General features: G+C 38.4%; 2 protein-coding genes and 6 pseudogenes across 2 annotated transcripts; 2 read left to right on the forward strand and 6 right to left on the reverse strand.

The window, feature by feature from the left end:
* Positions 1 to 14,269: 14,269 nt before the first annotated feature.
* LOC116144442 lies at positions 14,270 to 49,526 on the reverse strand (annotated as a pseudogene).
* Positions 49,527 to 54,684: 5,158 nt separating this feature from the next.
* Positions 54,685 to 56,180, reverse strand: LOC116144443 (annotated as a pseudogene).
* A 7,105-nt stretch (positions 56,181 to 63,285) lies between these two features.
* LOC116144444 (zinc finger BED domain-containing protein RICESLEEPER 2-like) lies at positions 63,286 to 65,009 on the forward strand. Its single transcript, XM_031429890.1, has 5 exons — positions 63,286 to 63,744; positions 63,859 to 64,209; positions 64,349 to 64,531; positions 64,653 to 64,865; positions 64,968 to 65,009. The coding sequence occupies exons 1-5, from the start codon at positions 63,286 to 63,288 to the stop codon at positions 65,007 to 65,009; spliced, it is 1,248 nt and encodes a 415-aa protein (XP_031285750.1).
* Positions 65,010 to 72,428: 7,419 nt separating this feature from the next.
* On the reverse strand, positions 72,429 to 74,689 carry LOC116144395 (annotated as a pseudogene).
* A 4,583-nt stretch (positions 74,690 to 79,272) lies between these two features.
* LOC116144445 lies at positions 79,273 to 89,612 on the reverse strand (annotated as a pseudogene).
* A 25,326-nt stretch (positions 89,613 to 114,938) lies between these two features.
* LOC116144396 lies at positions 114,939 to 117,405 on the reverse strand (annotated as a pseudogene).
* A 6,381-nt stretch (positions 117,406 to 123,786) lies between these two features.
* Positions 123,787 to 126,813, forward strand: LOC116144446 (annotated as a pseudogene).
* Positions 126,814 to 128,687: 1,874 nt separating this feature from the next.
* On the reverse strand, positions 128,688 to 130,951 carry LOC116144389 (phenylalanine ammonia-lyase). The gene has a single exon (XM_031429835.1). It carries the CDS (start codon positions 130,835 to 130,837, stop codon positions 128,699 to 128,701), a length of 2,139 nt encoding a protein of 712 aa, XP_031285695.1. The 5' UTR covers positions 130,838 to 130,951; the 3' UTR covers positions 128,688 to 128,698.
* Positions 130,952 to 144,179: the final 13,228 nt, after the last annotated feature.

Below are 144,179 nucleotides of genomic sequence, written 5' to 3' on the forward strand. Positions count from 1 at the left end.
GTATTATTTGTTGAAATCTACTGCTAAGTTTGATATCAAATCCGTAATTGTTTGATCCCTCCAACTTGTGAAGCAATTAGGGTTAGTAATTTGCTGCGTCAGGAATTAGTAACCTTACGAAGAACATTCAACTAAATTAAATACAACCGCATGTGTTTGTGTTGTTTAGCTTCATCGATCTCTCTAATTCTTAAGGCTGCCACTAGATTAAATTTTGAGCACTTGTCTAGGGTTGTTTAGGGGTAAGATTAATTAGGATCGCTTGTTTCCTGATTAATTACAATTAAGGAAAGATAGGAAATTAGTTCCAACGGTGAATATTCAATGTGTGAATTGATTATCTTTGCATCAATGATCAGTTGTAAGATTCCGATGGTGGATGTTGACAGAGACCAAGTTCGTCATTTTGATTGAATTCGAATTAAATTGTTTTTGTTTTTGCTGACATTGTTTTCTGTTTTTACACAAACCCCCCAGCCTTTTTCACATCAAAGAAAATTCAGCTAGACACTCTTCGTGGGATCGACCCTTGCTTACCTTATTTACAGTTCAGTAGTTAGGTTCGGAAGGTTTTAATTCTGGGTGCCTACGATAGCACGCTAGAGGCCAAGGTGAGATTCCGTGCACTTGGCGAGCTACTGGTGAGAAACTTTGTCTTTACCTTGTATTTTAATTACTAAATCTTATTGTGTTTCTTCTTCGCAAAGCTTGAATTCAACCGAGTCGAGTAGAGTGGGGACAGCTTGGACGTGTAGACCCAAAAAGTTCTAGCCATTCCCAAAGCGCAGAGGGATTGGCTGGTGGTGTTGAAGGCAGCTAACCTCAGGATGAGTCATCTTTGGGCCGGAGTAAGAGCGATTCAGCAAGGTATCCCCTTCCCTTCGCTGAAGCAAACATCGAGTGTGCTGCTAACTCGCTACTGCAATAATACCTTATATGGTAAGTCAAGGCTGAACCCACTAACTGTTGGAGAGTTTACGATTGCAGAAAAGCTAATGAAGAAGTTGACCGTCCTAAGTGCGAGCAAGTCTATTGCGAGGTGTCACGAGAAACTGAAGAGGGAGTCCTCAGCTAAAGAGTAGAAGAGAGTAGAGGATGTGGTGGTGACTCCACCAAGTCGTTAGCCTGTGGCCAAAGCCAAGTCATCCAAGACCATAGTCTTGGATGAGGAGACTATGACGATCACCTTTAGCATCCCGGCTTTTACGTCGACCTACTCGAAAGCGGCTTCCATGAGCCAGTTGGCCGACTCATTCCTGTTCCCAGCGAACGAGACTCTTTTGAACCAAATGGGTGTGGTCACGACCGCTAACTAGGGGGTTTTTCGTGCTTTCCAGGTATGAGCCGGAGTTTTACTTTACTGTGTTTATTGTGGTCGTATACTGATCAAGTTATTTTATTATGCAGGCATTCACCAGCAGCTTGCACCTGAGGAAATCTATCGTGTCGCAAAAGAAGAGCATACAGATGTATCGAAATCCAATTTCAATCTGCGACAGAGAGAAGCAGCAGCTCAAAAATCACGAGATCAAGGCATCTGAAGGAGGCCGAGAACGAGTTAGAGCAATTAAGGAGGGAGTTGGCCAAGAAGAATGTGGAGGTCGAGTCCCTGAAGGAGCAGTGCCTAAGCATTACTAATGACACCATCATTAGGGCTAGAGGAGAGCTCATGCTCGAGTATAAGGTTGGGAACACCTCCCATTGGAACCCAGATGAGGACATCCAACTTTTGTGGGAGATAGAAGAAGAAGAGGTTGTTGCCCGTGTGGAGGAGCAAGTTGCTGATCAGATTTTCGACCTAGCTAGCCAACCAGGGCAACTGATCATAGAAGAGGTAGGTGGCCAAGGTGTGGGGACGAGCACTAGGGTTGGTGATAAAGTGACTGAGTCAGAAATGGGTGAGATGACTCGCACTGATGATGTGGGCCATGATGCCCTTTAGGTTTATTGTAACTTATGTATTTTTGGGACTTGCGTTGCCCTTCCCTGGCATGTGTGCCTTACTTTTATACTTAGCCGCTTGAGGCTCCTTTTATATTGTACTTGTGATTCTGATTTGCTGCTTTGTGGATGAATGAGTTGATTGCTTGTTTGTTTGTAGATGTACTAGAGGTTGAACCGACTGCTTGTGATGTTATTTTGATGAGGCCAAGTGGCTGAGTTGTGTGGACTGTTTAATGGGTTGGGTCGATGGCTCGTTGGTTGGAACTACGAGTCTTCTGTTCGGTCTAGACCGATTGAAGATGCAAATCTATAAATCGGTTTGGGCCGATCAAAGGTATGAATTGAGAAATCGGTCTGAGCCTATCGAAGGCGTAAGTTTATGAATCAGTCTGAGCTGATCGAAGGCATAAACTTATGAATAGGTCTGGGTCGATTGAAGGTGTAATACTTATCAATCGGTCTGAGCTGATCGAAGGTATAAACTTATGAATCGGTTTGGGCCGATCGAAGGTGTAATACTTATGAATCGGTCTAAGTCGATCGAAGGTGTAAACTTATGAATCGGTCTGGGCTGATCAAAGGTATAATACTTACTAATCGCTCTGAGTCGATCGAAAGTGTAAACTTATGAATCGGTCTGGGCCGATCTAAGGTGTAATACTTATGAATTGGTTTAGGCCAATTGAAGGTGTAAACTTATGAATCAATTTGAGTCAATCGAAGGCGTAAACTTATGAATCAGTCTGGGCCGATCGAAGATATAAACTCATGAATCGGTCTGAGCCGATCGAAGGCGAAAACTTATGAATTGGTCTGGGCCGATCAAAGGTGTAACTCATGAATCGGTCTAAGCCGATCAAAGGCGTAAACTTATGAATCGGTCTGGGTCGATTGAAGGTGTAAACAGTTCTATTGTTGAATAATACTTTATTGTACTAGGGTCATGAGACCGACTGATGGTCAAAGAGGTGGATAGGCCCACTCATCCTTATAAAAACGGAAAACAGAAATGTTGATAGAGGAGTTAACTAAAAGTAGTAAAGTTTGAGGTGGATTGCATTCCAACTGTTACTGATGTCTTTGCCTTTGGGAGTTCGGAGTTGGTAGGCGCCCTTTCCTACTTCCTTGGCGATATTGTAGGGACCCTCCCAGGTGGTGCCGAGCTTGCCAGAGTTGATATCCCTAGTGTTTTGAAAGACCTTGCGGAGGACCTAGTCGCCTGTTTTGAAAGATCTGATTAGGACGTTACGGTCGTAGTGTCGGGCAGCCTACTACCGATAGACTGCATTGCTGATGTTCGCCCATTCGCGTAGTTTGTCAATGGTGTCTAGGTTTGGCAAAGGTTCTGGTTGTTGGTTTCTTCGTCCTCCCACTGGAGTCTGGTGGAAGGGACTAATACTTCAGTTGGGATGACTGCTTCAGATCCATATGTAAGGGAGAAAGGGGCTTCGCCTGTGGATGAGCGGGCTATAGTCTGGTATGACCAGAGGACTCCAAATAGTTCATCTGCCCATGTGATAATCCGTGGATTATACAGTTTTCATTAGACTTTTTTATCGGATTTCAGGTACTCTCTAGTGCATTTTTACCTGAATTGTTGCTTAATTCTTGACATTTTGTGTTTCAGGTCAAAATGGACATTTTGAGCAAATAAGGACAAAATTGAAAGTTTTTGACTCAGAAGTTAGTGGATCTCAAAAGATAGGAGAGTTCTGAAGCAGGATAAAGCACGATGAGGTTTGTTCCAAAGAGAGAGCACCGAGAATCGAAGAATCAAGCGAAGAAGCAAGTAGAGTGACAGTTTTGTAATTTCAGAACTTTTCAAGAAGCTTTGCCGCGACGAAGATTTGTACGTCGCCGCGGCGAAGTAGGCTAGAGACGAGCATGTCTGCTTCACTCTTCGCCACGACGACGGTCATTATTTTCAGTTTTGTTAAACGCACAGTTTTACTTTGTGCGTGTTTTTGCTGGGTAATTAGGGCGAGGTATAAAAGAAACACTTAGCCTTTTGTCCAGGAGTCTTGGTTTTTAGGTTAAACAGCTTTTACATGTTCTTTGACTAAGGTTTTGAGCGATTTTTGAGTTGTAACAAGGGTGAAGATTCGATTCTAACCTAGGGATTCATCTTTTGGGGAGATCTCTTATCTTTTATCTCATTTTTCATTATGCTAAACTTTGATATTCTCGTTTTTCGTTTTTGTATTGTTGATCTAGCTATGAACTAACCCATTTTGGGTTAGGGTTTTTATTGTAGTTTGGATTTAATTGGGTTAAGTGTTTGATTGTTTTATTTTCATATGAGTATGCTTTGGTTGTGTGTTTACTCTGAGCTTTAATGCTTTTATATGAAGAAAATGATGAGATTGAGAAATGAATCATGTTAGGTTTCTTGGGTAATCACCATTGTAGTATTAGATGCTAGAGATAGATGCAAGAATCAATGAAATCATTGTAGGATTCTCTTGCTTAATGAGTTTGGAATTGTTAACCTTCAAATTGTTGGGTGCGGAAGGTTAATAAGGATGAATAGGAAAACATAGCCCGAGAGGGTATGTTTAACACCTTATGAGTTCGATTTACAACCATTGCGTATGAATGTGAATGTAGTGTAATTTTTAGGTTTAACCCATAAAATCCAAATGAAGTCAAAACCCTACCCGTTTTAATTGAATTAATTTTTATCCGTGTTTATCATCTCACATTCTTAGTTCATTTGCAATTTAGTAATTTTGTTTTAGTAATAAGTTAAATTGCTCCCAATTATCCAAAAGATTTCAGGTGCTCTAACTTGAAAACGGTAAAAAAAAAACTTAGTGATTAGCTAACAATCCTCGTGGGAACGATACTCACTCATCGTTATATTATTTGTGCGATTAGTATACTTGCTATATATTGCATGTTGTAGGAAACACGCATCAAGTTTTTGCAATTTTCATTAGACTTTTTTATCATATTTCAGGTACTCTCTAGTGCATTTTTACCTGAATTGTTGCTTAATTCTTGACATTTTGTGTTTCAGGTTAAAATGGACATTTTGAGCAAATAAGGACAAAATTGAAAGTTTTTGACTCAGAAGTTAGCGAATCTCAGAAGATAGGAGAGTTCTGAAGCAGGATAAAGCACGATGAGGTTTGTTTCAAAGAGAGAGCATCGAGAATCGAAGAATCAAGCAAAGAAGCAAGCAGAGTGGCAGTTCTGTACTTTCAGAACTTTTCAAGAAGCTTCGCCGCGGTAAAGATTTGTATGTCGCCGCGGCGAAGTAGGCTAGAGACGAGCATGTCTGCTTCACTCTTCGCCGCAGCGAAGAATTCTTCTTGGCCGCGGCGACGGTCATTATTTTCAGTTTTGTTAAATGCACAGTTTTACTTTGTGCATGTTTTTGCTGGGTAATTAGGGCGAGTATAAAAGAAACACTTAGCCTTTTGTCCAGGAGTCTTCGTTTTTAGGTTAAAAAGCTTTTGCATTTTCTTTGACTGAGTTTTAGAGCGATTTTGAGTTGTAACAAGGGTGAAGATTCGATTCTAACTAAGGGATTCATCTTTTGGGGAGATTTCTTATCTTTTATCTCATTTTCATTATGTTTATCTTTTTTTTTTTCGTTTTTCGTTTTTGTATTGTTGATTTAGCTATGAACTAACCCATTTTGGGTTAGGGTTTGATTGTAGTTTGGATTTTTAATGGGTTAAGTGTTTGATTGTTTTATTTTCATATGAGTATGCTCTGGTTGTGTGTTTGCTCTGAGTTTTAGTGCTTTATGTGATGAACATGATGAGATTGAGAAATGAATCATGTTAGGCTTCTTGGGTAATCACCATTATAGTATTGGATGCTAGAGATAGATTCAAGAATTAATGAAATCATTGTAGGATTCTTTTGCTTAATGAGTTTGGAATTGTTAACCTTCAAATTGTTGGGTGCGAAAGGTTAATAAGGATGAATAGGAAAACATAGCCCGAGAGGGTATGTTTAACACCTTATGAGTCCGATTTACAACCATTGCGTATAAATGTGAATGTAGTGTAATTTTTAGGTTTAACCCATAAAATCCAAATGAAGTCAAAACCCTACCCGTTTTAATTGAATTAATTTTTATCCGTGTTTATCATCTCGCATTCTTAGTTCATTTGCAATTCAGTAATTTTGTTTTAGTAATAGGTTAAATTGCTCCCAATTATCCAAAAGATTTCAGGTGCTCTAACTTGAAAACGGTAAAAAAACTTAGTGATTAGCTAACAATCCTCGTGGGAACGATACTCACTCATCATTATATTACTTGTGCGATTAGTATACTTGCTACATATTGCATGTTGTAGGAAAACACGCATCACCATGCGCCCTTGGCTTTCTGAATGAGCTTCTTTAAAGTCTGCATGATAGTTTTATTTGACGATTCGGCCTGGCCGTTGGACTGGGGGTTACGGGGGATAGAGAAGCTAAGCTTGATCCCCCATCCCCCACATGTCGTAGAAATCTCTGAAGCTTGAACTGATAAATTGGGATCCATTGTCAGTGATGATTTCCTTCGGTATCCCAAACCTGCATATGACGTGTTTCCATATGAAAGCTTTACCTCTCAGTCTCTGACTTATGTGAGTGCTTCGGCTTCGATCCACTTAGTAAAGTAGTCGGTGACTGCCCACATGAATACTTGCTGCCCAAGCATGGTCAGGAGCTTTCCGACTATATCCATTCCCCACTTCATGAACGGATAAGGTGGGAGGTGTGAGACGTGGGCAAACCTCTGACAACTGTCACATTTCTTCATGTAAGCTGCTGAGTTAGTGTGGATGGTTGGCCAATAGTAGCCAACGGTGATCACCCGGTGTGCGAGGTTGTGTCATCTTGCATGGTTTCCACATTCGCCTTCATGGAGTTCGGCGAGAACCCGTTTGGCCTCTTCTTTGCTTATGCCCTTAAGGTAAAGACCAGAGTATGACTTCCTAAGGAGCTAGCCCTCATATATGGTGAACCTGGCTGCTTTCGCTCTCAAGCGGCATGCCTCATTCTTTTCGGTTGGGAGCTCATTGTTTTCCAAGTATTTTACTATCAGGGTCATCCAAGAGTCGACCAGTTTGATATCCATACGTCTTCGGGCGACTTGTTCACTGGTTGTTCCTTCTAGTTAGCCGGCCATTGGAGGAATAGCAGAGGGATGGATGACTGGGAACAACATTGAAGGGCTGAGCCAAGGTTAGCAAGGGCGTCAGCGTGGGTGTTCTCTGTTCTTGGGACTTGGGACTTGGGCGATGGAGAATTCTTCGAAGGCAACCTGCAATTCTTTCACCAAGCTCAGGTAGGCTATCATCTTTGAGTCGTAGGCTTGGTAAGTGCCTTGTAGCTGGTTGACCACGAGTTAGGAGTCGGACTTTACCTCCAGCTTCCTTACTCTAATTTCTTTGGCTATGGAGAGTCCAGTGATAAGTGCCTCATATTCAGCTTCGTTGTTGGTGCACTTGAATCTGTATCGTATGGCTCACTAGATGACATCTCCTTTCGAAGCAGTAAGTACGACACTGAGCCCACTTCCATTCACGTTGCTTGAGTCATCCACTGAGAGAGTCCACTTTGAAGGCGATCCACTATTCATGCACAGTAGTTCTCTTTCTACTTGGTTGGTGGTGTTCGGGGTGAAATCAACAATAAAGTTTGCCAGTGCCTGGGATTTGACGGCAGTGCATGGTTGGAAAGATATATCAAACTCACTAAGCTCTACTGTCCATTGTGTGAGTCGGCCTGATAACTCTAGCTTATGTAGTATCTTCTTGAGTGGGAAGGAGGTGAATATGACTATGGAATGGCATTAAAAGTATGGCCTGATTCTTGGATGCATAGACGAGGGCGAGTGCCAATTTCTCCAACTGACTGTATCGTGTCTCCATGTCGAGGAGTGACTTGCTTATATAGTAAACCGGTAGTTGCTTCGTATTATCCTCCCGAACTAATACTGCTGAGATTGTTGTCTTTGAAACTGCCAGACAGGTGTAAAGTTTTTCCCCATCCTTGAGCTTGGAAAGGAGTGGATGGGAGGTTAGGTATCTCTTTAACTGTTGCAATGCTCCCTCGCAAGAAGGGGTTCATTCAAACTTCTTAGATTTCTTGAGTGTGTGGAAGAAATGGTGGCACTTGTTGGCGGATCTGGAGATGAAGCGGCTCAAGGCGGCTACTCGTCCTGCCAGGCGCTGGACGTCTTTGATGCAAGTTGGTGACGGTATGTTAAGGATCACTCGGATTTGAATAGGGTTGGCTTCTATCCCACACTGAGTTACCATGTATCCTAGGAATTTCCCTGAGGAGACTCCAAACGAGCATTTGGCCTGATTCAGCTTCATGTTATACTTTCTTAGGACAGTGAATGCCTGGTTGAGGTGGTCGAGGTGCTGCTCGGCCATGAGGGACTCGACAAGCATGATGTCGATGTACACTTCCATGGTGTCCCCAAGGTGTTCAGCGAAAATTTTGTTTACTAGCCGCTGATAGGTAAGCCCAGCGTTCTTAAGACCAAACGGCATCACCATGTAGCAGTAGGTCCCCCTCTCTGTAATGAAGGTTGTTTTCTCCTGGTCGTCTGGGTGTATCAAAATCTGGTTGTACCATGAGAAGGCATCCATGAAGCTTAGGAATTCGTGGCCTACTGTCGTATCAACCATCATGTGGATATGTGGGAGCGAGAAAGAGTCTTTAAGGCATGCTTTGTTTAAATTTGTGAAGTCTATACAAACCCTCCACTTTTCGTTCTTCTTCTTCACGACCACCATGTTTGCCAGCCAGTCGGGATAATGGACTTCTCTGATCAGGCCATTGTTCAATAATTTGTCAACCTCCTTATTGACGATCCGGTTGCATTTTAGTGCGAATTTCCTACGCCTCTACTTCACTGGGGGGTGATCCGGATCTACTTTAGGGTGATGGACGATTGCCTCTAGGCTGACTCCTGTCATATCTGCGTGGGACCAGGCGAAATAGTCCTGGATTTGTTTGAGGAATTCTACGAGTCTCTCTTTTATTTTGGGCCCGAGGCATGAGCCTATCTGGGTCTTCCTTTCAGGGTCATCTGGGTGTATCTGCATTTCATCCAACTCTTCCATGGATGGTTGATCTAGCTTAATCGAAGGAGTTGGGTGAGACTATAGTTGCTATGAAGCATGACCTTTGTTTTTGAAGGAGTTTTTGTAGTAATCTCTAGAAGCCTTAGGATCGCCCTTGATCTCTCTTACTCCCCATCTCGTTGGAAGCCTTATGGTTTGGTGGAAGGTGGATGGAATAATGCGCATGTCGTGGATCCAAGGTCGACCCAAGATGATGTTGTATGGTGAAGGACAATTGAGCACTAGAAAGATGGTTTACTTGTTGACTTTGCTGGTGTAGACAGGTAAAGCGATTTCTCCTATGGTGTACTTTTGCTTGGAACTAAATCCTACCAGTATGGTTGGTCGTCTACTGATGTTTGTTTCATCCAGTCCCATGGCCTTCACTGCTTCAAGGAAGAGGATGTTTGCCGAGGAACCCCCGTCTATGAATACTCATTTGACCAGGATGTTGGCGATCTGGAGAGAAACAACTAGAGCATTTTGATGAAGGGCAGCCAGGGTGATTGACTCATCATCTTCAAACTGAATTACCTGGTTGGTATGTGACCAAGGGGGCGGATGGATGGATTAGACTTCATGGTGATGGTTGGCTCGGGCGTAGTGCTTGGCCAAGGAATAGTTGACCCCCATTAATCTCTGACCTTCCAGAAATAATTGAGCAGAGCCCCTTTGGTGTTGGTTCTCGTGGAGGCGGAGATGTTTCCTTCGAGCTCCTCTGGTTGATTGTATTTTTCCCTCTATCCGTTAACAGATCTCGGAGATGTCCCCTCTTCAGTAGTGTTGCAACCTCCAACCGTAGGGCGATGCAATTCGCAGTGTTATGACCATGGTCACCATGGAATTCGCACCACTTAGTCGTGTCCCTCCTCGCTTCGAGATTGAGCTTGTTCGGCCATTTAAAAGTAGGTCCTACCCTTTCATGATTGCCACAACCTAGGCTGGTTTAACGTTAAGGTTGTACTCCAGAACTTTGTATTGGCTCAACCCAGATGGTCTGTTATCGGTTCTAACTGGTGGGCGGTTATATGGTCTTTTAACCTTGTTCAAATTGCGTGGAGGGGGTTGGTAACGGGGCTCAACCGACCTGAACTCTAGCCTTCTATCGTTCCATCTTTGGTGACGGTCGTCATACCTGACATGCCTTATCCTCTTCATTTCATCTTCCTCCCACCTTATTTGAATTACAACTCTAGCTAAGGCATCTTCCATCGTGGTGCAACCAAGCTTCATCAGGTCTTTATATAGTTCTCCATCTAGGAGGAGACCCTTTCTGAAGGCGTCTACTGTTGTCTTTGGGTTACAGGAGGAGATGGAGATTTTTTCTTTGTTAAACCTGCTGATGTACTCTCTCAACAGCTCCCCCCTCTTTTGATAGACTCTGTACAGATCGACCGATAGTTTCTCGAGTTTCTTACTACTGACAAATTGTTCAATGAAGGTTTCAGTGAGCTGGATGAATGAGTTGATTGAATAGTTTGGGAGGTTAGTATACCACTGAAGAGTTAGGCCGGAGAGGCTTGAACCGAAGCTTTTACACATAAAGGCTTCCCTTAGTGTTCAGGGTATCGATATGGCAAACATCCGCTACTTGTAGGAGGCTATGTGGTCATCTGGATAGGTTGTGCCATTGTAAGGCTTCATGCTGAGGATGGTGAACTTGTGTGGTATCTCAGCTAGTGCAATTGCTTCTACGAAGGGTGAATAGGCATAGCAGTGAGGTTGGCTTTTTTTGTTGGGATTGGCATTCTGGGTATGTGCCTCATCACTGCCTATATGTCGGCCAGTCTCTTGGCCAACATCTGTTCCATAGGAGATGCGGATACCACTAGGTAGTCTTGGTTAACTTGGTTGGCCACGCGATTCGCACCTGGTGCGTTTTGGTGGGTCAATCCGCGTGGTGTAGCTTGACGGATCACTTCGTTATGCGCCGCTTGGTAGCTTTGATCCCCATTCCTTCCCTCCGGTTGGGTGACTCCCCTTATGACCGATTAGGTGTTTCACCCCCCATAGATTGTAAGGGGTGTTATTGGGGATTCGCTCGGCCCATTGGGATGAATGCACTCAAGCGGGATGGTTTGAAGGAGTGGGGGACCACTCGACCCGCGAGGATAAGCCGAGCCAGGTGGAGTTTGGGTAAGGATGACTAACTGAAGGTGGGATGGGATGGCGAGGATGGGTGGTTCTTGTAGTGGGCTTTCTATCACTTGGATACCTTGATCTCGTGCTTGAAGTGGATTGACTGAGAGTGGTTCTATCGGCGGCCCCCATTCACTATTAGTTGAGGCTGAATCATCAACTAATGACGAACATAATTGGCGCGACCTCGTATCCGAGATTGTGGGTCTGTGCTCTGGAGTTTGGAGAGGCTACATAGATAGAATCGAGGCGCGAAACCGATTGGGTTGTACTTGACAAGGCAGAAGCTCAAGATCATAAAACTGACTTACCTTCTCTTTTAGAGATTGATTCTCAGCCCTGATGGTGGTGTTTTCAGTTCGGATGGCAGTGTTCTCAGCTTCCAGTGTGGCCACCTTATCTGAGTGCTATTGCATGAGGGCAGTTAGAGCCTCCAGTTTGGCCTCGAGGCCAGGATTAGTGTTATCAAAATTGTTAGCCATAGAGAGTCTCTTCACGTAGCAGGGTTTGTGAGACAAATGATTGCTAGAGTCCCCATGGTGGGCGCCAAACTGTAGATGCAAAAATCTACCGTTACAGAAAGAGGGACTGATCCCGTAAGGTTGATGCCACTAGCGATCTGCTGCACCTGCACACGTAAGAAAACAAGTGTGAAGCAAATGGAAAACACCGGAGTGGTGTTTTCTGTAGGCACTCCGACGCTCAAGTCAGTAAGGCTGAGTGAGGCTAGTCTAGTGAGGGTTAGGAAGAGGAAAGGTTACCGGAAGTCTAGTTAGGGACTATGACTACGGTTGTCATGTGAAGTTCTCAAGTGGGAACTCCAGGGTCTAAAGGTGTAATGTCTCCGTCCTTTGTGAGAGGGCTGGCCTCTGTTTAAATAGTGACTGTAGAGTCTTCAAATCCTGGTGGGATTAAGGGTCCTTGCAACGGTGGTCCCCTGAAAGAGTGGAGTCTTTGGCTCCCTTATCTCAGTAGGAAAGTGAGTCTCAGTTCGCCTAGGATACGGACCTTGGACGAGTTAGGATAATGATTGACTTCCTTGGTAGAGTTCAAGCAGTACTGTAGTTCATATGTGATTGTGGGCTTTGAGTTATTCGTAAGTCCAAAAGGTGCTCTAAGATCAGAAGGCCTGGGTCCAGATGGTGAGGAACTGGGAAAGCACACTGAACGGGCCTCATATACAGAACTCTTATTTGGGCCCCATCGGAATTGGGCCTAAGTTTTACCCGTTGTTGGAGGTATCTCCGTCTTTGGGTCGATCTGGGCCTAGGATATTTTTTGACCCTAACAGCTGTTATGAAGAAATGATCAAATGAGAACGAGGGGAGATAGAGAGCGGTAAGAGACAAGACGAAATGAAATGAAGAAAATAAGAAAATAATGGAGAGAATGATGTGTTATGTACATTTTTATTTTTACTTTTATTAAAACTATTTTGATTTTAAATTAGACATGATAAGACAAAAAAAGACTTTATTACATGCAAGTTCTTGTAATAGGAGGTAGTTTTAGGGGGGAATTGTAATTTAATCTTAACGGTTGTGATTCTAATGTTATATCTACTGAACCTCTAGGTCTAACCTCTCCCATTATGATCGGATGACAAGTCCTTTAGCCACTGAGTTAGTTATACTCATTAGGTCTTATATTCGAATCATAGGAGAGGCAATTACCGATTACTAGGTTTACCAAAAAAAAACTTGTGGGTCTAAGCTTACTTAGGCTAAACCTTACGAATGTTCATGTTTTAAAGCCCTAAGACAATTATGATGTTAATAGTTGAAACTTATAATATTTTTTTAAGAATAATACTATACGTTCAAACTCATTGTATAAACTCACTCTCACTCATATAAATTAATGGATTTAAATGTGATTGAATGATTTTAAATTAAAAATAAATAAATAACAATAAATGATATATCAAACATACAAGGTTGTCACTTTAGTTTGTAAAATTAATTTGTATACATAGTATTACTCTTTATTATTTTTTTATAAATTAATTTGGTTTAATTTGTGAAACCTTTTTTCTTTTAGTGGAGAACATAAAAGTTCTTCTTTTTACTTCTATTTATTTTCTTTCGTCTGTGAATAATCTTTATCAGAAGGATATTTGATTTTCTTTCTTTTTTATTTAAATGAAAGACAGGACATACAAGATTTAAGATTTAATAGATTTGTCCTTCTAAAATGTTTTAATCAAGTTTTAGTTTAATAGAATTTTTAGTAACATTTTAGCCTCTAACATTAGGAAATTAGATAGAGATGGCAATTCTACCTGAAATTTTGGGGATTCGCCCCGCCTGCCTTGTATGGGGTAGGGATTCTTCGAAATAAGCAGGGACGAGGATAAAAAAATTCCCCGAAAATGAGGACGGGGTGGGGACAGGGATAGATATCTCTCCATATCTCCTTGCCCTGTACCTATCCTCCCTCTGTTTAAACCTCAATATAAAATTACTAAATTAACCTTTACATATTTATATAATTTACAAAAAACCCTCCATATATATAGCCAAAGTCTCCTAAATCCTAAACCTAATTTCTCCCTGTAGTGTGGGGAATGAGGCTGGGATTTTCTCTCTGGAATTTGGGGAATTTTTCCCATAGTTCGGGTCGATGTTGGAACAAGGTCAATATTTCCCCATGGGGCAGGGACGGGTAAAAGTTCATCTAATAAGGACGGGGGTGGAGAATGGGAAATCCGACCCCACCCTGCCTCATTGCCATCCTTAAAATCAGACTAAATGTTACTAAGGGTCTAAGAGGGACCAAAATATTTTTGAAAAATTTTAATATAAGTCAAATGTAAGGGACAAAATGATTAGCTGCAAGGTCGAGTACCACAATTATTTGCTTCACAAACAGTGCTCATAATTTTGGCTTATTTCTTATTTTCCTTCAGCTTTGCTGTACAATTATTTACTTGGACTTTAATCCAGGCTCAACGAAAAGTTCAGCACAATATATGCTACTCTTATACATTGAACAATGCTCCAATCTTTACTACTTAATTGTGGGAAAAAATGAGTAGCCATTTCTCATTTGCTATATTCAGAAAAGCACATTACAAATGAATATTTAATCACTTAATAACATAGGCATTAGGCAATTCCTTTCACAGGGAATTGAAAATAATGAAATTTAAAGAAAATGAAAAATAAAAAACACTCTAGCAGAGTGGAAGAGGGGCACCATTCCAGTCTGTGAGGCACTCTAGCATTGGATCAATGATCTTACCCTGGCACATAGCTGTGAATACTTTATCAAATTCCTCCCCTGGTGACTTTACTTTTTCACCAGTTAAGAATCCTGTTACTAGCTCTTCCCTCACAAACTTGTACAATGGATAAGATCTGCATTCTTTGATCCTATTGGGAATTGCTGCATTTCCATTCTCAACCACAATCCTAGCACTCTCCACCACTTTAGGCAAAACGGCCTTCAATTCCTCCTCAAAAGCTCCAATCTTTTGGAAGATTGAAGAGTTCGCATTCTTCTCATTTTCGCCATTGTTCACTGCATGATCAACAAGTACTTGTCTTAGCTTTTGCATCAATGGATAGGTGGCACTATAGGGGTCATCTATGTAAGCGAAAACATGTTCGCGATCGACCACTTTGATCAGATCTTTCTCACAGAATCTTGATGGGTGAAGTTCTCCGTTTGCTCCAATAGTTAGAACTTTCTTAGCCACTTGGCTCACGATGCTCTTGACTGTGTTCTTCAAATTCTCCTCCAAGTGCCTCAGATCAATGGCTTGGCAAAGTGCTACAAAGTATGTAGAAGACATGAGCTTCAAGATGTCAACAACTTCAGCAGTTATCCTTGAAGAGATGAGTCCCAAGGAGTTCACATCTTGGTTGTGTTGCCCGACACTTTGGACATGGCTGGTGACTTGGCAAGGTATTGGAGCTTTGAACAATAGGAAGTCATGGAAATTTCAGCACCTTTGAAACCATAATCCAAGCTTGGATTTCTGCCGCCAGAGAGATTTGATGGCAACCCATTGTTGTAAAAGTCGTTGACAAGCTCCGAAAATTAGGCAAATATAAGTTTTCCAATCAATGTAATAGCCAAACGTGTATTGTCCGTGGAGACACCAATTGGGGTCCCCTGGAAGTTGCCTCCATGTAACGCCTTGTTCCTTGAAACATCGATCAGAGGGTTGTCGTTGATGGAGTTGATCTCCCTTCCAATTGATTTGGTTGAAAATCTGATTACTTCAATCAGTGGGCCAAGCCATTATGGTGAAGTCCTGAGAGCATAACGATCCTGTTTTGGCTTTTGAAGACGGTCCATCTCGTGAAATTTTTTGGTAGCTTTAACATACGAACTGCCATCTAAAATTTGTTCCATAATAGCGGCAGCCTCCATTTGGCCTGGATGGTGTTTTAACTTATGTGTCAAATGGTCAGTGAATTCAGGCTTCCCCTGCATCACTTTCGCAAAAATTACTGGCAAAACTTCGAATAAAACACCAAGAACATTGGCCTCAAAAAGAACCATTGAAGCCATTCCAGAACCAACAGCAGTACCATTCACTAGAGCAAGGCCTTCCTTCGGCTGCAACTAAAACAACTCAAAACGTGATAATGTAAGACAGAGTTTAGAGGCTTCTTGAGCATTAATGATTTCTCCATTAGGGCCAGTGGCCTTGGAATTGGAGCGACCGCTAAGTAATCCAGCAATGTAAGACAGAGTGTTGAAACAGTGATAATTTGCTGGAAATTTGGTTGGAAATTCAGTTTGTTTTTTAATCAGTTTTTGGCGCCAAAGAACTGCTGCTGTCTCCTCTGTCTGTCGTGTATGGAACTGCTGTGATGGTTGTTTTTGGGTGACATGTTTAGGTGCAATCAGTTAAGATTAATGATGTATTTGTTGTAAATCTTAGTTTTAAATTTCAAATCTGAATTGTCTGTTTTTAGTTGGTGTAACAGTAAGTTTTTGGATATATAAATTGTAATATGCATTGTAATGAAAGTAGACTTTTCTCTTAACCAAAAATTCATCTCATCTTTTCCTTAGTATTCACCGGCGCTAAACACAATAATTGGTATTAGAGCCACACTAAAAAAAAACCTGAAGTCTCTCCTGCACTCAATCATCCATCCCAGCTCAAAAACACCTCCCATCTCAGCTCAAGAACATTATGTTCCAGCCTTCTTATTTTTCCTGCTTTAGACATCTAAACTGAATCAATGGCTACTCAATCAGCCTTGATGTCACCTCCAGTGTTTAATGGGGAATATTATCATATATGGGCTGTAAAAATGAAAGTTTTTCTCTTCGGTCAGGGGCTGTGGCAATATGTGGAAGAAAACAGGCAGCCACCACCGTTGGGACCAAATCTTACTCTAAATCAGATGCAAACGCATGAGGAAGAAGTTACCAAAGCACCGAGAGCCCTATCCCACATCCATGCTGTTGTAACAGACCTTGTATTCACAAGGATTATGGCATGTGAAACTCCAAAGGAGGCATGGGATAAGTTGAGAGAGGAATACGTGGGAAGCAACACAACAAGGAATATGCAGGTGCTGAATTTAAGAAGAGAGTTTGAGATGCAGAGGATGCAGAGGATGCAAGAATCAGAGAAGGTTAAGGATTATGTTGATAGGTTGATGAGTGTTGTCAACAAAATAAGGCTACTGGTGAAAGAACCAGCAACATGCATGAAGAGTGGAGGAAATGAAGATTGAAGGCATGAAAGGTTAGATTCAAAAAACAGTTTTCAAACAAAGCTTGGAAAAATGATTATACCTACTCCTTTGCTTTGGGTTGATGAAGACAAGACTCAAAATGATGAGACATCCACACTTTAACACCACCTTGAGAGAGTTAGAGAGTGGCCTTGGCTAGGGAGAGAGAGCTTTTAGTTTGCTTTGAGTGAACAAAGTGAAGTTATAAACTAAAATGCAACCTTTTGTATTTATATATACTTGGGCAATTTTGTAATTATTTATTTTTCACTTCCAATCCCAATAAAATCTTATTTTAAAAGGGACCCCAGGAATTTATTATGCTACCCTTTGAATAATCAATATTATTTAAGGGCCCATATAAACTAAACTAGTTTACATTAACGACCCATAAATTTACCCTTTTACCCTTTAACTATTAAAAGGTTATTTTCGTTCATCTCATTAATCTTAACGCTTTAAGATATACTAATTAAATATAATTAATTATTGCTTGACCATTTTAACCCTTAAAATGTCACAAACAATTTTCTATGTAACTATTACCATAGAAATCCTGTCATTACCCTCGGAAGGTGCTAGCCCTCTTCGGATAATTATTTCTCTCTCTCATCATTCTCTAACTTCTCAAGGCTATTGGTGTGACCATGTACGTCCACCGTGGATTAGTCGTGAGCCAATTCTGGATGAATCTAGAAACCTGTCTGGAGGCCCAACGACTATGGTAAACATCTAGTAATGTGCTATAGTCCCTAAACCACGATGAAGAAATACTTCATTGAACCCATTTCAGATCATACGTACCATGCAGGTAAAGTCCCTCCATTGATGTATCCTAATCGAGCACGGATTCATGGAATGTCAAAATCCTAAACTCAATCTTCTACCGAATCGTCGATCAATATGTCTAGAACTTGTCATCACAAACTTGCTTTTGTATGACTAATAATAGACTCTAGCCAAAGATTCTGATTTCTGACATTTATCGACGTTCGTCTAGGAACTCGAATCTGGATGGAGTCAGCGGTACTCCCGATCCTATATTTCTGAGTCAATGGATCCCCTCCTGACCATCGTTCGTTTCCGTATATAAACAACTCATGACCAAATAGGCTTTATTATACGAAACATAATTAGTCTCGTACTTATACACTGTATGAACCATACGCATCCGTATCGGATCTGACTATAATGTCTCAGGTTAAAGGACTACATCGTGTTCTGATATAACCAAACGATAAATCATTGACTACATGCTTTTCCAAGTGATTTGTCGTTATTCGGTCACGTTCGTAAAACAGTTCACCAACCGCTAATCCATACCAATGCCCCAATGACATGACTATCATCGTCATCCGTTCTTATATCAACTCATGATATCTTTTGGAAGCATCCGATGTGCCTACTGTGCAATATAGTAGCCGAAATTATATTGCTTCCGCAGGGAACCCTTTTCGATAATTCATTTACCAATTAAATGAATCATCTGGACAATTCATATATATACTTTATTTTAAATGCATGACTGAATAAAGGAAGCAAATTATATATATGAATTGAAGAACTTTGTCTTTTATTATTTATAAAATATAGACACAAGACAAAATGCTCTGAAACTGACAACACGAATAGTTTCTAGGGCATACACTAATATACACTAACAAACTCCCACTTGCACTAAAGCCATTCGATGTTGTATCTCATACCCATCTTCTGAAGATGATGGTCCAATTGCTTCAGTGTCATCGCCTTAGTCAGTGGATCAGCTACATTTTGTAACAACTACTGAAAACTAGTACAATGCATGCATAATAACAATAGAAAATTAGGCCCAAAGTTTTCTTTTCATTTCAATTCATATGTCTTTTATACACAAAGAGTACTGTTTACAAAAATTCATTTTTAAAAGACAAAACAGGGGAAACAGTGTAGCTATTGCTCCTCGCTTGCCGACGCCCCTCTGACTGCATCAACACCTAGATCCTGCATCCACAAAGGAAAATAACGGGGTGAGCACAAAATAATGGTCTTCCAAATATTTGGATAGTTTCCATGTGGCAAATTGTCTACAGCTCTTGCCACTATAGTAATTGAGGCATTATTAAATCACATGCAGGGACAGGCCAAGGGACAATTGCCTGAGAAAGTCACATTTGAGAATATAGATGAAGGCAATATTATTATAAGTGATGTGGTTTTTTGGATGAAACCATAACAATAGAGACGGTTGAAGGTGAAAATTCATTATGAAGTTCTGATTATGGTAGGAGTGTCGGAGGTACTGGTGATCAACATGTATATATGAGAGGAAGATACTCAAGTAGTCAATGGAATTTTTGGACTTGGTAGTCGAAAAATGCCTTGTCGTCTTCATAGATTTGGTTTTTAAATTCCTATTGCATTGGTAATAATCTCTACTGCCCTTAAAGGTGGATGTAGGTAATCAATATTACTGAAGACAATATAGGAGAAGAGGATGTAGTAATTAAAGATGCGAGTGAATCAGATTTGCAGACAAACATATGATCAGAGTGGTTGATTAGGGTATTAGTGATGATTCAGACAATGTAGAGAAATCAGAAGCATTTGTCTTTTAAATTACACTGAGATGTTGAAGCACATATTGCAACAGCACAATAGATGAGATATTAGAATTAGAATCACTATGTGATAAAGCAGACAATGTTAGGGGTGGGTAAATAATCGAAAAACCGAACTGAAACGATCTGAAACAGAACCAAAAATGGTTTTTGCAAATGGTGTTGCAAAATTAAAAATCGACAAAAAAAACAGTTCGGGTTGGAAAATTTTCCAAACCGGTTTTACCTAAGTATATAAGCAAAAATATTTTCACCTCACATCTTCTATTTCCTCTCGCCCTACAAGCTCAATCTCCACACTTCCGCAACGTCACTCCCTATCGACACCGTGAGCAGACTCCACTCTCCAAGCTCCAATCTTCACAGTCCATACTCCACACCAATGAGCAGGGCCATGCCCCAACAGTCTCCGATTGTCGCATTCAGCACCCAGCAAGGCCATGTCGCTAGCATCGTCCACAACACAACCACCAGCACCCCTCACCCAATAGATCCACCGTCGACGCATCTCAATCTCAGAGCCACAAATGCAACCTCACGGTCTTGCTCACCAAGGTATGTGTACCTTTTGAACCTTTAATCACATCCCTTGTTTCAAACTCACATCACTCTCTCTCTTTAACATCATCTCCTAGTCAGTCAGTCAGTCACTCACTCTCGGAGTAACACTATCTCACTATCAGTCACTACAACAGTAACTATCGAAGGCCACCATTTTAACAAACAAGTTTAATTTCAAACTCCTTGTCTATTATGATCAGATTATCTGCTTTGGTCTTTCTCATCTTCTTGTAAGTGAAAGTAGAGAAATCACCAAAAATGCTACATAGTATACTGCTTACAATGCTTCTGCAAAAGTGTATGAGTCCATTATAAATGATGCAGGGAAACTGTCATATGGTCTGTGTTTTTCCGTGATTTGAATCATTACTCCTGGAGTGGAGTTCTGAGTTAAGTTAGACAAAAAATAAAGCTAAAATATTACAAGGAATTTACTAGTGTGCAATGAGCCTTCTGATAACAGCATGAAATAAATTAGATGATTTGAAGCATCGAAACTGAATTGGGTTTGGAGCCAACTGTGATGAGAAGCCCTTGGAATGAAATAACTGATCAAGACATAAGGACAGTTATTATACAAACACAAACGACATTTGAAGTTGATCAAGCGACCATCCACTAATTTAACCTGAAATTCTCATGGCCTTGACATCAGGTTTCTTATCTCCACTTTAGGAACAGTCATAGGGAGCACTCCATTTTGATGTGTTGGGGTCATTTTGAATTCGGCTTTTTTGGCTGTCGTCCTTACCATGTTGTTGTTGTATATGGGTTTTTTTGGGTGATCTTGCCTGCTGTAGGTTCTCTTCTGGGCTGTTAGATTTTTGGTAGTTTTGTACTAGATGTTGGTGTTGATTTTTTTGCTGGCGTAAGACCTGGTGGAGGTTTCTTTAATAGTGTTATGTGTCTTGTTTGTTGCGGTCTGTGAGCTGGTTGGTGGCTGTAATTTTTTGGTTTTGTTTTCTTTGTTTGGTGATTATATAAAACTGAGTTTAGGAGAGTAATGGTGCGATTCTCATATTAATGAGATATCTATTGTGCATTGAAACTGTGGCCTTTTTGGTTTTAAATTGTGCAAATTGAATTGAAGTTGTGAAACTGGTGGCCCTTATGTTTTATTATTAATTGATGGATGTCTTTATTTTTACAGTCCAAAATTTCTCTTTATTTTAGTTATTGTAAATAAATAAAAAGAATTATTATATGGATATCTTATTTACTTATGCATATTTTATTTGATGGAAATTGTAGATGTCATCGGTGGCAAACAATACTCGTGAGACACCGACAAGTGCCGATCCAACTCCCCAAATTTAGCCACCACCAACACTTTAGGCCCCAAACGTGCAAAGGAACAAGTTCTAGGAAGAATAGTTCCTCAAGGGGTGGGATCACTTTGTTAGGAGCGATCGTGAGAATAAGGAATGATTGACTACGCATGTAGTTATTGTGGGAGTGTTCTAGCATGTCCGAGTAAGAGTGGGTCCGAGTTAGTTTTCTATGTAACCTATAAAAACTTTCTTTGTATCATATTCATAAAAATATATTAATCAAAAGACAAGTATTTATCAAATAGTTGGGCCCAAAAATTTTCTTACTTAATAAATACACTTTTACATAGTAACAGCATCATTTGGACAAAAAGTACTTCAAAACAGTGGTAGTGCAGCCACAAGTCTCCGCTGTCGACGTCCATCCGACCACGTCTACCTTGTCCTGTATAAAACATAGAAAACAAAGGGGGTGAGCACCAAGATGCTCAGTAAGTTAAATCTTCTATACTGATAGTCCCGTGTATTACTCTTCAATTCTTTTCGTGTAATCTTGTCACTTTCTCTCATTCAATCTCTCTTGTTCTTTCTCACTTCTAGCTCCTCACTTTGTCTTTTCTTTCTTGTCTATTTCATCACACCATGGAGAATATCATAACCATGCATGGAGAGACACTAAAGAATAAACAATGCATTTTCTCTTTTTATTTTCTTTCTATTCTATTCTATTCTTATTATTATCTTTCTTATTCTTGCCAATCGCTTTTGGTTGTGCATGGATTCAGAACCCTTAGCCATGTGAATGTACTCTCCTCACGCATTATAGCCCTCATCCGCATGTATTCTCACTGGCCCTATACGAATTTTTTTTCTCATATCATTTCCACTCATTCATGGCGGGCAACACTCTCCCTGGCGGAGACCGCTCTCTCTCATGGCGGAGGCCGCTCTCTCATGGCGGTTACATGAGTCGGATTTTCTCCCCTCACGGGCTCCCCATCGCAACCTAGTTTGGTTCTTTTCTTTAGCAATTATTAAATTTGTTCCTCTAGTGCTAATTCTATTTCTCTTTATTCTCAGAGAATAGTTCTTTTTTATCTCTATTCTTAGAGCGTTTGCTTTTATCATTTTTCATATTTCTTTCTTTGGGATTAATAATAAAAATATGCATATGGATGGTTCATGCCTAGAATCTTTCTTATAGTGCATTCATGAAATGCAACAGCTTGTTGCATAAAGTAGGTTCTACTTCTAATCATGATTTCTTTTAGGCATTTCATCAAGCAATATGTGTGCATACAATAACTCTATTCTAACTTTACGTATATATCTTTCTTAACCATCCAAAAATTGGAGTTCAACCCTTCAAATCATCACAACATCCTGCAAAGCAAAACACACTTCAAATATTCCTCTCAAATCTTCTAATTCTACCCATACTTCTACCAAATTTCAAACACAATCCACACCCTTCTCATGTGGAAATTCTCTCCATAAGTCAACATTGACATCATCAAAATCAATCATACATTTCAAACATAAAATCAAGCATTAATCAATAACTAATCTCTCTAACATTCAATCATGTAAATCACAACTTAGGTAGAGGTACTTACCTAATGGTCAAGTAGAATCCACTTAAGTCTCTACTCTTGATGGCTTTGATACTTTCTCTTAAACTTAAAACCAAACTAATAAGGATCACTCTTTCACCAAAAAATTTACATCAGAGTAAGGATTCTCACCTTTAAGTGCTTAGGATCAACTTTTGTATCAATTTCTAGTCAAAAGCCCTTCAAGGATCCTTGGAAAAATTGAAGTGAAAGTTTGAGAGAATGAAGGATGAAAGATGCAGTGGAAAGGGAGAAAATGAAAAGGTTTCTAAAGCTAAACCCTTATATCTCATATTTTCTCCACTATTTCCCATTATACCTTACTCCTTCTAGAAATTCCCCTATGCCCTTTAATCTTGCAAAATATCCCATTCAAAATATTCTCCATGCAATTCCTGCATTTCACTCCCCACTTTTCCTACAATTAGGGGTAGAATGGTCATTGAGCCCCAAAAGGAAGAATTCTCTTAAAAATCAAGGCAAATTTCAGCCGAGTCTTCGCCGCGGCGAAGCTATTTCTTCGCCCCTGCAAAAACATACAGCAGCTACACGGGGGTTGTAGCACTTCATCGCCACGGTGAAGCTTCTTTCTTCCGCCCCAGTGAAGACCTGTAACATCCAGATTTGCCAAGTCTTACAATTTTAAGGGAACCACCACACATACACCCTTTCACCAAGGGCAACAACAATTAACACCATCATACTCAATGAGAAATCAATAATTTTAAACAAAAAAAAAACAACAAAAAAACACCCCCCAAAAAAAAAACAACAAAAACAACACAAAAAAAACCAAAAAAAAAAAAAAAGTTCAAACAAAACATTCAAGCCATTAATCAATTCTTAACTACGGACCTCAAGTGGGGCGTTCAGTAACACTGAATAATGCAAAAAGTATCCTCCAAATGGCAGAAAGAGACAGAAGACCCTAATTTTTCAACAAGGATTAGTGATCTCTCAAGCGGCATTGCTCTTCGCACAATGTCAGGAAATATAAATCCAGATTGATTAGAGAGGTTATAGCAAAAATGATCGTTGTTGATGAGTTATCTTTTAGTTTTGTGGAGCGTGAGGGGTTCCGCAACGTGATGAATGTGACACAAACCTAGGTTTCAAGTACCTTGTCGGAGAAACGTGACTAAAGATTGCCTTCAAAATATATATTGGAGAGTGCAAAAGTTGAAAAAGTTTTTCAGTAGTTCTCGACACAGTTTGTTAACCACTTAATACATGGACAAGCGTTCATAACCTTATTATATGTGCCTTACTACACAATTCATGATGATCATGGCAGCTACAGAAAAGATTTTAAATTTTCTGTTCAATCACTAGGCAAAAGGTATATGTTGGTAGACAGTTGAGAGATGTTTGCTTGATTGAGGGGATTTATTAAGGTATTAACACTCACAGTAGACAATGCTAGTTTAATGATGTTGGGGTAAGATATCTCTAAGACTAGACTAGCAAGTTAAAAGGGAAGTGTATTGGATGGTGATTTTCTACCCATGAGATGTTGTGCACGTATTTTAGTTAATTGTGAAAAGAGGGTTAAAGGAGAATGGATGACTCCATATTTAGAAATGTCAGCAGTGAGGTAGTAAAGTCTTCTCAACTAGGTTACAAAGATTAAGGGGTGGGTGAGACAAGAAAAAATCGCAGTAAGTTAAAGTCATTGGTTTGCTTTGATGTAGAAACCGGTGGAACTCTACATACTTGATGTTGGAAGCGCATTTAAAATTCATTTAAAGCTTTTTAGTTGTTGGCATTGGAAAGATAGTAAGTCATGTAGATGAGCTTACTAGTGTGATAGGTCCCGACGGTTTGCCTAGTGAGTACTGGAGGAGTATGCTCACTACTTGTTACCTTTCTTGTAAGTATTTAGAGCGTACTCTCACGTTTTGTATCTAGGTCTCTTTGTAGTTACGGTAATGCATACATGCGAAGAGATTTTCGGCGTTGGGTTGTTGAAGCTTTCAACATGGTGGTAAAGTTTGATATCTTGGCCTACGTAATATGCTACCGGATGAGAAGTAAAAATTGATAAGTATTGCTAAATGTTGTAAAAAATATCAACATTATGTTATTCATTGCAGTAGGTACTGATCCGAAGGACAAATTGGAATATGTGGACTAGGTAGTAGTTATGAGGCAGATGAGTTGTTATGTTGAACAATTGATAAGAAAAAGCGAAAGGAGGCTTTGTTTGTCTTTTATTGGAGCAATACGTTTGCTTTATGGTGGATGACAATGAGCAGTTCAAGTGAGAAATCTCAAGTTTTTCATGACATGATGTGCATGATGCAAATGTTGATAGTGAGGACTTATGAGGGTTATGTATAATGAGAAAAAAAAGGCTACAAAGAAAGTTGTTCAACATTAAAACGAAGTTGGATAAGTAGTTTAGCGGACGATTGTTGAGGATGACAAATGAGACAAAACTTTTGATATCTTGAATTGGTGGAAGACTAATTCAACAAAATATGTTTTACTTCTTGTGATAGCACTGAGATGTTTTGGCTAGCCTGTTTCAATAAGTGCATCTGAATCGTGTTTTAGTACAAGGGGTTGGTATTAGATCCATGTCATAGCCCTTACTACTAAGATGGTCAGAGGCTCCTATCTGTACCATGATTGGATTTTTAGGAATACACGTGGACCATTAACCATTGAGGAAAACTTGGAGGAATTATCTAAAATTGAGTCATGTGACATTTTTTGTTAACTTCATTATAATTATATAATTGCCATCATGATTTATGATTTTAGATAACTTGTTTGTCCAACTTTGTGTAGAGTTTTTCTCTTTGGGAGTGGAAAGTAGTCTAACTCCTGATGTGATGAAGGATATTCCAAAATTTCCAATATATGAGGTAATTATCATTGTGATAAATGGTTTTAGGGTTTGGGTGGTTATGTTGATTAAATGGTTAGGGTTTGGTTGGTTATGTTGGATTAAATTTTTTAAAATTATTGCGTTTATTTGTTGTGTGAACTGATTTTCAATAGTTGGTTATGTCGGAAGTGGAAGTTGTTAAACTCATCCTGATGATGTTGTGTTTATTGTTTTAAATGTTGAAGAGTTGCTAACTATAGTTTATTATGAGTATTGCCTGTGAGTATGTGGTAATTGAATTATACATTAAGTTATCACAGCATATGCTCAATTATGTAATTCTCCTGTAAACACATTAAGGAAATTAAGCAGGCCAAGGCATTCGACACATGATGGGGTACTGTGTTATCAGATGCCTCAATGGTAGAGTAGATGCCCTATGCCAATCAATTATTGTCGAAATTGAACTCTTTATCATAATGTTCATTGATCAATAAAAGGTGTTTATACTATATCTCACGTAAATCAATCATTGGTGTATTGATATATGTCCTTAGAATGGTAGAAACCATGACGAGGTGGTATCAAGTGTTCCAAATCTTGATAGTGAAAGCTCATGGTGGCCATTCTAGAACGTCTGAGCCTAGTAGTATTCTAAAGTAGGGCATAGAAATGGGTAAGGCTATCATAGTGTTGAACGACCCTGTCGAAGGGCAGTGAACTGATCTCACTGTCAAAGTGTTTGAAGACAACCGAGTAACACATGAGTGCTTGCTGTAGGCAAGTTTACTGGACTGACCCACTAGAGAATTCCCTATGGATTGTAAACCCAGTGTTATGAAGAAATCCTCTAACGAAAGGCTGGTAAATGGTGATCTTAGACTTGAGATCACCGGAGCGCTATGCATCGATTGGTACTAGTTGACACTAGCCCAATTGCGGTTCATTCAGAGCTGTCAATACGGTGGTGATTGGTTGAGGAAGGAGTGTATAAGACTATGGTGGATAGACAGAGGATTCATCACTCCTGGGTACGGGAGAAGTTTCTCACGGTGTGTAATTCAGTAAATGGCAATGAACTAAAAAATGGCACACAGTGGGATGAGTTGTTGGCTCTATCCAGTTTATAATACAGGGCAGGTCCAGTAATAAATACACAATATCGAGAGGAAGCAAAGGTTTGACACTATTCTGCCTTGGTCTCGTCGAGATAACGGATGATGAAAGGATCGAAGTGACGGTAACCATATTGTGACAGGAGCTATTTGCTGAATCTGAATCTATTCGGGTGGCATGATGCCTTGCAGGGGCCAATTTGGTCTGTGTTTAGTGAAACGATAATTTGTGTAATCGCGATACCTACACATTGCCGGTAAGATGAGGGCAGCCTATGGGTCAACATAGAAGATAATTTAAGAGACAGAAAGAAAGAAGGGCGTTTTCGTCTTTTTAGGTGAAGGGTATTTTGGTTAATTTATAATGCAATTAAATTGCTGAGGTTGTAGCCTTATTTAATTTGTTTAGAAAAATTAATAAGTGAGAGTTTCATAAATGTGTTTGCATATATTTAAAATAAATATCAGTATGTTAAATGTTAATCTATTAAATATATATTAATTGATTTAATTGAGATATGATAAAAAAAATTAAAATATCTAAATGGAAGTATTTGAAAAACAAGTGGGTGTTGAGCCCAAACCTATTCATAAGGGAATATGACAATTAAACTGCCACGATAAAAGAAAATGTTTAATTGAGAGAGGATAAGATTTTTAATTATTTCATTTTACTCATTGAAAGAAACCTTTCTAGCCCCAAAAACACTCTCACGCCAGATTGTTTTGCTTAGAATCAAGTGTTCTTTGATTTCTTTCTTACTTTCCGGCTAAAGAGGATCTAGCAAATCCCTCTTTAATTCACTTACGATTATCTTCGTGTGGACTATGGGTTCGATCTAAACTTGGGTCGGTAGCAAAGTTCCTTCAGAGGACAAAAGTTGGAGGAGCCCCAAACGTGCGTATGATTTTCACAACTCTACAATAATTTTTCTGCAGATTCTTATTTGTTATAAACTGTAAATTTGTTGTCTGATCTTGGTTCTAAGTAATGATCCCCAGTCCGTACAATGTTTTGTGTTCCGTTGCCCCAAAAATGGATCGTTTACAACCTCAATTTTTAATAACATCTCCTTGCTTTGCTTGTCTGTGCTCTATTTTTAATCATTGCTTCATCTTATAGAGTTTTTTCAATTCCATGTCATTGATTATCAGCGCAATATTTGCTATCAATGCTGCATCAAAGGTTGTGGCATGGTTGCTTATTGGAAACTCTCGTGAATGAGACTTGGACTATCATCATTTAGAAAATATCTATACTTTCTACTGAGACTATGGTTATCCTATGAGATACTGATGAATGATAAAGATTTAACAATAAGAGATAGCCTTCTCTGTTACAGTATTTCCTTATAGTCACCTATGACATGGATAGCAGCTCCCAAAGATGAGGCCAATATCGACTTCGTATGAATTACATTATGAATTTTCCATGTAGATAGCCACTGGGGTCGCTTCTTTTTTATTAAGGCTTTTTTATTAATACAAGATTTTAGTATTAATTTTGATGCAATATTTTATAAAATAATAGGTTTTGACAAGCTGATGTGTCTTCTTAAAGACTTATTATAATAATATTTCATATGTTTTTAGTATTTTCATTATTAATATTTAGAGTTTAATTGCATATGATGATTTCTTTTGTGCCATTAACTAATCCGAGGAGTGCGGAATCAAAGAGACTCCACTAACACCAACATTGTGGGATTGAAGATGATTATGTTATGTTAAGTTTTTTTAATTGTAATTTATGTATATTTAGTTTTAACATTGCCAAATTAAATTTATGTTATGCTTTTGAGTTTATTAATGAGTATTGGACTATTGAGTAATGTGTAATTGAATTCTTTTGTTTTTATTTCATATTCTAGATTTTAGTATCTGCAAAAGGTAATTTGTATTTTCATACAAAGAATACAACAAAATACCAAAATAAAAGAGGAAAAATAGCATGAAATTATACATAAAATAATAAAATTTTGATTTTAGGGACTTAGATGAAAAATTGAAGAATTTTAGGGGTTATTTTGAAAACTAGTTAACCGAACCGAATATCGGTTCGGTCACAATCGGATTATAACCGAAAGTCAGGTTTTCGGTTTGCATTTTGTCTAAACCGAATACTAGTTTGGTTTCGGTTTAACCGGATTTATCCACCTCTAGGACAATGTACACAAATAGAATAGAGAGAGTATTTTATTCAAAATCACTGAAAACTTTTATTATTGAAGCTGAATTACAATTAGAAGCAGAAATTTCACTATTGGTCAAACTACTTGGCTGTAAAACTAAAATCAAGAGTGCTGGATTTACAATAGTAGGCAGAGATACACTCAAGTTACATTAGGAGTAATGCTGAGTTCAAAGACTTATCATAACTGTGGAACTAAAATCTTGGAATGAAAATGGTTGGTTTAAATAAGAGAAAATTCATCCAAGACACAGAGGGATTATGTGAAAAACATGAGTAGATGGCAAGGTAGAGGGGATGTGCAACTGATACAAGCAGCTTTAAGTCCTCCCTGCAGAAGCATTCGGGTCCTTGTCTTAACAAACAATTAGAGTTAAATTCCACACCCACATTGTTATCTTTTGTAAATTTAGATACTACGGAGATTCTTAGTTATCTAGGCACACATAAGACATTCTTAGGATAACATTTAGAATGTAATGAGCTGGGTAATAAAGTGAAAACAACATGGGATATGTCTAGAGACTCACACTCCCAATTGAGTTGATCAATACCATCATAGCACTGCTTGCTCTAAGTGATGAGGATCAAGGTAAACATGTGTCATTGCTCCTGAGTATGTACCAAGCTAGATAGGTGGTGTGGTGGAGGAATAGTCATAGTGTATGTGGTTTGAAGGTTGAGTAAGGTATTGGTGAGAGATTAAGTACCTGACTAGGTTGTTGTGTTGGACATTAGACTAGAGATTGGTTTTGTTGGGGTTGGTGTTGAGTGGGAAAAGATGTCGTTGGTAGACTTGATTGGGTAAGTAGGTTTGTGGCTAGGGACTGGAAAACTTGGCTGGTTAGGGACTGAAGTGTGGACATTGATTAGGGACAGAAGTGTGACTGTGGAGAACTTGTGTGAAGTGGAGAATAGGTAGTATGACCTCCAAAGGGCAAATTACTTCCAAAAAAATTGCCGACCACCAGATTGAATCTAGAAACAGACTCTCACAACTGAGTAAATGCACCCATATGAGGTGGAGTGCATTATAGGAGAATTAAACTATGATAGCACTGCACTACTGTGTGTCCTTCCTTTGCATACCTGACATAATGGTTTACCCTACCAATACCTCTCGCCACGCTCTTCCATAGGACTGAAATCTATGGTCTGTAATGTGTTACAGTAGGTCCAAAGGCCCACCAAAAATACTTGGAGTGTAGGAGAAAAATATCCATCACTAGGTTAATAGGAAGTGGATAGACTGAATAATTGGGTGCAGTGGGCAGTAAGTCTATGTAGGAGGTATAAGTTCGTTAAAAGAGGCACTTGATGAAGGCATTAGACCTCCAGAAGCAATCAGTAAGAACCTTCAATCCTCTTGACTCAGTATTATTAGAGAAGCAATATGCACTGAGCTATTAGTAAAATCTACATTGTAGAATTTCCCAATCGCATTTCATATTTCTGGAGTAGGTACTATGCTTCTTTTGTAAAGATACTGAGGTCAAACTAGACCAATTTAGATGTTAGTTCACAACAGCAGCATCGAATTCTGGACTAGGCCATCTAATAAATACTGAAGATCTTCATCAGTTATAACACTGTCTACTGGTGTTAAATTCCGTTAATGCCACACTATTTTGTGATACAATGCTTTTTTTATTGGTTTTTAATATTCTTTATATTTTTTTTTTTTTAATAAAATATTGTTTTATATTTTCTTAATTAAACTCCACTAACACTCATGTTTCCTTTTTGAGTATCTTTGCGGGAGTCTTCAAATGAAGAGCTCGTGTTTAGAGTCAGTGATGGAACTCGTTTCCAAAGACGCGTCCAGATTTTCAGTATAGCAAATTGACAACGTAGAAATGTAATGAACATACTCATAAATCGAACTTAAGAGCCAAGTAAACAGGAATTTATCAGTCTTTTTCAGGACACAAGGATGGATTAAGTTTTTCCTCAATAGGGTTTTCATTGATTGAGATGAACTAAACTTTCAGAAACAATAAAGGATCAGGACAAATTGCACCTGTTAGGTGTCTGTCAATTCAGAGCTCGACAGTTTATAGAACTTGAACCTCCAGAATCGATAATTACCTTGTAATTACTCTGTCAGCTCAGAGTAATCACTGCAAATTGGACAAAAAAATTGAGGATGAACTGGATTGAGAAGCATTGTCTTATCCATGGTATGAATGAACAGAGAAGGCCAAGAAACATTGTTGTTAGATGGTAACTTCATCATGATCCATAGATTTAAGATGAGTGAAAGAAAAATCTTATACCATTGATGAACTGAATGTTCAGGTATTTTCTAAAAACTTTTACAGAGAAACAACTCTCCTTTAATGAAGAAGAAGAGTTGAAACGGCGCATTTTACAAGTGAAAGGAGATAATCTAAATACAATTTTGACCTATTTATCTTTAGTCAACAGCTCCAATCTTTAAACTAATTGTTTTATGGGAAAAACGATGCAACCATTTCCATTTCTATATTCAGAAAAGCACATTACAAATGAATATTTAATCTTACAAACATGGCATTAGGCATTCCTTTCACAGGAAATTGAAAAATGAAATTTAAAGAAATAAAAAATTAAAAAACACTCTAGCAGAGGGAAGACGGGGCACCATTCCAGTCTGTGAGGCACTCTAGCATTGGATCTGATCTTACCCTGGCCACGCTGTGAATACTTTATCAATTCTCTCCTGGTGACTTACTTTTCACCAGTTAAGAATCCGTTCCTAGCTCTTCCTCACAAACTTGTACAATGGATAAGATCTGCATTCTTGATCCTGTTGGGAATCGCTGCTTTCCATTCTCAATCAAATTCTAGCAGTCTCCACCACTTTAGGCAAAAGGCCCAATTCTCCTCAAAAGCTCCAACTTTTGGAAGATTGAAGAGTTCGATTCTTCTCATTTTCGCCATTGTTCAAGTGCATGATCAACAAGTACTTGTCTAGTTTGGCATCAATGGATAGGTGGTACTGGAGGGATCATCTATGTAAGCGAAAACGTGTTCGCGATCAACCACTTTGATCAGATCTTTCTCACAGAATCTTGATGGGTGAAGTTCTCCGTGTGCTCCAATGTTAGAAATTTCTTAGCTATTGGCTCACGGTGTTCTACTGTGTTCTTCAAATTCTCCTCACGTGCCCAGATCAAGGCTTGGCAAAGTGCTACCAAGTATTGTAGAAGACACTGAGCTTCAAGATGTCAACAGCTTCAGCAGTTTTCCTTGAAGAGAGAGTCCCAAGGAGTTCAGTCTTGTTTGGTTGTTGCTCGGCACTTTGGACATGGCTGGTGATGGATTGGCGAGGTATGGAGCTCAGAAACAATACGAAGCCATGGCGATTTCAGCACCCTGAAACCATAATCCAAGCTTGGATTTCTGCCGCCAGAGAGATTTGATGGCAACCCATTGTTGTAAAAGTCGTTGACAAGCTCCGAAAATTGGGCAAACATAAGTTTTCCATCAATGCAATAGCCAATGTATTGTCCATTGAGACACCAATTGGGGTCCCCTGGAAGTTGCCTCCATGTAAAGCCTTGTTCCTTGAAACATCGATCAGAGGGTTGTCATTGACGGAGTTGATCTCCTTTCAATTGATTGGTGAAAATCTGATAACTCAACAGTGGGCCAAGCCATTGTGGTGAAGTCCTGAGGCTAACGATCCTGTTCGGTTTTGAAGAGGATCCATCTCGTGCAAATTTTGGCAGCTTTACATACGAACTGCCATCTAAAATGTGTTCCATAATTGCTGCAGCCTCAATTGGCCTGGATGGTGCTTTAAACTTGTGTGTCAAATGGTCAGGGAATTCAGGCTTCCCCTGCATCACTTCCGCGAAAATTGCTGACAAAATTTCGGATAACACCCAAGAACATTAGCCTCAAAAGAACCATGAAGCCATTCAGAACAAACAGCAGTACCATCCAAGAGCAAGGCCTTCTTTAGGCTGCAATCAAAGAAACTCAAAACAAGCGAGTTTAGAGGCTTCTTGAGCATATGACTTCTCATTAGGTCCGGTGGCCTTGAATTGGGGCGACCGGTAAGTAATCGCAATGTAGACAGGGAACTAGATCACCGGAGGCAGTGATTGTGCCGCGAAGGGGATGGCATGGAGTAATTTGTATTGAGAAGACTGGTAATTGCTTCCAAGATTTCAAATCTGATTCCAGAGTAGCCCTGGAGAAGAGTGTTGATCCTCAACAAGCATGGCGGCTCTTGTTGCTGAATGGGCAGTGTGTGGCACGACTTGTTCCATTACCAAAGATTACAGAATTCACGAACATCGAAGAAATATTTTTTAGCGTTAGCTGCGTAATTATATTAATCATTCTGCAAATATTCTTTATAGAAAAAGAAATTAAAAGAAAAAAAAAAAAAAAAGTTCATAAAGCTTACCTAATGAGCTCCTTGAAGAGCGCCACCCGTTCTTGGTCTTCTATGGGAAGTTGGCACCGAAACAGTGGTGACCCATAACTATCAGTTCCATTATTCATGCTTCCATGACCCAGTCGCTGCTAGCCTTAAACACATCTCTGGCAGACTCTGAAAGCTCAACTTTGACGCCAACTCATCGTTGCAATGGCAGCCAACCTGAGCATGTCAAAGTCTCACCACGAGCTCACCACCGGCTTCCTGTACTCCGCACATACGCTTCACTTCATTCAAATGACTCCTTTAAGACCCTCAGGCCACTAGTCCCCAGTCAAGGGATCATTAGAACGCAAAACACCCGTTTTCAAGACCGTTAATTGCAGGATTCCATTGCTTTACCGGGTATAAAACAGAAATTCTAACAAGAAGAGAAGTGAAAAATCAGTAGAGAGGTATAATCTATGTAAATAAATTAAATGGAATTCCTGAGGTAAACGAGAGACAGTGAAGGTGTATATATAGAGAAAAGAGAGCACTGGTTGCGTTGTAGTAATTAACAGTCGTTGGTCATGGTAAGGTAGTTAAGGGTGGCAGAAGGAAAATTGCCGGGGTTAGTCGGAAAGAGATCTGAGCCGTAGAGAATGGAGATTGGAGGTAGATTTGGTGGCTTGGACTAAGAAGAGAGGAGAAAGAGTAATATTGTTGACTGGTGAGATGATAGTGAAAGCCGGCAAATACCAACATAAATGAAGCGTACCCTAACTTAATTACAAATTTTAAGATTATTAAAGCTTACTATCATAATATAATTTTACGATTATGCCAATTTATTATTTTTATTTTGTCGTAATACTATATGTGTGAGCCTAGTTAGCCAATGTTAGGATATAAAATGTGGAACACATGAAATAATCTTAATTAATTGTTAAAAAAAATATATATATAAGTAGCTCTGGATGTATATAAATAACTTTTTGAATTCTATCATAGTTTTACTTTGTTTATACGTACGTATAGATAGAATATTATGACGGGTTTATTATTATGGTGTCTTTTAATTCGTGAAACTAAAATAATGTTATCAATCGAATTAATATCAATAAAAAATAACACATAAGATTGTTTAAAAAAAACTTAAGATTCATGTATATAGTTATATGACATATATAAAAATAAATAAAAAACTATTGCAACCTGAACATAAATAAAATTTAAAGCATAGAATCTAAAATTTCTAAATATTTATTAGAATTAATTATCCAAAATTACGCGTTGATGTAAAATATGTTTGATGCATATTTTACACAATATACAAAAGTTGAATAGGCCATCAAGTTTTGACCAATTATTGTTTGAATAAATAAAAGAATGAATGCGAGATATAAAGAATACTGAAATGTACCATGACTCTCCCATTCAAACTTAGTTTATTTATTGTATTTTCTAAGTCCCTCTTTATCCACATTTGACCATGTGTTCTTTAGTAAATTATGTAATACATGGGACTTAACGGTGGCTCAAAATTAATTCCTCAAGGTTTGATCTAATAACATGAGCTCCACAGGTTTTAAAAAGTGACACTAAAAACCCTAACGTTTGTGAATAGTAAAAATTAGGGGACTTCGTTTCCAAAGCTGATCATCACCTGATGGACACTAGGAATCTTGGTTTTCTAGCTCACAATATCTGTTAAAATACGTAAGTACCCTTTGTAATCACTAATAGGATGACAAAATAAAGTAATATAAAAATAATTGGTCAATATATAAAAATGTCACAACTATTGAGAAAATAACTATAACAAACATCGTTTTTATTATAATATTTTCTCTCTTTCAATGCAAACAATTACGAATATTATAAACAAGTAACTCCAAAGGTTTGCCTTGATAATTAAGAAAGTTTGTTCCCTTTATTAACTTCTGGTGTGTAACCACTTTGGAAATACCTACCACGTTTGTGGGCTTACATGATCATTGGAATCATAGGTATTTAATAAGTCTCGAGTCCTGAAAACTAATTAAAGTGCATGCAAGCTAGCTCGAACCATGGTTACCAACCAATATATATATAATATATTAATATATATATATATATATATACACACACGTTTATTAGAATATTTTTCCATTTTCAATATTATTAATTACAAAAATAATCCCCAAAACATATTAAAAAATATATTATTTTAGCGCCGTCGCCTATATTTCTCTTTTACACACAACCAACCAACACAAAGTTTTACGAAGGCTTCATATCTAACAACATATATTTGGATCCAAGAAAATTCATCAAAACCCATGGTGTAGAATGGTTGCATGAAAAAAAAAAAAAAAAAAAAAAAAAAAAAAAAAAAAAAAAAAACCTTGTAAGGACGTAATAGTACGTGATTAAATATATCATGGTTACATGTAAAAAGTAAAGTGTACGAAAGTTTATCACAAGTTGATAAATCACTTAAACAATTTCATATTAAGTAGTTGTATTTCATATAAAGATCATATACAACTTTTTAAGTAAAAGTATAACTCTTGGTACAAAATTCAATTATTTGAAGTAATAACGGTTGTATATTGAGTCTTGTCTTCAGGATTGCATGGTGTTTTTTAGATGTATAATAAGAATGAAGATAGAGCTGGGCATTTGGAACCGGGCCCAAAAGCCCCAAAGCCCAGCTTCAAAACCGGTCCTAGGACGGTCCTTCAAGGACCGGTCTAGGAGGCCTGGTCCCAAAACAGGACCAGCCTAAGGAGGAGGGCCCGGGCCCGCCCTTCAAGGCCCGGGCCTGGGCCTAATTTTTTTTGTTTTTTTCAATATAGTTCCCTGCCAAATTACATAAAAACCCCTATTAATTTTAAATAAATATAAATTACGAGGGTTAAAATGAATTTTTACAAATTTATTTAAAAAAAAATCTTCCAGGTCCAAAAAATTTATAATTTTACCCCTAAAAATACTAAAAACCCCCTATAAAATTTCGTTGCCCCAAAAATATAAAAAAATTGAGGGGGGGAAAAAAAAATTATCCAAGCCCATGGGATGGTCCTAGGACTCCTGGGCCCACGGGACCAGTCCCGACCAGGCCTAGGGCTGGTCGGGTCTTGGTTTTTCTCATGGGCCTGGGACCGGTACAGGGCCCATGAGTGACTGGTCCCATTGGGACCAGTCCCAAGGGACCAATCCCAAACGGGCCCAGGCCTGGGCCGCAAGGGACTGGTCCCTGCCCACCTCTAACTGAAGACAAATACTCATGACACTGCTTTTTTCTCTTGTATACTATTATTAAGAGTTTTCAAGCATTTGAGTGTCAAGATTTTTACATGTTACCATCAGCCTAACAACAATGTCAATATCTTGTATCGATATCTACAAGGATATGTTTTTGCTGTGTAGATGCAAAAATCTACTGTTATGGAAAGAGGGACAATCCCTTAAGGATTGAGGCCACTAGCGATCTGCTGCACCTGACACGTAAGAAACAAGCGTGAAGCAGATGGAAAACACTGGGGTGGTGTTGCCGTAGGCACTCCAACGCTCAAGTCAGCAAGGCTGAGTGAGGCTAGTTTAGTGAGGGTTAGGGAGAGGAAAGGTTACCGAAAAGTCTAGTCGGGACTGTGACTACAGCTGTAATGCAAAGTTCTCTAGTGGAAACTCTAGGGTCTGAAGGTGTAATGTCTTCGTCCTTTGTCAGAGGGTTGGCCTTTGTTTAAATAGTGACTGCAGAGTCTTTCGAATCCCGATGGGATTAGGAGTCCTGCAGCGGGTGGTCCTTTGAAAGAGTGGAGCTTTGGCTCCTTATCTTAGTAGGAAAGGGAAGTCCCAGTTCGCCTAGGATACGGACCTTGGACGAATTATGATAGTGAGTGACTTCCTTAGTAGAGTCAAGTAGTACTGTAGTTCGTAGGCGACTATGGGCTCGAGTTAATCATAAGTCCAAAAGGTGTTCTAAGACAGAAGGCCTGGGTCCAGATGGTGGGGAACGGGAAAGCACAATCAAACGGATCTCATCTACGGAACTCTAATTTGGGCCCCATCGGAATTGGGCCTAATTTACCGTGTGGGAGGTATCTCTATCTTTGGGTCGATCTGGGCCCAGGATATTTTTTGACCCTAACAGTTTACCCCCCACTCTCTGAGTTAAGGGTGCTTAGCTAGAGAGTAGACTAATTGAAGATGACCCTGGTCGGCCTTTTGAACGACGATGAACTTATGATATGCAGCTCTCTGTTCCCTGGACGAACAGTGTAAGTCTTGTCGTTGACTGGGAATTTGGTATGCCAATGTGCCTGGCGAGATGAAAAGTCACGAATGCATTCGGTACGTCTGACTGAGTGGAAAGAGAGTCGCGCATGTCACATTCGTCCAATGCACCGAGATTAGGGGGAGCATGGAAAGATCTGCATGAAATCCCCTCAATTTGGTCTCCCTCCTGGGTGAAATGGTGGGGCATCCTCTCGTGGCGGTGTTTATCGTTCGGACGCCAAGGTAGATGGCTGTTGAGTTGTCCCTGGAGTGACCTGACTCGATATAACGAGCTGGGTGAGTGGGCATGTGAACTAAACTTGAAAGCGTGCCCATTCGATGCTTCCCGCCGAGCGGGTCACGTTAGCTTCAACTGGGGGATAGTGTCTTAGGTTGGTTGGTTGAATCCAAGCGGAAGGGTGTACGTGTGCTTCAAATCGGGGAAACTTGCTCATTCAGTCGGGATGACCGAGGGGTGGAGTTAAGGGTTCGCTAAGCAATGTTCGGTTGAGGCTGGAGAACCGAGGTTGGACAATCAATAAAAAAGATTGTAAACCCGATCGGTCGGAACAAACCGAGCTAATGATTACCTTTTGGAGCAAAGCGCAGCGGATTAAAACATCTTCGCAACGTGTATGATCGAGGCATTTTTTGAATTCGGGGGGAAAATCAAAATCACGCAGTTCTCAAAACCAGTCGTAGGACGCCAAGTGTAGCTTTGACACCTTTCGCGTGTAAATATGTGGGGGAAACGCCTCATTTCATCTTCCCATATCCATTCTTTCACTTAACGTTTTCTCTGAAATTTGGGTTCTCTTCGCAGCTTTGAAGGATTTTGGGATTTTGGCCATTTCTACGGTAAAAAAACTCCTTCCTTTATGCTCTTTTCTGTTTAGTTCTTGTTTTCTTTGTTGATGTGGTGTTTTTTTTTTGGAGAGATTGAGCAAAAGTTTGGAACGTTTTGGTGGGTTTGGTGGTTTTTGAAAGGTTTTGCAGATTTTTTGGAGGTGTTGTGTTTTATTTTGAAAGGCTTGAATTTGGGTCGAACGGAAAAAGTTGATGGAGATTTTTTTATCGGCGATTGATGGTGGTTTTTCTGGGTTCTTTTCTAGATTTTTAAAAGATGGAACCAACTTATACAAGTGTCCCATTCGGCTTGTCTTGGTCTGCCGACTGAGTTGAGCATGGTGTTCGGTTGTGTCTTGGAATTTGAGTTTTTTAGATCGAGGGTTTTCCAACCGAAGTAGTCGAAGTTGCTAGGTGGTTTGGAGTTGAAAATTTTGGTTTTTGGGGATCGGCCAGTCGGTGTCTCGGGGCGAGTGGGCACTAGTCGGTGTGTTTGAGTAGGCAATCGATCGATGGTCCGGTCAAGCGGGGAGAAGACGGTGTTTTGTTTTGGGGGGGAGTCGTTGGTAGTGCGGGGCGATAAGATTAGGGTAGGTTCTAAATTGGAGAGGTTGGGAGCCTGGGGCGAGTGGGTAGATTATTCAATGTCTAGGTCAAGATCGAGCAGTTCGAGCAGGGCTGAGTAGAAGTTGGGGATGAGTACGAGAATACCCCAACCATGGTGATGAGTGCTCGAAGGTGGGGACATTCGGTTGGTATACCGACCGGGGTGAACGTGGTTACCTTGGACTGAGTGGCGCTTACCCAGAGTAATGATGAGTCGGACAGGCAGGGGGGGGGGGGGAGGGGGGAAGACTCCGATAGAGTTGATGATTCTGAAGTTCACCCTCCACCAGTGATGGCCTCGAGGACGAACGAGTCGCCGACGGTGGTATCTTTGAGCCGAGATTACCCGCCCTTATTGAAGGATAATGATCTGTGGTAGCTCGGATGATGTATCACATTCCAAATTCAGTCGAGATTAGAGGTCGTGGTGGTACGAGAGGGTGAGATGGGAAGCGAAAGGGCTGGGAGCGCCTACAAGAAAGGTGTCCTGATGGTTTGAGGCTTCTTAGCCCTCGCCTCATATGGGAGGTCCTGAACCATTTCATGATCGCTCCGTCCCAACTTATACCGAAAGGATGGAGATTACTGATGGCTCTAGAGACCTTTTGTGTACTGCATCAAGTGATGTTTGGGCTGCACGAGTTGGTATATTCGTATTTCCTAAAGGAGAATGACAAGGACAAAGGTCGATACCTAATAAACCTTAGGCACGACCGGCACTCACCTCGTGACCGCCTCCAGTCGAGTGACAAGATGGAGGATTGGTACTTTTTATGAAGGGTGATGCGGTCTTCGGGGAGAGAGGCTGATGGGAATGCAAAATGTCATATTTAACCCCCTTAATGTTTAGTCTTTTATATGTTTGTTTCCTAATTGTACTCATTATTACTTTATTTTGGTTGGGAAGCAAATGGAGGTGGTTAATTGAAAAACGCGAATTAATTAGGGGAATTCGGACAGTTTCGCACTGCTTCGTATTTGGCATAATTCCATCATGAGCTCCGATTGAGATGATTCAAAATGCTGTGGAACGCTAAGAAATAGATCTACAACTTTAATGTTTTAGTTTTTAGAGATACGGCTGAATAAAGGTTTTAATCGAGCTTGAAGTTGACGCACTGCATTGCTGACGTCCTGGAGCGTTCTGACTTGTTATGCAAGTCAGTCTATTATTGCACGTTTTGAAGACATACATGCTGCAGAAAATTACAGCTGGAAACACCACTTTTTATTTTATTAGGACTCATTTTATTATTTCCAATTAGAATTAAATTAGGATTAATGTTATTTAGGATAGGAGAATTTTCTTTTACGAGATTGAGTGGGATTCGAATTCTAAAATTGGGATTTTAAAAGAGAGATCAGATTAGGTTTGAAGGGACCACGCTCTCTCGTTTTCTCTCTGAATTTTCTTTCACTTGAGTTTTGTTATGGCCATGAGCGGCTAGAACTTTTGTAACTTGGTCGAAGGAAACGGAAACCTCGGAATCACATAAACTGTGAGATCTTTCTGTTTTTAGTGTTAAATTCATGTTTGAGTATTGAATGTTTTTGTGATATTTTCATGATTGATGCATTTAATTACTAGGAGGCCTACAGTGTATATTTGTTGAAATCTACTGCTAAGTTTGATATCAAATCGTAATTGTTTGATCCCTCCAACTTGTGAAGCAATTAGGGTTGTAATTTGCTGCGTTCAGGATTAGTAACTTACGAAGACATTCAACTAAATTAAATACAACCGCATTGGTTGTGTTGTTTAGCTTCATCGATCTCTCAATTTTAAGGCTGCCCACTAGATTTAATTTGAGCACTTGTCTAGGGTTGTTTAGGGGTAAGATTAATTAGGATCGCTTGTTTCCTGATTAATTACAATTAAGGAAAGATAGGAAATTAGTTCCAACGGTGAATATTCAATGTGTGAATTGATTATCTGCATCAATGTAAGTTGTAAGATTCCGATGGTGGATGTTGACAGAGACCAAGTTCGTCATTTTGATTGAATTCGAATTAAATTGTTTTTGTTTTTGTGACATTGTTTTCTGTTTTTTACACAAAACCCCCAGCCTTTTTACCATCAAAGAAAATTCAGCTAGACACTCCTTTCGTGGGATGACCCTTGCTTACCTTATTTACAGTTCAGTAGTTAGGTTCGAAGGTTTTATTTGGGTGCCTACGATAGCACGCTAGAGGCCAAGGTGAGATTCGTGCACTTGGCGAGCTACTGGTGAGAAACTTGTCTTTACCTTGTATTTTAATTATAAATTTATTGTGTTTCTTCTTCGCAAGCTTGAAATTCAACGGTCGAGTAGAGTGGGGCAGCTTGGACTGGTAGAACCAAAAAGTTCTAGCATTCCCCAAAGCGCAGAGGATTGGTGGTGGTGTTGAAGCAGCAACCTCAGGATGAGTATCTTTGGGCGGAGTAAGAGCGAGTCAGCAAGGTTCCCCTTCCCTTCGCTGAAGCAACATCGAGTGTGCGGTGCTAACTCGCTACTGCAATAATCCTTATATGGTAAGTCAAGGCTGAACCCACTAACTGTTGGAGAGTTTACGATTGCAGAAAAGCTAATGAAGAAGTTGACCGTCCTAAGTGCGAGCAAGTCTATTGCGAGGTGTCACGAGAAACTGAAGAGGGAGTCCTCAGCTAAAGAGTAGAAGAGAGTAGAGGATGTGGTGGTGACTCCACCAAGGCGTTAGCTGTGGCCAAAGCCAAGTCATCAAGACCATAGTCTTGGATGAGGAGACTATGACGATCACCCCTTAGCATCCGGCTTTACGTCGACCTACTCGAAAGCGGCTTCCATGAGCAGTGGCCGACTCATTCCTGTTCCCAGCGAACGAGACTCTTTTGAACCAAATGGGTGTGGTCACGACCGCTAACTGGGGGTTTTTCGTGCTTTTCAGGTATGAGCCGGAGTTTTACTTTACTGTGTTTTGTGGTCTAACTGATCAAGTTATTTATTATGCGGCATTCACCAGCAGCTGCACCTGAGGAAATCTATCGTGTCGCAAAAGAAGAGCATACAGATGTATCGAAATCCATTCAATCTATGCCGACAGAGAGAAGCAGCAGCTCAAAAATCACGAGATCAAGGCATTGAAGGAGGCCGGAGAGAACGAGTTAGAGCAATTAAGGAGGGAGTTGGCCAAGAAGAATGTGGAGGGTCGAGTCCCTGAAGGAGCAGTGCTAAGCATTACTAATGACACCATATAGGGCTAGAGGAGAGCCATGCTCGAGTATAAGGTGGGAACACCTCCAATGGAACCCAGATGAGGACATCCAACTTTTGTGGGAGATAGAAGAAGAAGAAGAGGTTGTTGCCCGTGTGGAGGAGCAAGTTGCTGATCAGATTTTCGACCTAGCTAGCCAACAGGGCAAAATGATCATAGAGAGGTAGGTGGCCAAGGTGTGGGGACGAGCACTAGGGTTGGTGATAAAGTGACTGAGTCAGAAATGGGTGAGATGACTCGCACGATGATGTGGGCCATGATGCCCTTTAGGTTTATTGTAACTTATGTATTTTTGGGACTTGCGTTGCCCTTCCCTGGCATGTGTGCCTTACTTTTATACTTAGCCGCTTGAGGCTCTTTTATATTGTACTTGTGATTTTGATTTGTGCTTTGTGGATGAATGAGTTGATTGCTGTTTGTTTGTAGATGTACTAGAGGTTGAACCGATGCTTTGATGTTATTTGATGAGGCCAAGTGGCTGAGTGTGTGGGACTGTTTAATGGGTTGGTCGATGGCTCGTTGGTTGGAACTACGAGTCTTCTGTTCGGTCTAGACCGATTGAAGATGCAAATCTATAAACGGTTTGGGCCGATCAAAGTATGAATTGAGAAATCGGTCGAGCCTATCGAAGGGTAAGTTTATGAATCAGTCTGAGGATCGAAGGCATAAACTTATGAATAGGTCTGGGTCGATTGAAGGTGTAATATTCAATCGGTCTGAGCTGATCGAAGGTATAAAATTATGAATCGGTTGGGGCGATCGAAGGTGTAATACTATGAATCGGTCTAAGTCGATCGAAGGTGTAAAAATATGAATCGGTCTGGGCTGATCAAAGGTATAATACTTACTAATCGCTCTGAGTCGATCGAAAGTGTAAACTTATGAATCGGTCTGGGCCGATCTAAGGTGTAATACTTATGAATTGGTTTAGGCCAATTGAAGGTGTAAACTTATGAATCAATTTGAGTCAATCGAAGGCGTAAACTTATGAATCAGTCTGGGCCGATCGAAGATATAAACTCATGAATCGGTCTGAGCCGATCGAAGGCGAAAACTTATGAATTGGTCTGGGCCGATCAAAGGTGTAACTCATGAATCGGTCTAAGCGATCCAAGGCGTAAACTATGAATCGGTCTGGGTCGATTGAAGGGGTAAACAGTTTCTATTGGAGATAATACTTTAGTACTAGGGTCATGAGACGACTGATGGTCAAAGAGGTGGATAGGCCCACATCATCCTTATAAAAAACGGAAAACAGAAATGTTGATAGAGGAGTTAACAAAAGTAGTAAAGTTTGAGGTGGATTGCATTCCAACTGTTAATGATGTCTTTGCCTTTGGGAGTTCGGAGTTGGTAGGCGCCCTTCCTACTTCCTTGGCGAGATGTAGGGACCTCAGGTGGTGCCGAGCTTGCCAGAGTTGATATCTCCTAGTGTTTTGAAAGACCTTGCGAGGACGGCCTAGTCGCCTGTTTTGAAAGATCTTGATTAGGACGTTACGGTCGTAGTGCGGGCAGCCTACTACCGATAGACTGCATTGCTGAGTTCGCCCATTCGCGTAGTTGTTCAATGGTGTCTAGGTTTGGCAAAGGTTCTGGTTTGGTTTCTTCGTCCTCCCAAGGAGTCTGGTGGAAGGGACTAATACTTCAGTTGGGATGACTGCTTCAGATCCATATGTAAGGGAGAAAGGGGCTGCCTGTGATGAGCGGGCTATAGTCTGGTATGACCAGAGGACTCCAAATAGTTCATCTGCCCATGTGATAATCCGTGGATTATACAGTTTTCATTAGACTTTTTATCGGATTTCAGGTACTCTCTAGTGCATTTTACCTGAATTGTTGGTAATTCTTGACATTTTGTGTTCAGGTCAAAATGGACATTTTGAGCAAATAAGGACAAAATTGAAAGTTTTGACTCAGAAGGTAGTGGATCTCAAAGATAGGAGAGTTGAAGCAGGATAAAGCACGATGAGGTTTGTTCCAAGAGAGAGCACCGAGAATCGAAGAATCAAGCGAAGAAGCAAGTAGAGTGACAGTTTTGTAATTTCAGAACTTTTCAAGAGCTTTGCCGCGACGAAGATTTGTACGTCGCGCGGCGAAGGAGGTAGAGACGGCATGTCTGCTTCCCATCTGCCACGACGAGGTCATTATTTTCTGTTTGTTAAACGCACAGTTTACTTTGTGCGTGGTTTGCTGGGTAATTAGGGCGAGGTATAAAAGAAACACTTAGCCTTTTGTCAGGGTCTTGGTTTGGGTAAACAGCTTACATGTTCTTTGACTAAGGTTTTGAGCGATTTTTGAGTTGTAAAAGGGTGAAGATTCGATCTAACCTAGGGATTCATCTTTTGGGGAGATCTCTTATCTTTTATCCTTTTCATTTTAGCTAAACTTTGATATTCTCGTTTTTTTTCGTTTTTGTTGTGATCTAGCTATGAACTAACCCATTTTGGGTTAGGGTTTTTATTGTAGTTTGGATTTAATGGGTTAAGTGTTTGATTGTTTTATTTTCTATGAGTATGCTTTGGTTGGGTGTGTACTCTGAGCTTTAATGCTTTTATATGAAGAAAATGATGAGATTGAGAATGAATCATGGTTAGGTTTCTGGGTATCACCATTGTAGTATTAGATGCTAGAGATAGATGCAAGAATCAATGAATCATGTGGATTCTCTTGCTTATGAGTTTGGAATGTGTTAACCTTCAAATGTTGGGTGCGGAAGGTTAATAAGGATGAATAGGAAAAAATAGCCCGAGAGGGTTGTTTAACACCTTATGAGTTCGATTTAAAACCATTGGTATGAATGTGAATGTAGTGTAATTTTTAGGTTTAACCCATAAAATCCAAATGAAGTCAAAAACCTACCCGTTTTAATTGAATTAATTTTTATCCGTGTTTATCATCTCACATTCTTAGTTCATTTGCAATTTAGTAATTTGTTTTAGTAATAAGTTAAATTGTCCCAATTATCAAAAGATTTCAGGTGCTCTAACTTGAAAACGGTAAAAAAAAACTTAGGGATTAGCTAACAATCCTCGTGGGAACGATACTCACTCATCGTTATATTATTTGTGCGATTAGTAATTGCTATATATTGCATGTTGTAGGAAACACGCATCAAGTTTTGCAATTTTCATTAGACTTTTTATCATATTTCAGGTAATCTCTAGTGCATTTTTTCCTGAATTGTGCTTAATTCTGACATTTTGTGTTTCAGGTTAAAATGGACATTTGAGCAAATAAGGACAAAATTGAAAGTTTTTGACTCAGAAGTTAGCGACTCAGAAGATAGGAGAGTTCTGAAGCAGGATAAAGCACGATGAGGTTTGTTTCAAAGAGAGAGCATCGAGAATCGAAGAATCAAGCAAAGAAGCAAGCAGAGGTGCAGTTCTGTACTTTCAGAACTTTTCAAGAAGCTTCGCCGCGGTAAAGATTTGATGTCGCGCGGCGAAGTAGGCAGAGACGAGCATGTCTGCTTCACTCTTCGCCGGAGCGAAGAATTCTTCTTGGCCGCGGCGACGGTCATTTTTCAGTTTTGTTAAATGCACAGTTTTACTTTGTGCTGTTTTTGCTGGGTAATTAGGGCGAGTATAAAAGAAACACTTAGCCTTTTGTCCAGGAGTTCGTTTTAGGTTAAAAAGCTTTTGCATTTTCTTTGACTGAGTTTAGAGCGATTTTAGTGTAACAAGGGTGAAGATTCGATTCTAACTAAGGGATTCATTTTTGGGAGATTTCTTATTTTTTATCTCATTTTCATTATGCTAAACTTTGATATTCTCGTTTTTCGTTTTTGTATTTGTGATTTAGCTATGAACTAACCCATTTGGGTTAGGGTTTGATTGTAGTTTGGATTTTAATGGGTTAAGTGTTTGATTTGTTTTATTTTCATATGAGTATGCTCTGGTTGTGTGTTTGCTCTGAGTTTTAGTGCTTTATGTGATGAACATGATGAGATTGAGAAATGAATCATGTTAGGTCTGGGTAATCACCATTATAGTATTGGATGCTAGAGATAGATTCAAGAATTAATGAAATCATGTAGGATTCTTTGCTTAATGAGTTTGGAATTGTTAACCTTCAAATGTGGTGGGTGGAAGGTTAATAAGGATGAATAGGAAAACATAGCCCGAGAGGGTATGTTTAACACCTTAGAGTCCGATTACAACCATGCGTATAAATGTGAATGTAGTGTAATTTTTAGGTTTAAACCATAAAATCCAAATGAAGTCAAAACCCACCCGTTTTAATGAATTAATTTTATCCGTGTTATTCATCTCGATTCTTAGTTCATTTGCAATTCAGTAATTGTGTTTAGTAATAGGTTAAAGCTCCCAATTATCCAAAAGATTTCAGGTGCTCTAACTTGAAAACGGTTAAAAAAACTTAGTGATTAGCTAACAATCCTCGTGGGAACGATACTCACTCATCATTATATTACTTGTGCGATTAGTATACTTGCACATATTGCATGTTGTAGGAAAACACGCATCACCATGCGCCTTGGCTTTCTGAATGAGCTTCTTTAAAGTCTGCATGATAGTTTATTTGACGATTCGGCCTGGCCTGGACGGGGGTACGGGGGATAGAGAGCTAAGCTTGATCCCCCATCCCCCACATGTCGTAGAAATCTCTGAAGCTTGAACTGATAATTGGGATCCATTGTCAGTGATGATTTCCTTCGGTATCCCAAACCTGCATATGAAGTGTTTTCCAATGAAAGCTTTACCTCTCAGTCTCTGACTTATGTGAGTGCTTCGGCTTCGATCCACTTAGTAAAGTAGTCGGTGATGCCCAATGAATACTTGCGCCCAAGCATGGTCAGGAGTTTCCGACTATATCCATTCCCACTTCATGAACGGATATAGGTGGGAGGTGTGAGACGTGGGCAAACCTCTGAACAAGTCACATTCATGTAAGTGCTGATTTGTGTGGATGGTTGGCCAATAGTAGCCAACGGTGATCACCCCGGTGTGCGAGGTTGTGTCATCTTGATGGTTTCCACATTCGCCTTCATGGAGTTCGGCGAGAAACCGTTTGGCCTCTTCTTTGCTTATGCCCTTAAGGTAAAGCCAGAGTATGACTTCCTCTAGAGCTAGCCCTCATATATGGTGAACCTGGCTGCTTTCGCTCTCAAGCGGCATGCCTCATTCTTTTCGGTTGGGAGCTCATTGTTTCAAGTATTTTACTATCAGGGTCATCCAAGAGTCGACCAGTTTGATATCCATACGTTTCGGGCGACTTGTCACTGGTTGTTCCTTCTAGTTAGCCGGCCATGGAGGAATAGCAGAGGGAGGATGACTGGGAAAACATTGAAGGGCTGAGCCAAGGTTAGCAAGGGCGTCAGCGTGGGTTCTCTGTTCTTGGACTTGGGACTTGGGCGATGGAGAATTCTTCGAAGGCAACCTGCAATTCTTTACCAAGCTCAGGTAGGCTATACACTTTGAGTCGTAGGCTTGGTAAGTGCCTTGTAGCTGGTTGACCACGAGTTAGGAGTCGGACTTTCCTCCAGCTTCCTACTCTAATTTCTTTGGCTATGGAGAGTCCAGTGAAAGTGCCTCATATTCAGCTTCGTTGTTGGTGCTTGAATCTGTATCGTATGGCTCAACTAGATGACATCTCCTTCGAAGCAGTAAGACGACACTGAGCCCACTTCCATTCACGTTGCTTGAGTCATCCACTGAGAGAGTCCACTTTGAAGGCGATCCACTATTCATGCACAGTAGTTTCTTTCTACTTGGTTGGTGGTGTTCGGGGTGAAATCAACAATAAAGTTTGCCAGTGCCTGGGATTTGACGGCAGTGCATGGTTGGAAAGATATATCAAACTCACTAAGCTCTACTGTCCATTGTGGAGTCGGCCTGATAACTCTAGCTTATGTAGTATCTTCTTGAGTGGAAGGAGGTGATATGACTATGGAATGGCATTAAAAGTATGGCCGATTCTGGATGCATAGACGAGGCGAGTGCCAATTCTCCAACTGACTGTATCGTGTCTCCATGTCGAGGAGTGACTTGCTTATATAGTAAACCGGTAGTTGCTTCGTATTATTCCTCCCGAACTATACTGCTGAGATTGTTGTCTTTGAAACTGCCAGACAGGTGTAAAGTTTTTCCCCATCCTTGAGCTTGGAAAGGAGTGGATGGGAGGTGGGATCTCTTTAACTGTTGCAATGCTCCCTCGCAAGAAGGGGTCATTCAAACTTTTAGATTTCTTGAGTGGGTGGAAGAAATGGTGGCACTTGTGGCGGATCTGGAGATGAGCGGCTCAAGGCGGCTACTCGTCCTGCAGGCGCTGGACGTCTTTGATGCAAGTTGGACGGTATGTTAAGGATCACTCGGATTTGAATAGGGTTGCTTCATCCCCACATGAGGTACCAGTATCCTAGGAATTTCCCTGAGGAGACTCCAAAGAGCATTTGGCTGATCAGCTTCATGTTTTACTTTCTTAGGAAGTGAATGCCTGGTTGAGGTGGTCGAGGTGTGCTCGGCCATGAGGGACTCGACAAGCATGATGTCGATGTACACTTCCATGGTGTCCCCAAGGTGTTCAGCGAAAATTTTGTTACTAGCCGCTGATGGTAAGCCCAGCGTTCTTAAGACCAACGCGCATACCATGTAGCAGTAGGTCCCCCTCTCTGTATGAAGGTTGTTTTTCCTGGTTCGTCTGGGTGTATCAAAATCTGGTTGTACCATGAGAAGGCATCCATGAAGCTTAGGAATTCGTGGCCTACTGTCGTATCAACCATATGTGGATATGTGGGAGCAGAGAAAGAGTCTTTAAGGCATGCTTTGTTTAAATTTGTGAAGTCTATACAAACCCTCCACTTTTCGTTCTTCTTCTTCACGACCACCATGTTTGCCAGCCAGTCGGGATAATGGACTTCTCTGATCAGGCCATTGTTCAATAATTTGTCAACCTCCTTATTGACGATCCGGTTGCATTTAGTGCGAATTTCCACGCCTCTACTTCACTGGGGGTGATCCGGATCTACTTTAGGGTGATGGACGATTGCCTCTAGGCTGACTCCTGTCATATCTGCGTGGGACCAGGCGAAATAGTCCTGGATTTGTTTGAGGAATTCTCGGTCTCTCTTTTATTTTGGGCCGAGGCATGAGCCTATCTGGGTCTTCCTCAGGGTCATCTGGGTGTATCTGCATTTCATCCAACTCTTCCATGGGTTGATCTAGCTTAATCGAAGGAGTTGGGTGAGACTATAGTTGCTATGAAGCATGACCTTTGTTTTGAAGGAGTTTTTGTAGTATCTCTAGAAGCCTTAGGATCGCCCTTGATCTTCTTACTCCCATCTCGTTGGAAGCCTTATGGTTTGGTGGAAGGTGGATGGAAAATGCGCATGTCGTGGATCCAAGGTCGACCCAAGAGATGTTGTATGGGAAGGACAATTGAGCACTAGAAAGATGGTTTACTTGTTGACTTTGCGGTGTAGAAGGTAAAGCGATTTCTCCTATGGTGTACTTTTGCTTGGAACTAAATCCTACCAGTATGGTTGGTCGTCTACTGATGTTTGTTTCATCCAGTCCCATGGCCTACTGTTCAAGGAGAGGTGTTTGCCGAGGAACCCCCGTCTATGAATAATCATTTGACCAGGATGTTGGCGATCTGGAGAGAAACAACTAGAGCATTTGATGAAGGGCAGCCAGGGTGATTGACTCATCATCTTCAAACTGAATACCTGGTTGGTATGTGACCAAGGGGGCGGATGGATGGATTAGACTTCATGGTGATGGTTGGCTCGGGCGTAGTGCTGGCCAAGGAATAGTTGACCCCCATTAATCCTTGACCTTCCAGAAATAATTGAGCAGAGCCCCTTTGGTGTTGGTTCTCGTGGAGGCGGGATGTTTCCTTCGAGTCCTCTGGTTGTTGTATTTTTCCCTCTATCCGTTAACAGATCTCGGAGATGTCCCCCTTCAGTAGTGTTGCAACCTCAACCGTGGGCGATGCAATTCGCAGTGTTGACCATGGTCACCATGGAATTCGCACCACTTAGTCGTGTCCCTCCTCGCTTCGAGATTGAGCTGTTCGGCCATTTAAAAGTAGGTCCTACCCTTTCATGATTGCCACAACCTAGGTGGTTTAACGTTAAGGTTGTACTCCAGAATTGTATTGGCTCAAAGATGGTCTGTATCGGTTCTAACTGGTGGGCGGTTATATGGTCTTTTAACCTTGTTCAAATTGCGGTGGAGGGGTGGTAAGGGGCTCAACCGACCTGAACTCTAGCCTTCTATCGTTCCATCTTTGGTGACGGTCGTCATACCTGACATGCCTTATCCTCTTCATTTCATCTTCCTCCCACCTTATTTGAATTACAACTCTAGCTAAGGCACTTCCATCGTGGTGCAACCAAGCTCATCAGGTCTTTATATAGTTCTCCATTAGGAGGAGACCCTTTTGAAGGCGTCTACGTTGTCTTGGGTTACAGGAGGAGTGGAGATTTTTTCTTTGTTAAACCTGCTGATGTACTCTCTCAACAGCTCCCCCCTCTTTGATAGACTCTGTAAGATCGACCGATAGTTTCTCGAGTTTTTACTACTGACAAATTGTTCAATGAAGGTTTCGTGAGTGGATGAATGATGATTGAATAGTTGGGAGGTTAGTATAACCACTGAAGAGTTAGGCGGAGAGGCTTGAACCGAAGCTTTTACACATAAAGGCTTCCCTTAGTGTTCAGGGTATCGATATGGCACATCCGTACTTGTAGGAGGCTTGTGGTCATCTGGATAGGTTGTGCATTGTAAGGCTTCATGTGAGGATGGTGAACTTGTGTGGTATCTAGAGTGCAATTGCTTCTACGAAGGGTGAATAGGCAAGCAGTGAGGTTGGCTTTTTTGTTGGGATTGGCATTCGGGTATGTGCCTCATCACTGCCTATATGTCGGCCAGTCTCTTGGCAAACATCTGTTCCATAGGAGATGCGGATAACACTAGGTAGTCTTGGTTAACTTGGTTGGCCACGCGATTCGCACCTGGTGCGTTTTGGTGGGTCAATCCGCGTGGTGTAGCTTGACGGATCACTTCGTTATGCGCCGCTTGGTAGCTTTATCCCATTCTCCCGGTTGGGTGACTCCTTCTGACCGATTAGGGGTGTTCACCCCATAGATTGTAAGGGGTGTTATGGGGATTCGCTCGGCCCATTGGGATGAATGCACTCAAGCGGGATGGTTTGAAGGAGTGGGGGACCACTCGACCGCGAGGATAAGCCGAGCCAGGTGGAGTTTGGGTAAGGATGACTAACTGAAGGTGGGATGGGATGGCGAGGATGGGTGGTTCTTGTAGTGGGCTCTATCACTTGGATAACTTGCATCGTGCTTGAAGTGGATTGACTGAGAGTGGTTCTATCGGCGGCCCCCATTCACTATTAGTTGAGGCTGAATCATCAACTAATGACGAACCTAATTGGCGCGACCTCGTATCCGAGATTGTGGGTCTGTGCTCTGGAGTTTGGAGAGGCTACATAGATAGAATCGAGGCGCGAAACCGATTGGGTTGTACTGACAAGGGAGAAGCTCAAGATCATAAAACTGACTTACCTTCTCTTTTAGAGATTGATTCTCAGCCCTGATGGTGGTGTTTTCAGTTCGGATGGCAGTGTTTCAGCTTCAGTGTGCACTTATCTGAGTGCTATTGCATGAGGGCAGTTAGAGCCTCCAGTTTGGCCTCGAGGCCAGGATTAGTGTATCAAAATTGTTAGCCATAGAGAGTCTTTCACGTAGCAGGGTTTGTGAGACAAATGATTGCTAGAGTCCCCATGGTGGGCGCCAAACTGTAGATGCAAAATATACCGTTACAGAAAGAGGGACTGATCCCGTAAGGTTGATGCCACTACGGATCTGCTGCACCTGCACGTAAGAAACACAGTGTGAAGCAAATGGAAAACACCGGAGTGGGGTTTTCTGTAGGCAACTCCGACGCTCAAGTCAGAAGGCTGGTGAGGCGCGTCTAGTGAGGGTTAGAGAAGAGGAAAGGTTACGGAGTCTAGTTTGGGTATGACTACGGTTGTCTGTGAAGTTCTCAAGTGGGAACTCCAGGGTCTAAAGGTGTAATGTCTCCGTCCTTTGTGAGAGGGCTGGCCTTGTTTAAATAGTGACGTAGAGTCTTAAATCCTGGTGGATTAAGGGTCCTTGCAACGGTGGTCCCCTGAAAGAGTGGAGTCTTTGGCTCCCTTATCTCAGTAGGAGTGAGTCTCAGTTCGCCTAGGATACGGACCTTGGACGAGTTAGGATAATGATTGACTTCCTTGGTAGAGTTCAAGCTACTGTAGTTCATATGTGATTGTGGGCTTTGAGTTATTCGTAAGTCCAAAAGGTGCTCTAAGATCAGAAGGCCTGGGTCGATGGTGAGGAAATGGGAAAGACACTGAACGGGCCTCATATACAGAACTCTATTTGGGCCCCATCGGAATTGGGCCTAAGTTTTACGTTGTTGGAGGTATTCCGTCTTTGGGTCGATCTGGGCCTAGGATATTTTTTGACCCTAACAGCTGTTATGAAGAAATGATCAAATGAGAACGAGGGGGATAGAGAGCGGTAAGAGACAAGACGAAATGAAATGAAGAAAATAAGAAAATAATGGAGAGAATGATGTGTTAGTACATTTTTATTTTACTTTTTATAAAACTATTTTGATTTTAAATTAGACATGATAAGACAAAAAAAAGACTTTTACATGCAAGTTCTTGTAGTAGCTGGTAGTTTTAGGGGGGAATTGTAATTTAATCTTAACGGTTGTGATTCTAATGTTATATCTACTGAACCTCTAGGTCTAACCTCTCCATATGATCGGATGACAAGTCCTTTAGCCACTGAGTTAGTTATACCTATTAGGTCTTGTATTCGAGTCATAGGAGAGGGAATTACCGATTACTAGGTTTACCAAAAAAAAACTTGTGGGTCTAGATTACTTAGGCTAAACCTTACGAATGTTCATGTTTTAAAGCCCTAAGACAATTATGATGTTAATAGTTGAAACTTATAATATTTTTTTAAGAATAATACTATCGTTCAAACTCATTGATAAACTCACTCTACTCATATAAATTAATGGATTTAAATGGATTGAATGATTTTAAATAAATAAATAAATAACAATAAATGATATATCAAACATACAAGGTCACTTTAGTTTGTAAAATTAATTGTAACATGTATTACTCTTTATTATTTTTTTATAATTAATTTGGTTTAATTTGTGAAACCTTTTTTCTTTTAGTGGAGAACATAAAAGTTTTCTTTTTACTTCTATTTATTTCTTTCGTCTGTGAATAATCTTTATCAGAAGGATATTGATTTCTTTCTTTTTTATTTAAATGAAAGACAGGACATACAAGATTTAAGATTTAATAGATTGTCCTTCTAAAATGTTTAATCAGTTAGTTTTTAGTTAATAGAATTTTTAGTAACATTTAGCCTCTAACATTAGGAAATTAGATAGAGATGGCAATTCTACCTGAAATTTTTGGGATTCGCCCCGCCTGCCTTGTATGGGGTAGGGATTCTTCGAAATAAGCAGGGACGAGGATAAAAAAATTCCCCGAAAATGAGGACGGGGTGGGGACAGGGATAGATATCTCTCCATATCTCCTTGCCCTATTACCATCCTCCTCTGTTAAACCTCAATATAAAATTACTAAATAACCTTTACATATTTATATAATTTACAAAAAACCCTCCATATATATAGCCAAAGTCCCAAATCTAAACCTAATTTCCCTGTAGTGGGGGAATGAGGTGGGATTTTCTCTCTGGAATTTGGGGAATTTTTCCCATAGTTCGGGTCGATGTTGGAACAAGGTCAATATTTCCCAGGGGCAGGGACGGGTAAAAGTTCATCTATAAGGAAGGGGGTGGAGAATGGGAAATCCGACCCCACCCTGCCTCATTGCCATCCTTAAAATCAGACTAAATGTTACTAAGGGTCAAGAGGGACCAAAATATTTTTGAAAAATTTTAATATAAGTCAAATGTAAGGGACAAAATGATTAGCTGCAAGGTCGAGTACCACAATTATTTGCTTCACAAACAGTGCTCATAATTTTGGTTATTTCTTTTTTCCTTCAGCTTGCTGTACAATTATTTACTTGGACTTTAATCCAGGCTCAACGAAAAGTTCAGCACAATATATGCTACTCTTATACATTGAACAAGCTCCAATCTTTACTACTTAATTGTGGGAAAAAATGAGTAGCATTTCTCATTTGCTATATTCAGAAAAGCACATTACAAATGAATATTAATCACTTAATAACATAGGCATTAGGCAATTCCTTTCACAGGGAATTGAAAATAATGAAATTTAAAGAAAATGAAAAATAAAAAACACTCTAGCAGAGTGGAAGGGGGCACCATTCCAGGCTGAGGCACTCTAGCATTGGCTCATGATCTTACCCTGGCACATAGCTGTGAATACTTTATCAAATTCCTCCCCTGGTGACTTTACTTTTTCACCAGTTAAGAATCCTGTTACAGCTCTTCCCTCACAAACTGTACATGGATAAGATCTGCATTCTTTGATCCTATTGGGAATTGCTGCATTTCCATTTCAACCACCATCCTAGCACTCTCCACCACTTTAGGCAAAACGGCTTCAATTCCTCCTCAAAAGCCCAATCTTTTGGAAGATTGAAGAGTTCGCATTCTTCTCATTTTCGCCATTGTTCACTGCATGTCAACAAGTACTTGTCTTAGCTTTTGCATCAAGGATAGGGGGCACTATAGGGGTCATCTATGTAAGCGAAAACATGTTCGCGATCGACCACTTTGATCAGATCTTTCTCACAGAATCTTGATGGGTGAAGTTCCGTTTGCTCCAATAGTTAGAACTTTCTTAGCCACTTGGCTCACGATGCTCTTGACTGTGTTCTCAAATTCTCCTCCAAGTGCTAGATCAATGGCTTGGCAAAGTGCTACAAAGTATGTGAGACATGAGCTTCAAGTGTCAACAACTTCAGCAGTTATCCTTGAAGAGATGAGTCCCAAGGAGTTCACATCTTGGTTGTGTTGCCCGACACTTTGGACATGGCTGGTGACTTGGCAAGGTATTGGAGCTTTGAACAATAGGAAGTCATGGAAATTCAGCACCTTTGAAACCATAATCCAAGCTTGGATTTCTGCGCCAGAGAGATTTGATGGCAACATTGTTGTAAAAGTCGTTGACAAGCTCCGAAAATTAGGCAAATATAAGTTTTCCAATCAATGTATAGCCAAACGGTATTGTGTGGAGACACCATTGGGGTCCTGGAAGTTGCCTCCATGTAACGCCTTGTTCCTTGAAACATCGATCAGAGGGTTGTCGTTGATGGAGTTGATCTCCCTTCCAATTGATTTGGTTGAAATCTGATTAATTCAAGTGGGCCAAGCCATTATGGTGAAGTCCTGAGAGCAAACGATCCTGTTTTAGCTTTTGAAGAGGGTCCATCTCGTGCAATTTTTTGGTAGCTTTAACATACGAACTGCCATCTAAAATTTGTTCCATAGCGGCAGCCTCCATTTGGCCTGGATGGTGTTTAACTTATGTGTCAAATGGTCAGTGAATTCAGGCTTCCCCTGCATCACTTTCGCAAAAATTACTGGCAAAACTTCGAATAAAACACCAAGAACATTGGCCTCAAAAAGAACATTGAAGCCATTCCAGAACCAACAGCAGTACCATTCACTAGAGCAAGGCCTTCCTTCGGCTGCAACTAAACAACTCAAAACGTGATAATGTAAGACAGAGTTTAGAGGCTTCTTGAGCATTAATGATTTCTCCATTAGGGCCAGTGGCCTTGGAATTGGAGCGACCGCTAAGTAATCCAGCAATGTAAGACAGAGTGTTGAAACAGTGATAATTTGTGGAAATTTGGTTGGAAATTCAGTTTGTTTTTAATCAGTTTTTGGCGCCAAAGAATGCTGCTGTCTCCCCTGTCTGTCGTGTATGGAAATGCTGTGATGGTGTTTTTGGGTGACATGTTTAGGTGCAATCAGTTAAGATTAATGATGTATTTGTTGTAAATCTTAGTTTAAATTTAAAATTGAATTGTCTTTTAGTTGGTGTAACAGTAAGTTTTTGGATATAAAATGTAATGAAAGTAGCTTTTCTCTTAACCAAAAATTCATCTCACTTTTCCTTAGTATTCACCGGCGCTAAACACAATAATGGTATTAGAGCCACACAAAAAAAAAACCTGAAGTCTCTCCTGCACTCAATCATCCATCCCAGCTCAAAACACCTCCCATCTCAGCTCAAGAACATTATGTCCAGCCTTCTTATTTTTCCTGCTTTAGACATCTAAACTGAATCAATGGCCACTCAATCAGCCTTGATGTCACCTATATTTTTTTTAATTATTAATTTTAATAATTTATTTATTGTTAATTATTTTAATAAGTAATGAATGTTTATTAAATTTAATTTTGTAGTTTGAAGAATTATATATAGGTATATTCTTCATTTCACAAAGTAAATTCAACTATAGAAATAATCTGATTTTTAGAAGCTACTTATCCTAGCTTTTAGAATTCTTTTATAAAGTTGATTATTTTATAATCATCTTCAAACTTAATCTATTTTAAAAGTACTTTACAAAACATTTTTTCTTTATTGTAGCTTAACAAATAATTGATTATTTCTATAGACGGTAAAATCTACTCGGAAATCCTTTAGATTTAATCGTAGGCACTCCGATGTTCAAGTCAGTAGGATTGTGACGGGAAATTGAGCATAAAAGGGTAAGCGATTACCTTATTTATAGAGCTAGGCGCGACTATCGTCGTAGAGTGGCCAGAGCTCGGCTCTAGGTTGATAGACGGCACATAAAGAACTAGTGGGGGAATTGTGTATATTGTACGAGTATTCGTTAAGATTGGATTGGTGGAAATTGAAATTGATGGAAGTTGAATGAATTTTCGAGAGGACTAACCCTCTTTTATCGGAAGCCAAGGAAGGCTCAATCCTTGTAGAAGTCAGAGTATTAGTTGCATGAAACTAGGAATACTTAGGGAAGATGAATTTGAATAAGAGTCTCAATTCCAGGATATTGGAATCACTGTAGGACTCGAGGTCCTTGGTTGTTAGAATCTAAATAGGACTTGGAAGCCGTTTTCTGGCAGAGTTCGCATAAAACTCGGAGTCTTGTATGTGTTAAGACTCTCGTTAGATTTAGAAATCTATAAAGAGTTAGGATGAGATTCGGAGACCTTGGGATGTTAGAATCCTCTCAAGACTCTAAGTCTTTGAGCGAGATTGCAGTCACTTTGAGTAGACTAGCCCGCAGATGAACCCAAGATCCATGGCTGGAAAAGGCCTTACCGACGCACGACCGGCCAAATCTTGTCAGTCGTGTGCCATTATCACGACTGATGTCGGCGGCCGGCGGTGGTGAGTAATGGCTGATGATGGTCTTAGGTGGCTGGGGGTATTTTGTTAACTTTTAAAATTTTTGTGGCTGGGCACTTTTAGCTAAATTCTCAAATGTATGAGGGCTATGTAATGGTTATTTGATAGACATTTAAGGGCAATTGTGTCCAAAATGATATTGAATTATGGGCAAAATAGGTATAAAAATCAAATTACCTGGTAATTTTTTAATAACAGCCCTAGGGGAGGGTACCAGATTACCCTCTACATTACTAACAGTAAACATTATTTCTTATAAAAGATACCCGTAATATTTAATGACTTGCAAATCAAACACCGAAATCTTGCAATTGCAAAATAAATGAAGATTACCCTAGTTATCTTATATGCCCCCATCCAAACGCACCTTTTACTTAATTGTCTGTAAACTACTCTTTGGGTTAGTCTATAAGGTGTTCAACACAAGTCCCGAGTAAGCACAAGTGCATAGTAACCTTGGTTCTGGGTTTGCGGTCAACACATTTAACATTTTAATTATCATAATTAACTAAATTAATTTTATCATTTTCCCGGCATTATTTTTCTTTCATGCTAATATATTTTTCTTCTCTAATCAATATCACATAATTCATCATGATTTTAATCATATTGAAGTAGATAGAAGTAGAGATACTTTTATAATGAATGAGGAAATTAGAAGGGTTTTAGCTAGGAGTTTACACTATTAATCCATCATTTTCATCTGCATAATTTTTATAAACTAATCTTAGCTACCATTCTTATTAATCTTAAGTACAAATACACTTTCATACTAAACATGAACTGACTAATTAACAATTAACATATAATTTCTTTATACTAACCATGAACTAACAGTTTAATAACTAATTTTGTTTAAATTGACCAAGGCATGAACTAACCAATTAAGAACTAACTTGCTTTAACTAATAGAACTAATCTCTATAAATTGAGCTAAAATCTTCATAAAGTGATCTTCTTATACAATCCTTTAAACCTAAGAAGCAAAATCATACCAAGAATTCATTGATATGGCAATTCCACTTACCATAATCATTTGTTTACTCATTACTCTCTCAAGTACCCATTTCACTTTAATCGCCATTATTAACAACACCACCACCATGAAACCTAAACAATTGGTGTTCGAACTTCTCCACCAAGATTTCATGTCACACAACACTAATCACACCAATGTGTCACAGAACACTAATCACACCAATCAAGATCGTGCTAAACACATACTAAATCCTTCCAAAACTCAAGAAGCTTGAGCTAATTTACAACTTTTTCTACAAAGGATTTTTTGTAAATTTCACTATTGGCGAGCCTCTCGTTCCACATCTAAATGGGTTACTTAAGAGCCGTATATGACAAATATACAAGGAATATATTATAAACCAAATTACAACCCCTACAGCTCTTCCACATATTCTGAAGTTCCATGTAGTCCAATTGTCTATAGCTCTTGTGACTATAGTAATTGATGCATTTATAGAATCAACATGCAGGGACAATCCAATGGACAACTTGCCATTGAGCAATTCACATTTGAGAATATAGATAAAGGCAATATTACTATAAGTGATATGGTTTTTGTATGCAACCATAACAATAGAGACAGTGAAGAAGAAATTCATTATGAAGTGTCTGATTGTGGATGGAGTCGTCAGAGGTGCTGGAGATCAACAGGTTATATATGAAGAGGAAGATACTCAAGTACTCAATGGAATTTTTACACTTGGTAGTTGAAAACGTGCCTTGTCTCTTCTTCATAGATTTGGTTTAAAAATTTCCTATTGTGTTGGTAATAATCTCTACTGTCTTGAAGAGTGGATGTAGGTAATCAATTTATTACTGAAGACAATATAGGAGAAGTGGATGCAGTAATTAAAGAATGTCGAGCAGAATCAAATTTGGCAGACAAACAATATTGATCAGAGTGGTGATTATGGGTATTTAGTGATGATTCAGACAATGTAGAGAAATCAGAAGCATTTTGTTCTTTCAAATTACATTGAGATGTTGAAGCACAATTATTTGCAACAGGCACAGTAGACTGAGCAGAATTAGAATTAGAATCACTATGTGATAAAGCAGACAATGTACACAAATCAGAATCAGAGAGAGTATTTTTATTCAAATTACACTGAGAACTTTTATTTATTGAAGCTGAATTACAATTAGAAGCAGAAATTTCACTATTGGTCAAACTACTTGGCTGTAAACTAAAATCAAGAGTGCTGGATTTACAATTAGTAGCAGCAGATACACTCAAGTTACACTTAGGAGTAATGCTAGAGTTCAAAGACTTATTCATAACTGTGGAACTAAAATCTTGGGAATGGAAATATGGTTGGTTTAAATGAGGAGAAACTATCTATCCAGGACAGCTAGAGGGATTATGTGAAAACACATGAGTAGATGGCAAGGTAGAGGGGATGTGCAACTGATACAAGCCAGCTTTAAGTCCTCCCTGCAGAAGCACTGTTCGGGTGTCCTTGTCCTTAACAAGACAGCAATTAGAGTTAAATTCCACCACCACATTGTTATCTTTTGTAAATTTTGAGATACTACGGAGATTCTTAGTTATTCTAGGCACACATAAGACATTTCTTAGGTATACATATTTAGAATGTAATGAGCTGGGTAATAAAGTGAAACCAACATGGGATATGTCTAGAGACTCACCACTCCCAATTTGTAGTTGATCAATACCATCATAGCCACTGCTTGCTACTAAGTGATGAGGATCATAGGTAACATGGTCAGTTGCTCCTGAGTCTATGTACCAAGCTAGATTAGGTGGTGTGGTGGAGGAAATAGTCATAGGTGTATGTGAGGTTGAAGGTTGAGTAAGGTATTGGTGAGAGATTAAGTAATCCTGACTAGGTTGTTGTGTTTGGACATTAGGAACTAAGAGATTGGTTTGTGTTGGGGTTGGTTGTGGAGTGGAAAAAGATGTCGTATGGTAGACTTGATTGGGTAAGTAGGTTTGTTGGCTAGGGACTGGAAAACTTGGCTGGTTAGGGACTATGAAGTGTGACTACTGATTAGGGACATGATAGTATGACTGTGGAGAAACTTGTTGTGAAGTGGAGAATAAGGTAGTATGACCTCCAAAGGGCAGATTACTTCCAAAAGAATTGCCACCAGTAACACCAGATTGAGATCTAGAACCAGACTCTCCAAACTGAGGTAAGGATGCACCAATCTGAGGTGGAGTTTCATTATAGGTAGAATTAAACCTATGATAGCACTGCACTACTGTGTGTCCTACCTTGTTGCATACCTGACATACTGGTTTACCCCTACCAGTACCTCTACCATGACCTCTTCCATAGGACTGAAATCTTGATGGTCTGTAATGTGTCACAGTAGGTCCGAAAGGCCCACCAAAATTACTTGGATGTGCAGGAGAAAAATATCCATCACTAGGTTTAATAGGAAGTGGATAGACTGAATAATTGGGTGCAGTGGGCAAGTAAGTCTGTCTAGGAGGTATAACGTTCGTTAAAAGAGGCACTTGATGAACTTGATGAAGTTCATTAGTAGATTGTCAAACAAGTCAAGTGGCTCACGAGCCGGCTTGGCTCGACTCGTCTGAAGCTCGTGACTCGGCTCGAACTCAGTTTATTAACCGAGTCAAGTTTGAACATGGGGGAGCTCGGCTCATGGGCTCGCGAGCCTAGGCTGGCTTGCGTATACACTATGCACTTATGCAGGGTGCTTTGGTGAGTTTTATAAAACATGAGGTGTTAAACTATTATATGGCAGTGAAAAAACTTTAAAAAAATGACACTTACCACCCCAAGGTGCAAAATCGTAAAACATCCAATTTTTCCCCAAATCAATTTCATTGCCCCTAATTCCCAAATCGCAAACCCAACAAAGAACCGTAACCTTGGAACCAATGACCTCGCGGTTAAATCAGTCCTCTCCATTGCCGTCGCCCTTCTCGCCAACCCAAAAAACAGTCACACAAACCGGAATTTCATCCCTCAAACCTTGAAATTGACTGAAGCGTAAACCCCCAAATCGCACCAGCCACCACCGTGAAACTGACAGGCTTCATCCCGTGTTCTTGCAGCCACTGGTGAGTTTTTCATCTCTTCTTTCATCCCTTTGACGCTGCATTCCAGAGGATTAACTTTAGACATTTAGGTTGCACAGTAATTTCGCAAACTTATTGTTATGCTTATGAGTTGTTTTGCTTTTGAATTTATGTTTGCTTTTGAGTTGTTTGTTCATTGATTTCACACTGCATTCCAGAGGATGATTATCACATTTACAGTAATGATTTTGCTTTACTATTTTATACACACTAAATTTTTCCGATTTGAAATTGATGTTGGCGTAGTGATGAGTTTGAAAAAATTAGAGCTGAAGTCAAAGATGGGGTGTTCAATGATCAAGTACAGTGGTGTCTTGAAGCTCAATTTGTGCCTTTTGTTTTACAGTACTACAAGAAATAAAATTATTTTTTCTGTAAAGAGAATCAGTTGTAGAGTTTGAAATATGTCAATGGAGTTTCCAATGTAGCAAAGTCTAAATCCTGAAAGGTGACTATATTAGAATGAACATAGAAATTATTACCAATGATAACAGTAACTTACCGTAAGCCCACTGATCTTTACTTTCCAGTAGAGAATCATCTTAGCCTAAACAGTCCGGATGATAAGACTTAAGACAGTCCCTGCAGGCAATGGCCATGACAAGTTAATGGGATAGATGACATCCTCTATCAAGGCATGAAAGTAAGAGAATATAGCAATGAGACATCATTAAAATTAGCATAAGATATCCATGTGCATTGTAATGACCAAACTTATTGCAAATTTACTTTCTGAAGGGCAGAATAACGTTTTAGAAGTTTCTAAAGCAATTTCTTTCTTGTCAATAAGGGGAAAAAATTGAATATTCAAACCTTCAAGTAAAAGTCATTTTAGGCTTATCAAACTTATAATAAGTATTTTGATAGCTTAAACTGCAAAATAATACATATCTTTGCTTGATAATATCATCTTCAAACTAAACACATTCTATATTTTCAGTTTTCCTGATTTATAAAAGACAGAATATCACCATGTTCAAAACAATATAAAACAAAAGAGAATAATGTATCTTATTTTTCAATTGTAGGTATGGCCTCGGGAGACAGTTCCTTAAGCACCCTACATTGGATGACGTTGACGATTGTGTTACGGTAAGAGCAGTCGATTGGTGTAACATTTATGCAAACACAGGTGGTACGGAGCAAAGTGTGAGTAGCCCCGAAAATGTAGAGGACAATGACAATCCACTACAGAAGAAGAAGAGAGCGAAGACATTAGCTGTGTGGCTAGAATTTAGGGGGGTGGTTCTCCTTGGTGGTACAAGGAAGGCAGCGTGCATTCATTGTAAAATAAAGCTGAAAATGATTGGCACTGGAAGCACTACATAATTCAATAGACATTTGAAGAGGTGTGCAAAGAGAACAGCTAACTTAAGGCAAAAACAAATAAATTTCCCCGCTTCCAGTTCTCAGGGTGTCTCTACTGTCCTGCCTGCTCTACGGGGCCAATTCGATATGCTGAAGATAAGGGAGCTTATTGCACATTGGGTGCTGATGCATGATCATCCGTTTTCTATTGTGGAGGAAGAGGGGTTGAACAACATGATGAAGTACAGGATTCCTCAATGGATTCCAATTTCCTGTAATACTTGTAAGAATGATTGTATGAGAGTGTTTGAAAATGAGAGGCAGAAGTTGCTAACCATATTGAAGGGTGTTAGGAAGATAAGTCTAACCACAGATCTATGGCATTCAAGCAACCAGAGGATGGAATACATGGTGTTGACTGGGCATTGGATTGATGATAATTGGAAGTTTAATAGACGGGTGTTGAACTTTATTCATTTCCCTCCTCCCCGTTCTGGTGTTGCTATTGCTGATGCAATTTTCAAGTGTTTGATGGAGTGGGGAATTGAAGCTAAGGTCCACACGATCTCGGTGGATAATGCTTCAAGCAATGATGTTGCAGTAAAAGTATTGAAAGATAATTTCCAAGCTACGGGGAAGCTCATTTGTGGGGGCAAGATGTTTCATGTGAGGTGTTGTGCACACATCTTGAACCTGGTTGTTTAAGATGGTCTTTATCAGATTAGACACATTATTGAGGACATCCGTGATAGCATGGTGTATATCAATTCATCGGAGAGTAGACTAAAGGTGTTTGCAAAGATTGTTCAACAACGACGAGTGCCATTTCACAAGCTTATTCTTGATTGCAAAGCACGGTGGAATTCAACATATGATATGTTGACAATGGCAATGAATTTTAGACGTGTTTTTCCTTGTTTGAAGGAGAGGGATTTGAGTTATCATTATTGTCCCAAGGAGGAGGATTGGGACAAAGTTGAGAAAATTTGTTCAATTTTGAAGGTGTTTAGTGGTGCATCGAATCTCATATCAGGGAGTGATTATTTGACATCAAACTTGTTTCAAAAACAAGTTTGTACAATCAAAATTATGTTGGATAGTAAGAGTCAAGATGCAGATGAGTTTATACAGTCCATGATTTGGAAAATGAAAGAGAAGTTTGACAAATATTGGGGAGAATGTAATCTATTGATGGGTGTCGTTCCCTAAGCGTGAAGCGTGGGAAAATATTGATGTTGTTCGAGATGCCTTGTATGAGGTATATAGGGAGTATGTTGATACCAGTAAAGCATTGACTGCTGCCTGCGCTTCTACATCTACAGGAGATGGAGTTGAGGTTGTTGGTGAGGGCTTGGGGCAGCAGCAGAGAGGGTGGAGGATTGGGATGATTTTAGTGAGTTTCTGGATGTGGTTGAGACGGTTGAGCCAACTAAATCAGAGTTAGACTATTACCTGGAGAGGGATGCCATAAATGTGTTGGGGACCTTACGACATTTGATGCTTTGACGTGGTAGAAGGCAAATTCAACAAAGTTCTCTATCTTGTCTACCATGGCTCGTGACATATTAGCCATCCCTATCACTACGGTTGCTTCTGAGTCTGCTTTCAACGCTGGCAGTAGGGTTATTGACACGTACCGATTGTCGTTGTCTCCCGACACGGTGAAGATGCTCTTATGTGGATGTGATTGGTGCAGGACTTTGAATGGGATGAAGAAAGGATGCAAAGTAGGTTATATACTTATATTGAATATTGTTTTTATTAAATTTAATTATTACTTTATATTTATACTAACTAAACTTCAATTACTCCTCATTTGTCATTTTCAGGAAGAGCAGCAACCGTTGGAGATCAACCTTCCTATCCCGTAAGTTCCTAGGATTCAGTGCATCGTTTGGTTGTGGTAGGAGGCATGCATAGGTAAAAGTTTGATTCATTTTGCTTTTGTTTCATGGTTATACATATTTTTCTCTTGTCATAGTTACCTTAAAAAATACTTACTAAATTGAACATTTTATACAGCTAGGGGGAAATGGTGGTTTTGGTCGAAGACAACCCTACTGCAGACTACTGGTGGATAGTTATTTTGATTGGTGGACTGTATTTTCATATCTTGGACTGTTATTTGTATATATTTGGAACTTTTTTTTTTTGATTTTGTAAAGTATTAGGCATTTTGTAAAGTCCGAAACTGTCATGGTTAATATGGTTGGAAATACTAACTAAACTATTTTAACTCTCTCTGTGTGTTGTTGCTGTGTCTTGAGTGGTGTTTGGTTTGCTTTTGTTCTCTCTTTGGAGTGAAACTCTTGAGGTTAAGGACTGAATTTTAAGTGATGGGTTGGTTTCCTTGCGGTGGAAAAGCAAATAAATATGCAAAGAATAAGCTCAATAGAAAGCCTAACGATCAGATCCCGTCAAGTTCAAGTACATTTATTTATGTTTATATCAACAACTCTCTTAACTAATTTTGTTACTTTTGAATTTTGGTTTTATGCTTTTTGAGGTTAGTTATTGCACATGGTTTGGATTGATAAGGAAATTAAGTTCATTTGCTTGACTGTTTTGATAAGTCTTTTCTGGGTTCGCTTCCATGTTTTGATCTGCTTTGAGTGTTGTGGTTATGATTTGAGGATAATGTTCTAACAGGAAATTAATGCATCTATGTGTGTCTTTCTTTAGTGGAATCTAGAAGACCAAACAATACAGAAACAAACATTGGATGTAAAGAATGAAGGTTGTACGCAGGAAGGTTGGATTGAATTGTGCTTTGGATTTCAATTGTTCAAAATTTCAATTCTTTGGACATACCTGTTTATGAAGTTTGAATTGTGCTTATTTATGTTTTTTATTTTTATTTTTATTCTTTTATTTATTTATTTATTTATTATTTTTTTTTTTGTGTAAATTCAACATTGGATGTAAAGAAGGAAGGAAGTACGTAGGAAGGCTGTAAGCAGGCTGTAAAAAAGGGGAAATTAGCTCGGTCAAACCTGGGTTTGATCCAGCCTTAACGAGCTTGAGCTCGAGTTCGAGCCAGCCCGCGAGCCGACTCGAGCTCAGGCTCGAGTTCGAGTCACAATTCCCAAGCTCGTCAGGCTCGAGCTCGAACTCGAGCTCGAGACTGTAGTAAACAAGCCGAAAACTCGACTCGGCTCGGCTCGTTTACAATCCTATGCATTAGTACCTCCAGAAGCATTAGTAGAACCTTGCAATCCTCTTGACACAATATTATTAAGAGAAGCAATATGCACTGAGCTATTAGTGAAATCTACATTGTTGAATTTCTCTAGTCGCATTTCATATTTCTGGAGCAGGTACTGTGCTTCTTGTAAAGATACTGAGTTAAACTTAGACTAAATTCTAGATGCTAGGTTCACAACAGCAACGTCGAATTCTGGACCTAGGCCATCTAATAAATACTGAAGTAAATCTTCATCAGTTATAACCTATCCACTGGCTGTTAAATTATCGACAATGCCCTTCATTTTCTTAATAAACTCACTAACACTCATGTTTCCTTTTCGAGTATTTTGCAGGAGATTCTTCAAATGAAGAGCTCGTGCTTTAGAGTCAATGATGAACTCATTTTCAAGAGTGTACCAGATTTCAGTAGCAAATTGACACTTAGAAATGTAACTGAACATACATTCATAAATCGACGCTAAAAGAGGCAAAGTAACAAGGAATTATCAGTCTTTTTCCATGCTACATAGGCTGGATTAAGTTTTTCCTTAACTAGGGCTTCATTCGATTGTTTATACGTACGTATAGATAGAATATTATGACGGGTTAAATATTATGGTGTATTTTAATTCGTGAAACTAAAATAATGTATCAATCGAATTAATATCAAAAAAAATAAACACATAAGATTGTTAAAAACTTAAGATTCATGTATATAGTTATATGACATATATAAATAAATAAAAAACTATTGGCAACCTTGAACATAAATAAAATTTAAAGCATAGAATCTAAAAGTTGTAATATTTATTAGAATTAATATCCAAAATTACGCGTTGATATAAAATATGTTTGATGCATTTTACACAATATGCAAAAGTTGAATAGGCCATCAAGTTTTGACCAATTATGTTTGAATGAAATAGAAGAATGAATGAGAGATAAAAGAATACTGAACATTGTACCCAGACTCTCCCATTCAACTTAGTTTATTTATTGTATTTGTAAGTCCCTCTTTATCCATATTTGACCAAGTTTTCTTTAGTAAATTATGTCATACATGGGAACTAACGGGGGCTAAAAATTAATACCTCAAGGTTTGATCTAATAACACTAAGCTCCACAGGTTTTAAAAAGTGACACTAAAAACCCTAACGTTTTGAAATAGTAAAAATTAAGGGACTTAGTTTCCAAAGCTGATCACCTGGACATTAGGAATCTTGGTTTTCTAGCTACAATATCTGTTAAAATAGTAAGTACCCTTTGTAATCACTAATAAGGATTACAAAATCAAGTAATATAAAAAAATTGGTCAATATATAAAAATGTCACAACCCATTAAGAATAAATAACTATAACAAACATCTTTTTATTAGAATATTTCTCTCTTTCAATGCAAACAATTACGAAATTATAAACAAGTAACCCCAAGGGGTTGTCTTGCTAATAAGAAAGTTTGTTCCTTCATTAACTTCTGGGTTTAAACCACTTTGGGACTATCTACCACTTTTGAGGCTTACATGTTCATTGGACTTATAGGGTGTGTCAACGAGTCCGAGTCCCGATGACTAATTAAAGTGCACGCAAGCTAGTCCGAACATTCTAGTTACCAACCAAATATATATATATATAATATTACACACACGTTTTATTAGAATATTTTCTATTCAATATTATTAATTACAAAAATAATCCCAAAACATGTTAAAAATTTTTAGCGCCGTCGCCTATATTTCTCTTTTACACACAACCCAACCAACACAATTTCTACAAAGGCTTCATACTAACAACATAATTTGGATCCAGAAAATTCATCAAAACCATAGTGTTAGAATGGTTGCCATGAAATGAAAAAGATGAAAAAAAAAAAAAAAAAAAAAAAAAACCCTTGTAAGGAGGTGATAGTACGTGGTTAAATATATCATGGTTACATGTAAAAAGTAAAGTGTACAAAAGTTTATCACAAAGTTGATTAATCACTAAACAATTTCATATTAAGTAGTTATATTCATATAAAGATCATATACAACTTTTTAGGTAAAAGTATAACTCTGGTTACAAAATTCAATTATTTGAAGTTAATTAACGGTTGTGTATTTGAGTCTTGTCTTGGGATTGCATGTGTTTATTTAGGTGTATAATAAGACTGAAGACATACTCATGACACTTACTTTTCTCTCTGTATACTATTTATTAAGAGTTTTTAAGCAATTTGATTGTCAAGATTCTTACATGTTACCATCGGCCTAACAGCAATGTCAATATATTGTATCGGTATTCTACAAGGATATTGTTTTACTGTTATGAGAAATGATCAAATGAGAACGAGGGGGAGAGAGAGAGAGGAAGAGAGCGGTAAGAGACAAGACGAAATGAAATGAAGAAAATAAGAAAATAATGGAGAGAATGATGTGTTATGTACATTTTTATTTTTACTTTATTAAAACTAATTGATTTTAAATTAGAAATGATAAGACAAAAAAAGATTTTATACATGCAAGTTCTTGTAATAGGAGGTAGTTTAGGGGGGAATTGTAATTTAATCTTAACGGTTGTATTCTAATGTTAATCTACCGAACCTCTCAGTCTAAACTCTCCCATTTGATCGGATGACAAATAATTTAGCCACTGAGTTAGTTATACTCATTAGGTTTATTCGAATCATAGGAGAGGCAATTACCGATTACTAGGTTTCCAAAAAAAAAAAACCTTGTGGGTCTAAGTTTACTTAGGCTAAACTTACGAATGTTCATGTTTTAAGACCCTAACACAATTATGAGTTAATAGTTGAAACTTATAATTTTTTTAAGAATAATACTATATGTTCAAACTCGTTGTATAAACCACTCTCACTCATATAAATTAATGGATTTAAATGTGATTGAATGATTTTAAATTTAAAATAAATAAATAACAATAAATGATATATCAACATACAAGGTTGTCACTTCAGTTTGTAAAATAATTGTATATATAGTATTACTTTTTTTTTTTTTTTTTTATAAATAATTTGGTTTAATTTGTGAAACCTTTTTTCCTTTAGTGAAGAACATAAAAGTTCTTTTTTTTACTTCTAGTTATTATCTTTCGTCAGTGAATAATCTTTATCAGAAGGATATTGATTTTCTTTCTTTTTTATTTAAATGAAAGACAGGACATACAAGATTTAAGATTTAATAGATTTGTCCTTCTAAAATGTTTTAATCAAGCTTTAGTTTAGTAGAATTTTTAGATTTCCTGAGAAATGTATGTAATAAATGAAACAGATTTCCTGGGTAAACGAGAGACAGTGAAGGTGTATATATAGAGAAAAGAGAAAGACTTGGTTGCGTTGTAGTAAGTAACAGACGTTTGTAATGGTAGGTGAGCTTAAGGGTGGCAGAAGGAAATCGCGGGGTTGGTCGGAACGAGATCTGAGCCGTAGATGAATTGGAGATCGGAGGGTAGAGATTGTGTGGCTTGGACTAAGTAAGAGAGGAGAGAGTAATATTGTGACTGGTGAGATGATAGTGGAAGCCGAGCAAACGCCAACATAATTCAAGCGTTACCTAATTTAATTTCAAATTTTAAGATTTTATAAGCTTACTATCATAATATAATTTTACGATTATGCCAATTTATAATTTTTTATTAATTAAGGTTCATGATATATAGTTCTATGACAATATATAACATAAAAAAACTGTGGGAACCTTGAACATAAATAAATTTTATAGCATAGATATAAAATTTGCAATATTTATTAGAATAATTATCTAAAATTACATGTTGATATAAAATCGTTTGATGCATATTTACGACGGGGAGGAAAACGACTTTTTCCTACCAAATAATGGTTTAATGACATTTTCCGTCTATAGATTTTTAAAATACCACTTTACTACCTAAATTTATATTCCGTTTTGATTTCGGCATCGTTGTGACTCTACACCACATCATTCTTTTCCTCGATCATTACTCACCAAAACCCTCAAACACATATTCCTGTTGACCTTGTCAATCGCCTATAATCGAGCGATTAGGGTTTGCGTAAACTCCATGCTCAAGTCAAATTTAATCAATCTCAACCGTCAAAATCCAATATTCGCCACTAAAAGACTCATGACCTCTCTCTCAAAAGCACAGTTTAGACCGAGTTTGTTCTATTCACTATTAAAATATAAATTGAGTAGTAAAGTGGCACTTTAAAAGTCATAGGTGAGAAAGTGTCATTAAACCGGAAAAAGTCGCTACCTCCAAATTTTACACACTATACAAAAGTTGAATAGGCCATAAAGTTTTGACCAATTATGTGTTGAATGAAATAAAAAGATGAATGGGAGAATAAAGAACACTGAACATTGTACCCACCAGATGTGCCTAGTTAATTACGTCACTCTTCATTCAAACTTTTAGTTTATTTTATTGTATTTTCAAGTCCCTCTTTATCCATATTTGACCAAGTTTTATAGAAAGATAATGAATTTTTCTTTAGAAAAATTATGTCATACTAATAAACTACGTGGGAACTAACGGGGGCTTTAAAATTAGTACCTCAAGGTTTGATCTAAATACACTTAGCTCCACAGGTTTTAAAAAGTGGCACTAAAAACCCAAACGTTTTGAAATAGTAAAAACTTCGTTTACAAAGCTGATGGACATTAGGAATATCGGTTTTCTAGCTCATAATATCTGTTAAAAACGTAAGTTTTATTAGAATATTTTCTCTATTTCAATATTATTAATTACGAAAATAATCCCCAAAACATATTTAAAAATATATATTTACAAACATATTTGGATCCAAGAAAATTCATCAAAACCCATTGTGTAGAATGGTTGTGTATTGGGTGTTGTCTTCAGGATTGCATGTGTTTTATTTAGGTGTATAAATAAGACTGAAGACAAACTATTAACACCACTTTTCTATCGGTATACACACTTGTTAAATATTATTAAGAGATTTTCAAGCAATTGAGTATCAAGATTCTTACATGTTACTATCAGCCTAACAGAAATGTCAATACCTTGTATTGGTATTCTACAATGATATTATTTTATTGTTATGAAGAAATACGGCTTTAGGGTGATTTGGTATGTCGTCCTGATTACTTTTGGGGCAAATTTTTTACTTTTTGTGATGAAAATATTTGTCACCTTTTTCTAAATTTTTTTAGCAGGAGAGAGGAGAGAGAGAGGAAGAGAGCGGTAAGAGAAAAACGAAATGAAACGAAGAAAAAAGAAAAGAGGATAGGGTAATAAATTGACTTTAATAAATGAGTTGAAAGAGAAAGATGTGTCATGTACCTTTTTTTTTTTTTTTTTATCTTTATTAAAACTATTTTGATTACATGATAAGACAAAAATAGACTTTATATGCAAGTTCTTGTAATAGCCGTTAGTTTTAGGGGAGAATTGTAATTTAATCTTAATGGTTGGGATTCTAATGTCTATTTATAGAACCTGTGGGTCTAAGCTTACTTGGGCTAAACCTTACGAATGTTCATGTTTAAAGCCCTAACATAATTATGATTGAACAATGAAATTTAATCCAGGCTCAACGACAAGTTCAGCACAATATGCTACTCTATACATTGAACAATGCCCCATCTTTACTACTTAATTATGGGAAAGAACATGTAACCATTTCTTATTTTCTATATTCAGAAAAGCATAACAAATGAAATTTTAATCATTAATCCCATAGGGCATAGGCGTTAGGAAATCCTTTCACGGGGAATTGAAAACAAATGAACTAAAAGAAAGAACAAAAAAAAAAAAAAAGAAAAAAAAAAAAATCACACTAGCGAGTGGAAGAGGGGCACCATTCCAGTCTGTGAGGCACTCTAGCATTGGATCAATGATCTTACCCTGGCACATAGCTGTGAATACTTATCAAATCCTCTCCTGGTGATTTACTTTCTCACCAGTAAGAATCCCGTTCCTAGCTCTTCCCTCACAAACTTGTACAATGGATAAGATCTGCATTCTTTGATCCTGTTGGGAATTGCTGCATTTCCATTCTCAACCACAATTCGGCACTCTCCACCTCTTTAGGCAAAACGGCCTCAATTCCTCCTCAAAAGTTCCAATCTTCTGGAAGATTGAAGAGTTCACATTCTCTCGTTTTCGGCGTTGTTCAATGCATGATCACACAAGTACTTGTCTTAGCTTTTGCATCAATGGATAGGTGGCACTGCAGGGATCATCTAGTAAGCGAAAACGTGTTCGCGATCAACCACTTTGATCAGACTTCTCACAGAATCTTGATGGGTGAAGTTCTCCGTTTGTTCCAATAGTTAGAACTTTCTTAGCCACTAGGCCACAGTGCTATTAACTGTGTTCTTCAAATTCTCCTCCAAGTGCCTCAGATCAATGGCTTGGCAAAGTGCTACCAAGTATGTAGAAGACATGAGCTTCAAGATGTCAACAGCTTCAGCAGGTTTTCTTGAAGAGAGAGTCCCAAGGAATTCACGTCTGGTTGTGTTGCTCGGCACTTTGGACATGGCTGGTGACTGGATTGGCGAGGTATTGGAGCTCAGAACAATACGAAGCCATGGCGATTTCAGCACCCTTGAAACCATAATCCAGCTGGATTTCTGCCGCCAGAGAGATTTGATGGCAACCCATTGTTGTAAAAGTCGTTGACAAAGCTCCGAAAATTGGGCACACATAAGTTTTCCAATCAATGCAATAGCCAAACGTGTATTGTCCATTGAGACACCAATGGGGTCCCCTGGAAGTTGCCTCCATGTAAAGCCTTGTTCCTTGAAACATCGATCAGAGGGTTGTCATTGACGGAGGTGATCTCCCTTTCAATGATTGGTTGAAAACTGATAACTTCAATCAGTGGGCCAAGCCATTGTGGTGAAGTCCTGAGGGCATAACGATCCTGTTTCGGCTTTTGAAGAGGATCCATCTCGTGCAATTTTTTGGCAGCTTTAACATACGAACTGCCATCTAAATGTGTTCCATAATTGCTGCAGCCTCAATCTGGCCTGGATGGTGCTTTAATGTTGTGTCAAATGGTCAGTGAATTCAGGCTTCCCCTGCATCACTTCCGCGAAAATTGCTGACAAAATTTCGGATAATACACCCAGAACATTAGCCTCAAAAAGAACCATGAAGCCATCCCAGATCCAACAGAAGTACTGTTCACAGAGCGAAGCCTTCTTTAGGCTGCAACTCAAAGAACTCAAACCGGCGAGTTTAGAGGCTTCTGAGCATTAATGACTTCTCCCTTAGGTCCTGTGGCCTTGGAATTGGGGACCGGTAAGTAATCGGCAATGTAAGACAGAGGAAAAAGATCACCGGAGGCAGTGATTGTGCCGCGAAGTGGGAGGCATGGAGTAATGTTGTTGTTGAGAAGACGGTAATTGCTTCCAAGATTTCAAATCTGATTCCAGAGTAGCCCTGGAGAAGAGTGTTGATCCTCACAAGCATGGCAGCTCTTGTTGCTGAGTGAGGCAGTGTGTGGCACGACTCTGTCCCATTACCGAAGATTCCAGCATTCAGGAATCTGTAAGAAATATTTTAGCAAATTAGTTTCATAAAATTACATTAAATGATTCTGCAAATATCGTATTTAAAAAAGGAAAAAAAAAAAAAAATGTTTGATCTAAAATATTTCCTCCTAGATGTGTCGAATTCTGTAACACATTTTAACCTCAAAACTCAGATTAACTCGTGAGACTCAGATGAGTCAACACGGCCGCGTCCAACGGCACTCATGATGGTTGATTAACTACTTAAATAACTTGAAACAATTGAGAAGAAAACTATTCTTTTAGCTCACATATCCTAAAACGGAGTCAACTCGTCTTTGGTAAATAAATATAAACTTGGAAACGTACGAAGTTGTTCATAAAGCTTACCTAATGAGCTCCTTCTGAAGAGCTCCACCATTCTTAGTTCTTCTATGGGAAGTTGCACCAAAACCAGTGGTGACACCATAACTATCAGTTCCTTTATTCATGCTCTCCATAACCCAGTCACTGCTAGCTTTAACTCCATCTCTGGATGACTCTGAAAGCTCAACTTTGACCCCAGACTCATCGGTTGCAATGGCAGCCACCTGAGCTATCGTCAAAGTCTCCCCACCGAGCTTCACCACTGGCTTCCTGTACTCTGCCACCATACGCTTCACTTCATCCAAATGACTCCCTTTAAGACCCTCAGTCACCAATCCCCAGTTCAAGGGATCATTAGAACTCGTGCACAAACTCTTCAAAATCCCGTTTTCCATTGTTTTACCGTGTATAAAACAGACAAATACTAACAAGAAAGGGAAGAGAAAAAGTCAGAGAAAGAAGATGGGAAGCTTTTGTGGTAACTGGAAATCTATGTATATAAATTAAAATGGATTTCCTGAGGAAATGAGAGAAAGTGAAGGTGTACATATAGAGAAAGAGAGAGACGTGGTTGTGTTGCAGTAAGTACCAGGCGTCGGTAGGTAAGCTAAAGGGTGGCAGAAGAGAAATGCGGGGTTGGTTGGAAAGAGATCTGAACCGTTGAAGAAGTGGAGATCCAACGGTTTAGATTTTGGTGGCGTGGACAAAGTAAAGAGAGGAGAAAGTGTAACATTGACTGGTGAGGTGATAGTGGAGGGGATTGGTGAGTGAGTAAAGTTACAGTTATCGACCAGTATGTATCGATCTTGATCCTTGATTTATTATCAGTTAATATTAATCAATGGTCAGGATTTTGTTACGTCATTCGATGCATAAATTCGATGTAAACTTTTTGATAACTCTATCATTTTCCTTGGTGAGAATGCGGTTGGTGAAGAATTGACAGAGCAAATACGACCTCTCGCAAGTTAGTCTTACACGTCAACATAAATCAAAATTAATTATAAAGTTTAAGCTTAATAATTTTACTTAGGCCTATATCAATTTATTATAATCTTAGGGAGACAATGATTCTCTTGTAATTTTAAATATTAAAAAAATAAATAATTAAATTTTAACATTAAATGCTAATGATAATGGTTTAAATTTTTTGAAATTAAGAATTTCACATGTTAATAAATTATCCAAATATATTGAGAAATTCATATTTATTTATACCTTGGTATTTACTGTCAATGATTAACGAGTAGTTGATATGGTCAATTAATAATTTTTAATTAATTTTGTTTGTATTATTTATTTTGATGATAAAAAAAAAAAAAAAAAAAAAAAACCCTTGTAAGGAGGTGATAGTACGTGGTTAAATAATATTGGTTACATGTAAAAAGTAAAGTGTACAAAAGTTTACACAAAGTTGATAAACACTAAACAATTTATATATTAAGTAGTTATATTTCATATAAAGATCATATACAACTTTTAGGTAAAAGTATAACTCTTGGTTACAAAATTCAATTATTTGAAGTTAATTAACGGTTGTGTTTGAGGCTTGTCTTCGGGATTGCATGTGTTTATTTTAGGTGTATAATAAGACTGAAGACATACTCATGACACTTACTTTTCTCTCTGTATACTATTTATTAAGAGTTTTTCAAGCAATTTGATTGTAGATTCTTACATGTTTACCTCGGCCTAACAGCAATGTCAATATATTGTATCGGTATTACAAGGATATTGTTTTACGTTATGAAGAAATGATCAAATGAGAACGAGGGGAGAAGAGAGAGAGGAAGAGAGCGGAAGAGACAAGACGAAATGAAATGAAGAAAATAAGAAAATAATGGAGAGAAGAGGAGATGGTATGTAAATTTTATTTTTACTTTTAATAAAACTAATTTGATTTTAAATTAGACATGATAAGACAAAAAAAGATTTTTACAATGCAAGTTGTAATAGGAGGTAGTTTTAGGGGGGAATTGTAATTTAATCTTAACGGTGTGTGATCTAATGTTATCTACCGAACCTCTCAGTCTAACTCTCCCATTATGATCGGATTACAAATAATTTAGCCACTGAGTTAGTTATACTCATTAGGTCTTATATCGAATCATAGGAGAGGCAATTACCGATTACTAGGTTTCCAAAAAAAAAAACCTTGTGGGTCTAAGTTTACTTAGGCTAAACTTACGAATGTTCATGTTTTAAGACCACCAACACAATTATGATGTTAATAGTTGAAACTTATAATTTTTTTTAAGAATAATACTATGTTCAAACGTTGTATAAACATCACTCAATATAATTAATGGATTTAAATGTGTGAATGATTTAAATTTAAAATAAATAAATAACAATAAATGAATATCAAACATACAAGGTTGTCATCAGTTTGTAAAATAATTTGTAATATAGTATTACTTTTTTTTTTTTTTTTTATAAATTATTGGTTTAATTTGTGAAACTTTTTTCTTTAGTGAAGAACATAAAAGTTCTTTTTTTTACTTCTAGTTATTATCTTTCGTCAGTGAATAATCTTTATCAGAAGGATATTTGATTTTCTTTCTTTTTTATTTAAATGAAAGACAGGACATACAAGATTTAAGATTTATAGATGTCCTTCTAAATGTTTTAATCAAGTTTAGTTTAGTAGAATTTTTAGATTCCTGAGAAAGTATGTACAATAAATGAAACAGATTTCCTGGGTAAACGAGAGACAGTGAAGGTATATATAGAGAAAAGAGAAAGACTTGGTGCGTTGTAGTAAGTAACAGACGTTTGTAATGGTAGGTGAGCTTAAGGGTGGCAGAAGGAAATCGCGGGGTTGGTCGGAAGAGATCGAGCCGTAGATGAATTGGAGATCGGAGGGTAGAGATTGTGGTGGCTTGGACTAAGTAAGAGAGGAGAGAGTAATATGTGTGACTGGTGAGATGATGTGGAAGCCGAGCAAACGCCAAATAATTCAAGCGTTACCCTAATTATTTATTAAGATTTTCATACTATATCATAATATAATTTACGATTATGCAATTTATAATTATTTATATATTAAGGTTCATGATATATAGTTGACATATATAACATAAAAAAACTGTTGGGAACCTTGAACATAAATAAATTTATAGCATAGAATATAAATTGCAATATTTATTAGAATTAATTATTCTAAAATTACATGTTGATATAAAATACGTTTGATGCATATTTACGAGAAAAACGACTTTTTCCTACCTAAATAATGGTTAATGACATTTTTCCGTCTATAGATTTTTAAAATACCACTTACTACTAAATTTATATTCCGTTTCTGATTTCGGCATCGTTGTGACTACACCACTATCATTCTTTTCCTCGATCATTACTCACCAAAACCCTAAACCATATTCCTGTTGACCTGTCAATCGCCTATAATCGAGGATTAGGGTTTGCGTAACCTCCATGCTCAAGTCAAATTCTAATCAATCAACCGTCAAAATCCAATATCCGCCACTAAAAGACTCATTGACCTCCTCTCTTCAAAAGCACAGGTTAGACCGAGTTTGTTCTTATTCACTATAAAAAATAAATTTGAGTGAAAGTGGCACTTTAAAAGTTATAGGTGAGAAAGTGTCATTAAACCGGAAAAAAGTCGCTACCTCCAAATTACACACTATACAAAAGTTGAATAGCCATAAAGTTTTGACCAATTATTGTTTGAATGAAATAAAGAATGAAGGGGAATAAAGAACACTGAACATTGTACCCACCAGATGTGCCTATGTTATTACGTCTCTCTCATTCAAACTTTTAGTTTATTTTATTGTATTTTCTAAGTCCCTCTTTATCCATATTTGACCAAGTTTTATAAAGATAATGAATTTTTCTTTAGTAAAAATTATGTCATACTAATAAACTACGTGGGAACTAACGGGGGCTTTTAAATTAGTACCTCAAGGTTGATCTAAATAACACTTAGCTCCACAGGTTTTAAAAAGTGGCACTAAAAACCCAACGTTTTGAAATAGTAAAAACTCGTTTACAAAGCTGATGGACATTAGGAATATCGGTTTTCTAGCTCATAATATCTGTTAAAATACGTAAGTTTATAGAAATTTCTCTATTTCAATATTATAATTACGAAAATAATCCCCAAAACATATTTAAAAATATATATTTACAACATATATTTGGATCCAAGAAAATTCATCAAAAAACCATTGTGTTAGAATGGTTGTGTATTTGGGTGTTGTCTTCAGGATGCATGTGTTTATTTAGGTGTATAAATAAGACTGAAGACAAACTATTAACCTACTTTTCATCGGTATACACACTTGTAAATATATTAAGAGATTTTCAAGCAATTTGAGTATCAAGTTCTTACATGTTACTATCCCTAAAAAATGTCAATACCTTGATTGGTATTCTACAATGATATATTTTATTGTTATGAAGAAATACGGCTTTAGGTGTTTGGTATGTCGTCCGTATTACTTTTTGGGGCAAATTTTTACTTTTGGATGAAAATATTTGTCACCTTTTTCTAAATTTTTTTAGCAGGAGAGAGGAGAGAGAGAGGAAGAGAGCGGTAAGAGAAAAGACGAAATGAAACGAAGAAAAATAAGAAAAGAATGGATAGGGTAATAAATTGACTTTTAAATGAGTTGAAAGAGAATGATGTGTCGTACCTTTTTTTTTTTTTTTTTATCTTTATTAAAACTATTTTGATTACATGATAAGACAAAATAGACTTATTATATGCAAGTTCTGTAATAGCCGTTAGTTTTAGGGGAGAATTGTAATTTAATTTAATGGTTGGGATTCAATGTCATATTATAGAACGTGGGTCTAAGCTTACTTGGGCTAAACCTTACGAATGTTCATGTTTAAAGCCTAACATAATTATGATTGAACAATGAAATTTAACCAGGCTCAACGACAAGTTCAGCACAATATATGCTACTTCTACATTGAACAATGCCCAATCTTTACTACTTAATATGGGAAAGAACATGTAACCATTTCTTATTTTCTATATTCAGAAAAGCATAACAAATGAAATTTAATCATTTAATCCCATAGGGCCATAGGCGTTAGGAAATTCCTTTCACGGGGAATTGAAAACAATATGAACTTAAAGAAAGAACAAAAAAAAAAAAAGAAAAAAAAAAAAATCACACTAGCAGAGTGGAAGAGGGGCACCATTCCAGTCTGTGAGGCACTCTAGCATTGGATCAATGATCTTACCTGGCACATAGCTGTGAATACTTATCAAATTCCTCTCCTGGTGACTTTACTTTCTCACCAGTAAGAATCCTCCTAGCTCTTCCACAAACTTGTACAATGGATAAGATCTGCATTCTTTGATCCTGTTGGGAATTGCGTGCTTTCCATTCTCAACCCAATTCTGGCACTCTCCCACCTCTTTAGGCAAAACGGCCTTCAATTCCTCCTCAAAAGTTCCAATCTTCGGAAGATGAAGAGTTCCATTCTTCTCGTTTTCGCCGTTGTTCAATGCATGATCAACAAGTACTTGTCTAGCTTTTGCATCAATGGATAGGTGGCACTGCAGGGTCATCTATGTAAGCGAAAACGTGTTCGCGATCAACCACTTTGTCAGATCTTTCTCACAGAATCTTGATGGGTGAAGTTCTCCGTTTGTTCCAATAGTTAGAACTTTCTTAGCCATAGGCTCACAGTGCTATAACTGTGTTCTTCAATTCCCTCCAAGTGCCTCAGATCAATGGCTTGGAAAGTGCTACCAAGTAGTAGAAGACATGAGCTTCAAGATGTCAACAGCTTCAGCAGTTTTTCTTGAAGAGATGAGTCCCAAGGAATTACAGTCTTGGTTGTGTTGCTCGGCACTTTGGACATGGCTGGTGACTGGATTGGCGAGGTATTGGAGCTCAGAACAATACGAAGCCATGGCGATTTCAGCACCCTTGAAACCATAATCCAAGTTGGATTCTGCCGCCAGAGAGATTTGATGGCAACCCATTGTTGTAAAAGTCGTTGACAAGCTCCGAAAATTGGGCAAACATAAGTTTTCCAATCAATGCAATAGACAAACGTGGATTGCCATTGAGACACCAATTGGGGTCCCCTGGAAGTTGCCTCACAGTAAAGCCTTGTTCCTTGAAACATCGATCAGAGGGTTGTATGACGGAGTTGATCTCCCTTTCAATGATTTGGTTGAAAATCTGATAACTTCAATCAGTGGGCCAACTCCGTGGTGAAGTCCTGAGGGCATAAAGATCCTGTTTCGGCTTTTGAAGAGGATCCATCTCGTGCAATTTTTGGCAGCTTTAACATACGAACTGCCATCTAAAATGTGTTCCATAATTGCTGCAGCCTCAATTGGCCTGGTGGTGCTTTAACTTGTGTGTCAAATGGTCAGTGAATTCAGGCTTCCCTGCATCACTTCCGCGAAAATTGTGACAAAATTTCGGATAATACACCAGAACATTAGCCTCAAAAAAACCATTGAAGCCATCCCAGATCCAACAGAAGTACTGTTCACAAGAGCGAAGCCTTCTTTAGGCTGCAACTCAAAGAACTCAAACCGGCGAGTTTAGAGGTCTTGAGCATTAATGACTTCTCCCTTAGGTCCTGTGGCCTTGGAATTGGGGCGACGGTAAGTAATCCGGCAATGTAAGACAGAGGAACAAGATCACACGGAGGCAGTGATTGTGGCGCGAAGTGGGAGGCATGGAGTAATGTTGTTGTTGAGAAGACTGGTAATTGCTTCCAAGATTTCAAATCTGATTCCAGAGTAGCCCTGGAGAAGAGTGTTGATCTCACAAGCATGGCAGCTCTTGTTGCTGATGAGGCAGGTGTGTTGCACGACTCTGTCCCATTACCGAAGATTCCAGCATTCAGGAATCTGTAAGAAATATTTTTAGCATTAATTAGTTTCATAAATTACATTAAATGATTTGCAAATATCGTATTAAAAAAGGAAAAAAAAAAATTGTTTGATCTAAAAATCTTTCCTCCTAGATGTGTCGAATTCTGTAACACATTTTAACCTCAAAACTCAGATTAACTCGTGAGACTCAGATGAGTCAACCGGCCGCGTCCAACGGCACTCATGATGGTTGATTAACTACTTAAACTAACTTGAAACAATAGAAGAAAACATTCTTTTTAGCTCACATATCCTTATTAGAATTAATTATCCAAAATTACGCGTTGATATAAAATATGTTTGATGCATATTTTACACAATATGCAAAAGTTGAATAGGCCATCAAGTTTTGACCAATTATTGTTTGAATGAAATAGAAGAATGAATGAGAGATTAAAGAATACTGAACATTGTACCCAGACTCTCCCATTCAAACTTAGTTTATTTTATTGTATTTTGTAAGTCCCTCTTTATCCATATTTGACCAAGTTTTCTTTAGTAAATTATGTCATACATGGGAACTAACGGGGGCTAAAAATTAATACCTCAAGGTTTGATCTAATAACACTAAGCTCCACAGGTTTTAAAAAGTGACACTAAAAACCCTAACGTTTTGAAATAGTAAAAATTAAGGGACTTAGTTTCCAAAGCTGATCACCTGATGGACATTAGGAATCTTGGTTTTCTAGCTCACAATATCTGTTAAAATACGTAAGTACCCTTTGTAATCACTAATAAGGATTACAAAATCAAAGTAATATAAAAAAATTGGTCAATATATAAAAATGTCACAACCCATTAAGAATAAATAACTATAACAAACATCTTTTTTATTAGAATATTTTCTCTCTTTCAATGCAAACAATTACGAATATTATAAACAAGTAACCCCAAGGGGTTGTCTTGCTAATTAAGAAAGTTTGTTCCCTTCATTAACTTCCTGGGTTTAAACCACTTTGGGACTATCTACCACTTTTGAGGCTTACATGATTCATTGGACTTATAGGGTGTTCAACGAGTCCCGAGTCCCGATGACTAATTAAAGTGCACGCAAGCTAGTCCGAACATTCTAGTTACCAACCAAATATATATATATATATATATATACACACACGTTTTATTAGAATATTTTTTCTATTTCAATATTATTAATTACAAAAATAATCCCCAAAACATGTTAAAAATATTTTAGCGCCGTCGCCTATATTTCTCTTTTACACACAACCCAACCAACACAATTTCTACAAAGGCTTCATATCTAACAACATAATTTGGATCCAAGAAAATTCATCAAAACCCATAGTGTTAGAATGGTTGCCATGAAATGAAAAAGATGAAAAAAAAAAGGCATTCTGAAACGATCGATAGTTTTTGTTACTTTTGAATCAAAGGTGGTTCAAGGCACCACCTGTGACCATGTGATCGTCTATCAAGGGGTCGTGACAATGATTGCGATGATCAATGAGGGGAGTGAATTGTATTTTTGTAGATATTAATTTAATAATTTATTTCTTGTAAATTATTTGAAAGTAATGAATGTTTGTTAAATTAATTTGTAGTTTGAAGAATATATATAGGTATATTTCATATGACAATGTAAATTAAACTATAGGATATAATCCGACTGTTAGAGCTACTTATCCTATGCTTTTAGAATTATGTTATCAGTTGATTATTTTATAATCACTCAAATTAATCTATTTTAAAAGTTGTTTACAAAACTTTTTTCCTATTGTGGCTTAAAAATAAATTGATATTTCTATAGACGGAAAATCTACTCGAAAATCCTTTTAGATTTAATCGTGCTGAGGAATGAGCATGACAATTGTCTTAAACTTGCAGCGGACGCCATAAACGTGAACTGGAAGCTTGGTCGAAAAACCAGTGTGGTATCGGCTGTAGGGCACTCGAATGCTCAAGTTGTAGGATTGTGACGGGAATTGAGCATAAAAGGGTAAACGACTACTTGTTTAAGGAGCTTAGGCGAGACTATAGCTCGTCGAGTGGCGGAGCTCGGTCTAGGATGCAGAAGATAGTGTAAAGAAAACAGTGGGGGGGAATTGGTATATGTGTAGAGTATTCGTTAACAGTAGATTGAGGAAACTGAAAGATGGAAGTGAAGAATTTCTGAAGGGGCTAACCCTCTTTTATCAGAAGCCAAGGAAAGGCTTAACCTTGTAGAAGTCAGAGTACTCGTTGCATGAAACTAGGAATAATTAGGGAAGATGAATTTGAGCTAAGACTCGCAATTCCAAGATAGTGGAATCGCTGTGTAGGCCTAGGGGTCCTTGGTTGTTAGAATATAGATGGGACTTGGAAGGCTTGTCTGGAAGAGTTGCATAAAAGACTCGGAGTCGTCGTGTCAGCCTAGACTATTGTTGATTTAGAAACTATGAAGAGTTAGATGAGAGTCGGAGTCTTGGGATGAGAGAATCCTCTCAAGACTCTAAGTCTTTGGCGAAGATTGCAGTCACTTTGAGTAGACTAGCTGACAAACGACCTAAGATCGATGGCCGGTAAAGGCCTTACCGACGTCATGGACCGGTCAGCTCCCGTCAATCGTGGGTGCCCTCAGACTGATGCCGCCAGCCGGCGTGGTGACTAACAGGCGACAATGGTCTTGGGGGCGGGGGTATTTTGTAACTTTAAACTTTTTGTGGCTAGGCCTATTTTAGGGCTAATTCTTAAATGTAGGAGGGTGGGTAATGGTTATTGGGTAGGCATTTAAGGACAATTGTGTTCCAAACTGTATTTGAATTCAGGGCAAAATAGTATAAAACAAATTACGTGTATTTTTTAATAACTGCCCATACTGAGAAGCGTATCAGATACCCTATATTTACCAACGGTAAATAATATGCCAATAACAGACTACCACTAATATTTTAGACTTGCAAATCAAATACCGAATCTGCAATTGCAAAATAAACCGAAGATACCCTAGTTCTCTATAGCCCCAACCAAAACAAAACCCTTTGTTAATTCGGTCCGGAAAACGTACTTTGGGTTAGTCTGAAGGGTTCAACAAGTCCCGGAGAAGCAACAAGGGGTGCAAGAACCTGGGTTTTGGGTTTGCGGTCACACATTTATACATTTTTTAATTATTCAAATTAAACTAAATTATATATAAATTTTCCTCGCTTTTTTTCTTTCATGATAATATAATTTTTCTTCTCTAATCAATATCACATAATTCATTCATGAGTTTAATCATATTGAAGTAGTAGAAGTAGAGATACGTTATAATGAAGAGGAATTTGTGTGTGGGGTTTTAGTGGAGTGTACACCTATTAATCCATATTTTCTCTGCATAATGTTATAAACTAATCTTAGATACCATTCTTGTTAGATTTCACGTACAAAGCACACGTTTCATACTAACCATGAACTGACTATTATTAACAACTAACTGAAAGATGTGGAAGGAGAAGTCAAGGATTTAGAGTTAGGAATTGAGAAAGACAAATACAATTTTTCTCTTTTTTCATAAATAACTAAGAACAGAGTAGTCAACATGTTTTATAATTTTGAGAAGGCGCACAAGGATAGTAATGTAAGTGCCAAACACTTGATGTTTTTGAAGTGACGTGAAGCCGTCCTCCGACAACATCTTGGTGCCTTGGTGAGCTCACAACGGTGACAGAAAAACTAGTGTAAAAACGACACCACTTTGTTCTTGTAATATTGCCACTTTTACTTCCCTTGAGATGGGAACACTTCTGCTACCGCAAACATCTCAACGTGTTCCTTTTTTTTTTTTTTTCTACCACTTCCTTCTCCCTCCTCATGGGACTCAGACTTACGGACATCATGTGATTAGTATGCATGCAAGTGTATAGTAGTAAGGCACCAAGAAGCTGGTTAAAACAGAAGTAGTAGCAATTGACTCACCCTTACTCTGTTTCCTCTCATTGGAGCAGGTGACGTTGTCACTACTGCACGGACAGTGCATGGACACTGATAAAAGTAACTGACAAGACAGGAGTTTCTTTGGGATGCATCAACTGGCCTTTAGTTTATTTCTTAGTTCATGAAAACTGAGCACAAGCAAACGGCTTAGTTTATTAAACTATGTGCAATTTGCGCGTTTTGAAGGAAAAATATTACCACCATTTTCTTTCAAAATGCGATCCCTGATGGAGTGTGGCTATTTACGCCACGCCTTACGCAGAGCCTGGACTGAAAAACAGTGATGGGTGCTAAGGCTCCTGCCTGATATTATCGATACACACACTCCACACGTATTTGTGCAACTTATTGTGTGTTGATTGCTCCGCTCTTTCTTGACTGTTCGGCTAAACAAGAACCACCACCACAGTATAAATAGACACGTGTATACGCAATGCCACTTAAGTTGTCTCTCGTCTCATATTGACAGTGAACAGTGACGATTCGATGGCGTAGTTAGTAGAGTATTAGAGCAACAGCTTTTGTGTGCGTCGAACTTATTGGATGAGTATTTGGGGCCACAGTAGATGTAGTGGCCACTTGTGGGGACCGCGATCACCAAGTGCGGCCCAGTCCCAGTTCAGCATAGAAGCTATGCTACAGCAGGCTACTGGTAACCTACACTCAATAATAGAGTCCTTTTAAGAATTGAGAAAACACGTTCAAGCTTGCCATTGCAGTTTTGTAGGGCTTGAAGGAACTGTGCTGCGCTTATTTAACAAAAGTGATGTCGGGTCGAGTTAAGAGCTCATTGCAGGCCCCCACGCTGCTCCTTACGATGTAGGTACAGCAAAATCTATTCTGGTTTTCACCAGAAGCGTTTTGTGCCACACCATAGGAGCTGGGACAACCTCGACCGGCGCCAAGAAGTCTCTGGTTTGGGAGCACGCATAACACCACCACTCTTTAGTGTGTTGAGCATTTGTTTATATGGTATTGTATTTATTTGTAGTGTGTCTTAGCGCTTCTACTGATACCACCCACTACCCTAGTTGTTGATTGGAACTAGATGACACATTTGTCAACACGATGACAACACTGATCCTTAGATATGTCTGACACCAGTTTCTCGCCGCTACTGAGACTGAGCCGTAAGGCGTAGTCGGACATTAAATGCCAATAAGTACTTGAGTTGGGTCTTTCAAAATGAAGAGACTAGAGTTGAAAGTGCGTTATGAAAACCCTGGTGAGAAACATAGTGCCTGTTTAAGTCTCTACCGAACTAACCTTTTATGCCGAGATGGTGTTCGAGGCGCCCCATAAAGAGCGTGTTAGTATTGCATACATGAGATGGAAATTGGGCAATTACCATTCAATTCCCAATCCTCAGGTTGCTTCATGACAGACTGTTTCATGTACCCATCCTTGGGTCCCATTAGGCAAAAAGCATTATTGACATCACTTGTTGGCTGTTTCCAAATTGTAAGTGGCTGCCAAGAGTGAGAACAAGTCTGAGGTGGTATGTGGTTTTAATACCCGATCTAAAGGTCTCATATGTGTAATCGTGTGACAGGGGTTTGTTAACCCCTTTGGCAACCAAACCTAGCCTTATATTTTTGCACGGATCTCCTCCGCACTGTCTTTTTGACGAACTCGAAGCACCCACTATTGCTACACTTATATTCGAAATTTTTTGGTAGTGATGTGTTGGACAAGTATGATTGTTGTACCCATGCAGTCCTATTCACTTTTCATTGTCATCATGCAAGCACGGCCAGTAGCCACGCCTTTTTTATAAGTTGAGGGTTCAAGATGACCCTCTGTAGAAACCAGAAACGTGTCCGAGAGTGGGTGTTAATGACTGGTTGCCTTAGATGAGGATCATGGGGTGCTGGTTTGTAACCACACTGTGTTATAATTCAGTAAGCACAATAGAGTTGGTTGTCCCGTTGTGTGGATTGGGATGTTCACAAACACCTCCCCGGTTAGGGGAGTTTTGAACTGTTGTCTTAGGAAGTGTGATGGAAATTTGGTGAAGACACCGTACAGGCACTCCAAGCGGGACGGTTGATGGAGGTTAGAAAAATGTGAGAAAGGATCAAAGGGTAGTACAGCGAAGACTAAGGTGAAGGAATAACTAAAACCAACAAATTAGTAGGAGGAGCAGGGGAAATTTTAAGGTCCTTAGGCGAAGGAGGCGGCTAGAGGAAATTCTGACTGGTGGAGAATGATGCGGTGAAGCATGAGGGCTCTGAAGGGACAACTCTTGTAGGAACTATATCATTGATGAGGGAGTACGACTGAGGTGAGCCAAAAGGAAAATTGATTGCTGGACAAGTGATTGAGTAGGCAAGGTAGACATAGGAGAAGGCAATGTTGGCAAACAAAGGTATATTTCCGCAACGGGAAATTCTTCTTCCAGAAGTTACCGCACGTGAAGTAAGGTATAGCTTTACAGTGGAGCTCTAGACAAGTCGCAACCTTTATGCAAAGGCTTTTGTAACCACGGAAGACACATTGTGTATGAAAACTTAACTGTGTTGATTAAAATCTTAAGGTAGGGAAGATCCTAAGGAAAGCACAAACCAAAAACCTGTTAGAGACGGCCCCATATCAAAGGTAATAATGAAAACAAATTTTTTGTTGGTAAGGAGATATGAAATTCAGAATGAGGAGGACTTTCCTGTTATTTAAGGAAAAGTTGCAGTCTGAAAACGCCACACCCCTCACCACCAAACAATTGCAATGGCTGGATGCATGAGCAAGAGAACCAGGGTTACAAAACCTGTTCACACACATTTCTATGCTTTATGTTCATCTTCTCCATTTGTGATGCCCCTGGGCACAGGATGTATAAACAGGATGCCATTGGTCCCAGAATGGAATACGACTCTTATACTAACCACCGTGGTCGGATGGCAAGCATTTAAGATTGTAACAAACTGCCTTTAAACTAAATGCATGAAATTTGCATGGAAATAGTGTGTTGAGTTTAAAACTGTTGTTTTAAGGGAAACAAGACATGCTAACATCGAATACAAATCGTTGACAACTGCTGTAATATATACCTTCAACAGAAAGAATTGGAGCAGGCCCAAAGATCATCTGGGTTAGAGTAAAGGTTAAATGGCCTAGAGAAGAATAAGGGACCTATTTTGTGCAATTTCTAACTGACAGCCATCACCACAAGGATAAAGGGATGGAGTTTTTTGCCTTTGCTGAATGATCATTGTTACGGTGAGTGATGATTTAGTACACTTTAAAGTTTGGATGACCTAACCTTTGCTGCCCCACAACAAAATTTTGCAATGGTTGATTTGGAAGCGTCATGGCAAGTGAGATGCATGAGACGGTTTTAAGTTAGCTACTAAGTAGGACCGCCGAGGCAGTGTACGTTCGGTGTGAGGTGGACGAGATGGGGTGTGTAGATCGTAGACTCTGCACTCTCTGCAGATTTTAACCAGTAGGTGGTATGTTGGTGCAGATGTAGATGTCGAATGTAACAAGTTGTGTTAGCTGGTGCATGATGGAAGCGCAAATGCAGTCAGATGAAGTGATATCACTAGTAGTCGTGCATCAGGTGTCAAGGGACAAATTATCAAAATTCTTAGAGGAACAAGGTGCCCGGTAGTTACATTAGGCTTTTATACAAGCTAGCACTTTATTGCAGTAGGAAATCAGTTCATATGATAAAGGGACGATACAATCAGATCTCTAAACAGGCAGCATGCAAGAGCATGACATTAACACTCGCGTTGAACAAGGTGCCGAATATGCCCGGTTCGATTACAAATAGCATTACAGTAAAATTGAAAAGGCTTAGTGATGTTTAGAGTTAGTGCAATTTATTAGTAGTAGCTATGAGACTTGGTTATTTATAGAAGAGTCATGACAACCTTGTACTTTGTGTGGAATGTACGGAAGAACACAATAAGAGTGAATAGCCAAACGGACTCTTTGAGCTAAATAGGGTAGATGACAGAAGCAAGGTCCGATGATAAGTCCTACCTTAGCTCCCTGCAAGGCAAGAACTGATGTGGTAATCTTGTCTTACCCACACACCACATCAGAGTGAAATTCCTACCCCATATTGTCCTTTGAACCTTTTGCAACTAAGTAGTTTTTTGGTTCATTTGGCACACCATAACATTTTAAGCTCAAGAGAACTTGGCTGACAAGAACTAGAGTACAGAACGGTACCCTTTTGTGAAGCTTTCAAAACTCCCCATTTTCCTACCGTTGCAACGGGTTTGCCAGCTCCTTCCTACATCCTTGTTGCTGTGCATGTGATTGTCCAGTTCCACGGAACTGACCTGTGTCAGTGGCTTAGAGTCCTCTACCCATTCTAGCCTCCGGTGTGCTCCGTTGGCCGTGCAGAGGCCCTCTTGGCAGATGAGGTGCCTTGACCCCCTCCACCGTGCCCCCTTGACTGGATGACGTGCGGTTGATGCCTGGCCCCTTGCACACGTGAATCTTCGTGTCGGGTGGCGCCACACGGTTTTGTCTTTAGCGCAATCTTGTGCCGCAGACAAAGCGCTTCGCGGACTTACCCCAGTTCCGGAGGTTGTGATTGATCCAGCTAGCAGCTCGTCGAGGCCCCCTTTGTCTCTGTGCACTTGCGCGACCGTAGACTCCCGTTCTCTCCCACATGGTCCCCAAGAGTGTCTGTCGGCCGCACTGACTCTGTCCATTGTTGACGGAACTCCGAACGATCAGACTGTGGCGCCACTCCATGTAATTGGATCTATTTATGTGTTGTACCCCTCTGATCGTGTGTGGTCTCTTTCCATTACTTGGGCAAATAGGTCTCTTTGGCGATTCGCCCTTTTGCCAGCTCCTCGATGTGTATTTCCCAGTTCCGAGGTCCGATTACACGCATGCCCATTGTGATGTCTCAGTCCGCAGTAGACTACGCGGCCCCATTAGGGTTGTGGATCGTCTTGGCCGTGGGATAACTTCCATATCCGCTAGTGTATCAGGTCCACGGCGGAGGAGTGGATACCGTGGGCCATAGTTCTGATGTACTGTGGAGTATTTGGCATGAGCTTTATCGCTGGTGCGTATCGGTGCGACGCCTACCGCATGTGGATACCATATTTCGTCCTTGTGTCCGTCGTGGGGGAACTATCGAGGTACCAATTTTTTTTCTGCCGCCAGAGGCACTTCGAATTTGCGAACTCCCTAGCTCATGAAAAGATTCTCACTTCGGGGCCATTCCTTTCATTATATTTTGCAGTAGATCTTGGTTTGGCTTGAAACCGGTGATTCCCCCTTGGATCCTTAGCATTGTGCAAAATTTACAAAAACGTGTCAAATGTGGTCCTAACCCTCAAGCTAGCTGACGAAACTTAGCGACCTTTGGTACCACTAGGTTTAGGCTTTGCTCTATCATACTGCTAAGAGTTCACACAGACCTCCAAGCAGTGGACTGCACTTGGGCGTCTCATGACTGTCGGTACAATGTGTGATGTAGTGTTAGCATTTTCCGCTTTGCGTCTATTATATTATTCAAGTTTTCTCAACACACCGCAGTCAGTGGCAAGGAGTACTCTTAGCTCCCTGGTGCACAACCATAATCCAAGAGTATCGCGTTGTGAGATCACCTCCAATCTTCATGCTTAAAAGGAATTTAGACAGACGATTCCAAGCTAGATAAGTGGTCCCTTAATTGATTTCTCGGTGAGTCCCAGATCCCATTCAATTTGTTGGTCAGATTTGTTGAACTAAACTCATTCTGTATTCAACTAGAATTTATTCTGACGAAATTAAAGGTTCAGGACAGCGGGATACAACCTATTTGTGGACCATCAAGATCGTGCACCTACTGAGAAAAATTTGTGACTTCCCAAACTGATATCATCGTCACGGGATATGGTGTGAGCTTGAGTAACCACTGAAGACTGGAGAAATGTGAAGAGTAAGTGACTGAAGTGTTCTGCATCACTTTGTTCAAATGTTTGTTCGAAGTATTGAGAATGAAGAATTCAGCTTATTGCGTCCTGATACCATGAAAGACATTGGAGGAGAAGTCAAGAATCTTAGAGAATTGGAAAGACAAATACAATTTTTCTTCTTTCTTTCATTAACTAACTAACGATAGAAAGTCACATGTTTTACATTTAGAAGAAGCAGATAGTAATGTAAAAGTGACAGCACTTTGATGCTAATGAGGAGAGACAACATCTTTGGTGCCTTTGGTGAGCTAACAACGGTGACAAAAATCTAGTAAAAACGGACACTTTTGCTTCTTGTCAACTGCCAATAATCATAAATTTCTTAACTGAGCTAATAATTAACAACTAACATATAATTTCTTTATACTAACCATGAACTAAGAGTTTAATAACTAATTTGTTTAAATGACCAGGGCAGAACTAACCAATTAGAACTAACTTTCTTTAACTAATAGAATAATCCTATAAATAGTGAATCTTCATAAAGTGATCTTCTTATACAGATCCTAAGATAGCAAAAAGTCATCCAAGAATTCATTGATAGGAATTCCACTACCTAATCATTTGTTTACTCATTACTCTCTCAAGTACTCTTCAATTTAATTGCAATTATTAACAACACCACACCATGAAACCTAAACAATTGGTGTTCGAACCTTCACCAAGATTTCATGTCACCAACAACACACAATTTAACCACACCAATCAAGATGTGTAAACACATTCTAAATCCTTCTGAAATCAAGAAGCTTGAGCTAATTTAATACTTTTCTCTAAAGGATTTTTGTAAATTTCACTATTGGTGAGCCTCCGTTCCACATCTACATGGGTTACTTGGAGCCTTATATGACAATATACGCGGAATATATTATAAACCAAATTACAAACCCATAATCTCTTACACTTTCTGAAGTTCATGTGGCCAAGTTGTCTATAGCTCTTTGCCACAGTACGTAATTGATGCATTTATAGAATCAACATGCAAGGAAGTCCAATGGACAAATTGCCATTCAGCATTCAAATTTGAGAATATAGAAGGCAATATTACTATAAGTGATGTGGTTTTTGATGCAACCATAACAATAGAGACGGTGAAGAAGAAATTATTGAAAGTGTCTGATTTGATGGAGCGTCGGAGGTGTTGGTGATCACATGTTATATATGAGGGGAAGATACAAGTACTCAATGGAAATTTTGGACTTGGGAGTCGAAAACATGCCTTGGCTTTTTTCTGATGTGGTTTATAAAATTCCTATTGCATTGGTAATAATCTTACTGCCTAAGGTTGATGGAGGTAATCAATTGATTACTAACACTATAACTTGTGTGTTACTTATCAGTTTTCTTTATGCTTTTTTGATTCTCATTATGTTGTTTGTGGTCTTGTGAATTAGAAACTTAGGAATCTGATTTACTCTACACACATCTGAGTCCTACAGTCTTAGACCTTCCATTCTTCCATACGCGATTATCCTTGTCGTACGAGTTGCAACATGCACTATAAAAATAAGTGATGTACCAAATTATATGTAGAATGATACCAATCATGGAAATTGCACTAGCAATTCACCATTTGAGACACAGAGTGAGGGCCAACCATAGGAAGATTGTAATCTGGTGTAGTCAGCACAAAATTCATGGTGCCATCGACACAGTAGGAGTTTGGACTTGCTAGTCAGAACACCTACCACCATATATTCTGCTAATATTGGCTTTAGATTTTCGTATTGTTGGCAATATATCTAATCTAGATATAGACTAAAAATTTATATTAGGCGACGATATTGTACTTGAAGGCGATTCACCCCTTCAATTTCAAATAAAGGGTTGTATTATTATGTTACTCTTAAAGGGATTAGTTTGATGACAAAATGCTTGATATAGACGTAATCATTCAAGATGATAGGCGAGAAGTCAAGTAAATCGACTCTAGTATTATAGAGACTGTAGTCACAAAGGCATATCGAATTCTTAGGAAGAAATCGAGCATCGTCTCGAAGGGTTTTAGTCACAAAGTCTCGAAAAAGTAAGAAATGGCAATGTGCTACTATGGATCTTCAAGGATTTCCACAGGTACATTTACATTTTGCTAAGGCTATTTGTTTTGGGTGCGTGGGTATATATACGGAAATCTTTTCAAGCTTGCTTGCTGTGGCTACATGAAAAAGGGTCACCGAATTGATAGGACTTCAAGTAACATTTATAAAGGTTGATGGGTGGGAATGATTGATGATGTGAACTCTAGCGAAAATTAACTTATATATAGATACTTCAGAGTCAGGACTCTATTTGGTGACTAAGAAAATACCCCATTTGGGATTAAATTGATAGTATATTGAGACAATTAAGAATTTATGATATTTATTCATGAAAAATCGATTCCTAATATTCTGTTCATGCACATTTAAGTGTTTGAAGTTTGGAAAGTATATGAGTTGATATTGCGTTTGGTTATGGATTATAGGTGAGTTTGTCCTTCTTATGCTGTTCTAGGGGGTTAAATAGGTATGTTTTCACACCGGGTTGATTTTGTCACTTTTCAATTGTGAGGGGATCGTACCCTAAATTTTAGCACTATGTTCTATAAAGACAAATGTGCAGATCGACCGCGGCAACGAGGGCTGCATCATAAGTTTCCGGCGACCCTGGTCTTCACCTCCGACGACTGCGTTTGGCTCATCAACCACAGATCAACTCACAACCGGCAATCCACACGGATCAAACACACCGAGAAACACACACGCCGCAACGCTAGTCTTTTACCCAGCGTGCTTTTTTCGTCTTCCTGGCAGTGTGGTGCCATTTTTGGGTGACATTCAAGCTCCAAAGGGTAGATCTCATTCCCCATAGGGATCTAGCATTTCCAAGCTTCAGCCGCTCGACGCAAAACTGCTGAAGCCGCCCCCGGTTTGAATCGAGTACCCTATTCATATTTCAGGCCAGATCCGGCTCATTTCGAAGACATCTATAACCTCCCACGGACCTGATCTCGAACACTCCCCCCCACCAGAGCTCCTTCCATCGGTACTCGGTCCCACTTTCCGCCACGTTTTTAACGGGAGGACTGCCGAAATTACTTTATCGCCCGTGAACCGCTGCTGTTCGTATTACGGGCTGTCGTTGGTATGTTTCGCCCTTTTGGTCACAATACGCGCTGTCCGGTTACTCCTATCCGCCCATCGGTAGTTATTCACCGTTCCCTAGGATTCCGGGCATCCCACCATGCAGCGCGCTAAGCCTTCTCCGGTTGCGTTACGGTACGGCGAGATAGGGATTGAATCCCCGGACTTCCTCTCCGGCTAACGATAGTTGGATGAGCCGATACTCAGGGCCATTTGGGCTCGCCCTAGTATGTGATTCAGCTTATTATTGTTGTTCGTTTCAGTTTGATTTCGATCCTTTTACTCTGATTTGAGCCCAAATATGTGATGACTATTGTTGTCCATTATGATTTAATGTTTTCATAGAACCGTTATGACATGATAATCCGTTGGTTTTGAAATAATAACTGCTGAATTGTTTTCATATTGCACGATTGTGAATTGGTTTGGGTCGGATTAATTAATTTTCCTAGTTGCGTTTATTTTGAAGCTTGGGATTGGGTTTTAAGTTGTTGACAAATTGTAGTTGTTTATCGCGTTATCACACTAGTGGTATGCTGGTATGCGTTTTCGGGTTTAATGATATTCTTACCATTAGAACTTGAGTGAATTGTGCGAGCATGAGGCTTACTCCTCGAGTGCCGGCCAGGCAATTCATTGATTTACCTTACTTTGTAGGTGTCATGGGGAGTAGTAGAGGGTGAGGAGACTGTGTGGTCGGTCTCGTGCTCGAACAAAAACGTACGGCAACATTTTTATTAGTTTGTTAATTGCAATATTTCTATTATTTGAATTTAGTCTAGTTAGTTTCATTAATCCATTGCCAATTTTCTCTCCGCTAGCAAATCACCTTAGCGTGTTCCGTCTTCGCTCCTGTGGATTCGATCTGTTACCTCATAACGGTATTTAGGTTAATTTTTGTGTGCCGACGGCTAACTAACATTGTGGGCCGTTGCCCGGGGTGCCGTGCCTTTCGATTTGTGTGTTGGGGTAGTGATTAGTTTTATTCGAGGTTATTAGTCTTTGTTGTTTTGGATTGTTTGTATATTTCTTTTTGTGATTATTTGTTGGGGCCGTTTCCACTTGTGCGGCTCGCTTGTGTCTCTTGGATTTTTAGTTAATTATCGAGTCTTTGTAGGTTGTTTGCGTTAATTTCATTTTACTGTGTTTTTTTATGATATTGGAATCGTTTCCATTTTGTTTTTGGTTTTGTTTTGCCCAGACAAAATGCCATTGGTTGTATCAAAAGCCTTCGGTGTCCTTGAGCCATGAAGACCCTGCATGCCCCGACTTGTGCCTTTCTTACCCTGTTTGCTTTTTCTGTATTCCTTGGACGTAATTTTTGTTCTTACGTAGTCCTTTTTTCTCTTTGGTGCATTGATAACCTTTAGTTTTGATTAAACTATTCTGTGGTTGAAATTTCATGAGTATGTTTATTAGATTTAGATGTGTTTTTTTGTTATCCGTTTGTTTCGTGTGCCTCGTATAATATGTTTCTTAGGTTTTGCATTTAGTTACTTTTCTTTGCATTGCTGCTGCGTTGCTGTGAGCTTTATGTGTTTGGTGTGCATGCCACACTCGAGGTCTTTTACGCAGAGTTCGTACCTTTGAAGTCTTGAATGCCCGACTGTACGACGATCTCGAAAAAACCCGTTAGGATGGCTGCCTAGGATGACCGCACATGTGCCCGTAGCCAACATTGACCGAACACTACCCATTCCGTCTCATGTAGCCATACCCAATGTCCGACACCGCCTATGAGATCAAAACTAGTGCATCAATTGTTGCCAACATTATTCTGGGAATTGAAAGGAGGAGCCTATACACCACTTTGCTTGCATTTTTAGAGGTCCGTGGCTCCACAGTAGACCTTCAACATGTGACTGAAGGATGTCGTGAAGTAAGTTGTCTCCTTTCACTTAAGGATGGAGCCAAACAGGCTCATCTTGGCAGCAGGGTCATTATATCTTGGCCCTCCAATTCCTTAGAGGATTCCTAAAACCAGTCACTTACTTACTCATTGGTAAAATACCAACAATACGCCTGAGCCCTTACTAGTTTCCGCTCTAAATTGTGGCGGGAATTTTAGAGAGTTGCGGAACGTTGAAGGAAATGCTTAGGAAGTGTCCCATTGCAGTCCATAAGTGGCAATTGTTCTCAGTTTTCTAGGCCGGACTAACTGATGCAGGTCATCGAATTATTTGTGGTTAGACGCTCTGGGAGGAAATTTATGCACATACTCTGCGACGGAACGAGTTAGGAACTCTTCGAGACTTAAGTGAAACTTCACTGCAACACCTGTCTGCGGTTTAGAATGCCTCACCCTCAGGGCAGCCATCCAAGAAGGGTGCCGGGATTTTTGAGGGGGCAAGGTTAGATGACTTGTTCCAAGTTAGCGGTGTGGCCATACCGATGGTGACCAGGTGTGTATACAAGGCCACCTCTGTACACAATCATCTAGAACAGGCCGAAAGTCAGGAGTTTTTTTTGCCCCACTGCCATGGTCACTAGTGACCATCGGTTGAGGAACTGCCCCTGATATCTTTGAGGAGCAAGGGGCACGTTGCATCAAGGGCTTCCAGATGCCGGAGCGATCCGTACTCAAAACATACAATCCTGGGGGTAACCATTTTTTCCATAATTGTTATTTTTGTGAAGCACAACCAACCTCCGTAATGTCCTACGAGTATGCATACAGGAACAATCTTCCAATCAGCAACGGCATTGCTATACGGAGCCCCACAACTTCAATCCAACCACCATCCAACCTAGGTTCCACCTCACGCGTAAGCAGCCTTATCTCCAGGGGTCTAGCTTCACTAGTCTTTATCCCCTCAATGAGGCTTCAAATGCTCACATCAAACCGGCAAGGAACAAACAAGCCGACATGACAGCGAGGGTTCCGGATTTTTTCAGATCGCAGCCCCACCTGACCCAATTTTAACTTCATTCCCAATCATTAGAAGCTAGAGCACTAGATTGGTCCAAGTAGCTGAAGAAGTCATCGAGGGAACCCGGCCAGTGCTAGTTCAGCATAGGGAAAACTCCTCTATCGTTATTTCAGCAGCGAGGTTTTCCCTAATAGATACAAGCTAAGGCGTGATGACTCTTCGGCGCGGAGAGAGCGAATTGGCCTGAGAGGGACAGTAAAAGCTCCAGGGTAGAGCGAGGCAGTACTAGGTAGAGAAACGCCCCACTATTAGAGACCCCTTGTGAGCGTTGACGCCTCTGTTGAGTTCGTGTTCAGAGTGGTAAGGAGGAAAAAAGTTGAGGGAGCAGGAACCATCTACACTCGTATACCGAGTAGCACATTTCCTCAGTGTCGATTAGAGCCTCTACGGTTTCCATCTACTAGGAACCAAGCGCTAGGAGGATGAACTGTTGCGTGCGATTCTAGCAGTGCAGATTCACCGTCCACCTTCCGATGCCATTTAAGCAAGCCCTGCTTGACCCTGCCCAAATTGCCTCAAAGCACTGTGCACGCACCCAAAAGAGGGATAAATGAAATTGTTCTATCCACGCTACATGATTTGTGACCTATGTAGTCGATAAAATGTAAGTTTTGATCGGTGTCTGCGTTATATCGTTTATGGTATTTCGAATTAAAGGATTCCTGGAGCTCTATTATTCTTGCTGTTGATAGGTAACTGTCCTATTTTTTTGATACGGAGCACTCGAGACTCGGGGCGGGCTGGAACTTATGTACCACTTGTGTATGAACAGTTAACTAGGTCGCTCAAGTCGACTGGACGTCTACTAAGTAGTGACGATCGGTCAAAAGGTCCTTTTTTGGGATAATTCGAGGACGTGTTAGTTACGGTGAGGGAAACTGATTTTTCGTGGATTTTGTTTAGACATGGAGTTGGATAGCGTACGCTGCGAAGATGACACGAGTATTTTAGGGAGACCTTTTCTAGCATCCGGACAAATGCTTGCTTAACTGTAGATCTGGCACGACCGATGGACGCGGGTCTTTGGGAATAGGAAATTGCGACTACTGTGTTTAATGCGGTGTTAGGACCAATGGTGAGGACGATACGAGTGTTTCATGTGGATGCTATTGATGTTAGTGGAGGCTACGCCACACCCACCACGCGATGTTATGTGCTGATGCACATTAAACATCTTAGAATCATTTTTTAGGGCGATATCTAGTTGCGTGTGTGTTGAGGATTCAGGAGGTTAGTGCATACTAGCTAGGTCCCCCACTCTAGGCCGTCGACATTGGCACATCCGTCTGAAATGTGTCTTGTATGCCCTTGTCTAAGAGGCCCCACCCGCAGGTCCAAGGCGTCCCCCCCATCTTAGGTGACAAGCCTTGTTCCGTACCTTAACAGTATGATTTCTGTTAGATACCCCACAAGACCTTACCGTGACTTGACGCCACCTTAGTGAGCCGACGAGCGATTCGTGGAGGTCTGATAGCACCACTAAGGAAGCAACCGGCTTGGCGGGGTAGACTGTATGGTTTGGTGGAGGATGCTTCTTGTGCGCTGCCATTTGTCTGAGGGCCTGCAACCCGGCGCACAGGTGCAGCTCACAAGAAGGTTAAACATTTGCAACATGACAGGAGGTGGTTGAGACAGATTGGTGAGTCAATTATGCTTGATGCGGTCGCATTCCCCTCTCATTGACAGCAAGAGGTGCGCACCCAACCCATGTGCACCTACAATTACGAGCTGGCCCGCATTTCGTTGGAAAAGGCACAACGGCTTGCCCATCTCGCGATCCTACCGTCCTCCCCCCATGGATGGAAAGTTGGCAGTGCTATAGGAAGCTTCAACCTAGCCACTAGGAATTGAGATCATTTCCCGCTCCCATTATGACCAACTCCTAGAAACAACTCGCAGGGCAAAGCTTTCTATTGTTTTTGGATTGCTCATTCCGGATCTAATCACGTACCAGTTGCCCCGAACAGACCCGCGACGACAAGTTTACATGTCCTTTGGGCCGTTTTGCCTTTCGTAGCATTGCACTTCACGGTTGTGCACTGCACCGGCTACAGTTTCAAAGGTGACAGGTTAACGATATTTTGACATGGTGGGTCAGTCTTGCCATTCTTCAGTCGATTTTTTGGGTTGGTAACATTTTGATGATTGTCTCGAAAAAACGAGTTGGTTGTTAACAACGTTTTGCAAGAGACAATCTGGTTCTCGTTGGTAAAAAGAGCATATCAGGTTCAAAGCGATATCTATTAATGGTGGTGACATTGATTGTTGTTGATCAATGAGGGGCAATGGAATGTATTTTTTGTATTATAATTTTATAATTCTTTATTCTTCATATGTATGAAGTAATGAATGTCTTATTAAATTTAATTTTGTAGTTTGCAGAATTATATATAGGTTATTCTTCTTCCAAAGTAAATTCAACTTTGAGAAATAGCTGATTTTTAGAAGTACGTATCATACTTTTAGATATTCCTTTATAAAGTGAGTATTTATAATCATCTTTACAACGTAATCTATTTTTAAAAGTAATTACCCATTTTTTTCGTTTATTGTGCTCCAATATAGTGATTATTTCTATAGCGGTAAAAGCTACTCGGAACCAACTTTAGTATTAATCGTAGGCACTCCGAGTTCAAGTCAGTGGATGTGTTGCCGGAACTTGCGCCTAAAAGGGTAAGCGCAGTCCTTATTATAGAGCTAGGCGACTTATCGTCGTAGCGTGGCAGAGTGGCTCTAGTTTGGATAGACCGGCACATCACAGACTACCCAATCTCCTCTCCTTCGTTTACCACCCTAGGGTCTTTTGGGGGGGGGATGTGTATCTTTGTATTGTCGAGTCTTGGGCAGATGGATGGGAACATTGCCTTGAGGTCCGTGAATGACTTTCGCGAGGATCAGTCTTTTAGCCGTGAAGCCAAGACGGTCATCTGCGACGCAGAGTCTTCGTTGCCTGCCCAGCCTCTTCGGGGAAGATGCCATTGCCCTCAGAGTTCACATTCCGGCAGTGGAATACCTGTACGGACCGAGGTCTGGTTGTTAGAATTAAATCGGCGTGGACGCCGTTTTCTGGCAGAGTTTCTCGACTATAAAACTCGGAGTTGTATGAGTAAGCTACTCGTTAGCTTTCGCCCTAGCCAGAGTTTGGATGAGACTTCGCGGCCCTTGGGCTGTTCGGAATCCTTCAAGCTTCCGTCTTTGAGCGAGGCTGCAGGCACTTTGCGTAGACTAGCCGCGATGAACCCAAGATCCCATGGCTTGGACCCAAAGGCCGTCCCTTTCGCGGCCCCACGACCGCGGCCCCCTTTGTCCAGGGCGATTTGTGCCATTAAGATGATGTCACGGTCGGCGGCACTTTTAGCTTGTACTTGTCGGGTTCGGGGGGAGCGCGCGGCTTTGTTGCCTTCTTATGGATACGTTCTCTACTACCTCTCCGTGTCCTCTATGTTTGTTGTTTGAGATTATTTTCGCCCCTCGCTTAGGTGTTGCGGCGTCTACTAGCTGCTTGTGGTGATGATGTGTTCGGTGGGGGGGTATTTGTGTAACTTGCAATGTTGTGGTGGGCTTTTAGCTAAATTCTCCAATGTCGGCGGGCTCGTATCTGGTTTTGTCTAGACATTTACGGGCAATGTGTTCAATATCTGAATCAGGGGCCAAACTAGGTCTACCATCATATCGACGGTCATGTTTAATAAAGTAGGGGAGGTACCGCTATCTCAATCGGCACTATCTCTAACAAGTACCATTGATTGAAGGATGACATCACACCGAATGAAGCCTACTACTGCGCTTCCCTCAGCGCCGAGTATGGCGGGTTCATCCCCCGCTTTTAGTTGCACTTCCTGGTACAGCTGGGTCGATCGGGCTAAAAGTCGGTCATGTAAGCAGGCATCTATGATCATGCCGTGGTTTGGGTGTTTAAACGTACAGGAGAAGGGTGGACACGCACATATACGAACAAGCTGTGCAGGAGCATCATATGTAAAGGAACACGTCTAGATTGATTTGCGTCAAAAGGATGGTCTGGGGTTAGTAAGATGTTTAGGGCGGATGTAAGTGATTATTTGTCTAGTATATGTCCTTTTTTTTTTGCGTCGCGCTGTCCCGCATGTTATGATATCATATGTAATGAAGTTCCTCTGATTAACACTTGCCAGTCAGATCGCAAGTAGAGATTTTTCTCGAATCTTTTGGAAGATCGGAAATTAGCAGGGTTTTAGCTAGGAGTTTACATACTATTAACTTCATACTTCTCATCGCACTAAATTTATAACTACTCCTAAACTACTCTGCACATTCTTATTATCTAAGCTACAAATACATTTTCATACTAAACATGAACGGACTAATTAACAATTAAAATATATTTATCTTGATTACTAACCATGAAACTACACGTTTATAACTAACCTATTTGTTTAAATTGACCAAGGCATGATAACAACCAATTAAGAACGAACTTGCTTTAACTAATAGAAACTAATTATAAATTGAGCTAAAATCTTCATAAAGTGATCTTATAAAATCCTTAAAACTAAGAAGCAAAATCATACCAAGAATTCATTGATATGGCAATTCACATCCATAATCATTTGTTTACTCATTACTCTCTCAAAGTACCATTTCACTTTAATCGCATTATTAACAACACCAACACATGAAACCTAAACAATGGTGTTCGAACTCTCCACCAAGAGTTAAGTCACACAAACACTACATCACTAACCAATGTGACAGAACCTACACTACATTCACCAATCGGATCGTGCTAACACATACTAAATCCTTCCAAACTCAAGAAGCTTGAGCTAATTTACAATCTTTCTACAAAGGATTTTTTGTAAAATCACTATTGGCGAGCCTCCGTTTCCACATCTAAAGGGTTACTTAAGAGCGATATGACAAATATACAGGAATTATTAAACCAATTACCAACCCCTACAAGCTCTTCCACATATTCTGAAGTTCCATGTAGTCCAATTGTCTATAGCTCTTGTGATATAGTATTGAGCACTTTATAGAATCAACATGCAGGGACAATCCAATGGACAACTTGCCATTGAGCAATTCACATTTGAGAATATAGATACAAGGCAATATTACTAAATGATAGGTTTTGTATGCAACAACTAACAATAGAGACAGTGAAGAAGAATTCATTATGAAGTGTTCTGATGTGGATGGAGGTGTCAGAGGTGTGGGAGATCAACAGGTTATATATGAAGAGGAAGATACTCAAGTACTCATGAGATTTTTACACTGGGTAGTTGAACGTGCCTTGTCTCTTCTTCATAGATTTGGTTTAAAAAATTCCATTGTGTTGGTTATAATCTATACGCCTGAAGAGTGGATGTAGGAATCATTTATTCTGAAGACATATAGGAGAAGTGGAGCAGTAATTAAAGAAGGTCGAGCAGAATCAAATTTGGCAGACAAACAATATTGATCAGAGTGGTGATTATGGGTATTTAGTGATGATTCCGACAATGTAGAGAAATCAGAAGCATTTTGTTCTTTCAAATACATTGAGATGTTGAAGCACATTATTTGCAACAGGCACAGTAGACTGAGCAGAATAGAATTAGAATCACTATGTGATAAAGCAGACAATGTACACATCAGAATCAGAGAGAGTATTTTTATTCAAATACACTGAAAACTTTTATTTATTGAAGCTGAATTACAATTAGAAGCAGAAATTCACTATTGGTCAATAATATTGGCTGTAAACTAAAATCAAGAGTGCTGGATTTACAATTAGTAGCAGAGATACACTCAAGTTACATAGGAGATATGCTAGAGTTCAAAGACTTATTCATAATGTGGAACTAAAATCTTGGGAATGGAAATATGGTTGGTTTAAATGAGGAGAAACTATTATCAGGACAGTAGAGGGATTATGTGAAAACCCATGAGTAGATGCAAGGTAGAGGGGATGGCAATGATACAAGAGCTTTAAGTCTCCTGCAGACAGCACTGTTCGGGTGTCCTTGTCTTAACAAGACAGCAATTAGAGTTAAATTCACCCCCAATGTTATCTTTTGTAAATTTTGAGAACTACGGAGATTCTTAAGTTTTCTAGGCAACATAAGACATTCTTAGTATACATATTTAGAATGTAATGAGCTGGGTAATAAAGTGAAACCAACATGGGATATGGAGAGACTCACCACTCCCAATTTGTAGTTGATCAATACCATCATAGCCACTGCTTGCTACTAGTGTGAGGATCATAGGTAACATGGTCAGTGCTCCTGAGTCTATGTACCAAGCTAGATTAGGTGGTGTGGTGGGGAAATAGTCATAGGTGGTATGTGAGGTTGAGGTTGAGTAAGGTATTGGTGAGAGATTAAGTAATCCTGACTATGGTTGTTGTGTTTGGACATTAGGAACTAAGAGATTGGTTTGTGTTGGGGTGGTTGTGGAGTGGAAAGATGTCGTATGGTAGACTTGATTGGGTAGTAGGTTGTTGGCTAGGGACTGGAAAAACTGGCTGGTTGGACAGAAGTGTGACTACTGATAGGGACATGATAGTATGACTGTGGAGAAACTTGTTGTGAAGTGGAGAATAAGGTAGTATGACCTCCAAAGGGCAGATTACTTCCAAAAGAATGCCACCAGTTAACACCAGATTGAGATCTGAACCAGACTCTCCAAACTGAGGTAAGGATGCACCCTGAGGTGGAGTTCATTATAGGTAGAATTAAACCTATGATAGCACTGCACTACTGTGTGTCCTACCTTGTTGCATACCTGACATACTGGTTTACCCCTACCAGTACCTCTACCATGACTCTTCCATAGGACTGAAATCTTGATGGTGTAATGTGTCACAGTAGGTCCGAAAGGCCCACCAAAATTCTTGGATGTGCAGAGAGAAAATATCCATCAATGGTTATAGGAAGTGGATAGACTGAATAATTGGGTGGCAGTGGGCAAGTAAGTCTGTCTAGGAGGTATAAGTTCGTTAAAAGAGGCACTGATGAACTTGATGAAGTCATAGTAGATTGTCAAAACAAGTCAAGTGGCTCACGAGCCGGCTTGGTCGACTCGTCTGAAGCTGTGACTGCTCGAAAAGTTATTAACGAGTAGTTGAACATGGGGGAGTCGGCTCATGGCTCGGCAGGAGGCTGCGCTTGGTATACACTATGCACTTATGCAGGGTGCTTTGGGAGTTTATAAAACATGAGGTGTTAAACTCTATTTATGGCAGTGAAAAACTTTAAAAAAGACACTTACCACCCCAAGGTGCAAAATCGTAAAACATCCAATTTTTCCCCCAATCAATTTCATTGCCCCAATTCCCAAATCGCAAACCCAACAAAGAACCGTAACTTGGACCAATGACCTCGCGGTTAAATCAGTCCTTCCATTGCCGTCGCCCCTTCTCGCCAACCCAAAAAACAGTCACACAAACCGGAATTTTTATCCCTCAAACCTTGAAATTGACTGGAGCGTAAACCCCCAAACGCACCACCGCCACCCGTGAAACTGACAGGCTTCATCCCGTGTTCTTAGCCAATGGTGAGTTTTTATTCTTCTTTCATCCCTTGACGCTGCATTCCAGAGGATTAATAGACATTTAGGTTGCACAGTAATTTCGCAAACTTATTGTATGCTCTATGAGTGTGTTTGCTTTTGAATATTTGTTTGCTTGTTGTGGTTCATTGATTTCACATGCATTCAGAGGATGATTATCACATTTACAGTAATGATTTTGCTTATTATTTTACACACTAATTTTCCGATTTGAAATTGATGTTGCGTAGTGATGAGTTTGAAAAAATTAGAGCGAAGTCAAAGATGGGGTGTTTCAATGATCAAGTACAGTGGGGTCTTGAGCTCAATTGTGCCTTTTGTACAATCACAAGAAATAAAATTATTTTTTCTGTAAAGAGATCAGTTGTAGAGTTTGAAATATGTCAAGGAGTTCAATGAGCAAAGTCTAAATCCTGAAAGGTGATATATTAGAATGAACATAGAAATTATTACCAATGATAACAGTAACTTACCGTAAGCCCACTGATCTTTACTTTCCAGTAGAGAATCATCTTAGCCTAAACAGTCCGGATGATAAGACTTAAGCAGTCCTGCAGGCAATGGCCATGACAAGTTAATGGGATAGATGACATCCTCTATCAAGGCATGAAAGTAAGAGAATTAGCAATGAGACATCATTAAATTAGCATAAGATTCCATGTGCATTGTAATGACCAAAAATTATTGCAAATTTACTTCTGAAGGGCAGAATAACGTTTTAGAAGTTTCTAAAGCAATTTCTTCTGTCAATAAGGGGAAAAAATTGAATATTCAAACCTAAGTAAAAAAGTCTTTTAGGCTTATCAAACTATAATAAGTATTGTTGTAGCTAACTGCAAATAAACATATCTTTGCTTGATAATATCATCTTCACAACTAAACACTTCTATATTTCAGGTTTCGATTTATAAAAGACAGAATATCACCATTCAAAACAATATAAAAAAAAGAGAATAATGTATCTTATTTTTCAATTGTAGGTTGGCCTCGGGAGACAGTTCCTTAAGCACCTCACATTGGATGACGTGACGATTGTGTTACGGTAAGAGCAGTCGGTGCACATTTATGCAAACACAGGTGGTACGGAGCAAAGTGTGGTAGCCCCGAAAATGTAGAGGACAATGACAATCCACTACAGAAGAGAAGAGAGGAAGACATTAGCTTGTGTGGCTAGAATTTAGGGGGGTGGTTTTCCTTGGTGGTACAAGGAAGGCAGCGTGCATTCATGTAAAATAAAGCTGAAAATGATTGGCACGGGAGCACTACAATTCAATAGACATTGAAGAGGTGTGCAAAGAGAACAGCTAACTTAAGGCAAAAAACAAATAAATTTCCCGCTTCCAGTTCTCAGGGTGTCTCTACTGTCCTGCCTGCTCTACGGGGCCAATCGATATGCTGAAGATAAGGGAGCTTATTGCACATTGGTGCTGATGCATGATCATCCGTTTTTATTGTGGAGGAAGAGGGGTTGAACAACATGATGAAGTACAGGATTCCTCAATGGATTCCAATTTCCTGTAATACTTGTAAGAATGATTGTATGAGAGTGTTTGAAAATGAGAGGCAGAAGTTGCTAACCATATTGAAGGGTGTTAGGAGATAAGTCTACACACAGATTATGGCATTCAAGCAACCGAGGATGGAATACATGGTGTTGACTGGGCATTGGATGATGATAATTGGAAGTTTAATGACGGGGTGTGAACTTTCTTCATTCCCCTCCCCGTTCTGGTGTTGATGTGCTGATGCAATTTTAAGTGTTGATGGAGTGGGGAATTGAAGCTAAGGTCCACACGATCTCGGTGGATAAGCTTCAAGCAATGTGTTGCAGTAAAAGTATTGAAAGATAATTTCCAAGTACGGGGAAGCTCATTTGTGGGGGCAAGTGTTTCATGTGAGGTGTTGTGCACACATCTTGAACCTGGTTGTTAAGATGGTCTTTTCAGATTAGACACATTATTGAGACATCCGTGATAGCATGGTGTGATATCAATTCATCGGAGAGTAGACTAAAGGTGTTTGCAAAGAGTGTTCAACAACGACGAGTGCCATTTCACAAGCTTATTTTGATTGCAAAGCACGGTGGAATCAACATATGATGTTGACAATGGCAATGAATTTTAGAGCGGTTTTTCCTGTTTGAAGGAGAGGGATTTGAGGTATCATTATTGTCCCAAGGAGGAGGATTGGGACAAAGTTGAGAAAATTTGTTCAATTTTGAAGGTGTTTAGTGGTGCATCGAATCTCATATCAGGGAGGAGTGATTATTGACATCAAAGTTTCAAAAACAAGTTTGTACAATCAAAATTATGTTGGATAGTAAGAGTCAAGATGCAGATGAGGTTTATACAGTCCTGATTGGAAAATGAAAGAGAAGTTTGACAAATATTGGGAGGATGTAATCTATTGATGGGTGTCGTTCCCTAAGCGTGAAGGTGGGAAATATTGATGTGTTCGAGATGCCTGTAGAGGTATATAGAGGAGTATGTTGATACCAGTTAAGCATGGACTGCTGCCTGCGTTCTTACATCTACAGGAGATGGAGTTGAGGTTGTTGTGTGAGGGCTGGTGGGCGGCCAGCAAGAGAGGGTGGAGGATTGGGATGATTTTAGTGAGTTTCTGGATGTGGTGTGAGACGGTTGAGCCAACTAAATCAGAGTTAGACTATTACCTGGAGGAGGATGCCATAAATGTGTTGGGGACCTTACGACATTTGATGCTTTGAAGTGGGAGAAGGCAAAATCAACAAAGTTCTCTATCTTGTCTACCATGGCTCGTGACATATTAGCCATCCCTATCTACGGTTGCTTCGAGTCTGCTTTCAACGCTGGCAGTAGGGTTATTGACACGTAACGTTGTCGTTGTCTCCGACACGGTGAAGATGCTCTTATGTGGTGTGATTGGTGCAGGACTTTGAATGGGATGAAGAAAGGATGCAAGTAGGTTAATACTTATATTGAATATTGTTTATTAAATTTAATTATTACTTTTATTTATACTAACTAAACTCAATTACTCCCATTGTCATTTTCAGGAAGAGCAGCAACCGTTGGAGATCAACCTTCCTACCGTAAGTTCCTAGGATTCAGTGCATCGTTTGGTTGTGGTAGGGCATGCATAGGTAAAAAGTTTGATTCATTTTGCTTGTTTCATGGTTATACATATTTTCTCTGTCATAGTTACCTTAAAAAATACTTATATAATTGAACATTTTATACAGCTAGGGGGAAATGGTGGTTTGGTCGAAGACAACCCTCTGACTAGACTATGGTGGATAGTTTTTGATTGGTGACTGTTTTTCATATCTTGGACTGTTATTTGTATATATTGGAACTTTTTTTTTTTGATTTTGTAAAGTATTAGGCATTTTGTAAGTCCGAAACTGTCATGGTTAATAGTTGGAAATACTAACTAAAACTATTTTAACTCTCTCTGTGTGTTGTGGCTGTGTGGTGGTGTTGGTTTGCTTTTGTTCTCTTTGGAGTGAAACATCTTGAGGTTAAGGACTGAATTTTAAGTGATGGGTTGGTTTCCTTGCGGTGGAAAAGCAAATAAATATGCAAAGAATAAGCTCATAGAAAGCCTAACGATCAGATCCCGTCAAGTTCAAGTACATTATTTATGTTTCTATCAAACAACTCTCTTAACTAATTTTGTACTTTGAATTTTGGTTTTATGTCTTTTGAGGTTAGTATTGCACATGGTTTGGATTGATAAGGAAATTAAGTTCTTTGCTTGAATGTTTTGATAAGTCTTTTCTGGGTTCGCTTCCTGTTTGATCTGCTTTGAGTGTTGTGGTATGATTGAGGATAAGTTCTAACAGGAAATTAATGCATCTATGTGTGTCTTTCTTTAGTGGAAATCTAGAAGACCAAACAATACAGAAACAAACATGGATGTAAAGAATGAAGGTACGCGAGGAAGGTTGGATTGAATTGTGCTTTGGATTCAATTGTTCAAAATTTCAATTCTTTGGACATACCTGTTTATGAGTTTGAATGTGTTATTATGTTTTTATTTTATTTTTATCTTTTATTTTATTTTATTAATTTTTATTTTTTTTTGTGTAAATTCAACATTGGATGTAAAGAAGGAAGGAAGTACGTAGGAAGGCTGTAAGCAGGCTGTAAAAAAGGGGAATTAGCTCGGTCAAACCTGGGTTTGATCCAGCCTTAACGAGCTTGAGCTCGAGTTCGAGCCAGCCCGCGAGCGACTCGAGCTCAGGTCGAGTTCGGCACAATCCAAGCTCGTCAGCCGAGCTCGAACTCGGCTCGAGACTGTAGTAAACAAGCCGAAAAATCGACTCGGCTGTGCCGTTTACAATCCGCATTAGTACCAGAAGCATTAGTAGAACCTTGCAATCCTCTTGACACAATATTATTAAGAGAAGCAATAGCACTGAGCTATTAGTGAAATCTACATTGTTGAATTTCTCTAGTCGCATTTCATATTTCTGGAGCAGGTACTGTGCTTCTTGTAAAGATATGAGTTAAACTTAGACTAAATTCTAGATGCTAGGTTCACAACAGCAACGTCGAATTCTGGACCTAGGCCATCTAATAAATACTGAAGTAAATCTTCATCAGTTTAACCTATCCACTGGCTGTTAAATTATCGACAATGCCCTTCATTTCTTAATAAAATCACTAACACATCATGTTTCCTTTCGAGTATTTTGCAGGAGATTCTTCAAATGAAGAGCTCGTGCTTTAGAGTCAATGATGAACTCATTTTCAAGAGTGTACACAGATTTCAGTAGCAAATGACACTTAGAAATGTAACTGAACATACATTCATAAATCGACGCTAAGAGCCAAGTAACAAGGAATTTATCAGTCTTTTCCATGCTACATAGGCGGGATTAAGTTTTTCCTTAACTAGGGCTTCATTCGATTGTTTATACGTACGTATAGATAGAATTATGACGGGTTAAATATTATGGTGTATTTTAATTGTGAAACTAAAATAATTGTTATCAATCGAATTAATATCAATAAAAAAATAACCAAAAGATTGTTAAAAAACTTTAGATTCATGATATATGTTATATGACAATATTAATAAATATAAAAACTATTGGCAACCTTGAACATAAATAAAATTTAAATAGAATCAAAAGTGCCTATATGTTATAAGATTTATCCACATTTGACCAAATTTAATATAAACATAGCGAATTTTTCTTTAGTAAATCATGTCATGCTAATAACAATACCAACTACCATAACTATGATGTTAGTAGTTGAAACTTATAATTTATTTATTTATTTAATGAATTAATTTAGTTTACTTTGCGGCTCTTTAGTGGGCATATGCATGGTTGTTGTAACAGGATAAGCCATCCCTTACACTAAACTAATTAAGTTGTATTTTCAGTAGTTTTATTTGCTACTTTTACTCTAACCCAAAGTCCAACTCAACCTTAACACCGGACTGAAATTATTGACCCAAATTTAAACACAAACACATCCGTCTAAGCTTACAATAAATAAATAGAAGAATAAAGAAAGTGTTCACCATTCAATTGGTCAAGCTGAAGTATATGAATATCAAGTTGGTGGATTAAGTTGAGAAATCAGTAGACATTTATTAAAATAGGTAGCTTATTCTAATACTTTCAAGATTCAATAAATTAAAGAGCATATGATTAAGCATTTCTAATGCAATTTGCATGGATACGTAGGATTTTGTGAAGTTCGGGATGGATGAAAAATAAAAAATTCAATTATTCATACATGTTAAAAGCTTATCAATATACACTTAATTATCATATACCCTTTTTGTCTACAAAGGTGTTAAAAACTTTGGCCGCCTCATGCGACCAAACGACACATCGGAATCTGGTGATACATCAGATTCTGATAGATCGATAGTTTCTGGTACTTTTTGAATCAAATGTGGTGTCAAGGCACCACCTTTGACCATTGGGATCTTTAGAGTGCTGCAATTTATTAGTAGTAGCTAATGAGACTTGGTTATTTATAGAAGAGTCAGGACAACCTTGACTTTGTGTGGAATGTAAGGAAGACACAAAAAATTGAATGCCAGCTGGAACAGATTGAGCAGTAGAATAGGGTAGACTGACAGAAGCAAGGTTCAATTGATATAGTCCTACCTTAAGCTCTCCCTGCAGAAGAACTATGCTGGTAACCTTGTCCTTAACCACACAACAATCAAAGTGAAATTCTACCACAACATTATTGTCTTTAGTAAACTTTGAAATACTAAGTAGATTTTTGGTTATATTTGGAACACATAATACATTCTTAAGATAAAGAGACTTGGACTGCAAAGAACTAGGTAAAAAGGTAAATCCTATGTGTGAAATATTCAAGAACTCACCATTTCCTACTTGCAATTGCCCAGCTCCTTCATAAGTCCTACTACTGTGCATGTGATTTACATCCGAAGTGACATGGTCAGTGGCTCCAGAGTCCATATACCATGCTGGATCCTGCGGTGTAGTATAGTTGGCAGTGGAAGAGGCAATATTTGGCAAATAAGGTGCAACAAAATAAACCTAACTGGATGAAGTATGTTCCTGATTAGGAACCTTGAAAGCTGAATTATCAGTGTTAGGGACTGGAGCAACAGGTTGCTATCCTCTAGAGAAATCTTACGAAGAAGAAAATCAATTGGAGGAATTCACAAACGTGGTCCTGGTTGTGATTGATTACCAGAATAGAAGTGATTAGAGGACAAATGTTGTATCTGTGAATTTCCAAGATAAGTAGAATCAAGTCTTTTCCCATGTCCAAAAGAGTTGTTGTCAGGAAAAAAATCTGACTGTCCATTGTTGAAGACAACACCACCAGAAGATCCAGACTGTGGAGAAACTCCATTGTAAGTGGAATTATATCGGTGATAACATTGAATAGCTGTGTGTCCTATTTTCCCACGTACTTGACAAATAGGTCTCCCTTTAGCATTCCCTCTACCACGACCTCTGCTGTAGCTATTAAACACTGGTGGTCTGTAATTATTGAATTGTGATTCAAACTATCCAACATGGGAAGGCTGATACGTCTATCCATGTGAAACAAAACCAGTGGAAGGTAAAAAGGAGGCAGGAGGTGGATAGGGTGGGACATATTTTTGATGCACTTGAGTTGTTGGCATGAGATTTACAGCTGGTGTCAATATAGGTTGAGAAGCACTACCAGCATGGGATGCAATATTTGACCCATTGTGCAGAGTTGGTGAACTATTAGAGTTACTGATTGTAGCAAGATGAACTAAACTATTTCAGAAATCAACAAAATTAAATTTCTCAATTCGCATTTCATATTTTTGCAATAGATATTGTGCCTTTTGGATTGTAACAGAATCAAACTTGGATTCTAGTCTAGATGTCAAATTTACAACAGCAGCATCAAATTCTGGTCCTAAACCATCAAGAATACGCTGAAGCAAATCTTCATCAGAGACATTTTGACCACTAGAGTTTAGGCTTTTTGCAATACCTTTCATCTTCTTAAAGTAATCACAGATAGACAAGTTCCCTTTATGAGTGTTCTGTAATAAATGTTTAAGGTGTAGAGCTCTAGCCTTTGAGTCACTTAAAAATTCATTTTCAAGTGCAAACCAAATATCAGTGGAAGCTTGACACTTAGATACCGAACTAAACATACATTCAGAAATGGAGGCCAACAACCATGTAACAAGGAATTTATCAGTACATTTCCAAGCTAGATAAGTTGGATTAATGCATTCTGTAGTACCAGATTCATNTGGAGAACATAAAAGTTCTTTTTTTTTACTTCTAGTTATTATCTTTCGTCAGTGAATAATCTTTATCAGAAGGATATTTGATTTTCTTTCTTTTTTATTTAAATGAAAGACAGGACATACAAGATTTAAGATTTAATAGATTTGTCCTTCTAAAATGTTTTAATCAAGCTTTAGTTTAGTAGAATTTTTAGATTTCCTGAGAAATGTATGTAAATAAATGAAATAGATTTCCTGTGTAAACGAGAGACAGTGAAGGTGTATATATAGAGAAAAGAGAAAGACTTGGTTGCGTTGTAGTAAGTAACAGACGTTTGTAATGGTAGGTGAGCTTAAGGGTGGCAGAAGGAAATCGCGGGGTTGGTCGGAACGAGATGTGAGCCGTAGATGAATTGGAGATCGGAGGGTAGAGATTGTGGTGGCTTGGACTAAGTAAGAGGGGAGAGAGTAATACTGTTGACTGGTGAGATGATAGTGGAAGCCGAGCAAACACCAACACAATTCAAGCGTTACCCTAATTTAATTTCAAATTTTAAGATTTTCATAAGCTTACTATCATAATATAATTTTACGATTATGCCAATTTATAATTATTTTATATATTTAAGGTTCATGATATATAGTTCTATGACATATATAACATAAAAAAACTGTTGAAAAACTGTTGGCAACCTTGAACATAAATAAATTTTATAGCATAGAATATAAAATTTGCAATATTTATTAGAATTAATTATCTAAAATTACATGTTGATATAAAATACGTTTGATGCATATTTTACGAGAAAACGACTTTTTCCTACCTAAATAATGGTTTAATGACATTTTTCCGTCTATAGATTTTTAAAATACCACTTTACTACCTAAATTTATATTCCGTTTCTGATTTCGGCATCGTTGTGACTCTACACCACTATCATTCTTTTCCTCGATCATTACTCACCAAAACCCTCAAACCATATTCCTGTTGACCTTGTCAATCGCCTATAATCGAGCGATTAGGGTTTGCGTAACCTCCATGCTCAAGTCAAATTCTAATCAATCTCAACCGTCAAAATCCAATATTCCGCCACTAAAAGACTCATTGACCTCCTCTCTTCAAAAGCACAGTTTAGACCGAGTTTGTTCTCTATTCACTATTAAAATATAAATTTGAGTAGTAAAGTGGCACTTTAAAAGTCTATAGGTGAGAAAGTGTCATTAAACCGGAAAAAGTCGCTACCTCCAAATTTTACACACTATACAAAAGTTGAATAGGCCATAAAGTTTTGACCAATTATTGTTTGAATGAAATAAAAGAATGAATGGGAGAATAAATAACACTGAACATTGTACCCACCAGATGTGCCTATGTTAATTACGTCACTCTCTCATTCAAACTTTTAGTTTATTTTATTGTATTTTCTAAGTCCCTCTTTATCCATATTTGACCAAGTTTTATAGAAAGATAATGAATTTTTCTTTAGTAAAAATTATGTCATACTAATAAACTACGTGGGAACTAACGGGGGCTTTAAAATTAGTACCTCAAGGTTTGATCTAAATAACACTTAGCTCCACAGGTTTTAAAAAGTGGCACTAAAAACCCAAACGTTTTGAAATAGTAAAAACTTCGTTTACAAAGCTGATGGACATTAGGAATATCGGTTTTCTAGCTCATAATATCTGTTAAAATACGTAAGTTTTATTAGAATATTTTCTCTATTTCAATATTATTAATTACGAAAATAATCCCCAAAACATATTTAAAAATATATATTTACAACATATATTTGGATCCAAGAAAATTCATCAAAACCCATTGTGTTAGAATGGTTGTGTATTTGGGTGTTGTCTTCAGGATTGCATGTGTTTATTTTAGGTGTATAAATAAGACTGAAGACAAACTATTAACACCTACTTTTCTATCGGTATACACACTTGTTAAATATTTATTAAGAGATTTTCAAGCAATTTGAGTATCAAGATTCTTACATGTTACTATCAGCCTAACAGAAATGTCAATACCTTGTATTGGTATTCTACAATGATATTATTTTTATTGTTATGAAGAAATACGGCTTTAGGGATGATTTGGTATGTCGTCCTGTATTACTTTTTGGGGCAAATTTTTTACTTTTTGTGATGAAAATATTTGTCACCTTTTTCTAAATTTTTTTTAGCAGGAGAGAGGAGAGAGAGAGGAAGAGAGCGGTAAGAGAAAAGACGAAATGAAACGAAGAAAATAAGAAAAGAATGGATAGGGTAATAAATTGACTTTTAATAAATGAGTTGAAAGAGAATGATGTGTCATGTACCTTTTTTTTTTTTTTTTTTTATTTTATTAAAACTATTTGATTACATGATAAGACAAAAATAGACTTTATTATATGCAAGTTCTTGTAATAGCCGTTAGTTTTAGGGGAGAATTGTAATTTAATCTTAATGGTTGGGATTCTAAGTCATATTATAGAACCTGTGGGTCTAAGCTTACTTGGGCTAAACCTTACGAATGTTCATGTTTAAAGCCCTAACATAATTATGATTGAACAATGAAATTTAATCCAGGCTCAACGACAAGTCAGCACAATAAGCTACTCTACATTGAACAATGCCCAATCTTTACTACTTAATTATGGGAAAGAACATGTAACCATTTCTTATTTTCTATATTCAGAAAAGCAAACAAATGAAATTTAATCATTTAATCCATAGGGCATAGGCGTTAGGAAATTCCTTTCACGGGGAATTGAAAACATATGAAACTAAAAGAAAGAACAAAAAAAAAAAAAAAAGAAAAAAAAAAAATCACACTAGCAGAGTGGAAGAGGGGCACCATTCCAGTCTGTGAGGCACTCTAGCATTGGATCAATGATCTTACCCTGGCACATAGCTGTGAATACTTATCAAATTCTCTCCTGGTGACTTTACTTTCTCACCAGTAAGAATCCCGTTCCTAGCTCTTCCCTCACAAACTTGTACAATGGATAAGATCTGCATTCTTGATCCTGTTGGGAATTGTGCATTTCCATTCTCAACCACAATTCTGGCACTCTCCACCTCTTTAGGCAAAACGGCCTTCAATTCCTCCTAAAAGTTCCAATCTCTGGAAGATTGAAGAGTTCACATTCTTCTCGTTTTCGCCGTTGTTCAATGCATGATCAACAAGTACTTGTCTTAGCTTTTGCATCAATGGATAGGTGGCACTGCAGGGATCATCTATGTAAGCGAAAACGTGTTCGCGATCAACCACTTTGATCAGATCTTTCTCACAGAATCTTGATGGGTGAAGTTCTCCGTTTGTTCCAATAGTTAGAACTTTCTTAGCCACTAGGCTCACAGTGCTATTAACTGTGTTCTTCAAATTCCTCTCAAGGTGCCTCAGATCAATGGCTTGGCAAAGTGCTACCAAGTATGTAGAAGACATGAGCTTCAAGATGTCAACAGCTTCAGCAGTTTTTCTGAAGAGATGAGTCCAAGGAATTCACGTCTTGGTTGTGTTGCTCGGCACTTTGGACATGGCTGGTGACTGGATTGGCGAGTTGGAGCTAGAACAATACGAAGCCATGGCGATTTCAGCACCCTTGAAACCATAATCCAAGCTTGGATTTCTGCCGCCAGAGAGATTTGATGGCAACCCATTGTTGTAAAAGTCGTGACAAGCTCGAAAATTGGGCAAACATAAGTTTTCCAATCAATGCAATAGACCAAGTGTATTGTCCATTGAGACACCAATTGGGGTCCCCTGGAAGTTGCCTCCATGTAAAGCCTTGTTCCTTGAACATCGATCAGAGGGTTGTCATTGACGGAGTTGATCTCCCTTTCAATTGATTTGGTTGAAAATCTGATAACTTCAATCAGGGCCAAGCCATTGTGTGAAGTCCTGAGGGCATAACGATCCTGTTTCGGCTTTTGAAGAGGATCCATCTCGTGCAATTTTTTGGCAGTTTAACATACGAACTGCCATCAAAATGTGTTCATAATTGCTGCAGCCTCAATCTGGCCTGGATGGTGCTTTAACTTGTGGTCAAATGGTCAGTGAATTCAGGCTTCCCCTGCATCACTTCCGCGAAAATTGCTGACAAAATTTCGGATAATACACCAAGAACATTAGCCTCAAAAAGAACCATTGAAGCCATCCCAGATCCAACAGAAGTACTGTTCACAAGAGCGAAGCCTTCTTTAGGCTGCAACTCAAAGAACTCAAACCGGCGAGGTTTAGAGGCTTCTTGAGCATTAATGACTTCTCCCTTAGGTCCTGTGGCTTGGAATTGGGGCGACCGGTAAGTAATCGGCAAGTAAGAACAGAGGAACAAGATCACCGGAGGCAGTGATTGTGCCGCGAAGTGGGAGGCATGGAGTAATGTTGTTGTTTAGAAGACTGGTAATTGCTTCCAAGATTTCAAATCTGATTCCAGGTAGCCCTGGGAAGAGTGTTGATCCTCACAAGCATGGCAGCTCTTGTTGCTGAGTGAGGCGTGTGTGGCACGACTCTGTCCCATTACCGAAGATTCCAGCATTCAGGATTGTAAGAAATATTTTTAGCATTAATTAGTTTCATAAATTACATTAAATGATTCTGAAATACGTATTAAAAAAGGAAAAAAAAAAATTGTTTGATTAAAAATCTTTCCTCCTAGAGTGTCGAATTTGTACACACATTTTTAACCTCAAAAACTCAGATATAACTCGTGAGACTCAGATGAGTCAACACGGCCGCGTCCAACGGCACTCATGATGGTTGATTAACTACTTAAACTAACTTGAAACAATTGAAGAAGAAACTATTCTTTTTAGCTCACATATCCTAAAACTGAGTCAACTCGTCTTTGGTAAATAAATATAAACTTGGAAACGTACGAAGTTGTTCATAAAGCTTACCTAATGAGCTCTTCTGAAGAGCTACCATTCTTAGTTCTTCTATGGGAAGTTGACCAAAACCAGTGGTGACACCATAACTATCAGTCCTTTATTCATGCTCTCATAACCCAGTCACTGCTAGCTAACTCATCTCTGGATGACTCTGAAAGCTCAACTTTGACCCCGACTCATCGGTTGCAATGGCAGCCACTGAGCTATCGTCAAAGTCTCACCACCGAGCTTCACCACCGGCTTCCTGTACTCGGCCACCATACGCTTCACTTCATCCAAATGACTCCCTTTAAGACCCTCAGTCACCAATCCCCAGTTCAAGGGATCATTAGAACTCGTGCACAAACTCTTCAAAATCCCGTTTTCCATGTTTTACCGTGTATAAAGCAGACAAATACTAACGAAAGGGAAGAGAAAAAGTCAGAGAAAGAAGATGGGAAGCTTTTGTGTAACTGGAAATCTATGTATATAAATTAAAATGGATTTCCTGAGGAAATGAGAGAAAGTGAAGGTGTACATTATGGAAAGAGAGAGACGTGGTTGTGTTGCAGTAAGTACCAGGCGTCGGTAGGTAAGCTAAAGGGTGGCAGAGAGAAATGCGGGGTTGGTTGGAAAGAGATCTGAACCGTTGAAGAATGGAGATCCAACGGTTTAGATTTTGGTGGTCGTGATCAAAGTAAAGAGAGGAGAAGTGTAACATTGACTGGTGAGGTGATAGTGGAGGGGATTGGTGAGTGAGTAAAGTTACAGTTATCGACAGTATGTATCGATTTGATCCTTGATTTATTATCAGTAATTTAATCAATGGTCGGATTTGTTACGTCATTCGATGCATAAATTCGATGTAAACTTTTTGATACTCTATCATTTTCCTTGGTGAGAATGGGTTGGTGAAGAATTGACAGAGCAAATACGACCTCTCGCAAGTTAGTCTTACACGTCAACATAAATCAAATTAATTATAAGTTTAAGCTTAATAATTTTACTTGGCCTATATCAATTTATTATAATCTTAGGGAGACAATGATTCTCTTGTAATTTTAATATTAAAAAAATAAATAATTAAATTTTAACATTAAATGCTAATGATAATGGTTTAAATTTTTTGAAATTAAGAATTTCACATGTTAATAATGATCCAAATATATTGAGAAATTCATATTTATTTATCCTTGGATTTAGTCAATGATTAACGAGTAGTTGATTGGTCAATTAATAATTTTTAATTAATTTTGTTTGGATTATTTATTTTGATGATAAAATGGTACAAAAATATTACAAATACAATTGACCAAAATTCCATTGATCTAGTCAAGTTCTCAATTCTTCTTGCTCCCTCTCTTTATGTGAAAATCAAGATTTTGTCTAGTATGAATTTTTATTAAATAATATATGAAATAATTGACCATTAATATATATATATTTGATTTTTAAAGTTGACAAAAAAATAGGTATAAAAATATAATTCTTTGTAATTAGTTGAATACCAAATTACGAAAAAGTCAATGAGAAAGAAGTGAGAGAAGATGAAGGTCAAGGAAAAGAAGACAAAAGGGTGAGAGAGGGATAAATATCACATGAAACATTATATTGTAATTTGATATCCATATAATAAAGTTTTTTTTTTTTTATATTTATTTACACGACAAATTCTTAGTGAAATAATCTTGTTATATATGGGTGTCTTATTAGTATAGATAATATATTTTTTCCGTAAACTGAACATATATGATCATCTTATCAATGTAAATTACATCTATTATCTATATAATGCATTATTAATTTGTTATATCATGTCAAAGTAATTCTAGCATTTTAACTAGAATGTGGAAAACAAGGAATATCATAAATTAATTGGAATAGTTTGTAATATGCTCAACTTGAAGAGTATCATTGGGAGAATGTTGAAATTTTTCCTAGGCTGCCCGAGCAGCTCAGGATAAAAGAAATTTCTCCCTTGTTATACGGACAGAAAAGATTAAATATAAGGGGTTGAAACTTGGAACGTTCAAGTACTTCCAATCAATTCATTAAAAAAAATATTTTAAATTGTTATGGCGCATTTTAATTTGTGAAATTATAATAATTGGAAGGAGGGATGATCAATAAACTTTATGTTTGTTGAGAAAAAAAAGACAAAGATTCTTAACGTATATATATAAAAACTATTGGCAACCTTGAATCCCATATATAAAATTGTTGATTTATTGGATTAGTTTTTCCGAAATCACACGTCTATATATAATATATGTTTATGCATTATTTCAATTTTGACCAGATGGAGTGAAATGGAAGAATGAATCTCCATTCAAACTTTGTATTTTATACTATTTTCTAGACTTTTAAAGTTAATAATATGACTATAAAGATAAATGAATACTAATTAGAAATTTAGAATACCAACTGACCTAATTATGATGTTAGTGGGGAAGTGAAACTTTTAATTTATTTATTATAGAATTAGTTTGGTTTTCCTTGTGGAAAACCTTAACGGAAAATATGCCAACTCTTTTCCACTATTCTTCAATTTCTTTGTTTAGTGGGCATGGTGTTGTAGCTGGATAAGTTTTCATTATAAATTAATCAATTTGTTAAATGCAATCTTAGTTAAGGAATTATTATTTATCCATAATTAGGTCAAGAATCTAATGAGCTCCTGCTGAAGAGCGCCACCGTTCTTGGTTTATTATTAGTGTTTTCTAAGACCCTCTTCATAATTTAAACGTTATAAGAATTATCCACATTTGACCAAATTTATAAACATAGCGAATTTTTCTTTAGTAAATCATGTCATGCTAATAACAATACCAACTACCATAATATGATGTTAGTAGTTGAAACTTATAATTTATTTATTATTTAATGAATAATTTAGTTTACTTTGCGGCTTTTAGTGGGCATATGCATGGTTGTTGTAACAGGATAAGCCATCCCTTACACTAAAATAATTAAGTTGTTATTTCAGTAGTTTTATTTGCTACTTTTACTCTAACCCAAAGTCCAACTCAACCTAACACCGGACTGAAATTATGACCCAAATTTAAACACAAACACATCCGTCTAAGCTTACAATAAATAAATAGAAGAATAAAGAAAGTGTTCACCATTCAATTGGTCAAGCTGAAGTATATGAATATCAGTGGTGGATTAAGTTGAGAAATCAGTAGACATTTATAAAATAGGTAGCTTATTCTATACTTTCAAGATTCAATAAATTAAAGAGCATATGATAAGCATTTCTAATGCATATTGCATGGATACGTAGGATTTGTGAAGTTCGGAGAGGATGAAAAATAAAAAATTCATATTCATACATTGAAAAGCTTATCAATATACACTTAATTATCATATACCCTTTTTGTCTACAAAGGTGTTAAAAACTGGCCGCCTCATGCGACCAAACGACACATCGGAATCTGGTGATACATCAGATTCTGATAGATCGATAGTTTCGGTACTTTTTGAATCAAATGTGGTGTCAAGGCACCACCCTTGACCATTGGGATCTTTAGAGTGCTGCAATTTATTAGTATGTAGCTAAGAGACTTGGTTATTTATAGGAGAGTCAGGACAACCTGACTTTGTGTGATGTAAGGAAGACACAAAAAATTGAATGCCAGCTGGAACAGATTGAGCAGTAGAATAGGGTAGAATGACAGAAGCAAGGTTCAATTGAATAGTCCTACCTTAAGCTCTCTGCAGAAGAACTATGCTGGTAACTTGTCCTTAACCACCACAACAATCAAAGTGAAATTCTACCACAACATTATTGTCTTTAGTAAACTTTGAAATACTAAGTGATTTTTGGTTATATTTGGAAAACATAATACATTCTAAGATAAAGAGACTTGGACTGCAAAGAAACTAGGTAAAAAGGTAATCCTATGTGTGAAATATCAAGAACTCACCATTTCCTACTTGCAATTGCCCAGCTCCTTCATAAGTCCTACTATTGTGCATGTGATTTACATCGAAGTGACATGGTCAGTGGCTCCAGAGTCCATATACCCTGCTGGATCTGCGGTGTAGTTAGTGGCAGTGGAAGAGGCAATATTTGGCAAATAAGGTGCAACAAAATAAACCTAACTGGATGAAGTATGCCTGATTAGGAACCTTGAAAGCTGAATATCAGTGTTAGGGACGGAGCAACAGGTTGCTATCCTCTAGAGAAATCTTACGAAGAAGAAATCAATTGGAGGAATTAAACGTGGTCCTGGTTGGATTGATACCAGAATAGAAGTGATTAGAGGACAAATGTTGTATCGTGAATTCCAAGATAAGTAGAATCAAGTCTTTTCCCATGTCCAAAAGAGTTGTTGTCAGGAAAAAAATCTGACTGTCCATTGTTGAAGACACACCACCAGAGTCCAGACTGTGGAGGAAACTCATTGTAAGTGGAATTATATCGGTGATAACATTGAATAGCTGGTGTGTCCTATTTTCCCACGTACTTGACAAATAGGTCCCTTTAGCATTCCCCTACCACGACCTCTGGTAGCTATAAACACTGGTGGTCTGTAATTATTGAATTGTGATTCAAACTATCCAACATGGGAAGGCTGAACGTCTATCCATGTGAAACAAAACCAGTGGAAGGTAAAAAGGAGGCAGGAGGTGGATAGGGTGGGACATATTTTGATGCACTTGGTTGTTGGCATGAGATTTACAGCTGGTGTCCATAAGGTTGAGAAGCTACCAGCATGGGATGCAATATTTGACCCATTGTGCAGAGTTGGTGAACTATTAGAGTTACTGATTGTAGCAAGATGAAATAAACTATTTCAGAAATCAACAATTAAATTTTCAATTCGCATTTATATTTTTGCAATAGATATTGTGCCTTTTGGATGTAACAGAATCAAACGGATCTAGTCTAGATGTCAAATTTACAACAGCAGCATCAAATTCTGGTCCTAAACCATCAAGAATACGCTGAAGCAAATCTTCATCAGAGACATTTTGACACATAGAGTTAGGCTTTTTGCAATAACTTCATCTTCTTAAAGTAATCACAGATAGACAAGTTCCCTTTATGATGGTCTGGAATAAATGTTTAAGGTGTAGAGCTCTAGCCTTTGAGTCACTTAAAAATCATTTTCAAGTGCAAACCAAATATCAGTGGAAGCTTGACACTTAGATACCGAACTAAACATACATTCAGAAATGGAGGCCAACAACCATGTAACAAGGAATTATCAGTACATTTCCAAGCTGAAAGTTGGATTAATGCATTTGTAGTACCAGATCTCAATTTTGGTTCAGTGTTGACCTAATAAATTTTCTTCAACTAGAATTTTAGGTTCTGACGAAATTAAAGGTTCAGGACAGGGGATACAACCTGTTAAGTGACCATCAAGATCGTGAGCACCTACTGTAGAAAGAATTTGTGACTTCCAAACTGATAATATCACGGTATCATCGGGTGTGAGCTGGAGTAACCACTTGAGACTGGACGAAAATGTTGAAGAGGAAGTGATGAAGGAAGTGTCTGCATCACTTTGTTCAAATGTTGTGTCGAAGTATAGAGGATGAAGAATTCGCATTGATGCTAGTCTTGGCTCGATACCATGAAAGACATGAGGAGAAGTCAAGAATTTAGAGAGAATGAGAAAGACAAATACAATTTTTCTTCTTTCTTTCATTAACTAACTAACGAATAGAAAGTCACATGTTTATACATTTAAGAAGAAGCAAGAATAGTAATGTAAAAGTGACAGCACTTTGATGCTAAGACATGAAGAGACAACAATTCTTTGGTGCCTTTGGTGAGCTAACAACGGTGACAAAAATTAGTAAAAACGGAACCACTTTTGCTTCTCTGTCAATACTGCTAATACTAACATATATTTCTTTACACTGAGCATGAATTAATTAACAAACTAACAATAATTCTTATACTAACCATGAACTAAGAGTTTAAAAACTAATTTTGTTTAAATTGACCAGGGCATGAACTAACCAATTAAGAACTAACTTTCTTTAACTAATAGAATAATCTCTATAAATTAAGCTGAAATCTTCATAAAGTGATCTTTCTATACGACCTAAGATGCATATCAGACACAAAATTCATTGATATGGAAATTCCACTTACCATAATCATATGTTTACTCATTACTCTCTCAAGTACCCATTTCACTTTAATTGCAATTTTAAACAACCACCACATGAAACCTAAACAATTGGTGTTCGAACTTCTCCACCAAGATTTCATGTCACAAAACACTAATCACACCAATGTTTCACACAACACTAATCACACCAATCAAGATCGTGCTAAACACATTCTAAATCCTTCTGAAACTCAAGAAGCTTGAGCTAATTTAATACTTTTTCTACAAAGGATTTTTTGTAAATTTCACTATTGGTGAGCCTCCCGTTCCACATCTACATGGGTTACTTAGGAGCCTTATATGACAAATATACGCGGAATATATTATAAACCAAATTACAACCCCTATAGCTCTTCCACATATTCTGAAGTTCCATGTGGCCAAGTTGTCTATAGCTCTTGCGACTACAGTACGTAATTGATGCATTTATAGAATCAACATGCAGGGATAGTCCAATGGACAACTTGCCATTAAGCAATTCAAATTTGAGAATATAGATAAAGGCAATATTACTATAAGTGATGTGGTTTTTGGATGCAACCATAACAATAGAGACGGTGAAGAAGAAATTTATTATGAAGTGTCTGATTTGATGGAGTCGTCGGAGGTGTTGGTGATCAACATGTTATATATGGAGAGGAAGATACTCAAGTACTCAATGGAATTTTTGGACTTGGTAGTCGAAAACATGCCTTGTCTCTTCTTCATAGATTTGGTTTATAAATTTCCTATTGCATTGGTAATAATCTCTACTGCCCTAAAGAGTTGATGTAGGTAATCAATTGATTACTAAACCACTATAACTTTGTGTGTTACTTTATCAGTTTTCTTTTATGCTTTTTTGATTTCTCATATATGATTGTTTGTGTTCTTGTTGAATTAGAAACTTAGGAATCTGATTTACTCTAATTCAATCAATCTTGAGTCCTACAGTCTTACGAGCCTTCCCATTCTTCCACATACGTCGATTATCCTTGTCGTTACGACGTCTGCAACATTTGCACTATAAAAATAAGTGCATGTACCAAATTTAATATGTAGATGATACCAATCAATTGGAAAATTTGCCACTAAGCAATTCACATTTGAGACATCAGATGAGGGCACAACCATAGTGAAAGATGTAACCTTTGGTTGTAGCCACAAAATTCATGGTGACCATCGACAACCAGTAGGAATGTTTGGACTTGCTAGTCGAACACCTACCATATCTATTTCTAATAAATTTGGCTTTAGATTTTCGTATTGCATTGGCAATATATCTAATCTAGAATATAGACATAACAAATTAATATTAGGCGACGATATTGTACTTGAAGGCGATTCAACCGCTCTCAATTTCAATAAAGGGTTGTATATATTATGTTACTCTTAAAGGGATTAGTGTTGATGACAAAATGCCTGATATAGACTGTAATACATTCAAGAATGATAGCGACGAAAGTCAAGTAACAATCGACTCTAGTATTATAGAGACTTCGCTAGTCACAAAGGCATATCGAATTCTTTAGGAAGAAATCGAGCATCGTCTCGAAGGGTTCTTAGTCACAAAGTCTCGAACAGTATAGAAATGGCAATTGTGCTACTATGGATCTTCAAGGATTTCCACAGGTCACATTACATTTTGCTAATGGGGCTAATTTAGTTTTGGGTGAGTGGAGTATATTGTTAGAGTCATGAAAGTGACTCTATTTTGGTGATAAAAATACCCCATTTGTGATTAAATTGAAGTATATTGAGACAATTAAAGAATTTATGAATTTATTCACGAAAATCGCTTCCTAATATTTTTCTTATGAATTTAATGTGTTTGGAATGATTTTGGAAAGTATATGAGTTGATATTGGGTTGTGGTTTATGGATTAAAGGTGATTTTGTCTCATTTATGCTGTTTAGGGGGTAAAATGTCATGTTTTAAGGGGCTGATTTTGTCACTTTTCAATTGTGTAGGGACTAAACTGAAATTTTACAATATATTCTATAAAAGAAAAGTGCAGATCGCGTTTCCAGGGGGGGCTGTTCATCATCTTTTCCGGCGAGCTTCGGCGACCCTTCGTCTCCCTCCGGTGACGATTCATCTTCCCGGTGCACCGCCATTCACCAGCCACCGTCAACACCGCGAATCACGCACCACCACCGCGACGTTTCACCTTCCACCACCGCGTCGTTTCATCTTCCCGGCCAGTTTTGGCCGTTTTCCGGCGACGATTCGGCTCCCCAAGGCTAGATCTCCCTTCCCCACAGCCGGATCTACACTTCCCTAGCTTCAGCCGCCGCGAAAACCGCCGGAATCCGTGATTTGGCCGCCGCGACTCTTCATCTTCCAGGCCAGATCCTGCTCATTTCCGACGACTTCTCACCTCCCTAGGACCTGATCTGAACTCCCCATCACCAGAGCTTTCCATTGGTACCTTCGGATCCCATTTCCGCCACCGTTTTCCGTAGACCCGCCGGAAAATTAACGTTTTCCGGCGAACCGCGGCTGTTCGTATTCCGGGCTGTCCGTTGGTCGTTTTCGGCCCTTCTTCGCATCATATCGCTGTCGGTTACCTCCTCTTCGCCATGATCAGCTCCGTTTCCACTGTTTCAGCCTCCGTCATCACCACCATGAGCGGCTAAGTTCCCGGTTGTCCGTTACGGTGTAGGCGAGATCGAGATTGACTCCACTGATCTCCTCATCAGCTCTCGACTAGTTGGATGAGCCCGAATGTTGGATATTTGGTTAAGTTTCTTGTATTCAGATTATATTTGTTTTCGTTTCAGTTTGTTTGCGATACTTTAATATTATTCTGATGCTCGATGTGTTGAATTGATAATGTCCATTGAGAACGTTTATTGATATATAACTTTTCGCATAATTGAATGTCGGTTTGAGATTATTGAATGTTGATTATGACTTTAAATTGCTTCGGTACTGATTGCAATCAAGTTGTAGTAGCGTTTAATGTCATCTCTACTAGGAATGCATTTATTGTGTAATTAGTTGATTGGATGATACAGGTTGATAGGTTGTACTTGTTAACGTTGTACCAACTAGTGGTGTTTAAGGGTTTAGCATTTTTCGGTTAGTCAATGATAGTCTTTAACCAATCGATCTGTAACTAAGACGACGGGGAGACAGGATAGATTATGCCTAGATTGCCGAGAGATATTTCTATGGATTTGCCTAGCCTTGTAGGATTAGGAAATTGAAGAGCGAGGAGAGGAATTGTGAGAGTTGGTCTTGAGTCAAACCGAACCTGTAGCGACAACGCTTTTAATATTGAGTTTTAGTTAGCAATTTATTTAATGCTTTTTAATTTCCTGCAAGTAATTAGTTTCCTTAGTTTTAATCAATCATTTTGCCAATTTCTCTTTCGATAACTCAATTATACATTAGGTCGGTAGTCTTGCTCTCTGTGGATTCGACCCTACTTACCGCTAACTACGGTACTTAGGTTTAATTTTGTGACCGTGACGACCGGTCTAACATATATTTATACAGATAAATATGTCAATGTTTTGCTTGGCTTTTGGTCTAGGTGAACAACATAATGAAGACTTCCACAACTTGAATGTGATAGGACATCAAGCTCAACAATTTCATAACGCAGCTTTTGATGTTGTGGGGGATAAGTTGTATTTTCTGAGAATTGATTGTGATCTTCTTGAAAATTAACTATATTAATAGAGATAATATTGTTTTAAGAGAATTGATAAATTTCATTCATCTACTATTCTCATTAAATCTAGGTTTTTGAAGCTTTTAAAACTTATACGAGATGAACTATTTTACTTGGTATTAATTATATTATACAGACTTTTCAATATGAACAAGTTGTAAAATTTTAATATTATTTTAGCATTGATAATGAGATCAATGTGACCAGTAGCTGAACCAGTAAACACTTACTTGGCTAATTTTATATTGTTATATTTTTTAAATAATTGGCTAATTAGGAATAATTTATTAGAAAAGTAATGATACATGTGCAAATTAATTATACAAATAATTACTTATAGCTCAATTAATTATACAAATAATTACTTACAGCTCTACATGTTTAACATGTCGACTATTCTAATTTATTTAATTTATCTCTAATTTAAAATTACTCAATCACATTTAAGCAAACATCAGTTTGTACAACAAGTAATATAATTAACTATCCAATCATATATTTTTCTATGTTACTTTACATGCAAGATTTTGTATAAACTATATATAATATTATTCTATTCAAATTAGGATGTAGTAATAATAACCCTTATCTGATTAGGTTAAAAAACCAAACATAACAATTATATATACTATTTTACTATTTAAATTTATATTCCATTTCTGATTTCAGCATCGTTGTGACCCTACACCACTACCGTTCTTCTCCTCGATCATTACTCACCAAAACCCTCGAACCATATTCCTGTCGACCTTGTTAATCGCCGATAATCGAGCGATTACGGTTTGCGCAACCTCTATTTTCAAATCAAATTTCAATCAATCTAAACCGTCAAAATCCAACCTTTTGCCACCAAAAGACTTATTGGCCTCCTCTCTTCAAAAGCTCCAATAATTTGGATCGAGTTTGCTCTGTGTTCACCATTAAAATATAAATTTGGGTAATAAAATAACACTTTAAAAGCCTATAGATGGGAAAGTGTCATTAAACCGGAAAAAGTCTCGTTACCTCCATATTTTACACACTATACAAAAGTTGAATAAGCCATAAAGTTTTGACCAATTATTGTTTGAATGAAATAAAAGAATGAATGGGAGAATAAAGAACACTAAACATTGTACCCACCAGAGGTCCAGATGTGCCTATTTTAATTAGGTCAGTCTCCCATTCAAACTTTTAGTTTATTTTATTGTATTTTCTAAGTCCCTCTTTATCCATATTTGACCTAGTTTTATAGAAAGATAATGAATTTTTCTTTAGTAAATTATAGAAAATTTTTATCACCTTTTCCTAAATTTCTTTTAGCGGGAGAAAGAGAGAGGAAGAGAGCGGTAAGAGAAAAGACGAAATGAAACGACGAAAATAAGAAAACAATGGAGAAGGTAATAAATTTACTTTCAATAAATGAGTTGAAAGAGAATGATGTGTTATGTACATTTTTTATTTTTATCTTTATTAAAAACTATTTTGATTACATGATAAGACAAAAATAGAATTTATTATATGCAAGTTCTTGTAATAGCCGTTAGTTTTAGGGGAGAATTGTAATTTAATCTTAATGGTTGGGATTCTACTATTATATTTATAGAACCTGTGGGTCTAAGTTAATTAGGCTAAACCTTACGAATGTTCATGTTTTAAAGCCCTAACATAATTATGAATTATGATTGAACAATATATGCTACTCTTATATACATTGGACAATGCCCCAATCTTTACTACTTAATTGTGGGAAAGAATATGTAACCATTTCTCATTTTCTATAAATGAAATTTTAATCATTTAATCCCATAGGCGTTAGGAAATTCCTTTCACGGGGAATTGAAAACAATATGAACTAAAAGAAAGAACAAAAAAAAAAAAAAAGAAAAAAAAAAAATCACACTAGCAGAGTGGAAGAGGGGCACCATTCCAGTCTGTGAGGCACTCTAGCATTGGATCAATGATCTTACCCTGGCACATAGCTGTGAATACTTTATCAAATTCCTCTCCTGGTGACTTTACTTTCTCACCAGTTAAGAATCCTGTTCCTAGCTCTTCCCTCACAAACTTGTACAATGGATAAGATCTGCATTCTTTGATCCTGTTAGGAATTGCTGCATTTCCATTCTCAACCACAATTCTGGCACTCTCCACCTCTTTAGGCAAAACGGCCTTCAATTCCTCCTCAAAAGCTCCAATCTTCTGGAAGATTGAAGAGTTCACATTCTTCTCGTTTTCGCCGTTGTTTAATGCATGATCAACAAGTACTTGTCTTAGCTTTTGCATCAATGGATAGGTGGCACTGCAGGGATCGTCTATGTAAGCGAAAACGTGTTCGCGATCAACCACTTTGATCAGATCTTTCTCACAGAATCTTGATGGGTGAAGTTCTCCGTTTGTTCCAATAGTTAGAACTTTCTTAGCCACTTGGCTCACGGTGCTCTTAACTGTGTTCTTCAAATTCTCCTCCACGTGCCTCAGATCAATGGCTTGGCAAAGTGCTACCAAGTATGTAGAAGACATAAGCTTCAAGATGTCAACAGCTTCAGCAGTTTTTCTTGAAGAGATGAGTCCCAAGGAGTTCACGTCTTGGTTGTGTTGCTCGGCACTTTGGACATGGCTGGTGACTGGATTGGCGAGGTATTGGAGCTCAGAACAATACGAAGCCATGGCGATTTCAGCACCCTTGAAACCATAATCCAAGCTTGGATTTCTGCCGCCAGAGAGATTTGATGGCAACCCATTGTTGTAAAAGTCGTTGACAAGCTCCGAAAATTGGGCAAACATAAGTTTTCCAATCAATGCAATAGCCAAACGTGTATTGTCCATTGAGACACCAATTGGGGTCCCCTGGAAGTTGCCTCCATGTAAAGCCTTGTTCCTTGAAACATCGATCAGAGGGTTGTCATTGACGGAGTTGATCTCCCTTTCAATTGATTTGGTTGAAAATCTGATAACTTCAATCAGTGGGCCAAGCCATTGTGGTGAAGTCCTGAGGGCATAACGATCCTGTTTCGGCTTTTGAAGAGGATCCATCTCGTGCAATTTTTTGGCAGCTTTAACATACGAACTGCCATCTAAAATGTGTTCCATAATTGCTGCAGCCTCAATCTGGCCTGGATGGTGCTTTAACTTGTGTGTCAAATGGTCAGTGAATTCAGGCTTCCCCTGCATCACTTCCGCGAAAATTGCTGACAAAATTTCGGATAACAGACCAAGAACATTAGCCTCAAAAAGAACCATTGAAGCCATTCCAGAACCAACAGCAGTACCGTTCACAAGAGCAAGGCCTTCTTTAGGCTGCAACTCAAATAACTCAAAACCGGCGAGTTTAGAGGCTTCTTGAGCATTAATGACTTCTCCCTTAGGTCCGGTGGCCTTGGAATTGGGGCGACCGGTAAGTAATCCGGCAATGTAAGACAGAGGAACAAGATCACCGGAGGCAGTGATTGTGCCGCGAAGTGGGAGGCATGGAGTAATTTTGTTATTGAGAAGACTGGTAATTGCTTCCAAGATTTCAAATCTGATTCCAGAGTAGCCCTGGAGAAGAGTGTTAATCCTCACAAGCATGGCTGCTCTTGTTGCGGAGTGAGGCAGTGTGTGGGACGACTCTGTTCCATTACCAAAGATTCCGGCATTCAAGAATCTAATGAGCTCCTGCTGAAGAGCGCCACCGTTCTTGGTTCTTCTATGGGAAGTTGCGCCGAAACCAGTGGTGACACCATAACTATCAGTTCCATTGTTCATGCTCTCCATGACCCAATCACTGCTAGCCTTAACACCATCTCTGGCTGATTCTGAAAGCTCAACTTTGACGCCAGACTCATCGGTTGCAATGGCAGCCACCTGAGCTATCGTCAAAGTCTCACCACCGAGCTTCACCACCGGCTTCCTGTACTCGGCCACCATACGCTTCACTTCCTCCAAATGACTCCCTTTAAGACCCTCGGCCACCAATCCCCAGTTCAAGGGATCAGTAGAAGCCGTGCACAAACTCTTAAGACTCCCGTTTTCGTGAACGTTCATTGCAGCTGCTTCCATTGCTTAATTTACCCTGTATAAAACAGACAAATACTAAAAGAAAGAGAAGAGGAAGACTCAGAAAGAGAGCTGATAAGCTTTGGTGCTTACAGTGAAATCTGTAACTTAATGTTAAGGATGTTGTTGCTGAGGAAAAGAGAGAGAGAGAGTGAAGGTGTATATATAGAGAAAGAGAGAGACGTGGTTGTGTTGTAGTAAGTAATAGGTGCTGGTTGGTGAAACATAAGAAGTCGCAAAAGGCGATTGCGGGGTAGGTTGAACTTGAAAAGAGATCTGAGCCGTTGAGGAAGTGGAGATGGGAGGGTAGAGATTGTGGTGGTGGCGTGGACTAAGTAAAAGAGAAGAAAGAGTAATATTGAGTGGAAGGGATTGGTCAAGAATGGGATTAGACTTTAAGTGATACCAGCTTAATTAATTGATTTTTTATTTTGTCTCAGGTCGGTTCTTCACATCATCAGCATATGCTAATCATAATGGATTTCAGTTAATTAATTATTCATGTTATTAATTCACATAATTAATTCATGTTAATAAATGATTCAAATTTATTAAGAAATTCATGCTATTAATTAATTTACGTATATATTCGCATTAATGACAGTCAATAATTAACGCGTAATTGATACAGTCAATTAATAATTTTCAAATAATAATTTTTGTATTATTTATTTTGAAGATTAAATGAGGCAAATATCTTACAAATATTATAAACATGAACCAAAAATCCATTGATCTGTCCACTCTTACCCCACCGACAATTTCATTGAGGTAAAGTACATTTAACACAAAATTAAGAAAGAGACAATATGATAATGTACTAATAGGGGTGGTCTCTGTCCACTCTTACCCCACCGACAATTTCAAAATCCTAAAGATTAGTTAAGGTGTGTATAAACTGACTCGAATACTTCCAATGATAAAAAAAAAAATGATATATATATATCAGTGTAGACTATATTTTTCGATGAAAATATATATCAGTGTAGACTATATTTTTTGATGAAACGAGTCCATACATATATTCATCTAATTAGTTGAATTAATTATACAAAATCACGCGTCTATATAAAATATGTTTGATGCATATATTTCACAATATACATAAGTTGAATAGGCCATCAAGTTTTGACCAATGAATAGGAGAACTAAGAATACTAAACGACGCACCCTCCCATTCAAACTCGGCTTATTATTTAGTGTTTTCCAAGACCCTCTTCATAAATTTAAACGTCGTAAGATTTATCCACATTTGACCAAATTTGATGTAAACATAACGAATTTTTCTTTAGTAAATCATGTCATGCTAATAACAATAACAACTACCATAACTATGATGTTAGTAGTTGAAACTTATAATTTATTTATTTAATGAATTAATTTAGTTTACTTTGTGGAAAACCCTTTTTCTGACTTCTCTTTAGTGGGCATATGCATTGCATGGTTGTTGTAACAGGATAAGCCATCCCTTACACTAAACTAATTAAGTTGTATTTTCATTAGTTTTATTTGCTACTTTTACTCTAACCCAAAGTCCAACTCAACCTTAACACTGGACTGAAATTATTGACCCAAATTTAAACACAAACACATCCGTCTAAGCTTATAATAAATAAATAGAAGAATAAAGAAAGTGTTCACCATTCAATTGGTCAAGTTGAAATATATGAATATCAAGTTGGTGGATTAAGTTGAGAAATCACTAGACATTTATTAAAATAGGTAGCTTATTCTAATACTTTCAAGATTCAATAAATTAAAGAGCATATGATTAAGCATTTCTAATGCAATTTGCATGGATACGTAGGATTTTGTGAAGTTTTGGGATGGATGAAAAATAAAAAATTCAATTATTCATACATGTTAAAAGCTTATTAATATACACTTAATTATCATATACCCTTTTTGTCTACAAAGATGTTAAAAACTTTGGCCGCCTCATGCGGCCAAACGACACATCGGAATCTGATCGGAATCTGATGATACATCGGATTCTGACAGATCGATAGTTTCTGGTACTTTTTGAATCAAATGTGGTGTCAAGGCACCATCTTTGACCATTGTTGACAGTCTATCAATGGTGGTTGACAATTGATTGTCATTGATCAATAAGGGGCAGTGAATTGTATTTTTGTAATTATTAATTTTAATAATTTATTTATTGTAAATTATTTTAATAAGTGATGAATGTTTATTAAATTTAATTTTGTAGTTTGAAGAATTATATATAGGTATATTTGTCATTTTACAATGTAAATTCAACTATAGAAATAATCCGATTTTTAGAAGCTAATTATCCTAGCTTTTAGAATTCTTTTATAAAGTTGATTATTTTATAATCATCTTCAAACTTGATCTATTTTAAAAGTTGTTTACAAAACATTTTTTCTTTATTGTAGCTTAAAAAATACTTGATTATTTCTATAGACGGTAAAATCTACTCGGAAATCCTTTAGATTTAGTCGTGTGAGGAATGAGCCACTGACAACTTCTTAAACTTGCAGAAAGACACAGAAAGTGAACACGAAGCACTTGGGAACACTAGTGTGGTATTGACCGTAGGCAGTCTGATGCTCAAGTCAGTAGGATTGTGACGGGAAATTAAGCATAAAAGGGTAAGCGATTACCTTGTTTATGGAGCTAGGCGCGACTATCGTCGTAAAGTGGCTGGAGCTCGACTCTAGGATGACAGACGGTAGGTAAAGAACTAGTGGGGGAATTGTGCATACTGTACGAGTATTCATTAAAATTGGATTGGTGGAAACTGAAATCGATGGAAGTTGAAAGAATTTCCGAGAGGACTAACCCCTCTTTTATTGGAAGCCAAGAAGGGTTAATCCTTGTAGAAGTCAGAGTACTAGTTGCATGAAACTAGGAATACTTAGGGAAGATGAATTCAAGTAAGATAGCAATTCCAAGATATTGGAATCGCTGTAGGACTCCAGGTCCTTGGTTGTTAGAATTTAAATAGGACTTGGAAGTCGTTGTCTGGCAGAGTTCGCATAAAACTCAAAGTCTTGTGTGTGCTAGACACTCGTTAGATTTAGAAATCTATAAAGAGTTAGGATGGGATTCGGAGACCTTGGGATGTTAGAATCCTCTCAAGACTCTAAGTCTTTGAGGGAGATTGCAGTCACTTTGAGTAAACTAGCCTGCAGACGAACCTAAGATCCAGGGCCAGAAAAGGCCTTACCGACGCACGACCGGCTAGATCCCGTCAGTCGTGCACCATTACCACGATTGATGTCGGCGGCCGGCCATGGTGAGTAACGATCGACGATGGTCTTAGGTGGCTGGGGGTATTTTGTTAACTTTTAAACTTTTTGTGGCTGGGCTCTTTTAGCTAAATTCTCAAATGTATGAGGGCTGGGTAATGGTTATTTGGTAGACATTTGAAGACAATTATGTCCAAAATGATATTGAATTAAGGGCAAAATAGGTATAAAAATCAAATTACCTTGTAATTTTTTAATAACAACCCTAGGGGAGGGTACCAGATTACCCTCTACATTACTGACAGTAAATACTATTTCCAATAAAAGATACCCGTAATATTTTATGACTTGCAAATCAAACACCAAAATCTTGCAATTGCAAAATAAACGAAGATTATCCTAGTTATCTCATATGCCCTCATCCAAACACACCCTTTACTTAATTGCCCATAAACTACTCTGTGGGTTAGTCTATAAGGTGTTCAACACAAGTCCCGAGTAAGCACAAGTGCACACTAACCTTGGTTCTGGGTTTGCGGTCAACACATTTAACATTTTAATTATCATAATTAACTAAATTAATTTTATCATTTTCCCCACATTATTTTTCTTTCATGCATATATATTTTTTCTTCTCTAATCAAAGTTACATAATTCATCATGATTTTAATCATATTGAAGTAGATAGAAGTAGAGATACTTTTATAATGAATGAGGAAATTATAAGGGTTTTAGCTAGGAGTTTACACTATTAATCCATCATTTTCATCTGCATAATTTTTATAAACTAATCTTAGCTAACATTCTTATTAATCTTAAGTACAAACACACTTTCATACCAAACATGAACTGACTAATTAACAACTAACATATAATTTCTTTATACTAACCATGAACTAAGAGTTTAATAACTAATTTTATTTAAATTGACCAAGGCATGAACTAACCAATTAAGAACTAACTTGCTTTAACTAATAGAACTAATCTCTATAAATTGAGCTAAAATCTTCATAAAATGATCTTCTTATACAATACTTTAAACCTAAGAAGCAAATATCATACCAAGAATTCATTGATATGCCAATTCCACTTACCATAATCATTTGTTTACTCATTACTCTCTCAAGTACCCATTTCACTTTAATCGCCATTATTAACAACAACACTGCCATGAAACCTAAACAATTGGTGTTCGAACTTCTCCATCAAGATTTCATGTCATACGACACTAATCACACCAATGTGCCATACAACACTAATCACACCAATCAAGATCGTGCTAAACACATTCTAAATCCTTCTGAAACTCAAGAAGCTCGAGCTAATTTACAACTTTTTCTAGAAAGGATTTTTTTGTAAATTTCACTATTGGTGAGCCTCCCGTTCCACATCTAAATGGGTTACTTACGAGCCTTATATGACAAATATACGTGGAGTATATTATAAACCAAATTACTACCCCTACAGCTCTTCCACATATTCTGAAGTTCCATATGGCCAAATTGTCTACAGCTCTTGCAACTATAGTAATTGATGCATTTATAGAATCAACATGCAGGGACAGTCCAAGGGACAACTTGCCATTAAGCAATTCATATTTGAGAATATAGATGAAGGCAATATTACTATAAGTGATGTGGTTTTTGGATGCAACCATAACAATAGAGACGGTGAAGATGAAATTCATTATGAAGTGTCTGATTATGGATGGAGTCGCCAGAGGTGCTGGTGATCAACATGTTATATATGGAGAGGAAGATACTCAAGTACTCAATGGAATTTTTGGACTTGGTAGTAAAAAACGTGCCTTGTCTCTTCTTCATAGATTTGGTTTTAAAATTTCCTATTGCATTGGTGATAATCTCTACTGCCCTAAAGAGTGGATGTAGGTAATCAATTTATTACTGAAGACAATATAGGAGAAGTGGATGTAGTAATTAAAGAATGGCGAGTAGAATCAGATTTGGTAGACAAACAATATTGATCAGAGTGGTGATTATAGGTATTTAGTGATGATTCAGACAATGTAGAGAAATCAGAAGCATTTTGTTCTTTCAAATTACACTGAGATGTTGAAGCACAATTATTTGCAACAGGCACAATAGACTGAGCATAATTAGAATTAGAATCACTATGTGATAAAGCAGACAATGTTAGGGGTGGGATAAATAATTCGGAAACCAAATTGAACCGATCGGAAACAGAGCCAAAAATTAGGTTTTTTTGCAAACTGGTTTGGTTAGCAAAATTTAAAAATTGAAAAACCGGTTCGGTTTGGAATATTTTCCAAACCGGTTTTACCTTAAGTATATAAGCAAAAAATATTTTTCACCTCACATCTCTACTTCTCTTCTCCGCCTCCAAGCTCCGATCTCCACACTTCTGCAACGTCACTCCACTGTCGACACCGTGAGCAAACTCCACTCTCCAAGCTCCAATCTTCACAGTCCATACTCCACACCAACTGAGCAGGGCCGTGCCGCCAACAGTCTTCGATTGTCGCACTTCGCTAGCACCCAGTAAGGCCATGTCGCTAGCAGTCTCCACAACAACCACCCAGCACCCATTCACCTAACAGTATCCACCGTCGTCGCATCTCCAATCTCAAAGCCACAAACGCAACTCCACGTCTTGCTCATCCAAGGTATGTGTACCTTTTGAACCCTTTAATCACATCTCTTGTTTCATAACTCACATTCACTCTCGTCTCTTTAACACTCATCTCACAGTCAGTTAGTCACTCACTCTCAGTTAACACTTATCTCACAGTCAGTCACTCACAGCAGTAATCTATCGAAGGCACTCATTTTAACAAACAAGTTTAATTTCGAAATCCTTATGTCTATTATGATCAGATTATTTGCTTTGGTCTTTCTCATCCCCTTCTTGTAAGTGAAAGTAGAGAAATCACCAAAAAATGCTGCATAGTATACTGCTTACACTGCTTCTGCAAAGTGTATGAGTCCATCATAAATGACGCAAGGAAACTTGTCATATTGGTCATGTTTTTCAGTGATTTGAATCAGTACTTCCTGGAGTGGAGTTCTGCAGTTTAAGTTAAGATCAAACATAAAAGCTAAAATATTATCAGGGAATTTACTAGTGTGCAATGAGCCTTCTGATAATGGCATGAAGATAAATTAAGAATGATTTGAAGCATCGAAAAACTGAATTGGGTGTGAGCAACTGTGATGGAGAAGCCCTTGGAATGAAAATTAGCTGATCAAGACATAAGGCAGTATAATACAAACACAAACGACATTTTGAAGTTGATGATGACGGCCATCACTAATTTAAACTGAAATTTCAATGGCCTTGACATCAGGTTTCTTAACCTCCACTTTAGGAACAGTCACAGTGAGCACTCCATTTTGATTGTTGTGGTCATTTTGAATTCGGCCTTTTTTGGCTGCTGTCCTTACCCCATGTTGTTTGTTGGTATAGTGGGTTTTTTGGGTGATCTTGCCTGTTGTAGGTTCTTCTTCCGGGCTGTTAGATTTTTGGTAGTTTTGTCCTGACTGTTTGTTCTGTTTTTTGCTAGCGTAAGACCTTGGTGGATGGTTTCTTTGCTGGCTATTCTGGTGTCTTGTTTGTTGCGGTCTGTGAACTGGTTTGTGGCTGTAAATTTTTTGTTTTGTTTTCTTTGTTTGGTGATTATATAAAACTGAGTTTAGGAGAGTAATGGTGCGATTTGCATATTTGATGAGATAATCTGCTTGTGCATTGAAACTGGTGGCCTTTTTGGTTTTAAATTGTGCAAATTGAATTGAATTTGTGAAACTGGTGGCCTTATGTTTTATTATTAATTGATGGATGTCTTTATATTTTACATGTCCAAAATTTTCTCTTTTATTTTTAGTTATTGTCAATAAATAAAAGAATATGATTTATATGGATGTCTTATTTACTTAATGCATATTTTTATTTGATGGAATTGTAGATGTCATCGGTCGCGGACAATACTTGTGAGACACCGACAAGTACGACTCTAACTCCAACTCCAAATTCTAGGCCACCATCAGCACCTTTAGGCCCCAAACGTGCAAAGGAAACAAGTTATAGGAAGAATAGTTCTCAAGTGTGGGATCACTTTGTTAGGAGCGATCGTCAGAATAAGGATGATTTGACTACGACATGTAGTTATTGTGGGAGTGTTCTAGCATGTCCGAGTAAGAGTGGTACGAGTTTTCTACGTAACCACTCAAATAGATGCAAAAAGTATCCTCCAAATGTGGCAGATAAGAGACAGAAGACCCTAATTTTTCAACAAGGATTATGTGATCTCTCAAGCGGCATTGCTCTCTCTGCACAATCTTCATTGGTGTCATGGAAATGTGATCCAGATCAGATTAGAGAGGTTATAGCAAAAATAATCATTGTTGATGAGTTACCTTTTAGTTTTGTGGAGCGTGAGGGGTTCCGCAACGTGATGAATATGACACAACCTAGGTTTCAAGTACCTTGTCGGAGAACCGTGACTAAAGATTGCTTCAAAATGTGTATTGGAGAGTACCAAAAGTTGAAGAATTTTTTTAGTAAGTTTTCGAACAGAGTTTGTTTAACGACTAATACATGGACAAGCGTCCAGAACCTTAATTATATATGTCTTATTGCACATTTCGTTGATGATCATTGGCAGCTATAGAAAAGAATTTTAAATTTCTGTCCAATCATTAGTCATAAAGGTATAATGATTGGTAAGACAGTTGAGAGGTGTTTGCTTGATTGAGGTATTTATAAGGTATTCACAATCACAGTAGATAATGCTAGTTCTAATGATGTTTGGGTAAGCTATCTTAAGACTAGACTAGCAAGTTGGAAGGGAAGTGTATTGGATGGTGATTTTCTACACATGAGATGTTGTGCGCATATTTTGAGTTTAATTGTGAAAGAGGGGTTAAAGGAAATGGATGACTCCATATTTAGAATATGTTCAGCAGTGAGGTATGTAAAGTCTTCTCCAGCAAGGTTACAAAGATTTAAGGGGTGTGTGAAGAAAGAAAAAATCGCAAGTAAAAGTCATTTGGTTCTTGATGTAGAAACCCAGTGGAACTCTACATACTTGATGTTGGAAGTGGCATTAAAATTTCATAAAGCTTTTTAGTTGTTGGCATTGGAAGATAGTAAGTATGTAGATGAGCTTACTAGTGGTGATAGGTCACGAGGTTTGCCTATGAGTACTGATTGGAAGTATGCTCACTACTTGTTACCTTTCTGGAAAGTATTTTACGATGCTACTCCACGTGTCTCTAGGTCTCTTTATGTTACTGGTAATGCATACATGCGAGAGATTTTCGGCGTTGCATTGAAGATTTCAACATGGTGTAAAAGTTTTGATCTTGGCTTACGTAATATGGCTACACGGATAAAAGTAAAATTTGATAAGTACTGGTCAAATGTTGATAATATCAACATTATGTTATTCATTGCAGAGATACTGGATCCTAAGCACAGATTGGAATATGTGGACTAGGTAGTTAATGAGGCCTATGATGTTGTTGTAGTTGACAAGTTGATGAGAAAAGTGAAGGACGCTTTGTTGTCTTTATTTGAACAATATAGTTTGCTTATGGTGGATGACAATGAGCAGTCAAGTGAGAAATCTCAAGTTTCAATTGACATTGATGTGCATGATGCAAATGTTGATAGTGAGGACTTATGAGGGTTATGTATAATGAGAAAAAGGCTACAAAAAAAGTTGTTCAGCATAAAACGGAGTTGGATAAGTATTTAGTGGACGATTGTGAGGATGACAATGACAAAACTTTTGATATCTTGAATTGGTGGAAGACTAATTCAACAAAATATGTTGTACTCTCTATGATAGCACGAGATGTGTTGGCTATGCCTGTTTCAACAGTTGCATCTGAATCGGTTTTTAGTACAAGGGTCGTGTATTAGATCCATTTCATAGCTCCCTTACTACTAAGATGGTAGAGGCTCCTATCTGTACACAGGATTGGATTAGGAATACGCATGGACCATTGACCATTGAGGAAAACTAGGAGGAATTATCTAAAATTGAGTCAGGTGACATTTTTTGTTAACTTTCAATTATAATTATATATTTTCCATCATTATTTATGATTTTAGCTAACTTGTTTGTCCAACTTTGTGTAGAGTTTTTCTCTTTGGGAGTGGAAAGTAGTCTAACTCATCTTGATGATTGAAGGGTATTCCAAATTTCCAATATATGAGGTATATTATCATTGATGATTAAATGGTTTAGGGTTTGGTTGGTTATGTTGGTTAAATTTTTTTAACAATTGTTGTGAACTGATTTTCAATAGTTGGTTATGTTCAGAAGTGGAAAGTTGTGTAACTCATCTTGATGATTGTTGTGTTTATTTGTTTTAAATTTTTAGAGAGTTGCTAACTATAAGTTTATTAATGAGTATTGACTATTGAGTAATGTGTAATTGAATTATACATTAAAGTTATCACAACATATGCTCAATTTATGCCACTTCTCTGTAACCACATTAAGGAAATTAAGCAGGCCAAGACATTCGACATTGATGGGGTACTTGTTATCAGATGCCTCAATGTTAGAGTAGATGCCCTATAGCCAATCAATTATTATAGAATTGACTCTTTGTAATAATGTTCATTGTTCAATAAAAGGTTTTTTATACTATATCACGTAAATCATCATTATATGTATTGATATATGTCCTTAGAATGGTAGAACCGTGACAAGGGTATCAAGTGTTCCAAATCTTGATAGTGAGAACCCTATGAGCACATATGGTGGTCATTCTAGAAACGTCTGTAGCCCTAGTATTATTCTGAAGTAAGGGTATAGATAATACGGTAAGGCTATCATAGTGTTGAACGACCCTGTCGAAGGGCAGTGACTGATCTCACTTGTCAAGATTATTTGGCGACAACCTGGTGCAACACATGGGTGCTTACTGTAGGCAAGTTCACTGGACTGACCCACCAGAGGATTCCATATGGACGGTAAACCTAGTGTCTATGGAACAAATCCTCTAACGAATGGTGGTGTATGTGATCCTTAGACTTGAGATCACCAGAGTGTCTTGTGCATCGATTGGTGTAGTTTGACACTAGCCTAATGCAGTTCTATTCAGAGCTGTCAATACGGTGGTGATTGGATGCATCAAGGAGTGTATTAAGACTGTGGTGGATAGACAGAGGATTCATCGCTCGCGGGTACGGGAGAAGTTATCTCACGGTACAATTCAGTAAATGGCAATGACACTAAAACTGTGGCCACAGTGGGATTGAATTGTTACTCTATCCAGTTTATAATACAGGTCATTGGTCCAGTAACTGAATACACAATATCGAGAGAAACCGAAAATTGACACTATTTCTATGTCTCGGTCTCGTCGAGATAATGGATGATGAAAGGATCAAATTGTACGGTAACCATATCGTTGACAGGTAGCTACTTTGCTGAATCCGAATCTATCGGGTGGCCATGGTGCCTTGCTAGGGGCCAATCTTGGTCTGTGTTTAGTGAGATGATTAATTGGTGTTAATCGCGATACTACACACTGCCGGTAAGATGAGGAGCCTATGGGTCACAGACATAGAAGATAATTTAAGAGCCAGAAAGAAAGAAGGGTGTTTTCGTCTTTTTAGGTGAAAGGGTATTTTGGTAATTTCATAGTGCAATTAAATTTGCTGAGGTCGTAGCCTTTATTTAATTTGTTAGAAAAATTAAATAAGTGAGATTACGTTTAAATATGTGTTCGCATATATTTAAATAAATTATCATTATTGTTAAATGTTAATATATTAAATATATATTAATTGATTTTAATTGAGATAATGATAAACAAAATTAAAATATCTAAATGGGAGTGTTTGAAAACAAGGGATGTTTGGGTTGGAGCCTAAGCCTATTCCATAAGGGAATAGGGCAATTAAACTTGCACTATAAAAGAAAAGGTTTAATTGAGAGAGAGTAAGATTTTTTATTATTTCATTTCACTCATTGAAAGAAAACTTTCTAGCCCCAAAAACATTCTCCCACGCCAGATTGCTTTTTGCTTAGAATCAAAGTATTCTTTGATTTTTCTTTCTTATTTCTTAAGGCTAAAGAGGATCTAGCAAATCCTTCTTTAGTTCCTTACGATTATCTTTGTGTGGACTACATCGGTTCAATCCTACACTTGAGTCGGTAGCAAATTACATTCAGAGACAAAGTTGGAGGAGCCTCCAAACATGCGTATGATTTCTTAAACTCTAAACTAATTTTTTTGCAGATTCTTATTTTGTTATAAACTGTAAATTTGTGTCCTGATCTTGGTTCTAAGTAACGATCCATGTCATAAATGTTTTTGTTTTTCCGTTGCATCAATGGATCGTTTACTAACACTCAATTGTTAATACACTCTCCTTGCTTTGCTTGCTTATGCTCTGTTTTAATCATCGCTTCATCTTATAGAGTTTTTTCAATTCATTGTCATTAGATTTATCTAGGCAGTATTTGCTGTTCAATTGCTTGCATCAAAGGTTTGTGCATTGGTTGCTCTATTGGAACTCTTTGTGAATGAGACTTGGACTGTCATTCATTTAGAAAATATCTATACTTTCTAGTGAGACTAATGGTTATCCTATGAGATACTGATGAATGAATAAAGATTTAACAATTAAGAGATAGCCTTCTCTGTTATAGTATTTCCTTAATATGTCACTACGACAGTGATAGCAAGCTGCCAATGATGATGCATATCTGCTCCGTATGAATTACATTATGAATTTTCCATGCAGATAGCACATGGGGTCGCTTCTTTTTTTATTAAGTCTTTTTTATTAATACAAGAATTTCTAGTATTAATTTTGATGCAATATTTTTATAAATAAATAGGTTTTGACAAGCTGATTTGTCTTCTTAAGGACTTATTATAATAATATTTCATATGTTTTATTATTTTCATTTATTAATATTTATAGTTGTTAATTGCAGATGATTATCTTCTTCGTGTGCCATTAACTAATCCGGGGAGTGCGGAATCAAGAGACTCCACTAACACTAACATTGTGGGATGAAGATGATTTATGTTATGTTAAGTTTTTTTAATTTGTAATTTTATGTTATATTTAGTTTAACATTGCCAAATTAAATTTATGTTATGTTTTTGAGTTTATTAATGAGTATTGACTATTGAGTAATGTGTAATTGAATTCTTTATGTTTTTATTTCATATTCTGGATTTAGTATCTGCAAATAGGTAATTTAATGCATTTTTCATACAAAGAATACAACAATAATACCAAAATAAAGGAGAAAAATAGCATGAAATTATATATAAAATAATCAATATTTGAATTTAGGGACTTAAATGTAAAAATTGAAGAATTTTAGTGGTTAATTTGAAAACTAGTTAACCGAGCCGAATATTCGATTCGGTTCACAATCGGATTATAACCGAAACCAGTCCGATTTCGGTTTGCACTTTGTCTAAACCGAATAACCGGTTTGGTTTTCGGTTAACCGGATTATCCCACCTCTAGACAATGTACACAAATTAGAATAAGAGAGAGTATTTTTATTCAAATTGCACTGAAAACTTTTATTTATTGAAGCTGAATTACAATTAGAAGCAAAAATTTCACTATTGGTCAAACTACTTGGCTGTAAACTAAAATCAAGAGTGCTGGATTTACAATTAGTAGCAGTAGATACACTCAAGTTACATTTAAGAGTAATGCTAGAGTTCAAATACTTATTCATAACTGTGGAACTAAAATCTTAGGAACTGAAACATGGTTGGTTTAAATAAAAAGAAACTGTCTGTCCAGGACAGCTAGAGGGATTATGTGAAAACAAGAGTAGATGGCAAGGTAGATGGGATATGCAACTGATACAAGCCAGCTTTAAGTCCTCCCTACATAAGCACTATTCGAGCGTCCTTGTTCTTAACAAGACAACAATTAGAGTTAAATTCCACCACTACATTGTTATCTTTTGTAAATTTTGAGATACTAAGGAGATTCTTAGTTTTCTAGGCACACATAAGACATTTCTTAAGTATAAACATTTAGAATGTAATGAGTTGGGTAATAAAGTGAAACCAACATGGGATATGTCTAGAGACTCACAACTCCCAACTTGTAGTTGATCAATACCATCATAGCTACTGCTTGCTGCTAAG

This window comes from Pistacia vera, unplaced genomic scaffold, assembly GCF_008641045.1.
Source record: "Pistacia vera cultivar Batoury unplaced genomic scaffold, PisVer_v2 Contig445, whole genome shotgun sequence".
Lineage (NCBI taxonomy): Eukaryota > Viridiplantae > Streptophyta > Magnoliopsida > Sapindales > Anacardiaceae > Pistacia > Pistacia vera.

Excerpts from the sequence above, each read along its gene's own strand:
- LOC116144444 (XM_031429890.1), top strand. The coding sequence starts at position 63,286 with ATGCTGAAGATAAGGGAGCTTATTGCACATTGGGTGCTGATGCATGAT. Across the intron at positions 64,210-64,348 it reads CAAACTTGTTTCAAAAACAA|CGTGAAGCGTGGGAAAATAT; the intron begins GTTTGTACAATC and ends TCGTTCCCTAAG. Across the intron at positions 64,866-64,967 it reads GGATGAAGAAAGGATGCAAA|GAAGAGCAGCAACCGTTGGA; the intron begins GTAGGTTATATA and ends TGTCATTTTCAG.
- LOC116144389 (XM_031429835.1), bottom strand. The coding sequence starts at position 130,837 with ATGGAAGCAGCTGCAATGAACGTTCACGAAAACGGGAGTCTTAAGAGT.